Genomic DNA, 144,179 nt, shown 5'->3' on the forward strand with positions numbered 1-144,179 from the left:
GATTTTTTTCTAAGTTATTAATGCAGACGGATCCGTACTGAACGGAGCCTCTGTCTGCATTAATATGATCGGATCCGTTCAGAACGGATCCGATCAAACGCTAGTGTGAAAGTAGCCTTAGGTAGGGTATCATTTTTGTGGAATGAGATGATGGTTTGATTAGCGCTATTTTGGGGTGCATATGACTTTTTGATCACTTGCTATTACACTTTTTGTGATGTAAGGTAACATAAAAATAGCGTTTTTGACACAGTTTTTTTTTTTTTTACGGTGGTCACCTCTAGGCATGGATGTCAAACTCATGGCCCTCCAGATGTTGCAAAACTACAACTCCTATCATTCCCTGATAGCTGTAGTATGCCCAGGCATCATGGGAGTTGTAGTTTTGCAACAGCTGGAGGGCCACGAGTTTGACATCCCTGCCTTAAGGGGTTAAGTCATGTGGTATTTTTATAGATCAGGTTGTTATGGATGCGGCAATACCTAATACGTATACTTTTTTATTTATGTAAGTTTTACACAATAATAGCATTTTTTAAACCAAAAAAACAATGTTTTAGTGTCTCCATATTCTGAGCCATAGTTTTTTTATTTTTTGGGCGATTGTCTTAGGAAGGGGCTAATTTTTTGCGGGGTGAGGTGACGGTTAGATTGGTACTATTTTTGGGGGTATACGCCTTTTTGATCGCTTGGTGTTGCACTTTTAGTGATGTAAGGTGACCAAAAAATTATTTATTTAGCACAGTTTTTATTTTATTTTTTTGACGGTGCTCACCTGAGGGGTTATGTAAAGTGATAGCTTTATAGAGCCAGTTGATACAGACGCAGCGATATGTGATAAGTCTACTCTTTTTTCCCTATTTAAAAAAAATTCCCCTTATTTTGGCAAAAGGATATTTTTATGTTTTTTTTACTTGAAACTTTAAAATTTTTCTCTTTATTTTTTTAACTTTTTTTTAACTTTATTTTTTGTCCTACTCTGGGACATCAACTTTTGGGGGTCTGATCCCCTTTACAATGCATGACAATACTTCTGTATTGTCATGCATTGGCTGTAAGTGTATTACACACTGTAATACACTTACAGCCGTCCTGCCTGTGAGATCCAGGAGGCTGGATCTTACAGGCTGCCACGATGCCTAAGGAAGGCATCGTGCTGCCTTCCATGCCATCGGGTCCCCATCACATCAGCACAGGGTCCCGATTACTGCTTTCTCTCTGCACGGACATCGCACGTGTCGCGGTCAGCGCTTACCGCGGCTGTGCAGGGGTTAATGCGCCGGCATGCAGCAGGGGTCCGGCTATCAGTGACTGCCGGACCCCTGCCGCTGATTGGGTGAGCATAGCTCCTGCGCCTGCCCGATCACCATGACGCACATGTACTTCTCAGGTCCTTAAGTCATGGCCAGAGATGATGTACATGTAGGTCATGGGTCCTTAAGGGGTTAATAAATAAATAATTGTTTTTTGCAAACTGAGTTATTGCAATAGGAAGGTAACGTTGACAGAAAACAAGGGATATGAAGTCATGTCCCCAATGTCATATTAAAAAATAAAAAATGTGCTATGTTTTTACTAAAAGCACAGATTTTTTTCAGGCTTTGTTTGAATAGATAAGAGTCTTATATTATGTGAATTTTGGGGGAAATCGGTTAACATCAAAGTTGTTTTTTTGTACGTTAATCCACATTAAGCTTCCTAAAAAACAAACTTAATGTCACTCATTTGCCTTGTAGGCAGCCAAAATCCAAGAAACTTCCAAGATAGGTTTGGGAAGCTGGGAACTTAGGCTGTACAAAGTTTCAAGGCAATTGATTGAGGTTTAGGCACATTGAGGTACATTAAGCTACATTAAGCCATTTTCACATTGAACGATCATACAGCAGCACACATACTAATATGAACACATTCACTATCCCAATAACCTACACAACCTACTTCAGTGTTAAGGATATATACAGGTCCTTCTAAAAAAATTAGCATATTCTGATAAAGTTCATTATTTTCTGTAAAGTACTGATAAACATTAGACTTTCATATATTTTAGATTCATTACACACAACTGAAGTAGTTCAAGCCTTTTATTTTTTTAATATTGATGATTTTGGCATACAGCTCATGAAAACCCCAAATTCCTATCTAAAAAAATGTGCATATCATGAAAAGGTTCTCTAAACAAGCTATTAACCTAATCATCTGAATCAACTAATTAACTCTAAACACTTGCAAAAGATTCCCGAGGCTTTTAAAAACTCCCAGCCTGGTTCATTACTCAAAACCGCAATCATGGGTAAGACTGCCGACCTGACTGCTGTCCAGAAGGCCATCATTGACACCCTCAAGCAAGAGGGTAAGACACAGAAAGAAATTTCTGAACGAATAGGCTGTTCCCAGAGTGCTGTATCAAGGCACCTCAGTGGGAAGTCTGTGGGAAGGAAAAAGTGTGGCAGAAAACGCTGCACAACGAGAAGAGGTGACCGGACCCTGAGGAAGATTGTGGAGAAGGACCGATTCCAGACCTTGGGGGACCTGCGGAAGCAGTGGACTGAGTCTGGAGTAGAAACATCCAGAGCCACCATGTACAGGCGTGTGCAGGAAATGGGCTACAGGTGCCGCATTCCCCAGAAACAGCGGCAGAAGCGCCTGACCTGGGCTACAGAGAAGCAGCACTGGACTGTTGCATGTCATTCGGAAATCAAGGTGCCAGAGTCTGGAGGAAGACTGGGGAGAGGGAAATGCCAAAATGCCTGAAGTCCAGTGTCAAGTACCCACAGTCGGTGATGGTCTGGGGTGCCATGTCAGCTGCTGGTGTTGGTCCACTGTGTTTTATCAAGGGCAGGGTCAATGCAGCTAGCTATCAGGAGATTTTGGAGCACTTCATGCTTCCATCTGCTGAAAAGCTTTATGGAGATGAAGATTTTATTTCTCAGCACGACCTGGCACCTGCTCACAGTGCCAAAACCACTGGTAAATGGTTTACTGACCATGGTATTACTGTGCTCAATTGGCCTGCCAACTCTCCTGACCTGAACCCCATAGAGAATCTGTGGGATATTGGGAAGAGAAAGTTGAGAGACGCAAGACCCAACACTCTGGATGAGCTTAAGGCCGCTATCGAAGCATCCTGGGCCTCCATAACAGCTCAGCAGTGCCACAGGCTGATTGCCTCCATGCCACGCCGCATTGAAGCAGTCATTTCTGCAAAAGGATTCCCGACCAAGTATTGAGTGCATAACTGAACATCATTGTTTGAAGGTTGACTTTTTTTGTATTAAAAACACTTTTCTTTTATTGGTCGGATGAAATATGCTAATTTTTTTAGATAGGAATTTTGGGTTTTCATGAGCTGTATGCCAAAATCATCAATATTAAAACAATAAAAGGCTTTAGTTCTGTGTAATGAATCTAAAATATATGAAAGTCTGTTTATCAGTACATTACAGAAAATAATGAACTTTATCACAATATGCAATTTTTTTTAGAAGGACCTGTATATATATATTTTTTGCTTTGTTATTAGCGCACTGGGCAGTATTTGTATAGTTCAGGAAAACACTGAAACCCTGCTCAGTACAGGGGCCTTGTACTGTACAGGACGGGGAAGAAATGGATCCTGCAAGTAGCAAACAGAGGAATTTATTTGATTCAGTGCTTGGCACAAGATATGAAATTCCTATTTGGAGCCATATTTGCACTGCAAAAGTCCTGTGATGGGGAAGGACTGGACCCCACAACAGAAGGTGCATGTATGTTCACACATGACTGAAAATACTGTGGAATAGTCTGCTGCTGTTTTTGACACAGTTCCATGGACAAAAAGACAGCGGGCACAGCAAAAAATTGTCAAGGGTGAAAACCGCACTGGAGATCTGGACTGCACGCTTCAAATCCGCACCGCAGGTCAGTTTACACTGTGTTTTATTTTTATTTTTACGTTGATGTAATTTTTTAAATCGTATCCACTTTGCAGCCTTTTGTCACTTGTGTACGTAGCCTTTTACCTTTTGTATTGCTTTGGGTAAAAACCACATCAATTCCAGAATAAATCTACAAAAGAAAGGACGAGCTGTAGATCTGAAAATAAGCAATTAAAGATAAATGAAACAATTTAAATTTGTGATACGTTTCCAGAAAAAAATTCAGATTCTGGAGAACCCAAAACGTTTGTGATTCGTTACAAATTTATAAAAAACTGCAGCCACCGTTTTACAGGTCAGAAGAAAGAGAAGAAGGCATCTGCCGCCCACTTTGTGACCACTCACTACCATCCATTTACCTATAGGCACATACCGTATGGCACTGTCACTTTGTCATTACTAAGGCTGTCTTGGAGTTAAAGAGGTTGAAAGGGATTGGATTCAGTCCAGAGTATCATACTTGAATTTTCAAGGCAAATGGGGCACTTTCAATTCGCTAAAAATTTATTTAGAACCGAATCAAATTTAGCAACCAATTCATGTGAATTTGACCCAAAATAAATTTAAGATAATGTGCTTATCTCTAGCAGCAAGGCTTCAGATCTGCCCCTATTTTTTCTGCTGCATGTGAACTACGTGTATTGTACGTTGTATTAGTGTGAAAACATGACATAAAGAGATTTTCTAGAGGGTATTTTCAATACAGAATATTTTGCATAATGCTACAATATCTCATGACATTTTTATCAGTGGGGGCAGGCTTGGACTGACCCACAGGGGAACAGGCGCATCCCCCGATGAGCCCCTGAGCAAGGTGGGCCCCTAGTTCTCCATCCCTGCATATGTGGCACATGATACAGTAGACTGACTGCGCAACAAATAGGCAGCATACAGCATCTCAACCTACCCCTATTAATATGAAAAACTGGGTAAATGATTTAGCTAACTGCCCAGTTTATTATTGTAGATGCATCAAGTAGCTGAGATGACTTCTAGATATAGAGGCAAGCCGGCCAGGGTGGACTCCCTGAAGAGAAGGAGAGAGAAGGGGCTTCCCCGGGGTAGCAGCAAGGCCCAGTCATCAGCACTGGGGATGAGCGAATCGACTTTGGATGAAACATCCGTAGTTGGTTTGCATAAAACTTCGTTCTGATACTGTACGGAGCAGGAGCTCCATACAGTATTAGAAGGTATTGATCCGATGATCCGAAGTTATTACTTTGCGGGTAATAACTTCAGAAATAAATTTGTACTGAAAAAAAAAACATTTCCCGAACTCGGGTTCGGTTCCAAGGTACCACTTCACAAAGCAATAACTTCGGCTCATCGGAGCCAATACAGTCTAATACTGTACAGAGCTACTGCTCCGTACAGTATTGGAACAAAGTTTTATGCAAATCGACTTCGGATGTTTCATCCTAAGTCGATTCGCTCATCCCTAATCAGCACACATCCTTAGTTAGATTTAGGTATACACCACAATATCATAACTCCAGGTTCCCTAGTATCATACCCCCCTGAATTGTGGATGCATGAGTCCCCAGAGACCTGCTTTCTAGAAGTCGCTGCAGGAACCTTCATAACCATAGTCATCTTGCATGTAGCTGTACAGTGGGCCCCCAGAATGAACTTTACTGGTGGGCCCTAGTCACCCCAGTCCAACACTGAGCAGGGTTCCAACAACTGGGACCCCCACTGATCCTGTAATGAAGCCTCTGTGGCCCGGCAGAGCTCTCCACAACCAGCTTTGAATAGGGTTGTGCTGCAGTCCCTGCCCATCAGGTGCCCACTATGCAGGGAATGCCTTCATTCTCACGATTGTTCGCCCCTCCAATAAATAGTCATGGTGCATCCTAGGAACATCTCATCATTACTATAATACGGACTCTAAGGGGTTATCCGCTTTTTACTATTGATGACCTATTCTCAGGATAGGTCATCAATATCAGATCAGCTGTTCGAAGAGAAGACAGCTCTTGTAGGAGCGCTGCCTTCTCAGCTATGTTTACCTGCTCAGCGCAACCATTGCAGTGGTGAGCATTGTGATTGCAAGTATGACGTCCCCATTCACTTCTATGGGACGGCTCCGGGGGATCGGTCATCAATAGTAAAACGTTTTTGCTCATTTCCACACCAAAAGCCGTTGGGGTTTTTGGTACGGATTTTATGTGGTTTTGCTGCAGAACTCACCCCTGCATTTGAAAGGGTGAACCCGCACAAAACTGTACAAAAAATTTACAGGTTGCCAATTTCAAAAGTCAATTTCCTGCATGAGAGTCCACGCAGAAAAACTGTGCGTAATCTGCGCGTAGTCTGTCATATACAATCGAAGGCTGCCATATGGTGCCTCCGTAAGAGATTTCATTGCTTCTAGCATGCGGAATCCAATCCCTCTTTATTAGGGTTCATGCAAATTGGGCAACCCAATGCACGGGCCCCAACCGTGTGGCTCCCCAGATGGATGCAGACCCATTCAACCTGACCACACCGGAAAAAAATAGAACTATTTTTTATTTTTTTTTGCGGTGCGGAGGCACGGACAGAAAACTACGGAAGCACTCCGTAGTGCTACTCCGTAGTGCTTCCCTAGGGTTCTGTGCCTCCGTTCCGCACCGCACTTTCCGGATTGTGGATCCATTCAAATGAACGGGTCTGCATCCGTGATGCGGTGCACAAACGGCCGGTGCCCGTATATTGCGGACCCGCAATACGGGTCCGGCTGGCACGCTTTTTGTGTGCATGAGCCCTTAAAACAAAAGAGACACAACACAACGCTATGAAGGTCACCCCTGCAATCCACCTAAGGCGTGATTCACATGACAAATTTTTCTGTCCCTGTCCTATCCGTGTGCCCTGAGAGGACGCGCACAATGGTCAATGGTCTGCGCTGAGAAGCTCGCAGCTCGCGCTATTCTTGTCCATCTACTGAGTCTCCTTCTTTTAAAAAAAATATATAAAAACAAAGACTCGCGGAGACGGAATGACATACGCCCGTTGTTTGGTGACATAAATCAGGGTGACCCTAACACATCTGGCTTCGCCCCTTATTAAAGTCACACAAGCCGTGACAGACCCTGGGATTTACAATAGAAAATACAACCCCCCCCCCCCCCCCTCCAAATTTCTCATTAAAATGCCAATTTTTTTGTTTTTTTTCACCTAGCCCTTGACAGTGATGGGGTATAATGAGGACACCGTGTATTGGGCGAAGAGAACTGCACCTTACCCATGAATAATGCAACAAAAATGAAGCTGCCTTCTCCCAAAATAACAGCAGTAGTGGATGAGGAGAAGTTGCTGAAGCAAAAATAACCCTCACCATTTCTTATCCCCCCCCCCATACATTGCAGCAGATGAGGGAGGTTTGACAGGTCAGCATGGAGGTGCACCTCTGGATGCAGCACTCACACTGCCTTGCAGCAGATTTGCATTAACATATCTTCATCTCTTGGGACAAAGACACATGTAAGTGATATGTGAGAGGCCTCCCCTCAGCCATTGGACAGTCCCTCCAAGTGGGGCATGTGCTAGGCTGTGGCTGCTACTTTCTAGCCTTGTAGTCTAGAGCTGCAGATCAGAGGCTGAAGGGAGGAGGAGGAGGGGGAGGGGAAGGGAGACAACACAAGGAGGGAGGGTGACAAGAGAGAGCAGCAGCAGCAGCAGCTATGAGGAGGGAGTTCTGCCAGGGACATAGGAGGAGCTTTCAGCTACAGGGCAAGGAGCTTGCAAGAGCTTTTACTTCACGTCATATTGTTTCATGGCAAGTGCTGGGAGCACAGGCAGCCTCACAGCCAGTGGCTTCTTCTCCTCCTCTCCCTCCCCACCTCCTCCATTGTATCATGCAGAAAGCACTGGCTTCATAATCGTGCAGCACCAGCGACCTATGGATCTGCTGCTGGATTAGGTGACAGTGGCCATCCTGATGCTTTTAGACCTCAGGCGCAACTGCATGTGGTAAGTTCCCAGGTCATTTCATACCTGGTCTGGCTGCTTTTTATTTATTTTATTTCTTGTATTATTATTTTTAGGAGGGATCTGAGCAAACTCCTGTGGGTGCAACCCCCTGGCACAGGCTGGGTGCAGGAGATCGGTAAAGTTCCATCACTTGCCTTTTTGGCTACATTAGGGAGGTTTGAGTTTGTTGCAAGTGTTTGGTGGAGCTGGTACATTGGTTGGTGACAGCTCTTTCTGCAAGTCTTGTGTGTTATAGCTGTACTTTACTGGAAGTCCTTATAGAATTATCCATTATGTGCACTGTGGAGGGGGAAGGGGGGGCATGGGAAATAAGATGTAAATATTGACATTTACATAAATAAATAAACAAACAGAGCTTACTGTCAATCAAATACCTACATCTATCTAATATTTATCTCCAATATCTACATCTGTTTAATATCTATCTGATATCTATATTTAATATCTGTTTAATATCTATAATATCTATATTTAATATCTATCTAATATCTATATTTAATATCTATCTAACATTTATCTCCAATATCTACATCTATCTAATATCTGTTTAATATCTATCTTTAATATCTATCTAATATCTATATTCAATATCTGTTTAATATCTATAATATCTTTAATATCTATAATATCTATTATCTATATTTAATATCTGTTTAATATCTATAATATCTATCTATTATCTATATTTAATATCTAACTAATATCTATATTTAATAGATATATATATATATATATATATACCGGTGTATATATAAAATCTCTCATCGTTGCTCCCACTGCATGATCAGGAAGCAGCAATCTAACATCCAGATGACCCGCTGTATGGGTGCCACATTCCTTAGGGAGACAATTCTCATTGAACGAAGCGAGAGGATTTTTGCAGTTGTCGTTGACAGACAAGACATAGGAAAATGTCAGATGACACCCTCGGTGGTAGCTGTGTGACCGTGTCAGCTATCCCGTGCTACTTTAGGCACTTCCCTTGAGTTAGAGGGTTGACTCTCAACAATTTCTAGGTCCAGCTACTCCAGTCGGTTGTTAGGCAGTTGCTAAAAGTTTCTCTTTCTAACATGCCTATTATACCCGTGGAGACTGATGTTATTTATTTATTTTTTTCCCCTCTTTTTCAACTAGGCTTTTCCGTGTATTGCAGGCATCAGTGCATTAAGAGTTAATGCAGTGTCAGCTATGCACTTTGCAGCTGTAGGTGGACACAAGGGTTAATAAAGCGTACACCGTCTCCAGCTAAAGGCTGTATATTAACATAATCTTGAATTTTTAAAATCTATATATTTTTATATATTTTTTTCGCTTTCAGATGTGGAATTCTCCTTCCCTGGGTTTGTACATAGCAGGAAAAGCCATCCTTGTAGTGGTGTGTTTCATGTTTGGACGGCGGACAAGCCCCGGGTATCTGCAGCTGTAGACAGATGGCCAGAAATCCACAATGTGTTCCTGGACCTTTTGTCTCCAGTTAGGATTCTCTAGACAATCACCAGCGTGTAGGCTTCAGCAGTATGCCTCCATGTTACTGCATTTTCTTTTTCCTTCTTCTGAGTATCTTATGTATTTCTTAACTGTAGGGTCTGTCTTGGTAGTTATTTGTCAAAAGACTTTGCCGTCACCCCAGTATCTACATGTTTGAAGACCATAAAACAGGTGGGAATGTTGTTTAACTTGACGGAGCAAGTGTTTGAGTTTTTCCATAGAACACTTTATTGAGAGAGATTATTGTACATTGATATCTTTTTGATTTACTCCGATTTAATTTTTATTTTTTTCTTTCCTTTTCTGTGGTTGTTTAGCTATATGTTAATTTGGAGGATAGTCTCATCCCCCAAACTTTGTGTGCAATCACAGTACAATGCGATGAGGATGTTTTTGGAATTAGTTATCGTCTCCTGTAAGATGCTTTCAATTCTTCAGCCCGGTGATTAATAAAAAGTCTTCAGGGCATCTTCTATCCATCTTTTAGACTTCATTGGTTTGTTTTATTAGTCTCCAGTTTGTTGAAAGAATGAGTGTAATGAACAATTTGAAATAGTTGTAAAGTTTTTATTTTATTTTATTAACTGCGCATAAAATATGCTCTTATTTTTGTATAGAGTCAGCATATATCTCAATACTGAACACAGATCGTATTAGGCTTGGCAAATGGTACGTTAGATCGCTTGTATGAATGATCCGACCATCAAGATGTCGACTAAACTGGAAGATCAGGGACAAAGGGGGGAATTTGCAACTTTTAAACACCATTGTGTCTAAATCTAGGGGCAAGTGACGTTTCGCCACTCTTCAGGAAAGGGGGTCGAGGCTTGTGGGCCTAGCACATTTATCTTGTTTTCGCTAGTTTTCTGGTGTAAATGAAGAAATAAATCTAAGGCAGTCCGAAGCCTAGTGATGCAGTCACTGATGCTTATACATACAAGTTCTCTTAGGCCTCTTTCACACGGGCGTCTTATTTTTGGTCCGGATAAGAGGCGGGTGCGTTGCGGGAAAATGCGCGATTTTTCCACGCGAGTGCAAAACATTGTCATGCGTTTTGCACTCGCGTAAGAAAAATCGCGCATGTTTGGTACCCAAACCTGAACTTCTTCACAGAAGTTCGGGTTTGGGATCAGTGTTCTGTAGATTGTATTATTTTCCCTTATAACATGGTTATAAGGGAAAATAATAGCATTCTGAATACAGAATGAATAGTAAAATAGCGCTGGAGGGGTTAAAAAAAATAAAAAACTATTTAACTCACCTTAATCCACTTGATCGCGAAGCCCGGCATCTCCTTGTGTCTCCTTTGTTGAATTGGACCTGTGGTGAGCATTAATTACAGGTAAAGGACCTTTGATGATGTCACTCCGGTCATCACATGGTCTTTTACCATGCTGAATCACCATGGTAAAAGATCATGTGACGTACCATGTGATGACCGGAGTGACGTCATCAAAGGTCCTTTACCTGTATTTAATGCTCACCACAGGTCGTATTCAACAAAGGAGACACAAGGAGATGCCGGGCTTCGCGATCAAGTGGACTAAGGTGAGTTAAATTGTTTTTTTGTTTTTTTTAACCCCTCCAGCGCTGTTTTACTATGCATTCTGTATTCAGAATGCTATTATTTTCCCTTATAACCATGTTATAAGGAAAAATAATAATGATCAGGTCTCCATCCCGATCGTCTCCTTGCAACCGTGCGTGAAAATCGCACCGCATCCGCACTTGCTTGCGGATGCAATGCGATTTTCACGCACCCCATTCACTTCTATGGGGCCTGCGTCGCGTGAAAATCGGACAATATAGAGCATGCTGCGATTTTCACTCAACACATAAGTGATGCGTGAAAATCACCGCTCAGGTGCACAGCCCCATAGAAATGAATGGGTCCGGATTCAGTGCGGGTGCAATGCGTTCAACTCACGCATGGCATCCGCACGGAATACTCGCCCGTGTAAAAGGGGCCTTAGGCTTCTTTCACATTAGCGGTAGGATTGTCCGGCAGGCTGTTCCAACACCTAACGCTAGTACACTTGTGCTGCCGGAAGTCCGCTCCAGCCCTATTCAATATGATGGGGACGGGTCGGAGATGCGGCCGCAGCATGGCAAATATGCCAAGAGGCGGCCGGACAAAAACCGCAGCACACTGCCGGACAAAAACTGCAACACGCTGCCGGAACTATGATTGTTGCTAGTTGTGGCGTGTGTCCTAGTGTCAATTCACACTGCATTTGCAGGTCACCTTGGAGGTATACAACAGGTATACTTCTGATGTATGACATTGTGTAGTCATATTTTGGCACACGTCGCCCTTAGGCCGGGATCACACGTGATTAGCTGCGGATTTGCTGTTGCAGATTTTTGTGCAGCAAATCGACAGCTTTGTACAGTTTCAGAATTCTCATCCACATGCTGCGTACAAAAAAATAAAAAAATGCAGCAGAAAAGCTACGGTACTGCGGTTATGAAATGCGCAACATGTCAATTTATCCAGCGGATTTCGATTGCAGATTTCACCCTTCTCAATGGAGAGGGTAAAATTTGATGGGTTTTTTCGCAGTGAAAAACGCATGTAATACATGCGGTTTTGCTGCAGTTTTTTGTGCTGTTTTATCTACTGGATTTTCCATCACGTATGTTCCTGGCCTTAGGCTTCTACATTGAACACTTTACAGTGCTAATGCATGTGACGTATGCGCCAGGAACTTTCCTGACTCGTATGGCAAACACATACTGCAGTGCAAATGTAGGCTAAAGGCCAATTTACATGGGCTGACTGAGCAAGCAATTATCGGGAAGGAACCATTCATTCCCAGTAACTGCCTGCTCATCATAGAAGTTGAGAGCTACAGTTACCTGCAGCAATCACCTCCAGTGTATGGGAACCAGGGATTGCTCCTCCCCATACAGATTCATTGTTTCTGGGCAGCAGATCCCTGTTTATACAGCACAATCTGCTGCACAGAACTGATGATTTTGGTGCCCACAACAATAATGCTTTCACCTGTTTGCGTGTTCCTCGACTGATTGGCAGCACTTTTAGGGTGCCCTTACACATTGCGGAATGTTCTGCAACAAAATCCGTAACATAAAGACATCCCCTATGTTAACCTATGTGGATAAAAAGTGTCAATACCTGTATTCCTTTCCACTGCAGGATATTAATTTCGTAACGGAATAGAATGCAAACGAATGTTTTGTTGCGGATTTCACGTAGCTGAATGTCTTCATTCATTTCAATGGAGATGTAATCCGCACAGAAATCCGTGACATAAATCACAAAGAAAATACCCATCTTGTTCCGTTTTGGAACAATCTGTAATATAATCCACAGCGTAAACCGCAACTTTATAAAATCAGCACCTGTGGATTTAGTTGCAGAACATTCTGCCATGTGTGTGGGCATCCTTAGGCTACTTTCCGGTTTTGAGATCCGGCAGAGGAGCGCAAAAACGCTTCAGTTCGATTTAATACATCCAGATGCATCCGTTCCGTTTGGATGCGGTTGTATTAAATCGAAACTGAACAAACCGGATCCGGCACAAAAAAACATTGTAAGTCAATGGGTGCTTGATCTGTTTTTCGGATCCCAAAAAAAACTGATCCGGCACTGTTGACTTACATAGTTTTTAGTGCTGGATCCAGTTCATTCAGTTCTGCAGACCGGACACAAAACTGCAGCTTGCATTGGTTTTGTGTCCGGTCAAAATCGGAACAAACCGGAACGGAAAGCATCCTGATGCCTACTTTGGTTTGTTCTGTTTGGAACCCCATTGACAATCAGTGGGGACCACACAGAAGCATTTTGGCCCGGTTTTGAGTTCCTCTGCCGGATCTCAAACATGGGCCGAATATTCCAAATTTGACAATTGTCTTAACCAATATTTTTGGCTTTGTAGGGTGAATAGTTTATAAAAAGTGCAATAGCGAACTTTTCTGCCCGATTTGTTTAAGGCCTCATGCACACGACCGTTGTGTGCATCCGCGTCCGTTCCGTCATTTTTCACAGTTTAGCGGAGGTCCCAATTATTTCTATGGAGCTGTGAAATTGATAGTCCTCCATTTTTTCTCCGCGTCCGTGATCCGTGATTCCAGTCCGTCAAAAAAATATAACCTGTCCTATTCTTGTCAGTGGAAAACGGAGGACGGACCCATTCAAGTCAATGGATCCATCAACAAAACAGATGCACAACTAGTATGTCATCCGTGTCCGCGTCCGTGTGCGTTTTTTTCTACAAGACCTTGGTGCAATAAAATTGCACTTTTCATTAACCTTCCTTTTTTTTCCCTGTCAGACAAATAAAAAGGAAGACACAAGGAAACACAACTGAAGCAAAATCACTGACAGTGAAAAAACACTGTGGTGTGCATGAGGCCTAAGTCTGAAGATGGTTGTTTCTTTAGTGCGTGGAGCTATGTGAGAGTTTACTTGGATACAGAACCTTTTCTGTGCTTGGATGTCTGACACTTGGGAATGACCAGCTCATTCCGAGGTAAATTTCATGACTAGGAGTGTTTAGCTCAAAACGTAGAAGTGGGAATAAAGATGGAGTATTACACCGTCCTTATTCTGGATATTCAACCTTCTCCGATCCTGGCCCGTGCACACTTTATACTGTTGAGATTTGTGTATCAGCTGCACATGGAATAGACAGTTAGGCTACTTTCACACTAGCGTTTTTACTGGATCCGGCAGGGCTCAGCAAAAACGCTTCCGTTACTGATAATACAGCCGCCTGCATCCGTTATGAACGGATCCGGTTGTATTATCTTTAACTTTGCCAAGACGGATCCGTCATGAACTCTATTGAAAGTCAATGGAGGATGGATTTGTTTTCTATTTGTGGCAGATTGTGGCAGAGAAAACGGATCCATCCCCATTGACTTGCATTGGGGGTCATGCCGGATCCACCTTCCTCCGCATCCTGGGACGGAAAACAAACTACAACATGTTGCGGTTTGCTCTCCGGTCTGGGAACGCAACTAAACGGAACGGAATGCATTTTGGAGCACTCCGTACTGTTCAGTTACGTTTTGTCCCCATTGACAATGAATGGGGACAAAACGGAAGCGTTTTTTTCCGGTACTGAGCCCCTTAAGATGGATCTCAATACCGGAAAACTAAAACACGAGTGTGAAAGTAGCCCTTAGTTGTGTGTTCGTGACACAAGAAAAATGTAATAGATGGAAAACATTTTATTTGATTTCCTTCTCCATAAAGTGCGAACTGCAACTTAGTTTATTTTTTATGGAAACATAGAAAATGATCTGTATAAAGATTTTATAATGTGCCGTTACACCAGTGCTCCAGCTCTCCTCCATTGTCAAGTTGTAATAGTTCAGTCTTAGCTTCTGGGAAAGTTGCCTTACCACCTATATAGCCGCTATGAACACAGCTCCTATAGCTCTCCTAACCCCCCTGAATAGCAAATATACATCTTCTGATATACCCCATGAGTATGAAATGGTGACCGTGAGAGTTGTCATTCAGAAGTTCTGGAAAGTTGAATGGGGCTGAGTTGCGCCTAGGTCATGTGACCGATGAGCGTGACACTACTGGCCTAGGAGAAGCTGCGAGAAGGCCACGGCGCTCACAGGAGTGCAGGTGCCTCCTCAAATAGCTGACCGGACATCAGTTAAAATGTCTCAAAAAACCTCTTTCATTTGTATGGGACTGCTGATTACGGCTGTCTCTAATGATCCCAGGGAAGTGAATGGAGTGGTGGTCACACATGCACACCACTGCTCTATTCACACAGGGAACTTAGAGACCCCCATTCTGTCCTGTGAATAGGTGATAAATGTTGTCAATAGGAAAACCCTAAGAAAACCCTAATTCTAAGAACCGGCCATCAATATTTATATTCCAGAAAACCCCTTTAACAGCTTGTCACCTCCGACGGGGTTTGTCACCTCAGCCTCTGAATGGCAAATGTACCTTATAATACAACAGCACAGCAGTGGGATTTTTGTGTATCGGGAAAATGGTTCCTTTTTTTCCCTTAATGACTGGAGATATCATTTTGGAAACGTTTCAACTTAAAAAAAAAAACTTTCGCTATTTGAGGTTGTCCAGCTGTCAGTCCATAATTCACATAGGCTGGATGTTTTATATCAGCCTCATCCTCTCTGCGAACGATGCTGCTCATGAACATTCAGTAATGCCATATTTGCGGCCTGTGAAAAAGTTGGAAAGTACTTCAAAAACAGCTGGCTTGGCAAAGAAAACCCGCCATCGTTAGAATGAAGTGCTCGCAACGTAGCAGCGACCATATGTACAATTCATACACTTAAAAGGGAAGAGACCATGCAAAATTCTATAGAATGATATAACCTGTAATACTACCGCTACCGTCCTAGTTATGTTTTCTGCAACAAATGACATTAGTTAACAATGCAAAGTTTTCCTTACTGATCCTATTGCCAGTTTGGAAAAAACAACATTCTGGTCTAGAACAGACTCAAAACGGCACACAGAACTAGGGCCTCATGCACACGACTGTAGTTTCGGTCTACGTCCAATCTGCATTTCTTGCGGATCGGATGTGGACCCATTCATTTTAGTGGGGCCCGCAAAAAAAGCTAGATTTACTTCTGCGGCTGGAGCTCTCTGGTTCGGGGCATTGCCAGTCGGTACCACAATGCCTGCCAGCCCCATTATGTATAATGGATCCAGTAGAGATCCAGCCGCTACCCTGTAAAAATGCTGGGATTCAGCCGGAAATAAAAAACACTATGCCGGAACAGCCTGCTGGAAGGTGGTACTTTATATGTGAAAGTCTTATGTGGTATTAAAACAGGAACTGATAAATGTCCTAATATATGTAATCTAATAAATGTAAAATAACACTGCAACACAAAAAAACCTGCCATGCGTGGCACTAAGGAAGGTTATATAACTTCCCATGTGCCATTTCAGAGATGACTTATTATCACATGGAAGAGCCTCTACTATACCTGGGCCTAGAGTACGACCACGCGATCACACATACTAGTAAGGGTACCACCACGCTGTGGCGAGTACCACACGGCCGTACGGCCGCAGCAGGCTTTATTTAAGCTAATGAAGACCGCACAGGTTTGGTCTGTATTTTTAATGGCCATATGACACCTTTAGTAGGTCTGCACTGTTAATGGCCGCACGCTACCAAACAGTGCGGTCTCGTTAATTTAATTAGTGCCTGTGTGGTCGCGTGGTACCCAACTGCAGCACTGTAGCGGCACGACTGTGCCGTATGGCTGTAACGTTATTCTGCTATTTGGACACCAGGGTATTTCAATTATTACAGTATTTTGGGCCCCCTTCCTTAATCTCAGAAACACTCCTTCTGACCTACAGTGGTCTGGAATTAGAAGCACATGGACAGGTAGCTGCGTAACACATGAGCCCTCATCATCTTGGGTGAAAAGTGCATGCAAGTCAGTATAGAGCTGCTGTAAAAGAATATTCCCATCCATAGAATATACCATAAATGCCACCTCTGGGACCAGTACCGACCTCCGATCTCCCTGTTCTGCCTAGCTAAGCAGCCCGGTGCCACTGCCACCAGGAGGAGAATGAATGGAGAAGTGGCCGTCCATGTCCCTCTCCATTCACGCCTATGGGAGTTACAAAAACAGCCAAGCAAAATTTTAAGTGTGTGCTTGCATTAGCCTCAAAAAATCTCCTAACTAAATCCTTTATGGCGAATCCACTCGGAAAACCTAAGCTGATTACCAGCCTGATAGTTTGGATTACATCATAGTAAATCACGTCGGAGCCGCTACTACCCTGCACTTTAGGGTAAATGGAATATCTGCTGATTGTCATATCGTCATTGGCATGAATCTTGGCAGAAGGCTGTTCAGTCTGTCCGAGGTTGCCAGGATTCCTTTTCTCAAATGGAATGATGTCACTACCTTTTTCAGACCTATTACATCACGTTCTTCTATCGCTGCCTGTGAGTTAGGCTGGTCCGATGCTGTAATGGAATGCTTGTATTTGTAGTTCCACTGCAGCTGGAAAGCTTTAGCACTAGACAATCCTTGGACCACATTTCAGTTTGCACATCCCAGACCTGGGCCATAGGTGACAGCATGAAAGTGGACCCGCTTCCTACCCCACCCATAGCTTCAAGGGTACAGCATACTTACCCAGATTGCCCTAGGCCCTGGCATCTATCCAGCTTTGCATATGCGTGTGTATAGCAGGCTGTTTTCCAGTACGTTTTCAATTCCTGATAACCTGTGTGTGAGGCTACATTCACACTACCTTATTTTCAGTCCACGTCTGATACACTTTTTTTTGCAGATTGCACACTGACCCATTCATTTCTATGGCTCTACATCTGTGCGGCCATGCCCCCAATTATAGAACATGTCCTATTCTTGTCCATTTTGTAGACTAATATAGGCAGTTTTACAATGGGGCATGCGAAAAGTGCAGGATGCACATGGACAACAGATGTATTTTGCGGATTTGTGGACTGCAAAATGGATAAAGTCGTAAGAATAAAAAATACTCTGAAAATATTTGATTTCTGGATGGAAAAAGGACATTCATCCTTAATAGGGTTTTCCGAGATAGTTAGATTTCAGATAGGTCATCAATATCTGATTGGTGGTGGTCTGACACCTGGGACCCCTGCTGATCAGCTGTTTGAGATGGCCCCGAAGCTCACGCTAGCACTGTGGTCTTCTCTTTGCTCACCAAGCACATTGCCATTCAGTTGATAGCAGCCATGCTTGGTATCGCAGCTTAGTCCCATTCACTTAAATTGCGCCAAGGTCATGTGACCAATTAACGTGATGTCATATGGCCTAGGAAAAGCTCTGAGAAGGTCATGGTGCCACTGTGATCCACGGTGCCGTCTCAAAGAGATGATTGGTGGGGGCCCCGTTGTCTGATTCCCCCCCCCCCACTGAACCATTTGATGCCATCTACTGCTCTGTGTTATCAGCCATTTCTGGCTGGCAAAGGACTGACTGTAGAGTTCTTCAATGGTTTGATAAGCTTGCACACTCATAAGATTATTTAATGGTCCTTCTGTAAATTTAAAGTAAGCTATGCCGAGGTCGATGATGATGGGAGGTTGCTTGCGGCTGGTATGATAAAAACTTTGCAGATTATGTAGCAACATTGCAGATTGAATATTCCGTAGAAATATATTTTATTTCAATGCTAATCCGTGTATACTTTAAGAATATTTAATGTGCAGGTGACCTCTGAGCCTGGGAAGGCGAGCTTTCATTGTAGGACTAGCCTGGGTGTCATTAATGGAGGACATGCATGGTCACATTGTATGGCAGATTATAAATAATGGCTGCAGTGATTCTTTGCAGCTCTGCCGCTCTGTTTTCTGTGTGCTGGACACAAGAGGCGATGGCTCCAGTTGCAACAGCACTTGGCAATAGAGAGAGGAGCGTAGTAGAGAAAACTGGCTCATTACCGAGTCCAAAGATCGCAAGCTGCACTTCACCGGGAGCCAGAAGAAAAGGGGCAAGGTCCATTTAAATGTAGACCGGCTGCCTGCATTATGTGCAGTATCCTGTGCACCGTGCTCTCCCTCTGGGCTGTCTGTAACACTTTGCTTGCCAGAAGATCTAGAATTTCCTTTCACTGTATGTCTCCTAGTGTTAAAGGGAGAGATCCTTTACTCAGTTGCTTTGGTACTTTTATTAAATGGAATAAATGCTGCAGACCAGAATGGACCGGTGACCACTGGTGGCCATTGTACACTGCCGTTCATTCTCAGTGGGAGCAGCTATTACAGAAATGCTGCCTCTTCTCCTACAGAATGGCCATGGCTGTAATGCCAGTATATGGGGTCACACTGATGGGCTCACTGGTGTACCATGGCTGGTCCCAAATTGTGCTGGTTGTGGGGAGCATGACATAGATGACAGCTGCTCTTGATACGTGGTGTACACTGCATTCAGTCTGTGCATATGGCCAGAGTTGTATGAAGAAGAGTTCCTCTTCGCCTGGGACTACACATCAAATGTTTGCAGCGCGACAGCTGTGATAGCATGGAGCTGATGGAAAGTAGCTTGACATTTTCACCAGTTGTTGAGTAACTCATTGGTTAACAGTGAGAGGGAACCACACTACTAGGCTGGAGAAGAGCTCTGTCCGAAACGTGTCTACCTTACCCTGTGAATCCCTGATGACGTAAAGTTAATTTATTAAATGCAAGAAGGACTATAGTGCATTTCCCTCTCTCTGGTCTTTTGGCAATACTGACCTAAATTAGCTCATAGTACCTAGTAACAAGCTCAGTATGTGGCCATTGAATACTTCTGGAGGAGTACCTCAAACTTCTTCTTGAAAGTTGCAACATGCATCTTGAGGCACGGTGTACTTGTGCACCCAGGAAAAGTTGAGGAGCAATGAGAAGAGAGTGAGAGAATTTATCTTGGAAGAGGTTTCCCACTGTGGACAATAAGATGTGGGTCAACCACTGGGGCCCCCATTACTTGTGAGGATTGGAGAGCCTTGGACCCCTTCCTGGCAGAGAATTGGCTATACTTGCATGGTCACTTTCCATTATAGACTCTGCGAGATGTCTTCTCTTGACTTGTATTTTTCTTTATGCCTCATTCTCTATAAATGGGGAATGACCAGGCGTACACAGTCCCTTCACTGTGACAAACACTGACCAGGAACTCCCCATTATAGAGATTGCGGGGTCCCAGAGGTGACTTCTCCACCATCTTCATACTTTAGCAGGTTCTCAGTGATATCTCATCACTCACATTGATGGTCTTCGTAGTTTAGCTGCACTACACCTGCTATTGGCAAACCGCTTGCCTTCCAGACATGGCTGTCGCATGGGTTATGTATTATTTAGATGTCAGTCATCGTAGTGGCCACAAACCACCAGACCTTGAGTTACTCCTGTCTTGGTTAAAGGGAACCTGTCACCAGTGACCTCCCTATCAAACTGTTTGCATAGACACCTCATTCAAACGCCGTTATGATACTTTGTCTTTATATGTAAATTAGGCCTTTGGTCACTGTTGCTCTTGTTCCACCAAAGCTCCACTCCTTTCTGTGGCCAGTCTCTCCTTCACTGCTTTGAATGACAGGGCATGGTAATGGGGGAAGGGGCAAGCCAAAGAAAGGAGTGGAGCTTGGGTGCAACAAGAGCAATGGCGATGCCCTCATTGCTCCAAATTACTCATTTGCATATTAAGAAAAAGTATCATAACTCGGGAACGGCGTCCCAGATCATCAAAAGAAAAACGGCATTTTAATCAGGTGAAGCACAGCTATGTGTCTATGCAAACATATGGAGAGATAAATCGATTTGGCAAACGTGAGACTTGCTGTATGGAAATGATTATTAATATGTAACTTATTATAATGTCTATTAAAATAATATATGAATCATATATGATCCCATTCTGCAGAGCAGGGTTCTGCTCATCACCCCTCACTTTAGGTTATCACCCCGACTGACCTTTATTGCTGGAACCCACCATTGCAAAGCATTGCTGTGGCTTAGCTCAATACGTTGCCGCTTATCTGATAAGTGAATATTCCCTGTGTGACTACAGTAAATGCTTTTGGTCCATGATTAATAGAGGCCCAACGTGATAAATTATGAAACATTCCGGATTATCAGACAGTCATAGAAATATATGTAAATCTTACCTATAACTAACTGGTGACTTGTAATTTGATTCTGTGTCTTTAGGAGATTCCAGATTACCTTGGAGTTTTATGATTGCCAGGCAAAGCTATGTCACCTGAAATCTGTTCCTCAAGTGAGGTCGTGATTTCTGGATATAATTGTCAGTGCACCTAATGTTCTCTCTATGAAGGGATATCTGTGACCTGTTGGGGGTTCTTGAGAACTGGAGGTGAGAACAGCTGCTGTAGATATCCTTAAAGGGCATCTGTCAGCAGTTTTGTACCTATGAGACTGGCTGATCTGTTACATGTGCGCTTGGCAGCTGAAGGCATCTGTGTTGGTCCCATGTTCATATGTGCCCGCATTGCTGAGAGAAATGATGTTTTAATATATGCAAATGATCCTCTAGGAGCAATGGGGGCGTTGCCATTACACCTAGAGGCTCTGCTCTCTCTGCAACTGCTTCATCCTCTGCACTTTGACAGGCAGTGACAATGTCATCACGCCTGGCCCTCTAGGTGTAATAGTAACGCCCCCGTTGCTCCTAGAGGCTCATTTGCATATATTAAAACATCATTTTTCTCAGCAATGAGGACACATATGAACATGGGACCAACACAGATGTCTTCAGCGGCCAAGCGCACATGTAACAGGTCAGCCAGGGTCATAGGGACAAATCTGCTGACATATGCCCTTTAAAGGGATTCTGTCACCTCCCCTCAGCCAAAAAACGATTTAAAAGCAGCCATGCAGCACAGCTTACCTGGATTAGGCTGTGCTGTTTTATCTTGAAATCCGTCCAGCAGTTACTGCAAAAAACGACTTTGATCGATATGTAAATGTGTCCTGAAGGTGCCCAGAGGGGCGTTTTTTTCTTCTTAGTGAGCCCAGTACCGCCCCTCTTTCAGTGCCCAGCCCGCCTTCCTTGTACTTTCTAACCGCCGCCCCCAGCCTGCCACAGCCTCTCCTCCCTCTCCTCCCCCTCCCTCACGCCGAACGAAGTCTCGCACAGGCGCAGTACCCACTGAGGGCTGCGCCTGTGCGATCATCAGGAGACTGAGGGCGGCAGCTTCATCTTCGTCACTGGGCATGCGCCGAGCCCAGTGACGTCCGATGTTAGCGCTTTCCCTCAGTCAGCCTGGTAGGAAGCGCAGAGGATTGCCGATCGGCTGCTGCACCCTGCGCTTTCTCCAGTCTGCCTGCCACAGTGAAGACGGCCAGCGATTTCTTTCCCCACCCTCCCTTCAGGAAAGAAATAAGTATTTGTTGGGGCGAATTAGGTATTATTATATTAAGTAAAGGCAGGCAGACTGGAGAAAGCGCAGGGTGCAGCAGCCGATCGGCAATCCTCTGCGCTTCCTACCAGGCTGACTGAGGGAAAGAGCTAACATCGGACGTCACTGGGCTCGGCGCATGCCCAGTGACGAAGATGAAGCTGCCGCCCTCAGTCTCCTGATGATCGCACAGGCGCAGCCCTCAGTGGGTACTGCGCCTGTGCGAGACTTCGTTCGGCGTGAGGGAGGGGGAGGAGAGGGAGGAGAGGCTGTGGCAGGCTGGGGGCGGCGGTTAGAAAGTACAAGGAAGGCGGGCTGGGCACTGAAAAAGGGGCGGTACTGGGCTCACTAAGAAGAAAAAAACGCCCCTCTGGGCACCTTCAGGACACATTTACATATCGATCAAAGTCGTTTTTTGCAGTAACTGCTGGACGGATTTCAAGATAAAAGAGCACAGCCTAATCCAGGTAAGCTGTGCTGCATGGCTGCTTTTAAATCGTTTTTTGGCTGAGGGGAGGTGACAGAATCCCTTTAAATGAGACTTGCGCTTCATTTCTCTTGAGCTTCTTCTGCAGGCCCCATAAGTGCCCTGAAAAACTATTCATTTCCTGGGATGTAGAGTTTCAAATGAATATTGGTCCTATCTGTCATAGGCAGTGTATTAGGGTACTTTCACACTAGCGTTTTTCTTTTCCGGCACTGAGTTCCGTCATAGGGACTCAATACCGGAAAAGAACGATCAGGATTATCCCCATGCATTCTGAATGGAGAGAAATCCATTCAGGATGCATCAAGATGTCTTCAGTTCAGTCACTGAACGGCGTTTTGGACGGAGGAAATACCGCAGCATGCTGCGGTGTTCTCTCCATTCAAAATTCCGGATCAGTTGCCGGAATGTCGGATCCGGCATTAATTTACATTGAAATGTATTAGTGCCGGATCCGGCATTAAAATACCGGAATGCCGGTAGAAACGGATCAGTTTGTCCGTATGACAAACAGAGAGACGGATCCGTTCTTGCAATGTATTTGTGAGACGGATCCGGATCGGTCTACAAATGCTGTCCGTTTGCATGCAGATTGCCGGATCCGGCGACGGAACTGCTTGCCGGATCACTCTGCCGCAAGTGTGAAAGTAGCCTTAGACAAACAACATATCATCTGGTGAATCCGTCTTGCGTACCGTGTTAGATCAGGACTCCCCTTTTTTGGAGTGTCTGCTAACCACTGAGGCTAGTCCCACTCCGAGCTCGGACCTGTCCTATACTAGTAGATTACAGACCATTCTGCTCAGGATGTAAGATGCCTTTCTTGGCTAGTTTGCAGGTGATTCATTTGGGGAAGAACAAATAACTGATTCATAAGTGTGAGTCACGTGTTTATTACTGGAGATGCACACCCCTGCCTCTTACTGTAATTAAATGGTGAAGTTCTGCAGTGTTTTTAGGTGGCCATTGTTGGATCCTGAGATTTCATGTTCCTTCTCCACTATTGTAGCTGCGCTAGCAGTAAGGAGCCGGCAGCCAGCTCAAGGAGGAGGACTGTTACTGCTCCTTCCAGTAAGTACATCATGTTCTCTCTGCTATCTGTACTCACAGACTGCGACTTTCAGGGAGACTGAGGACACCCCAAAATAGAACTGGGTCATGAGTCTGTAGTTAATCTTTGCTTATGTGTTAGTGACTAGCAGTTACACAGCACTCCCCTTATATACCCCAATAATATATTAAAGGCAAACCCACATTTTTTTAACCCGCTATGATAAAAAATTCCAATCTGCGGCCAGCTTCTTAGACAGCAGAATGATACATAGTGTTTTGGGAACATTCTGTATAATTTGCCATTTGTTGATCTAAACCTCTGCCCATTTTTGGGATTAGGAGTCCAGCGGGCGGCCCTGCTCATACAGGGAATGTTGCCAGTCATTGACACAGACCGCCCACTGGACTCCTTAGACCCAAATTAGCGCTTTTAGGTCAATAAATAAATGGCAAGTTATACTGAATCTTTTCTCACAATACTAAATATCAGTCTGTTCAGCTCCTCCTGCTCTATGTCCAACATGACAGGTCCCTTTATGTAGGAACAGAGATTGGTTAATAGCAAGAAATGTACATTTCTTACGGCTTCTCTTTAGCAAACTACGGCTGCTGTTTGCAGAGCCTGCATGCTGTTGACGGTGGGAGGAGGGCGCACGGAGCAGATATGAATATGTTGTAAATCCCGGGGCAATCCTGCTTTTGCACTTGAGAAATGATGTGTGTTTAAATTTTGGTCCAAGTGCTGATCTGGGGGATTCCGCTGATGCAAGGTGCGACATGACTTATTTGCGTGATTCTCACATGTCTATGTGATATGTTTGTGTGGATCCATGTAAACCCTTCCGTCCACCACTTGGTCATGGATCCAGTGTAAGGCTAGGTCTACACGACGACATTTGTCGCGCGACATTTTGTTGCACCAATGTCGCGCGACAATTTTTATAATGGCAGTCTATGGTGTCGCACTGCAACATGCTGCGACTGCGACGCGACAGTCGCAGAAAATCCATTCAAGATGGATTTTTCTGCGACTGTCGCGTCGCAGTCGCAACATGTCGCATGTTGCAGTGCGACACCATAGACTGCCATTATAAAAATTGTCGCGCGACATTGGTGCAACAAAATGTCGCGCGACAACTGTTGCGCGACTTTTTGTTGCGCGACAAATGTCGTAGTGTAGACCTAGCCTTATACTGAAATCTTAAAGTAAGCACGTTTTCTGATGTCATCTGCTGTAGAAGAGCATGCGCAAGCTTTGTTGTAATAAAGTCTTTACACTGACACTCCGTCACATTTGTCTGAATGGGGTTGTTTTAGCTGCAGGCTCATGGATTTCGGGAAGCTGGGTTCAGATGAATGGGACAGTTGCAGAAACGTCTGGATCTGCTGCGTGTGAATATATCCGTTAGGAAACGAGTTTAAAAAGGCGGTGCACAAGTGAATTGCCCGTCATGGGTGTATGTGTTGGAGGTGCCGAAGTTGCACTCCCATCTAGGCCCTAATGCTACATGTGACAATAAATAGATGTTACTTGGAAGAGGGCTCTAGTTTATGTTTACTTTTTATTTTATGCACTTATATAGCGTTGCTATATTTCACATCACGCTGTCCCCAATGGGGCTCACAATCTAAGTTCCCAACCAGTTTGTCTTTGGGAGGAAATCAGGAGAACCCAGAGGAAACCCCCTGCAAACATAGGGAGAACATACAAACTCCACGCAGATGTTGTCCTTGGTCAGATTAGAACCCAGGAACCCAGCACTGCAAGACACCAGTGCTAACCACTGAGCCACCATGCTGCCCTGAGGCTTTAGTTGTGATAGGCGTACACACTGTGGCCCCTAAAACCATGACTGTAGTCACCCACCACTGACCTGACTCCTGCACTGGTGCCCCAGTACACCTAGGATAGTGGGGCAGATTTACAAAGGCCTTCACCCCTCAGTAACTTCCATCAGTGACTGTGAGCCAAAACCAGGTGCGGGTCAGAAACACAGAACAAGTGCAACTCTTTGTATTACACCTTATCTCTGTGTAGGCTCCACTCATGGTTTTGGATAACAATCACTGACTGTGTGAAGAAGGCCTAAGGCCTCCTGCACACGACCGTGTGGTTTTGCGGTCCGTTTTAAACTGATCCGGTTTTCCGGTTTTTGTTTCAGTAGTGTTTCCATTTCCGTTCCGTTTGTGATCCGTTATTTGCGGATTGGAAACGGAAGCGCACAATAATGTTTAAACAGTAAGTACGTTAAAAAATTGAGCTTGACATTACATTTTCAATAAATGTTTTTTTTTTGTGGACCCTTTGACTTGAATGGAGCAACGGAACCTGATTTGCGGGCAATAATAGGACATGTTCTATGTTTGAACGGAAATATGGAAACGGAAGGCATACGGAGTACCTTCCGTTTTTTGGGTGGATCCATCGAAATGAATGGTTCCGTATACGTAACGCAAAAAACAGAATGTAAACGGTAAAAAAACGTTTGTGTCCAGGAGGCCTTAGCCTGTAGATGGTGTACACTGTCTGGACATGCACCAGATTTATCACAGTAGGTTCTGCTGGATGATAAATGTGGTGCACAGCTAGACTTTTTTGGTTCCATAAAGCCGTACCCCTCTTCCAGTAAGCCATGCACTTTTTTTTGGACTAGGTGGAGAAACTTTCTCTAAACCTAGATGCACCAAATTGTAGGTGCACTCACCTGGGCCAAAGTTTTCTGCTGCCTGAGACCTCTGACTTGTATAATGTTCAGACCCACACACGATGGTGGGAGTAGTTCCGTGGTCATTCCCATTGGGTGTACTGTAATTCCAATCACTTTCAAGGTGTTAGTGCTCATGCACATGGCAAATCTCAGATCTGCAAAACACAGATCCCGGGGTTGAGCGCATTCCACCATTTTTTTTTTTTTTTTACTTCTGTAGAATTTTTTTACCCTTGTCCGCAAAACAGACAAAAGGACAATTTTAACGTTATTTTTTTTTTTTTTATGAATGGGTCTGCATTCAATTTGCAAAAATCAGATGCGGACAGAAACTACATTTGTGGGCATGAAGCCTTAGGCCTCTTTCACACGGGCGTGTGCGCCCCGTGCTCGTGCTGCGGCCCCCGCAAAATGCTGGCCGCAATGCACGAGCACAGTCCGTGGGGCAGCCGCAGCGGATCGCAAAAAGATAGGACATGTTCTATCTTTTTGCGGAATGGAAGTATGGGACGAAACCCCACAGAAGCACTCCGCAGTGCTTCGTAGGGTTCCGTTCCGCACCATTCCGCATCTCCGGATTTGCGGACCCATTGAAGTGAATTGGTCCGCATCCGTGATGCGGAATGCCCACGGAACGGCACCCGTGTAATGCGTACCTGTAAATGCGGTCCGCAAAACGGCGACGGGGCGCACATGCCCGTGTGAAAGAGGCCTTATACAGTAGTTGGCCCTGCACACAGCCACTTGTGATAGAAGTAATATGGCAGCTGTACTACTTTTTAGACACTGTTGTATATGTCCTTTTTCGTGCACTTTTCCCATCTCTTAGCCTCACCAGATATACTAGCACCTCTGATGTTGGTGTCTCTGAATTCATCTGATCAGGTTAGCATATCCTTGATCATTATTCATACGCTGGCCCCTGGCTGCGAGCATGTGCATGTCTGTAGTCTGAAAATGATCAGAATCTGGCAAGTGCAGGGAAATATTGCCGTGCTCCTGGATAATGTGCTGCACAATTCGCTCAGGTATGCTTTATGTCGCTATCGCAGCCCGGGGAATATCAGGAAAAGTAACGGCACTGGATAATGTGTAGCTTCTCTGGGTAGACCTGGCTATACCAGACAATGGACACCGGAATAGACTGCCATTCACAGGGTACAGGTGAACAGGGCTGGAGCAAAAGCCCAGGGCTGCCCGTTCAGTCATCAGGAAGGGTCCACTGGCTGCTCTAAAATACTAAAGCGGACAGGTTGGGGTAGTATAAAGGTGCATTCTTGGGGCGTCTTCTTCTCATAGTTGTCATCTCTTTGTCCTGACTGGCAGAGTGCCCGATCTCATGACCAGTGGCTTTGATGCGTTCGCAATTGCATAACGGATTACAACGATCAGAGTACCCACATATGAATTTAACTTATTGGACCTAAACTTTACAAAAATGTTATTAAAACCTATTCTAAGGCCTCATGCACACGGCCGTATCGGTTTTGTTATCCGCAAAATACAGATGCGCTCAGTGTGCCATCCGCTTTTTAGGCGGACTCGTTGATTGCAGTGGGTCTGTGGTCTGCCTTTTGCAGACATAGTCTATATTTTTTTTTTTTTTTTGCGGAATGGATATACAGATACAGAAAGCAATCAGATGATCCGTATGTCCATTTTGTAAAAAGATAGAACATGTCATGCACTTGACCACAAAATGTGGACCACGGATTCGTTGAAGTCAATGGGTCGATGCAACACTGACCATATCCAATGTGGACCACAAAATACATACGGTCGTGTGCATGAGGCCTAAATTAAATTTTAAACATTTTTTGTAATCTACTTTATACGTTATCCTTTTATATTTTTTATTTTTGACTTGCTAAATAGGCTTATGATGTTCAGGCGTCTGTAGCGCTTTTGAATCCGTACGCTCACACACAACTGACACGTCAAGACGGGAAAAAAAAGAAGGGACAAGGACAAAAAATAAGTTTGTGTGCAAGAGCCCTAAGTGTGGGTATATCTGTGGTACCTTGAATGTGGTTATCCATTACGCAGGCCCCGTTTATGTTACGATAGCAGCATTTTATGTACCGTAACGTTTCTTTCTTAAAAATGTGGTTGTCATGGTAAGCATTGCCAGGGGTCAGCAACCTCCGGCACGCCAGCTGTTGTGAAAATACATTTCCCAGCATGCTCCATTCATTTCTATGAGATTTCTTGGAAAAGCAGAGGAAGTATGCATGCTGGGAGTTGTAGTTTCAAAACAGCTGGAGTGTCGGAGGTTGCCTATCCGTGCCCTAGCAGAATAGTGTCCTATATACACTCCCTTTGTTCAACTGGATTTAATACCTTAATCCCCCAAAAATAATTGTCGATTAATTTGCAGCCAGTAAGGCCTCGTCCACTTTTCCGTGTCAGTGTCACGTCCGTGGGAAAAAAAGCGTACGTCTTTCATCCGTGAAGATGTCCATGAAGGATCCATGGTTGGTCCGTGTTTCCGTTTTTACCATCCGTAATTCACTGACGATGCTCAGCTGAAAATGAATTTCCAAAGAATCTCCTATCAGTCTTCATTGAAAAGCGGACACACCGCGGATGCCCTTCTTGTTGTGTCCATGGTTTTCACAGAGCGATGGACTTTTATGGGCGTGCTTGGTCTGCATCACAGATTAAAGTAGTGCTTGTCCCAATGATTTATTTATTTTTTTACTGACCCACGGTCTGTAAAAAGATACTGAAATGTGAACAGACACATTTAAATCAATGGGTACGTGTGCTGTCCTCGGAAAATGCGGACAGCACACGTCAGTGAAAAGCGGAAATGTGGACGAGGCCTAAGATTGGTGTGCCTGTGGTTGTGAGTGATTTGTTAGGCTATGTTCACACTGGCGTCATAGCTTCCATTTATAAATACTGCTGTTCTGGACCCCAATGACTTATAATGGGGTCCATCAAGGTTTCCATTGTTTTGACAGCAAGAATAGCATTTCATGCTGCGCCGTTTTTGCTATGAAAGTGGCGCCAAATGGAGGCCCTGGAGTGCCAATGTACATAGAGGCCTACGCACCACAATATTACATTTAGAGTGAATAAATACACAGTCTCTGAATGTTCAGTATTAAGGGTAGGCCATCAATATCTGATCGGTGGGGATCCGACTCCCGGCATTCCCAACGATCGGCTGTTTAAAGCGGCTGCAGTCATCCAGTGAGCGCTGCGGCCTCTTCCTAGGTAAATTGCATCACGTTCATTGCCTATGTGCAGCTTGGCGAATGGGCCTGGGTTGCAATACCAAGCACGGCCACTATGCCATGTACGGTGCTGTGTTTCATATACTGAGAGGAGGCTGCGGCAGATGGGCAGGGATGTCGGGAGTCAGAGCCCCACCAATCCGATGTTGATGACCCCTTTGAATGCTATGATTTGATATCTTAATAAAATATTCATTTTGCTCATTTGAATGCCTGATTTTTTCACTTTCTTGGGGCCCTATATAGACCGCTATGGTCATCACCCTGCTGGGGAATCTGAATCTTAACATTTTCAACTGTCTTAGGCGTCTTTCACATGAGCGTTTCCAGATAAGGTCCGGATGTGTTGCAACAAACCCGCACGAGTAGGTACGCAATTGCAGTCAGTTTTGACTGCGACTGCGATTGTGTTCCATTGTTCAGTTTTTATCGCGCGGGTGCAATACGTTTTGCACGCGCGTGATAAAAAGACTGAATGTGGTACCCAGACCCGAACTTCTTCACAGAAGTTCAGGTTTGGGTTCAAGGTTGTGTAGATTGTATTATTTCCCCTTAGAACATGGTTATAAGGGAAAATAATAGCATTCTGAATACAGAATGCATAGTACAATAGGGCTTGAGGGGTTAACAACTCACCTTAATCCACTTGTTCGCACAGCCGGCATCTCTTCTGTCTTGTTATGTGAGGAATAGGACCTTTGATGACGTCACTACGCTAATCACATGGTCCGTCACATGATCTTTTACCATGGTGATGGATCATGTGACGGACCATGTGATAAACGTAGTGACATCATCAAAGGTCCTATTCCTCACAGAACAAGACAGAAGAGAATGCTATTATTTTCCCTTATAACCTTGTTATAAGGGAAAATAATAAAGATCGGGTCTCCATCCCGATCGTCTCCTAGCAACCGTGCGTGAAAATCGCACCGCATCCGCACTTGCTTGCGGATGCTTGCGATTTTCACACAGCCCCATTCACTTCTATGGGGCCTGCGTTGCGTGAAAAACGCACAAAATAGAGCTTGCTGTGATTTTCACGCAACGCACAAGTGATGCGTGAAAATCACCGCTCATGTGCACAGCCCCATAGAAATGAATGGGTCCGGATTCAGTGCGGGTGCAATGCGTTCAACTCCCGCATTGCACCCGCGCGGAAAATACGCCCGTGTGAAAGAGGCCTTAGCGTTGTCCCAAGCGTTTCTTTCTCATTCAGCGAGCTGCAGCAGTAGAGGAACCCCAATGACTGGAAGTGACCTCTGCAGATCACTGTGGGCGGATGCTGGAAAACTGCGGACGGTACTTCTTTCTCTCTTTCTATTTCACTATCCCTCTCGTTTTCTGTAGTGCGACACAAGCTTGCCACAGCAGGTCTGACTAGTTTTAATTACCTTCAGGGAGATTTGCAAAGAGTTGCTAGGCTGAAGTATTTCTACCTACTGCATAGCGAAGAAAACGCCATCTCTTTCTTAGTCCTCATGCATACGACCATTTTTGTGATCAGCATCCGAACTGCATTTTTTGCGGCTCAGGTGCGGAGCCATTAACTTCAATGGGGCCGCAAAAGACTCCAAAAAATATATAACATGTCCTATTCTTGTCCGTTTTGCGGACAAGAATAGGCATTTCTACAATGGGCCGCCTGTTCTGTTCCGCAAATTGCGGAAGGCACACTGGCGGCTTCCGTTTTTTGCGGATCTGCATTTTACCGACCACAAAAAACTGCACGGTCGTGTGCATGAGGCCTTAGGCTGCAGACCTGGTAGATTTTACATTACAAAAGACCGTAAGAGAATTCAATCTAAGATAATTTTATTACGGGTGATCACACACAAATGTAATAATCAGCAAAGGCGTGCGGCTTCGTTGCCTGTCTGCCCGATTTCTCATATCCGATGCATAAGAGGTTACTACTCTTACCCTGGGTTCACACCTGAGCGTTTTACAGCGCGTTCCTACGCGCTGTAAAACGCACAACAAGGAGAAACCAATGCTTCCCTATGGGAATGGTTCTCACCTGGGCGTTTTACAGCGCGTACGATCGCGCTGTAAAACGCCCGACGCTCAAAAAAGTTCTTGAGCTTCTTTGGGGCATTTTGTCGCGCGTTCCCGTACATAGACTTTCGGGAACGCACGACAATGTGTGTTCGCTTGTCTCTGTATGCGCGATTGTAAACGCCAGTACAATCGCGCATACAGAGCGCTCCATCGCGAACGCTCAGGTGTGAACCCAGGGTTAGGGAAGGGCGCCATCACACAGTGTTTTGGGGCTCTTTTTTGTCTTTTAAAAAATGCCATGAAGTTCATGCATTTCAAGATTATTATTTTTTGGGGGGGGATTTTCAGACTTTAATATATGTATATATTTGGCTCATACACACGGCTGTGCCCTTATTGCGGCCTACAAACAGCGGGTGCACAATTTACGGGCACCGGCCGTTTGTTCACCACATTACGGATGCAGATCCATTTGGTGGGGTTTCTGTCCGTGCCTCCGCACCACAAAAAAGTAATGCATGCACCACTTTTTTGTGGTGCGGACCGCCAGATGTGGATCGCGGACCCCATTCAAGTGATCCGCATATGGTGGCCCTACGGTCGGTGCCCATGCTTTGCGGTAATTTACAGGACGCAGCACGGGCCCGGCTGGCCCTCATTCGTGTGCATGAGCCCAAAGAAAGAGAGAGAGAAAGATGGGAAAAGCCTGAAAAAAAAACCTCCAACCCTAGAGCATTCTGCGATTTTGAAAAAAATGGCAATGGACCAAAAATCACTAGGAAACTGTGTTAGAACACCACTGCAAAAAAAGCATAGCTTGCAGGGCGTTTTATACTTTCCCACTGGCTAGCCTGTGACCTCTGGCCATGGTGGGTTTTACTAAAAAAAAGTCATTTTTATAGCCACCCTAATACTAAAAGAACCCAAGTAGAATGAAGAGAAAGAATATATTTTGGACCTAAATGGCTTCAGTTCTCATTATATATTTCTATATTAGTTCTACATGTTATGTGCCGTGCAATCATAAAGGCCTCATGCACACGGCCGTACGAATTTAGAGGTCCGCAAACTGCAGACACTGACGGCAAATCCTAACAAACGTGCCATCAATGTCCCAGATGGGAATACCCCTTTTAAAGATAGCAATTTTTAATTACATAAAAGTACACCTCAAGGACCTATGGACATAAAATATCATAATACCATCTACATTTTTTTTTTAAACGTTATTTTTATTTTTTTACCCCTTCAAGGAACCCACCTTCTGATGCGGCCATCACTCCCCCTCGTGTGCTCCATTGTCTCATTGCAGTACAGCGCTCTCCTATTACAGAGAACTACAAAGCGTGTGTAATCAAACACACTCACCTCTGTGTCCGCAGCGCGGGGCAGCTAAGTGTCCGTTTAACCACCTTCTACCTTTCCTTCTTCCAATCACCCATATCATCGTATGAGGAACAGTCGATTTTATTTATTTATTTATTTATTTTTTAGTGCCTAAGAAAAGGGTTGTCGAAATGTATGTACGAACATCTCATTCATTTTGTCTTGCTTCATTGATACGTACATACCCTATTCACACAGAGCAGTCTTATGGATAAAATACGCAGAAGTTGATGGAGTGTATGTTAGGACATGCCCTCCGCGTCCTGCAAAAGGTGTTCCAGATAAGTTTTTTCTTATTTTTAGGCCCCATTCACATGACCGTATTTTTGCTCTGCATTCGATCCACGTTTTTTGTGGAAGGGACGGAGACCCATTCATTTCAAAAGGGTTGCAAAAAATGCAGACAGCACACCATGTGCTGTCCGTATGTGGTTCCGCCAAAAAAACAAACGGATACAACACGGACGTCATACGGACATCATCTATATTATTTGCGGATCAGTGAATTCTCCCTTAGGTTTAGTTTTCTTTCTTCTTCTCAGATTTACTTTCTGAAAGACCAGTGGCTGCATAGGTTCAGTGATTCTGTGATAGTCTGCTCTGTATGTGTAGATACGCGGTCAGATCATGCCTGCACAAGTCATATTTTTAAGAGCCGTATGGTGTTTTGCCATCCCGCCATTTTATCTCTGCATCACTGAATTAGTCATATTTTCCCTAAAAAAAAAAAAATTCTATAAAAATACTGCATATATGAAAGGGAAACTGGGCGTCATAAAGTATATTTCTTTGCCAATCCGTGTTTAGGCATATTAAGTGTTTCTTGCAAATTAGGGCTTAAGTGCACAAGGGAGGGCCCTAGCCACTCAGCGTCTTAAAGGGGTTCTCCCACCCATTACCAGCGGTGACCTATCCTAAGGATAGGCTATCACTATCTGATTGGCAGCAGTCCGATAGCTCGTACTCCCGCCGATCAGCCGTTCCTAACTAGCAGTACACAGCTCCGGCAGTTGTGCAGCGGCCAGGGCTCATTATGGCGGTAATACTCCCAATGAAGTGGAGGCGAGCAGAGATGTGGAGTGTCAGAGGATAGCTCATCACTTGTGAAGGCTTGGACTTCCCCTTTAATTCCACCATGCTTCTCCCCTGGGCCCCCCCTCGTCTACCTAGATGCCTGGCCATCGGGGGAAGAAATCTCTGTTCTTAATCAGCAGGGTCAGCCCTACCAGGTATTATGGCTGGTTTAGGCCCCATTCACACGGCTGTATTTTTGGTCTGCGGTTTCTGAGGTTTTGAGGATTGGATGCAAACCCATTCATTTCAATAGGCCGCAAAAAAAAATAATCACAGAAAAAGATATAAAAAAAATCCTGCACGATGTAATGAATGAATAGGCAGATGTGCATGGCTACATTTATAAAATAAAAATCTGGCAGGCGGGCGCAAATGTGTTTTGATCAAAAATATATTGGCTGAGAGTCTGAGATGTTATTAGTCCATACATCATTTCTGCATCTATTGTGTTAGTGCATTAGAGGCCGCAGAAATTGCGGACAGCACACTGTGTAATGTCCGCATCCGTATAGAAGTTCCAGAGTCCCTCAAACAAGATAGAACATGTCCGATTCTTGTCCATTTTGCGGAAAAGAATAGGTGCTGTTACAATGAGTCTGGATGCAACACGGACGTCACGCAGGCGTCATCAGTATTTTTTGAGGATCTGTGTTTTGCGGACCACAAAATGCATACAATCATGTGAATGCACCCTTCATAAGCTTGATCCTGCTGACAGATGCCCTTTCACCAAATTTATTTATGTGTCTAATCTGTCTGTCTGTCTATTGTGATTTACATGTGTTTACACAGCCTTTCTACTGAACGCTACAGACTTTCATAACAGATCATTTTAAGCTACTTTCTCACTAGCGGAACAACCTTCCGGTTCCGTACTAACGCTTACTAAAGCATGCTGCGGTATTTGTCTGGCAGCCTCTCGGCATGTTCGCGCTGCTGCGGCCCCATCTCCCGCCCGTCCCCATTATAGTGAATGGGGACGGGCTTCCAGCAGCACGCGAGTGCAAGCGTTGGTATGGATCCAGCACGCTGTTCCCCTGCCGGACAAACTAACGCCAGTGTGAAAGTAGCCTTAGCCCTTCTGCACACGAACGCGTGCGCCCCGTGGCCATGCTGCGGGCCGCAATGCAGGATCCCCAACCGCGGGGCAGCCGCAGCAGAATGGAAGTACGGGATGAAACCCCACGGAAGCTCTCCGTAGTGCTTCCGTAGGGTTCCGTTCCGTGCTTCCGTTCTGCACCATTCCGAATCTCCGGATTTGCGGACCCATTCAAGTGAGCGCACACGTTCGTGTGAAAGAGGCCTTAGACCTTAAAGACTCGCAGGATTTTTTTTAAAGGGACAAGAGTGGTGAGAAATTGCAAAAAGTTAGACATTTTTGTGCAAACATTTGTGACTTCTGTAAACCAGAAAATTGGCATACAGCCAATGATAAATTCCCCCATTATTTATTCTTTTAAACTTCTTACTTGACCATCCGATAATCCAGACTGTACTAATCCGGAGACCATGGATAGATGTTTTAAAAGTAATTATTTATGTATTTGAAATAATAAATAAAGAAAGTATTACAGTAGATGGATACCATAGTTTGGGCACTTTACTGAAGGTTGTTTACCCTTTCAAGCGAATTTGATGGACTTTTCTTGGTCCATTTGATCATCCAGAATATTTGCTAATCCAATTCCTGTTGAAATCTATGGTACTAGATAAAAGTAGTTATATTGTATACATATCATCCTTAGTAAACATACTAGTAATAATGTACAGTAGGAGACAGTCCTGCGCGTATGAGCTTACAATCTACGTTTATCTATAGCACAGAGACAACAATGAGCCCTGCTGTGTTCCCCATAGTGTCAACTGCCCTACATCCACCACTATGGTGCACATATGAGAATAAAAATATTTTCGCCCCTTTCCAAAGCTTTTAAGAACACGGCGCACATCTGCCAATTCCTGCTTAAGCCAAATAAAAATAGGAAATATCAATAGTTCTTTCTTCTTTAGGAATTTTTGTAAAGGCAAGAACAAGGCGACTTTGTATTTAGTGTTGGGCTGTATGTACATTTCGGAGAACATTTAAGCTTTTTAATAGTGTACCCTTCCCCTGCAGACAGTCAGGACTGCCATTTTTTGGGGTCGTCCCAGTACACTGCAGTACACTTTCATCCACTTATTAAACTACATTGGGGACCACTTTTCAGTGTGCTAATTCAATATTTCCTTTAGGAATATTTGTAAAGCCAACATAATGACTGCTTTCCCACATTCAGGTGCGGGGCTGACAGTGATCCGGGACCCTGAGCATTTAAGGTCATAAGCTCCAACTCAGCCACCCTTATTGTTCCTTTGAATGTATTTTTTTGCAGGCCCGGAGAGCAATGCCATTGGGCCATTGTCATCGTCAGCGGACCATTCGGCACTGCCCTTGCAGACATAAGTTACGGCAGGAGAACCTAGTTTTGCACCAGGGCCCATGGACATCAATTGACTCTTCTGCATAAATGCAAAGCCCTACGCTCCAAAGAGTGTAGACGTTGCATGCTGATCAACCGCTCCCTGCAATTTGTATCGCAGTGTCACATTGCACACGCACTATTTCTGCGGTTACATGGCATTGCATGCATACTTGCGATGTGAGGTTTCCATGATTTTGCAATTGCATAAAATCCTGCAGTCTTTTTACCATTATTGCTTGTATCTCTTAGGCTCCGTTTACATCACCGTTCAGCCTTTCCGTTCTCCTGCTCCGTTTAGGACGGATTTGGCACATAACTGAGCCTAACGGAACCTAAGGACCCCATAGACTATAATGGGATCGGTTAGGTTTTCCGCTCAGAGGACAAAAGTCCTGCACGGTCACTCCAAAATCATCTTCCGAGCGGAAACCTAACGGACGCATTATAGTCTATGGGGTCCTTAGGTTCCTTTCGGCTCAGTTATGTGCCAAATCCGTCCTAAACGGAGCAGGAAAACGGAAATGGATGAACGGTGATGTGAACGAAGCCTTGGACATGACCATAAAAAGATGCAGAGTAGAGGTAAATATATGACCGTTTTTATCAGTTCCGATGTGTAGATTCCCCCTTGCGCCAACAAAACAGCTCTAACCTGTCAATGCTTGGTCTCCCCTCTCTGTAGTTGTCTTGTGGTGGCTGGCACAAAAGGGGTCATTAACAAAGATCCATCCTGTACTCCCCCTATGCGCTGCATCATAAACTAGGCGCACATTCGGCAGTACGTGCAGCTGGCGGAAAAACAAGACCAGCCCTCTACTGGAATAGATTTTCGCCAACATTTACGCCTGTTTCCAGGCCCAGCCCCCAGCACGCTCCTCACTACACCCTCGATACTCCTTTGTGTTGAACACGGCACAAAAATGACCTTGCAAAACAATATTGTCCAACAGGCATTTAAAAGTGGCTAAAAGGGGATTTTTTTGCAGCAAAAACATTTTTACACCTACAATTATCATAAATGACCAAGACTTTAGCTGCAGATCCTTTAAAGGGACTCCTTATGTAAAAGAACTGCCACTTATTTCTTCTTTAAAATCTCAGACAGTACAGTGGATCCATGAGAACCGTGCTTTTTCCGGTCCATTGAATTAGTTTTTACCATATCGAGAGAGGAGTCGTGTGCTGCTTTTTAATGATCTATAAGGCTCCTTTCAGACAAGCTAGTGTCACGCTCCGGACTCGCAGCGAAGCACCCGTCCTGACCTGATGGGGTCGTATTGCATTATATTGATTTATGATGCTATGTAACCCTTACAGTTCTGGAATGTACTGTATAACACTGACAACATTATGTCTAATACATTCCAGAACTGTAAGGGCTGTTTCACACAAGCGAGTCCATTGTGGGAATCGCGCTCCGTGTGCGAGTGTGATCCTCCGCTCAGGACTTGCAGGAGCGCACGGCATTATCATGATTTATAATGCTGTGTGTCTCTGCTTGACCTTATTTCTACGGAATCATACTGACAGCTTTATGTCACTATGATTCTGTGGAAAAAAGGCCATGCAGAGACACACAGCATTATAAATCATGATAATGCCATGCGCTCCTGCAAGTCCAGAGCGGAGGATCACACTCACACATGGAGCGCGATTCCCGCAATGGACTCGCTCGTGTGAAACAGCCCTAAGGGTTTCATAGCATCATAACATAAATATAATGCAATGCGACCCAGTCAGTGCTGGGAGGTCAGGATGGGAGCTGCCAGTACGATGCGTGGAACTCGCTCGTCTGAAAGGGGCCTAAAAGAGGTGAAGGTGTGAGTGTACTCATAGGACCGGAAGAAGTGCAGTTGCACAAAGCAGCTGTTGTGCTGTTTCCTCTTATGTATCCGCTGTACGGCCCAAGAAATAAAGTTGCTGTTCTTTTAATAGAAAAAGTGAAACAAATCTCTTTTCATATCACGTTTTTCCAAGTGTCTCTATCTGTATCGCTGAGCGCCACTACTGAAGTTTTCCCTGGAGAGAGTGGAGGCCACCTGTGAGTACCTGTGAGTACCTGTGAGCTCTCTGTTTTGAGATCCTTTAGGCCTCCTTCACATTTCTGTGTCCATTTGACATCCGTGGAAAATCCATCTGTGTTTCATCCATGAAGAATCCGTGTGTCTGTTTTTGCCCTGCGTGTGTCATCCATACTCCACGGACGCTGTTAGGCTGAACGTTAATTTCCAAACCATCTGCTACCAATGGTTTGTCAAAAAGCACACGGATGCCATTGTGCTGTGTCAGTGGTTTTTCATGGACGTATAGACTTCAATGGGCATGTTTGGTCCACATCACGGACCAAAGTGGTGCATGTCTCTGTGATTGAAAACCACGGATTTGTGAACAAACACATTAAAATCAATGGATTTCCTTTTTCCACAGATAGCACACGTCCATGATTCACTGAAGTGTTAACAAGGCCTTAAAGGTGTGGTCCATTTTTTTGTTACTTTTTAAAGTTCCGACCCCACCTGCTGTACTTACTCTCCCCCGCGCTATCCTGGCTCACTTCTTTGGTCTTCTGGTCACTGCCTATAAAATTTCAGATTGATGGGGCCCTATGCACTGCTGCAGTCAGTGAGTGGCATCAGTGGTAACATGTCCCCAAGTATCACATAACCCAGCAGTGATGTGCCACTTGGGGACAAGTCACCATTCATTGGCTGCAGTGGCACACAAGACAAGCGGGGATCAGAAGACCAGTGAAGGGAGTCTGGGAGCTGGAGCAGAGCAACGGGGAGCAGATGAGTATGTATTTTTCCACAGGTACAGCAGGCCCGGATTGCAATTAAAAAAGTAAAGCTGTACAACCCCTTTAAAGCCTCATTCACACGTCCGTGCTCAAATCCGTGAGTAGGTGGTCAATGGTGCATCTGTGAAGCTGTCGGTGGAGCATCCAGGTTGGGTCCGTGTGTCCGTTTTTTGCTGTCCGTGTGGCATTCTTGTTTCACTGACACGGAACAGCTGAAAAATTATTTTCAAAGCATCTCTTCCTAATGATCCGTGAAACACGGATGGCATCCTTGTTGCATCCGTGGTTTCCACTGACCCATAGACTATAATGGACGTGACGGATGCGTGAACACAGACAAAATAGAGCATGCATCCGTGCTAAAAACACTGACCCACAAACCGTGCTAAAACACTGGTGTCTGAATACACACATTAAAATGAACGGGGACGTGTGCTGTCCGCGGAGAACACGTAGAGCACACGTACGTGAAACGCTGATGTATGAATGATATATATTGTGAGATGGGGGCTCTATGGATCTGACCTGTTTTTTCCAGCACATCCCACAGATGCTCAATTGGATTGAGATCTTGGGATTTTGGAGGCCAAGCCAACTCTCCAAACTTTTTCATGTTCCTCAAACCATTTCTGAACCGTATTTGCAGTGTGGCCGGTGTATTATCCTGCTGATGATGGAGGCCAATGCTTTGGTGAGATGTACTTGGTCTGTAACAATGTTTAGTAAGGCGGTATGTGTCAAAGTAACAGCCACATGTATGTCAGGACCCAAGGTTTCCCAGAAGAACATTGCCTGTTCCATCACACTTCCTTTGCCGGCCTGCCACCTAACATCCTAGTGCTATTTGTTCCCCCAGCGACAAGCTAGCCTTCGCTTGCCATGTGCATTAGTGATCATTGGGCCTTCCTTGCACCTACCATCCCACGAGAAATGCCATTTTGGAGACGCTCTGACCCACTCATCTAGACTTCAGAATTTGGCTCTTATAATCTCTTATTTCGTTACACTTGCCCATTTCTCCTGCTTCCATCACATCAGGAACTGACTGTTTACCTGCTGCCTGATGTTACTTACTTCACCTGTCCACGGTTAGGTCTGATGGGTGTGGACAGAATTTTTTACTGTTCCAGGTGACAGCAATGACACCGTATATAACTCCAGTAGCCGATCTAGTGTGTAATATAAAATAACGCTATGAATAATGGAAGTGTTATCTAGGTGGAGCTCTTCCGATGCATGCACGGCGTACAGTCAAGTAGAAGGCATTTAAAGCAACATCACCTGTTCTACAGGAAGTGATTGTTAGTGCACAGAGGACGAAAATAACCTGACTTCAGAGTTATAATTATAGTCTATGAGCTTTCTGCTGTAAACCATGCAATGCCATAGAGCATTTCAACCTAAAAGCAAAAATATCACTGTAATTAATTGCTGATTTTCCTTCCCTTTTTTTATTTTTTATTTTTAACATATCTTTATTCATTTTTGGTTTTATAATAACAAATCGGCAAAAACAATGTAACAATGTTCAACCGTTCTGTTGTTAAAGGGGTTGTGCAGTGATTAAAGGGGTTTTCTGAGACTTCCGTATGTGATCGGTGGGGGTCTGACACCTGATCGGCACCGGCCCTCGCAGTAGTGCCACGGCCTTCTTGTAGCTTGGCCTAGGTCAGTGATGTCACTTTCATTGGTCACATGGCCGAGGCACAGCTCAGCCTAATTGAAGTGAATGGAGATTCCAATCACAGCCCCAGCCACTATACAATGTACGGCACTGAGCCTGGTGAGCTGCGAGAAGGCCGCAAAGGGTTACAAGAGCGGTACTTTCTCAAAAAGATGAACGGCGGCGGTCTTAGGTGTGTCACCCCCACAACCAGATATTGATGACTTATCCAGAGGGTATAAATGTCTCAGAAAACCCCTTTAAATAGTTGTGACCTATCTAATATCAGATCAGCAGGGGTCTAACGTCTGGCACACTTGCCCATCATCTCATGCACACGGCCGTAAGTGTTTTACGGATCCGCAAATTGCGGATCCGCAAAATAAAAGACACCTGCAATGTCAATTTGCGGACCACACATCACAGATACTATAATAGAAAATGCCTTTTCTGGTCTGCAATTGGGGTCCATTCACACGTCCGTAATTTGGGTCCGCATTAGTTCCGCAATTTGCGGACCCATTCACTTTCAGTGGGGCCGTAACGGATGCGAATCCGCATTTTTTGGGATCCGCATCCACATCTTCGGGATCCGCATCCGTTTTTTTCGGGATTCGCAATTCCGTTCCTGAAAAAAATAGACCATGTCCTATTCTTGTCCGCAATTGCAGACCAGAAAAGGCATTTTCTATTTTAGTGTCTGTGATGTGTGGTCCGCAAATTGCGGATCGCACATTGCATGTGTCTGTATTTTGCGGATCCACAATTTGCGGATCTGCAAAACACTTACGGACTTGTAAATGGACCCTTACACACTGCGTGTTATCACTTTGAATGGGACAGAGCGGTTGTAATTACACTGCGCCTCCTCTGTATGCGAGACGATGAGCAGTAAATTTGAAGCAGAAGCAGCACAAGCACCACTACCGTTTCAAACAACTGATCGTTGAGGAAGGGGGGGGGACAGAACAGCTCAATATTTTAAAAAATTCCCTCCGAAGGTGTACATAGCCTTTAAGCAACTGATAAAAAGAATTGGAAAGGGGTTCTCTGGCCTTCAGCTAACCCGTCGAGAGCACTTTCAGCAGTACTTACTCTTTGGTTACTCCGCCGATTCTGCGATCCCATCTTGGGTCACGGGATCTGACGTTGCGACTAGAGGTGCTCCTCTTTATTCCTGTTCAGCTGCATAATGTACATGCTGCCAAACAGGAAGAAACAGGAGCACATCTGGTGGTGATGTCAGATTAGGAGCCCACAGCCAGTCAGGCGGTCAGTCCAGCCAGGATGGCAGAATCGCGGAGCGAAAGTGTATCCTGTCCACAGGTTACCAGAAAGAGCCATTTTAAGTACAGGCCTGGAAAAAGGGTGCAGATTAAAAATGCAGGGGTCATACACCCAGTAGTATTACTGCTCAGTTTTAGGCCTCTTGCACACAACCGTATACGTATTTTTAAACTGCAAAACATGGATCCGCAAAATACTGATACCCTCAATGTGCATTTCTCATTTTTCACACTCCCATTAATAGAAATGCCTCTTTGCACCCGCAAAATTGTCCAGAATAGGACATGTTCTATAATTTGCAGAACGGCCACACAGATCCGCAAAAAAAATGGAGATGGGTGCATAGCCCCATAGGAATTAATAGGTCACTGTGCTATCCTCAAAAAATACAGATAGCACACTGAAGAAAAATAGGGGCATGTGCATGAGCCCTTCTGCAGACCAGACCAGGCCGTAGAGGTACAGCGGGGCCTCTATCCTGCATCTCCAGTTTTATGTAGAGGCATATAAACGTTTTTTTTCCTGCCAGACTGCACAAAAATCCTGGAAAAATTGTGTTGTGCGCCATTGGACAGGTATTGTCCCCTAGTAGCATTGCTTCAAGAGGAGCATATCTCAGTATATACTGCACAGGGCCCTGCTGTGAGCATGAGACATTCATTTATCTGTAATTTCTACCAAATACAAACGGACCTGAACACAAAGCCTTGTCTGTTATCTGTGTCCAGTTTTGGAAACATTGACATACATACGGTAGGTGCGAATTATAATAGCAACACTCCTATTCTGCACGCTTACATCCGGCGCACTTACGTTGGTGCAGAGCAGCTTTTTGTGCTTGCTAATGCTTTCAGCAGCTGTCTCCCCTAGCGTCTGGTCACTATTTGCAGAGAAAATCTTCCTGCGAGTCAGAGGACTTCCTTCCTCTTTCGCCCACTTTCCTCCGTCTCTTCTGCAAACTATGCAGTATTCATCTGGAAGTGCACAATTTGTGAGCTTTTTTTGTTTTTTGTTGCATTAATATTCCTCTTATATGGTGATGCAAACATTTGCATGCAAAGAGATTATTAAATATGATGCTCAATTGTACCCCTTGGAATATAACTGAAGTACCACTATGCTTCGGAGAAGTAATAGAGCATCAGATAATATAACTACACTGAACAAAAATATAAAGGCAACACTTTCTGTTTTGCTCCCATTTTGCACGAGCTGAACTCAAAGATCTGAAACATTTTCTACAGACACAAAAGACCCATTACTCTCAAATATTGTTCACAAATCTGTCTAAATCTGTGTTAGTGAGCACTTCTCCTTTGCCGAGATAATCCATCCCACCTCACAGGTGTGGCATATCAAGGTGCTGATTAGACAGCATGAATATTGCACAGGTGTGCCTTAGACTGCCCACAATAAAAGGCCACTCTGAAATGTGCACAGTTTTTCCTACTGAGGGGGGGGGGGGGTGTATCTGGTGTGGCCAGAATTTGCCTCACGCAGTGCAGCACGTCTCCGTCACATAGAGTTGATCAAGTTGTTGATTGTGGCCTGTGGAATGTTGGTCCACTCCTCTTCAATAGCTGAGCGAAGTTGCAGAATATTGGCAGGAACTGTACGCCGATCCAGAGCATCCCAAACATGCTCAATGGGTGACCTGTCCGGTGAGTATGCTGCCATGCAAGAACTGGGATGTTTTCAGCTTCCAGGAATTGTGTATAGATCCTTGCAATATGGGGCCATGCATTATCATGCTGCAACATGAGGTGATGGTCGTGGATGAATGGCACAACAATGGGCCTCAGGATCTTGTCACGGTATCTCTGTGCATTCAAAATGCCATCAATAAAATGCACCTGTGTTCGTTGTCCATAACATATGCCTGCCCATACCATAACCCCACCACCGCCATGGGCCACTCGATCCACAACGTTGACATCAGCAAACCGCTCACCCACACGACGCCACACACGCTGTCTGCCATCTGCACTGAATAGTGAAAACCGGGACTCATCCGTGAACAGAACGCCTCTCCAATGTGCCAGACGCCATTGAATGTGAGCATTTGCCCACTCAAGTGGGTTACAACGATGAACTGCAGTCAGGTCCAGACCCCGCTGAGGACGACGAGGATGCAGATGAGCTTCCCTGAGACGGTTTCTGACAGTTTGTGCAGAAATTCTTTGGTTATGCAAACCGATTGTTGCTGCAGCTGTCCGGGTGGCTGGTCTCAGACGATCATGGAGGTGAACATGCTGGATGTGGAGGTCCTGGGCTGGTGTGGTGACACGTGGTCTGCGGTTGTGAGGCCGGTTGGATGTACTGCCAAATTCTCAGAAACACCTTTGGAGACGGCTTATGGTAGAGAAATGAACATTCATTGCACGGGCAACAGCTCTGGTAGACATTCCTGCAGTCAGCATGCCAATTGCACGCTCCCTCAAACATTGCGACATCTGTGGAATTGAGCTGTGTGATCAAACTGCACATTTCAGAGTGGCCTTTTATTGTGGGCAGTCTAAGGCACACCTGTGCAATATTCATGCTGTCTAATCAGCACCTTGATATGCCACACCTGTGAGGTGGGATGGATTATCTCGGCAAAGGAGAAGTGCTCACTAACACAGATTTAGACAGATTTGTGAACAATATTTGAGAGTAATGGGTCTTTTGTGTATGTAGAAAATGTTTCAGATCTTTGAGTTTAGCTCATGCAAAATGGGAGCAAAACCGAAAGTGTTGCGTTTATATTTTTGTTCAGTGTAGATACTAATCATAACTAAGCAATACTTTGTTTCAACTTATTCATACTCTTCAAAATCTCTGCTTGCTGTCAGTAAACATGTAGAGCTAATAGGGCGTCAGATAATATAACTAGATACTAATCATAACAGCTAAACAATACTTTGTTTAACTTATTCACACTTTTCAAGATCTCTGCTTGCTGTCAGTAATTGTAAACATTCCTCTTTATATTCAGAGGCTGAAAACCTGTCCAGAGTATGTCCAGCTGGCTCAGGTGAAAAGCTTGTTACGAGAGAGAGCTCTAATACAGTTAAAAGGGGTGTCTAAGATTTTATTTTTATTGGAGAAGAGCAAAAAACTGTTAGAAAAATAATGTTCCCATTGGTCCATCAGTGACGACACCGCATTCATCATTTACGTGACCGCTACAGCCAATCGTTGGCCTCAGCAGTTACATGACCATGACTGTTGAGGCCAGTGATTGGCTGCAGTGGTCACCTGAATTACGAATGTGACTTCAACGTTGCAGGAGCAGCAGGAACCAAAGCAGCAGTGATTTTTAAAGTGTTGTCTCATCTTACACATTGGTGGCACATCGCTAGGATATGCCACCAATGTCAGATAGGTGCAAGTCCCACCTCTGGGACCTGCACCTATCTCCAGAACGGGCCCCCAAAAGTTAAGGAGAGTACACCGCACATGTGTGGCATGCTCTTCTTTCATTTTTATGGGAATTCCGAAAAGCAAGCACGCTTGGGTATTTTCGAAAGTCCCACTGAAATAAATGGAGAGTGCACCGTGCAAGTCATGTACTTATGTCATAGGACATTATCAGCAGTGATGGCCAGTTCGCCGTGTTCGCCCGCGAACACATGCAAGCTGCCATCTTAACTGACAAGTCCGGCGAGGCACAGCTAAGTCCTTACCTGTGCCTGTGCGTGAGCCGGTCTGAAATGAAATGCAGTCAGCGGGAGCAGGCAGTTCCGAGAACAGCCTCCCGGGGCCTTCATCGGGCTTTTCACGGAACTGCCTGCACCCGGAGACCACATTTCATTTCAGACCGGCTCGCGCACAGGTAAGGACTTAGCTGTGCCTCGCCGGACTTGTCAGTTAAGATGGCAGATCGCATGTGTTCGCGGGCGAACACGGCGAAATGGCCATCACTGATTATCAGTACAGGCTTTCAACTTTTAGATGTAAACAATGTGTTTCAGTTCTCTGACAGCAAGCAGAGATCTTGAGGAATTGAAAAAACTTTTCATTCATACCATGATTATTCTCTCTGTGCATGAAGCAGACAATACCTTTAAAAAACAATACAGAGTATCGCTGAGCTGCAGGGAAATTCACGTTGCTTGGATGTTTTAAAAAAAATAGGGAACAAAGATAGTGTAGGGGATGCCCACTGTTACCAGTCTGGTTGTGGCATTCATTTACAAACCTACCTTAAAGGGAACCTGTCACCGGGATTTTGTGTATAGAGCTGAGGACATGGGCTGCTAGATGGCCGCTAGCACATCCTCAATACCCAGTCCCCATAGCTCTGTGTGCTTTTATTTTGTAAAAAAAACAACGATTTGATACATATGCAAATTAACCTGAGATGCGTCCTGTACGTGAGATGAGTCAGGGACAGGACTCATCATCAGGTTAATTTGCATATGTATCAAATCGTTTTTTTGACACAATAAAAGCACACAGAGCTATGGGGACTGGGTATTGCGGATGTGCTAGCGGCCATCTAGCAGCCCATGTCCTCAGCTCTATACACAAAATCCCGGTGACAGGTTCCCTTTAAAGGGGTATTTCAGGAATGTAGTAATTTTAATATACACTGGTAAATCTATAAATATACAAAAGTTGTTGCCCAGGGCAGCTTTTGGAAAAAAAATGCACAGCCTTATGTACACAATACATGGCTGCTTACATGCGCGAAGTGATGTCTCATGACCACATCCTCCAGTGGTTGCAGTGCATACACACTGGCCGTACAGTAAATGGCCTCAGGCCTCATGCACATGAACGTTGTTTGTTTCCGTGTCCGTTCCTTTTTTTTGCGCATAGGATGCAGACCCATTTTAAAAAATGTGCTGTCCGCATCAGTATGTCCGTTCCGTAGCCCCGCAAAAAAATTTGTGCAAAAAACACGGCAAAACACATACGGTCGTGTGCGTGAGGCCTATGTATGTATATTTATATGGGTGTATATGGGGCCTGAATTTGTATGGAAACCACAGGGAATTTGAACTTTCTACAGCACAGCAATTTCTAGTTAGAATGGAAATTAAACTGAAATATGCCAATATTAGGCGTATTTCAGGTGCAGATTGCGGTGCCGCCAGCTCGGAAGCCGTCTTACATTTAGAACTGGCCGAGGGGCCGACGCCTCTTCGTAACTCCGGTGGGTTTATTAGGACTGGCGTCTAAAACGCCAGTCTTAATAAACGTACCCCTCAATCTGCAGCAAAATCCGTAATAAATCCATGACAAAATCTGTACGTTTTTTTGCAGATTTGTCAAAGATTTCACCCAGTGCATTCCAAAGGGTAGAATCCGCAATATAAAATGAAGTGCTGCAGATTAAAAGTCCACACCGCATGTGGTTTCACCAAACGATTAGGTCCTAGGTAATAAAAGTTTTTGTCCTGGTGCAGACAGTACACAGCAGGGAGGCTCCTGCTCCAGCCAGCTGTCTTAAGGGAGGAGGGAGGACATGGATGTCCTCCTGAGACACAGAGAGATTTCTTTATATAGTTCTCAGTTTACAATGTTAACACACATCGGACCAAAGGCAAGGAGGAGATGATGGGAAGAAGTGTTTTTTGTCTTTTTGTGTGTGCTTAGTACATTAGTAGATCTGCACTTGCAGATTGGTGGGAACTCGAGGGTCCAACCACCGGGACCACCACCATTTGCTGGAACACATGGCCACATGGCACTCTGGAATATCGCGGCTCCCGTATTCTTCTATGCACAGTATATAGGTACTAAAACTTGGTCCCATTTACTTGAATAGGCCTGAGCTTCAGATCCCTACAGTGTGCCTGGGCAGAAGCAGTACAGTACTACGGTACGAAAGAGCTGAAGGCGCCCGCACCAATCAGCAAGTGACGTCCTAGGCCCCTTTCACACGAGGGAGTTTTCCGCGTGGGTGCAATGCGTGGCGTGAACGCATAGCACCCATATTCATTTCAATGAGTCTGTATACATGAGCGGTTTTTTACGCATCAGTTCTGCGTTGCGTGAAAAACGCAGCATGTTCTATATTCGGCATTTTTCACGCAGCCCTGGCCCCATAGAAGAGAATGGGGCTTCAGTGAAAAACGCATTGCATCCGGAAGCAAGCGCGGATGCAATGCGTTTTTCACTGATGGTTGCCTAGAGATGTTGTTTGTAAACCTTCCGTTTTTTATCACGCGCGTGAAAAACACATCGAAACGCATTGCACTTGCGTGGAAAAAACTAAAGAACTCAACGCAATCGCAAACAAAACTGACAGAACTTGCTTGCAAAAGGGTACAAGTTTCGTTGAACGCATCCGGACCTTATCCATCACGCTCGTGTGAAAGAGGCCTTACCCTTTTTCATGTAACAATGCATCTCACAGGCATTTCATAAATGTGGAATTATCTTGTATCACTTTGCATAAATTATGAGGTGACACAAGTAATTTAGGAGACTCTGTCTTGCTATTTTGGCTAAAATTGTTGAAACCAGATGATCGGTTAACAAAAATAGAAACTCCTTGCCGCACATGTGTGAAAGCAGCTGTTTACCTTGTCAGAATGTTGATCCTGGTTTACTACCCTTATGTATCGTTTTTCTCCCTAAAGATAACTTGTTTTTCCCAATACATTGCTGAACGTAAACTAAAAATCCCAAATAAGACATATGCAGAAATCCGGGCCAAAACTCGCAGGCTTTGTATTGTTCTACTATCTTACCAACTCGTTTTGGCTGTGCATAAGGCGGATAAGTTTAGACATACAATACAAAAAGTATACAAAAGTATGCAATTTTGTGGTTATCTATCCTTTTTTATGTTTGTGTTTGTTTTTTAACAAAAAACTTTTACGTTTTTTGTGAAACCTTTCTTTTTTAAATCAAAGATTTGAAGGTATTATTTGAAAAAAAATGGATACATTTAAAAGATGCAAACATATTTTCTTGCGTTTCCATCCGTCTCCCATTCACTGCAATGTAAAAAAAAGTATCTTTTTTTTTTCAGGACAGAATGGTATGCTACATTATTCTATCCTGCAAAAAATAAATAAACGGAGTCAATCATAGTCAAGCCATACATTTCTATGCATTTCTGTTTACAAACATTTCCGCTTTACGTACAGCAGAACGAGATGTGAACAGCCCTTTAGAAATGCATGCGTTCAGTTTCTCTGCAGTGCCTCCACAGGGCACTGGCCTTTTTTAAATGGACAAAATATGTTCAGATACCATAAAAATGGGACTGCTGAACATTTGTCTCCTGGATTACCAGGATCTTTAGAGACCTACTCCCTGTTGTCAGAACCAGTAGATTTGCACGAGCAGTCTCTACCCTTAAGGCCCCTTTCACACGGGCGAGTATTCCACGCGAATGCGATGCGTGAGTTGAATGCATTGCACCCGCACTGAATCCCGACCCATTCATTTCTATGGGGCTGTTCACATGAGCGATGATTTTCACGCATTACTTGTGCGTTGCGTGAAAATCGCAGCATGCTCTATATTCTGCGTTTTTCACGTAACGCAGGCCCCATAGAAATGAATGGGGTTGCGTGAAAATCGCAATCATCCGCAAGCAAGTGCGGATGCGGTGTGATTTTCACGCATGGTTGCTAGGAGACGATCGGGATGGAGACCCGATCATTATTATTTTCCCTTATAACATGGTTATAAGGGAAAATAATAGCATTCTGAATACAGAATGCATAGTACAATAGCGCTGGAGGGGTTAAAAAAAATTTTTACAAAAATTTAACTTGCCTTAATCCACTTGATCGCGCAGCCGGCATCTCCTTCTGTCTTCATCTTAGCTGTGTGCAGTAACAGGACCTGTGGTGATGTCACTCCGGTCACCACATGGTCCATCACATGATCCATCACCATGGTAAAAGATCATGTGATGACCGGAGTGACTTCACCACAGGTCCTGTTACTGCACACAGCTAAGATGAAGACGATTAAGCGGATTAAGGTGAGTTAAATTTATTTTTATTCATTTTATTAACCCCTCCAGCGCTATTTTACTATGCATTCTGTATTCAGAATGCTATTATTTTCCCTTTATAACCATGTTATAAGGGAAAATAATACAATCTACAGAACACCGATCCCAAGCCCGAACTTCTGTGAAGAAGTTCGGGTTTGGGTACCAAACATGCACGATTTTTCTCACACGAGTGCAAAACACATTACAATGTTTTGCACTCACGCAGAAAAATCGCGCGTGTTCCCGCAACGCACCCGCATATTTTCCCGCAACACCCGTGTGAAACCAGCCTTAAGGCCACCTGCACATGTTGCAGAATAAGTGCATTTTTTACAAGCGGATTCACATGCAGAAAAACAGCGTCATACAGTTCCAGCAATGAGATTATACAAATGTCATGTACACTTTCTGTGCATAAATTGACCTCCTGTGTGGATTTAGAAATCTGCAGCATGTCAATTATGTTTGCGATTTTTGGTTCGGCTTTCATCCTTTTTCAATGTGCAAGATCTGTACCAAAACCTCAATTAATACGTGTGGATTTAGGTGCAGAAATCCACACAAAAATGTGTGCAGATCTTCTGCACATTTAGGCTATGTTCACATCTCCATATGGAGATCCGGCAGGCTGCTCTGGCACAGAGTAGCCGGTCACATTCTCGACTTCACCGCTAGATCCTCATTGACTGTAATGAGGTCCGGAGGAGATCGTTTTGTCCCTCCGGCAGCCGTCATTAGCGCTGGATCAGGCACCCGAATCTCTGTAAAATGTGAGCAAGGCCTAACACGCACACATGTGCAGGTACCCTAAAAGTCACAGGCACCACCAAGTAAAATGGGCAGAGCTAGCTATGGCAGCCTGCCTCAGTATGTGAAGAGTTGTTGCCCATGGTGTCATTCTTCTCCTCCCTCCAGTGCTAGTCGATGTGAAACAAGTTTTGGTAAAACTTTTTGAAGCAGGAACATTTCCAGACTGCAAGGAAAATTTTAGCAAAGCTTCACCATCTTATCATCCGTTTGAGGCCATTGTGGGGGAGTCCTCTACAAACTGATTTATATCTGAAGGCTTTTACTTGTGTTTCCTAGGCCGGGTGTGGCATCAGAAAGTAGTACATTTTCTTAACTTTTTTTCCCAGATATTTGGGTACCCGTTCTCAGTTACACTGTGGGCTACAAGCCTGTAACAGGACTCTGTTATTGACATGATTCCCTGTTTTATGAAAACGCCCACTTCAGTCTGGTAAACTGTGTGACAGGACATGTGCTTATCTGTCTGTCTCCGAAGCACGGTATGAGGGAGTTCTCCTTTCTACAAGTTACCATACCTCTCTCAGAACAAACTCCAAACCGTTTATTTTCTCAGTCCTCGCCGTGACGTCATAGGAAGTTTTTCGTCTGTTCTTCGCTTAAGCTTCCAGAACTTATCCAGGGATTTCACAAAACCAGATGTGGGGATCCAACATGTGCAAGGCCGGGTTTACATGGGTGATTGCCCTCTGTCCCATGACAAGTGGGACATCTAGATAACTATTAAGTTTTTCGTGTAGAGAAAAGAAGTTTTACCAAAAGGGGATAAGACATCTTGCTGCCCCCTATTTTATCTGAAATACTTTTGATCTGCTACTATACTAGTGACCCGAAAACTGGTCCTAACAAATGTTCTTGTAGGTCAGAGGATTCTGATCTTTATGACCATTTGGTGACTATGGTAGCATGTGTGACCACGGCCAAGTCATAGACATGGTCTTGTTCTCCACAGGGTTCTCTGCCTTACTTCCACACTCCAGAGATATACTTCTTGGTCTATTGGCCTCCTATGAAGAGGCTCTTGTGTGTACAGTATGCTTATGTTCCTAAGATAAGGAAATACGATTGTGGGTCCCACTGGGGACAGGGCCTGAATTCATTCTGTGTGTAGCGCTGTAGAGTACGCTGTAGAGTTTTTTTTTATCCAGAAAACCAGCGAAATAAATAGATATGTTAAAATCGCATTTGCATACACGTGTTGACATGGACTAAATCACACAGCTCATGTTGAAGACCTTATTGCTGTTCAGTTGGTGCAAAGTCACCCATTTAGTCTTCCTGTTGTTTTTTCCTCTTTTTTTTTTTGCCTTTTTAAATCTACTGGTATTTTAGTGGCATTCTTAATTTAGCGTAATTGTGTACTTTCGTTATTCTCTTATTTAAAGTGGTGGCCTTAGGCCTCGTTCACACTTCAGTGTTTGGTCAGTGATTTCCATCAGTGATTTGTGAGCCAAAACCAGAAGTGGAGCCTCCATAGACATTAGGTAGAAGGGAAAGATCTGCTCCTGTTCCATGTTTAGAGCTGCACCTGGTTTTGGCTCACAAATCACTGATGGAAATCACTGACCAAACACTGAAGTGTGAACTAGGCCTTATAGTAGACCATATACACCGCATAAGGATTCATGCACATGGCCGTTAGTGTTTTGTGGTCTACAAAACACGGATCCCAGCTGAGTGCAAATCACCATTTATTTTTTGACTTCTGTAGAAATGTCCTATCCTTGTCCGCGAAACTGACAAGAAAACAACATGTTCTATCTTTTTTGAAGGGCCGTGGAACGGAGGTGCAGATGCGGACAGTACACCGCGTGCTGTCCGCATCTTATAAAGTCCCATTGAAATGAATGGGTCCGCATCCAATCCACAAAAACAAATCGGATGCGGATCAAACATACGGTCATGTGCATGATCCCTAATGCTGAGGCTTCACTGCTCTGGACTCCACTCTATGGGGTAGGGGGGGGGGGGGGGGGGGGGGTTTGACAGGCTCTGTACTCCAGTCTTTTGTCTTCAATGGGCGTGTTTGGTCTGCATCACGGACCAAAGTAATGTATGTCTCCATGATTTTTCTGCTTCCCCACGGTCAGTAGAAAACCACGGATGTGTGACAAACACCTTAAAATCAATGAGCATATGTGCTGAAAAATGGAAATGTGAACGAGGCCTGAGTCTGATGGGAAGAGTCTCCTGCTCTGGCTGACCCAGCCATCCATGTATTGCATGGTCAGTCATGTATTTAAATGGCCTCCGTGTAATATTTTTTGTCCCTTGGTGTGACCATCCTGAAGCCAAACAAACTTTCCCCCTGGAGATGACGGGTGGTCACTGGGGGGGTCCCGAACCAGTTAGAGAAGTGGTTGTCTTCATGAGGCAATCTAAGAGGTTTCGTAATTTTATATAGATGGCTTTAAAATAAGAGAAGAACTGATGTTGGACCCAGGAGACATAGGATCTAGGTTATCTAGCAGATAACCTGTCTTTGTTGCCCAGCTCAGCTTTTAATTTTCACAGATCAGTTTAAGAAATGAAAGCAGTGCTGTGATTGGTTGCTATGGGCAACTAAGATGTACTGTTAGCCTTAAAGGGGTTGGCCACTTTCTGGTCATTGTTGACCAATGTGTATATAAGATAATTACACTTACTAATATAGCTTTTGTTGAAATTGTGCACCATTTGCCGTATTTTATAAGGTACGTCTTTTGTACTGTCCACACAGAGGTCTTGTCCATAAAATGGCTGCTGCTGGAAGGTCATGTGACCAGGCAAAATACCCCAAAGTGATGTCTCCTCCATTCAAACACACTTAACCTGCACTAAATTTCAAACAGAACAAGTGTAGCTGGCAGACGCGTGTGTTTGAATGGAGGAGACATCCCATGGAGGTGATTTGCTTGGTCACATGACCCTCCATCAGCAGCCATTTTATGGACAAGACCTATGTGTGGACCGCACTACCTTATGAAATATAGAAAATGGTGCAGAATTTCAACAAGGCCTATATTAGTAAAGTGTCATAGAATCATCTAATTCACACTTTGGTCAAGAATCGCAAGAACGTGGCCAACCCCTTTAATAAAAAGGTCCTACGGTATCATTTTGTTTATACATGTCCAGTCTGTAGTACCACAGCATTTGAGAACCAGATGCCATATGGACTTAATATAGAGAATCTATCACAAACTGAAGATGCGCCAGCCCCTTACCCTCCCTATATGCTGCCAGTGCCCCTTAACACAGAGCGGATCAGCAGCCTGTGCCATACTAGTTAGGGCTTATGCACACGAACATATTTTTCCACATCTGATCTGCGGTTTTTTTCGGGTCGGATATAGATCCATTTTTCTTTAGCGGGTCAGCAAAAGATGCCGACGGCACAATGTCCGCATCTATATGTCCACCACGGCCCGCAAAAAAATAGAACATGTCCTATTCTTATTTGTACGGACAAGGATAGGACAGTTCTATGGAGGGTCGGACATTTGCATGAGCGCCTAGGATGTACGGTATGCACGATACAATAATGCCAAAATGAAAAACCAATTCTTGAGGACATTTTACAGTAATTTGGAATTTCCCTTCCACTACTGCTTGCTTTTGCCCTGCACGCTGGTGTCTTTAAGTTTCCTGTACCAAATTTGTTCCAGCAGAAATGGCCTTGATGCCCATAGCAACCAATTAGTTTTATTTTCCCTGGTTGCTATACGAAATAAGGTGAACTGTTCTCTAAGACCGTTTTAGTACATAGGGTCAATTGTCTCCATTTGCTGACCTGTCTGAGAGGGTAAATTACACTGGGCAGTTTTACTAATCCTGTAGATGGCGCTGGGACCCCCACTGATCATGAGAACAGGGACCCTGTACCCTGTGGAGCCCCCTTTAAATGGACGGAGTGGGTGGTCAGAAAAGCGTGCCGCTGCTCCATTCATTTCTATGGCAGCGCTAGAGATAGCAGAGGACAGCCCTCCTACTGCTGGGACCCCCATCCATCTGATAGTTGTGATATATAACTTGTTAGAAATGGAATACCCCTTTAAAGCCTGATACACATGGTGTTCACATGGCGTCTTTTGCCATGGAACTTTGGCACGGACACCCATACTGAAATATTGCCAACAGCTGCGTGTCACGGAAGGTGTACAGAAACTAGAAGACACAAAATGAAGATCCGACTGACTGGATCCAAAACTAAGGAACCAGAGGGTAAGCCCTGTAACAGACCTGGCTCTCTCCCTTACTGCTCAGCCTATGCAAAAATCTCTATGGTAGATGATTGCATATCCTCGTTCCTCGACTGTATGAAACCTGAACACCCTATAATAGTGAGGGGACACAACCACCGGCTCCCTACACTTAATACGGAGGGAGTCAGGGTCACCTAGGATCCAGCAAACAGGAAAACCCAAATGAATGAACAAACTTATCTGTAGAAGACTCAGTAGTAGCATCCAGCATGCACACACTCCAGGAAGTAGTATAAACCGCAAAGTGATGCAGTATGGGAAGGGATTTAAAGGGATGCAATCAGTGCAACAACGTGACAGCTGAGAGAGGCTAACGAGATGAGAAAACGAAAGCAAAACAAAAGGAACCTCAAGCAGGAGGTTCTAAAGAACGTCTGTCAGAGCTTCTCAGATGTCTGGTGGTGACACTGTGTTGTCTCTGCAGTGGTGAGGATTGCGGAGTGACAGCTTAAAGCCACAGCCGTGCCGAGAAGGGACATGTCTGTTCTCGGTGCTTGCAAGGCTTGAAGCCACCACTCTCCAATCCTCAGCGCTGCCTCCCATTGAAATGTATGGGAGGCAGAATGAATGCGGCTGCCGGCAGGATTTTGGCAAAATTTTCAGTGTGGCTGTCTTTGGCAAAATTCCTATTTGAACAGCCCCTTAGACTGGCTGCCTTAGACCTGCACCAGATTTATCACAGGGGGTGAGGCTGGATGATGTGTTGTAGGGACAGACACTTTTCTCTGACTCTGTACCAACTATTGGTTGGCTTAGGCCCCTTGCACACGACCGTATGTATTTTGCAGTCCACAAAAAATATGGATGACATCCGTGTGCATTCCGTATTTTGCTGAACGGAACAGTTGGCCTTTCATAGAACAGTCCTATCCTTGTCCGTAATGCAGACAATAATAGGACATTTTCTATTTTTTTGCGGAACAGAAATACGGATATACGGCAACGGAATGCACACAGAGTAACTTCCTTTTTTTTCCGGACCCATTGAAGCTAATGGTTCCACATATGGCCCACAAAAAAGACGGAACGGACACGGAAAGAAAATATGTTTGTGTGCAAGAGGCCTTAGGCCTCATGCACACAAACGTATTTTATTTCCGTTCCGTTTTTGCGGTTTCCGTTTGCAGTCCGTATGCAGAACCATTCATTTCAATGGTTCCACAAAAAAAACAGAATGTATTCCGTGTGCATTCCATTTCCGTATATCCGTTCCGCTAAAAGATAGAACTTGTCCTATAATTGTCCGCATAATGGACAAGGATAGTACTGTTCTATTAGGGGCCAGCTGTTCCGTTCCACAAAATACGAAATGCACACTGATGTCATCCGTATTTTTTTGCAGATCCGTTTTTTGCTGACCGCAAAATACATACGGTCGTGTGCAAGAGGCCTAAGGGTACTTTCACACTTGCGTTTTTCTTTTCCGGCATAGAGTTCCGTCACAGGGGCTCTATACCGGAAAAGAACTGATCAGGATGTCTTAAGTTCAGTCGTTTCGACTGATGAGGCAAAAGAGAAAACCGCAGCATGCTACGGTTTTCTCTCCGGCGAAAAAAACTGAAGACTTTTCCCATAGGAATGTATTAGCGCCGGATCCGGCATTCAGAATACCGGAATGCCGGATCCGTCGTTCCGGCATGCGCATGCGCAGATCTGTAAAAATGAGAAAAAATGTACAAGACGGATCCGTCGGTCCGCATGACAAGCGGAGAGACCGTCCTTCCAATGCATTTGTGAGACGGATCCGCATACGGATCCGTCTCACAAATGCTTTCAGTCAGCGGCAGAGCGGCGGATCCGGCGGCCAGTTCCGACGACGGAACTGCCCGCCGGATCACACTGCCGCAAGTGTGAAAGTAGCCTTAGTTTGAGTCAGAATATTACATCAGAATTGTGGCACAATTTGGGCGATAAATGTTGCATATTAGTTTACGCCCTTTCTGCCGACGCACTTTTTCATTAATTTACACCCCCTTATCCGGCTAGGCACAGATAATTTCTCTAAATATAAGTTAGCAGAGTTGCACAACATTTGAGCCATGTATACGGGGCATGTACAGCGGCACACGAAGGTTTAGGCACTTCACGTTTATCCATATACTATCGCCATATGGTACCGTATGAGATACTTGCTTCTAGAGGAGAATAAGGGTACTTTCACACTAGTGTTTTTGTTTTCCGGTATCGAGTTCCGTCCTTGGGGCTTAATACCGGAAAAAAACTGATCAGTTTTATTCTAATGCATTCTGAATGGAGAGCATTCCGTTCAGAATGCATCAGATTAGTCCCTCTTACGTTTTTTGGCCGGAGAAAATACCGCTGCATGCTGCAGTTTTCTCTCTGGCCAAAAATCCTGAACACTTGCCGGGATCCGGCATTAATTTCCATTGAAATGCATTAATGCCAAATCCGGCCCCAAGTGTTCCGGCAAAACGGATCCGGTGCACAGAATAAATACCGGATCCGTTTTTCCGGATGACAACCGGAAAGACGTATCCAGTATTGCAATGCATTTGGATCCGTCTCACAAATGCATCAGTTTGCGTCCGGATCGTGTTCAGATTCGTTTTATATCATTGCCTGTTCACAAATATGGGTTAAATCATTTAAATAGGACAGGCTGCCTAAAGTATTACGCTCCATTGATATCTATAGGTAAAGTGCCAAGCAGAGAACAATAGAATGGCGGTAAATGAAAATATGACGGTGCGAGTAGCTGCACCGACTGACGTGAGCACGGTTGGCGCTCAGGAACTAATAATATACTGACATAAAGAACATTATTGGAATGAGGCCTAATACCGCCCTCTAATACACCGAAACACTTGGGACACTGGAATTGGACTCTTGCCATATCGAGAGACACTACAGCAAATCGCCGTTTCATTTATTTATCGTGCCCTTTAAGGCCATTTCGCAGACTCCCATTAACCCCTTCAGCAGCGAACCGTCCGACGCGAAGCCCACGCGGATGGACTGGCGTGGGTTGGTGTGCGGTGTAGATCCCCGTCAAAGCCGGTGTCTGAACCTTAATAAACAGCAAGAGCAGGCTCTGCCCTCTGGGCTCCAAATAGTACAGCATGCAACAAGGGAGAGGGACGCCAGCGCGAGATGGAAACAGTAGTATCGGATTACAGTTTCAAAATATCGCTGAACGCATTAGCTGTCTCTACGCTATTAACTCCATTTATAATTACATAGCTTATTTGTTAAAGAAGGTCTTGTCTTGTCTTCCAATTAACATGGATGTCACTGCTGGGACTGAGCTACTAGGAAACATGTGGCGCTGCTTTAAATTCAGCTAATTATACTTAATTCCTGAAAAGTTCTTTATAGACTTGCAGAATATCCGCTGCACCGAGCGAGCGGCTTCTTCTTGTTTGTTACGTCGCTGTTAGAATTTCTTGTTCATGCTGGATCAGCATTTGATGCAGCGTTTTATTTAATGCTGAATTTTTCCAGTTTGGACCAGGGGATCTCTACCGTCTAGACCAGGGATGCCCAACCTGCCGCCCTCCAGCTGTTGTAAAACGACAACTCCCAGCATGCCCTCCTGTAGGCCGATAGCTGTAAGCTGTCCGTGCATGCTGGGAGTTGTAGTTTTACAACAGCTGGAGGGCGGCAGGTTGGGCATCCCTGGTCTAGACTCTAGAGCGTCCTGCAGTGCACATGTTAGAGGTTCTCCCTGCCTGCTGCTCTCTCTCTATCTGGTTAATGACACCCTCAGCAACGTGTCTGGTATTCCGTATAATGAAATGCGCCCTCTGCTGGATGCTGTAGTGTCTAGCACAAGGGATCATGTCATATGAGGATAGGGCGGACAATGGCACAGCTCTCGTGCAGGTATTCCTGGCGTCAAGAACCTGAGGAATGTCAGATGTTGCTGCATCAGAGCTCCACCGGGTCAGAAAGGTTTCTGGAGTGTGATATTGGTAGAATTAGCATCTTTGCCCAAATGATAAAACGTGGATGGGCTCAGAAGCTTTCATCCTCTGATCTTTCACTTTTAAAGCAGCAGAGGTGGGAAGTCTACTGTATGTGGAGATAGGAACCTTCTACCATAGAGCGATGTAGCGATGGAGTCTTCTGCTCAGCTGTGGACATCACCCACAAATGGTCAAATATACACAATCACCTACCTGTCTCCTCCCTCAGCCATACGTTTGAAAGGTATAGTGTAGACTGCTGTATTATTTTTCACAGTGCTTTCATTTTTTATTTTTTTACAACAGAATCCAAACATATGACATCCCAGGGGCTTAGCTATAGGGGGTGCAGATGTCGCAGTCACTACCGGGCCCAGGAGCCTGAGGGGGCCCAAAGACCCTTGTGGTACATAAGACGACACCGGTATTATAGAAAGTGCATGCTGGTCAAGTTACACCTCTGGCTGGAGGGAAGGAACTAGGTCAAGAATTTGGCATGGGGGGGGTTCAATTTTTGCCTCAGGCAGCACGAAAGCTATGTGCTTCCCTGCCCCCGGCCACAAAGCACTGAGGGAAGGGGGGCCCAAGCAGAACTCTTGCACCAGGGCCCATGAGCCTTTAGCTATGCCCCCGTGACATCTGTCTCCATATCTGTGAACATTTCTAATGTGGATAGTTAGATCTGTTAAACAGATTTGAATGTATGCTGCTAATCTATAGTAACAATACCACAGAATACCACAGTGCTGCACAGAATACCACAGGGCAGCACAGAATACCACAGGGCAGCACAGAATACCACAGGGCTGCACAGAATACCACAGGGCAGCACAGAATACCACAGGGCAGCACAGAATACCACAGGGCAGCACAGAATACCACAGGGCTGCACAGAATACCACAGGGCTGCACAGAATACCACAGGGCAGCACAGAATACCACAGGGCAGCACAGAATACCACAGGGCAGCACAGAATACCACAGGGCAGCACAGAATACCACAGGGCTGCACAGAATACCACAGGGCTGCACAGAATACCACAGGGCTGCACAGAATACCACAGGGCTGCACAGAATACCACAGGGCAGCACAGAATACCACAGGGCTGCACAGAATACCACAGGGCTGCACAGAATACCACAGGGCTGCACAGGATACTGCAACCCCTGCTTCAACTATATCACTTTCCTGAGGTCAACAATACAGTTGAATTCAGTAGGGCACCTGTCCTATGAAGCGAAGGCAGTGTGATATTCTGCTGGGGAACCTTGAGGCCTAGCATTCATGTGGATGTTATTTTGATACCTACCATCTACCTTAACATTGTTGCGGCCCAAGTATACCTACCTTATCAGGGCAGTGGTACTCTCTAATGGTAATGTCCTCTTTTAGCAGAATAATGCTTCTTAACACGCTAAAAAAAAATGTTCAGGAATGGTTTGAGGAAATGATGAAGAATTCAAGATGATGACCTCCAGATTCCTTAGATCTCAATCCCATTGAGCATCTGTGGGATGTGTTAGAAAGACAAGCCTGATCCATGGAGGACGTACCTCGCGCTTACAGGACCACTAGACGCCTTCAGAGGTCTTGTGCGGTCCATTAATGGAAAGTTCAGAGATGTTTTGGCGGCACAAGGGGGATCTACACAATATTAGGCCTCATGCACACGACCGTTGTGTGCATCCGCGGCCGTTGTTCCGTTTTCCGTTTTTTTTCCGTGGACCCATTGACTTTCAATGGGTCCGTGGAAAAATCGGAAAATGCACCGTTTGGGATCCGCGTCCGTGATCCATGTTTCCAGTCCGTGAAAAAAATATGACCTGTCCTATTTTTTTCACGGCCAACGGTTCACGGACCCATTCAAGTCAATGGGTCCGTGAAAAATCACGGATGCACACAAGATTGTCATCCGCGTCCGTGATCCGTGTCCGTTTTTTCCTATCATTTCAAAGGCAAACTTGACTTAGATTTTATTTTTATTTTTTCATGTCCGTGGATCCTCCAAAAATCAAGGAAGACCCACGAAAGAAAAAACGGACACGGATCACGGAACAACGGAAACCGTTTTTTGCGGACCGCAAAAGAAAACGTCCGTGTGCATGAGGCCTTAGGCTGGTGTTTCATTGGTGAAGTGGTATATCATGCATAGAGCGCAATCATAGTTTTACTTATTTTGCTGTTCATTTATTGAGTATATTACATCATAGACTATTATGTATTATTTAGTGTGAACATGTGGCGCTAATCAGAAAAAAAAGACAATATCAAAAATTTGAATCCTGAAATTTAGTCTACATGGAAAATTGTGCTGCTATGCTGCATGCTCATGATGGACAGGTCTGACATTTGATAGAGGTTTCACTACTCCCTTCAGAAGAAGGCCTTGTTCACAATAGTATTTTTGATTCCTTCTTAAAAGAAGCGGATCCGTAAACCATTTGAGTGGATTCCAAACTGGACTTGCTACTCTGATCGTTGTGCCCTTCTGATTTTAGGAGATACTAGGATTTCCAAGCTCTGTTAACAGGTTTTCTGTTGAAATCAATGGAATGGTCCTGTAACGTAATGGTAAGGAAGGGTCTAACTTTACCACCATGAGCACATAGGCTCTGAAAAATGTCATTATCATAGTTGCCAACATTATAGTTGGTAAATTTGGGGCATGTAAACCCCCACCCCCAGAACCGCCTGGGCAGAGCATATGAAAGCCCCACCCATTGTCAGGACAGTCCCTGCAAATTTGGGACTGTTGGCAGATATTACAGCTGTATATACTATACTTTAAATGCTAGGTGCAGAGTTTGTACAGTAAGTCCCATGTAAATACAGCTTAAAGGGGTTGTGTCACTTCAGCAATTATTATGTAGAGAAAGTTAATAGAAGGCACTTACTAATGTATTGTGATTGTCCATGTTGCTTCCTTTGCTGGCTAGATTCATTTTTCCATCACATTACACACTGTTCATTTCCATGGTTACAACCACCCAGCAATTCAGCAATGTGGCCATGCTTGCATGCGATAAAAAAAAAAAAAGCACCAGCCTATGTGCGCTCCCACAGTCCCGGTCACCATCGAGACCAGCGCTTTTTCCTATAGTGTGCAAGCACGACCACCGCTGATGGGAAAAATTAATCCAGCCAGCAAAGGAAGCAATGTGGAGAATCACAATACATTAGTAAGTGGCTTATATTAACTTTCTCTACATAATCAATGCCACTTGCTGAAATGCCACAACCCCTTTAAGCAAGGCCAACATTTTACTTATTTTATTGGATCTTTCCTTTCATTAAGTGGCACTAAGGAACATACCGTAGCTAGGATCAAGTCCATTTAGAACTGTCCCAAATAAGGCTACTTTCACACTAGCGTTTCTATTTTCCAGTATTGAAATCCGTCATAGGATCTCAATACCGGAGAAAAACGCTACAGTTTTGTCCCCATTCATTGTCAATGGGGACAAAACGTAACTGAACAGAACGTAATGCTCCAAAACGCATTCTGTTCCGTTTGGTTGTGTTCGCATACCAGAGAGCAAACCGCAGCAAGATCCGTTTTGCTCCGCATTCCATGAAGGAAAGAAAACATCATAAACTGCCATTTTTTTTTAGAAGGTAAGACACGAGGAGTGAAATTTAGTTCCATGGTAGCCTTATGTCTTGGCGTATGTCACGTGTAGATGTATCTGCACGGCATCCTACAGGATTTTCTTTTTATATAACATTGGAAGCGTGTATAAGCCCTGAGTGTAATCCCAGACCAAATGTTTTTGCCTGGAATTGACGTACCATGTTACATATTAGCAATTCAAGCTTCTAGTCAAGCCAAAACTGACTAAGCATTTGCATCATGATGATGAAGGGCAAAGTTTCTACCTGTTTGGTTAAATGGAATCTGTCCCGACTTTTTATGTGGCCCTATCTGCATAAGCTGTTTACAGAGACCCTGATTCGGATGCCGGGTCACCTACTTGTTTTCACCCAATTTTTTTTTTTTTTATCCCTATTGAGCAACTCCAGCGCGAGTCAAGTCCGCTCAATGTAGTCCACAAGCTCAGGGTCCCATTTTCATGAGTTCCTGCCCCCCTTCCCTCACCCCTCAGCTCTCAATTACAGCGTTTTTACCTATGCACAGTATAGGAAGAGAGCTGTCCACCACTCGTGTGTGGACTGGAGCACCCACAACCCTTGAATGTTGGGACTCCAGTTTATGACTTGCGGATCTTAGGGTTCCTACTATGGCCACAAGACCCAGACCTCCCATGGTTTTGCTGAACGGAACGTAAATCGCTCTAGGTTCAGTAGTAGCATGGATGTCGGGGTCTTGTGGCTGCATTTCAGACATTAAAGGGGTTGTCCAGTTTCAGGAGGAAACTTGACAAAACAGGATCTGCCCGTAATAAAAAGTAATCATCACTTACCTGGCAGATCCTGCACAGTTGCTCCAGTCCTCCCAGCTGGGAATAGTTTACCTGGCTCCAGCAGTGACATCACTTTGACGCCTATAGAGGCCAGTGATAGGCTGCAGCCGTTACATCATGTTGACATGTTAATTAACAGATCCCAGCTGGGAAAACCCAAGTGGCTGCACGGGATCTGACAGGTTAGTAATCATCACTTTAGTAATGCAGGCAGATCTCCTTTGTTGCCTGGTATTGTCTCGGATGGTGTTACAGAAAACTAGAAGACACAAATGAGATCCGACCGACTTGATCCAAAACTAAGGAACAAAAGGGTAAGCCCTGTAACAGCCCTAGCTCTATCCCTTACTGCTCAGCCTATGCAAAAATCTTAATGTTAGAAAATTGCATACCCTCGTTCCTTGACTGTATGACACCTGAACACCCTATAATAGTGAGGGGACACGACCACCTGCTCCCTACACTTAATACGGAGGGAGTCAGGGTCACCTAGCATTTAGCCCACAGGAAAACAGAAATAAAGAAACAGACTTATCTTGTGGATGCAGCAGTAACAGCTTCTAGCATCAGCACACTCCAGGAAGTTGTATAAACCGCAAGGTAAGGCAGTATGGGAGGAGATATATAGGGAGGCAATCACTGCTAATAGATGACAGCTGGGAGAGGGAGGAGAGATGTCAAAACGAAAGCAAAACAAAAGAAGATCATGCAGAAGGTACTGAAGAACGTCTAACAGAACTTCTCAAAGACCTGGTGGTGACAGGTATCCGTCACATACTAGTCGACCCCTTTAAACTGCATGTTAAACAAGCCAAGCTAAATAGGTCTGCGGGCCTCTTCCATTGTCGGGGTGCGCTTATACAATAATATTGGACCTATTTCAGGCCAAATTATAACCAACAAATGTACAAGTAATTGCATGCAATAATGTGAATTGCTTATGTCTGTGCACTTTTTCAGCCATTTGCTTTTTTTACCCTAAAAAAATCTCTATCTATACATGAAGAGAAACCCGTTCTTGGAAAATGACGACAACTTCATGAAAGTTTTTTTGCAAAGTGGAAAAAGAAAAAGAAATTGACCTTTTGCCCATTAGTACTCATGAATAGGCTCTTGTGCTCCCTTTTAAAGCGACGGCCCTGCTTATTAAACAACAGCCCTGGAACACTTCAGTCAGTCCGCACAGTAGGTTCATTCAGACTCTGAAAAGAAAAATGGAGCTGGAATTTAAACCTAGTAATTAATTATAAAGGTAACATAGAATGTATTTTCTAGATAGAAGATCACTGCCATTAAGTATTGGAGAATGTCGAGAGAATAGTAGTGATATGGGAATCATCGGGATAAGCAGCTGTATGAGATCACAATCACATCATAACATGACATTGATATATGCAGAATGCAGGGGGATACGTATCTGTAATGTCACCCCCAGTCCTTCGACCCTCTCTGCCGCAGTCCCCCCCCCCCCCTTCCCCTGGAAAATTCAAGTTTCGCCTATTTGCTGGAAGTAGGTTGTTCATTATTTCATTTTTTACTTATTTAACTCATTTAATCTTTATATCTCCTATGCTTTGCCTTCTGTTTATATCTAGTCATGATGAAGATTTGCCGTACTACAGTCAGGCGTCCCCATTCAGTTTGCATACTGTCAGCAGCACATCCCCCGGGAGATGTGCTGCTGACCAACAAGGATTTGTGTGCCCACATAAAAGATCTGATCAGCCGTTCTCGTTTTCTGGCTGATCGCTTCCCTGTTTACACGGGGCAATGATAGGGAATGAGCATATATATATATAAACATTTGGACAATCATTGCTTGATATAAAAGGGCACTTAGATTTTAAATTTTAGTTACATAGTTAATACGGTTGAAAAAAAGACATAAGTCCATCAAGTTCAACCAAGGAATAGGTGGGGATGCGAATCCCAGAAGTAAGTGAGACTCAGTTTTCTCCACATTTTCATAAGCATTAATGTCATTTACTTATAAGAATTTATCTAAACCCTTTTTAAAACCGTCCACTGTTCCTGCTGTGACCACGTCCTGAGGAAGTCTATGCCACAGATTCACAGTTCTTACAGTAAAGAAGCTTCGACGCTTCTGGAGACAACCTTTCGGTCAGAGGCCGTGCCCTCTTGTCTTTTGAGGGGATTTTACATGGAACAGTTTTTCATCATATTTGTTTGTACGGCCCATTCATATATTTGTATAGGTTAATCATGTCCCCCTTATTAGACGTCTCTTCTCAAGACTAAATAAATTTACCGTATTTTTTGCCCCATAAGTCGCACGAAAAGTTCGGGGGAAAGGCCTTATGGGGCGAATGCTGACATTTTTACTCCGCTAACACTGATACATTGCCGGCTTCTATGTATCAGCTGGGGGGGAGGAGGGGCTGGAGGCCGGCAACTCGCGGAGGGGCCCAGTGCAGTCACTGTACTATAATACACCGGGCCCCGCACACACCAGTATTCGTATGTAAACTGTAGGCAATCCATATGTAAACTGCAAGGTAGCACAATCCACGTAGTATTCACTATGAAACTCCTGTACTAGCAGCCAGGCTGGCCGGCCACTCACTTCCTCACGCGCCTGCTCCTCCCACTTTATTAATGTAGCAGGCGGAGCAGGCGCGTGAGGAAGTGAGTGATCGGCCAGCCTGCCTGCTAGTACAGGAGTTTCATAGTGAATACTACGTGGATTGTGCTACCTTGCAGTTTACATATGGATTGCCTACAGTTTACATACGAATACTGGTGTGTGCGGGGCCCGCCGAGATTTCAACACCAGTTGCCGGCCTCCACCCCCTGTATTGGGGTCACTATTTACCGTACATAGGGACACTGTTATGGGGGGATATCTGTGGATGATTCCCTCCATAACAGTGCCATCCAAAGATGCCCCCATAACAGTGCCATCCAAAGATGCCCCCATAACAGTGCCATTCGTAGATGCCCCTATAACAGTGCCATCCGCAGATCGCCCCCATAACAGTGCCATCCACAGATGCCCCCATAACAGTGCCATCCACAGATGCCCCCATAACAGTGCCATTCACAGATGCCCCCATAACAGTGCCATCCACAGATCACCCCCATAACAGTGCCATCCACAGATGCCCCCATAACAGTGCCATCCACAGATGCCCCCATAACAGTGCCATCCACAGATGCCCCCATAACAGTGCCATTTACAGATGCCCCCATAACAGTGCCATCCACAGATGCCCCCATAACAGTGCCATCCACAGATGCCCCCATAACAGTGCCATTTACAGATGCCCCATAACAGTGCCATCCACAGATTGCCCCCATAACAGTGCCATCCACAGATCGCCCCCATAACAGTGCCATCCACAGATCGCCCCCATAGCAGTGCCATCCACTGATCCCCCCCATAGCAGTGCCATCCACAGATCCCCCCCATAACAGTGTCATCCACAGATCCCTCATAACAGCGCGTCATCCACAGATCCCCATAACAGTGCATCATCCACAGATCCCCCCATAATAGTGTCATTCACAGACCACCATTAGTTCAAAACCCACCAAAAGCACACCTTTTGGTTAAAAAATTATTTTTTCTTATTTTCCTCCTCAAAAACGTCTTATAGGGCGAAAAATTATTATTTAAATCTTTCTTCATAACTAAGATCCTCCATGCCCCTTACCAGTTTAAGTCACTCTCCTCTGTACTTTTCTAGTTCCAGGGCATCCATTCTATGGGCTGGTGTCCAGAACTGAACTGCATATTCCAGATTAGGCCACACCAACGCTTTGTGAAGTGGTAGTATTACATCCCTGCCCCACAAGTCCATGCCTCGTTTAATGCATGACAATATCCTGGTGGCCTTAGAAGCAGCTGATTGACATTGTATGCTGTAATGTAATCTACCATCCACAAGGACACCCAAATCTTTCTCTATAAGTGACTCTCCCAGTGCTACATCACCTAGGACATATGATGCACGGAGATGATTACTACCAAGACGCATAACTTTACATTTGTCCACATTTAACCTCATTTGCCAAGTAGATGCCAAATCACTCAGAGTGTTCAAGTCAGCTTTAGTTTATGGACATCTTCCATAGACTGCACAGTACTACACAGCTTAGTGTCATCTGAAAAAATAGAAATGGTGCTATTAATCCCGTCCTCGATATCATTAATAAATTAAATAATAGAGAACCCAGCACTGAATCTTGGGGTACACCACTTATAACCCAGGACTATTCTGAATAGGAATCATTGACCACAACTCTCTGGACACGGTCCTTCAGCCAGTTTTCAATCCACTTACAAACTATACTTTCCAATACCGTAACAGTGACTGAACTGAAGACATCCTGATGCATACCGGACGGATTGCTCTCCATTCAGAATGCATTAGGATAAAACTGATCAGTTTTTTTTCCGGTATTGAGCCTCTAGGACAGAACTCAATACCGGAAAAGAATAACGCTAGTGTGAAAGTACCCTTAAGTCTGACAACTTCTGTCCTTGGTAAACCCATGTTGGTTATCACTTATAATATTATTTACAGTCACATACTCCTGTATATAGTCCCTTAAGAGTCCTTCAAACATTTCTCCCACAACAGAAGTTAAACTAACTGGTCTATAGTTACCTGTGGAGGACCTAAATCCTTTATTGAATATGGGCACCACATTTGCCTTGTACCAATCACTTGGCGCTGTACCAATAACTAGAGAATCTTTAAAAAATTATAAACAGGGCCACATAAATGATTGAACTGAGCTCTTTAAGTACTCTTGGGTGTGAGCCTTGTTCACATTTACCTTATTTAACTTGGCTTGGACTATATCTACAGTTAGTACATCCAGTAATATACTCAATTGGCTAACAGCCCCAGCGCCACAGATATCAGCTCCTTTCTCTTATTTTATATATACAGAGCTAAAAAAAACATTTAGTAACTCTGCCTTTTTCTCATCTTTAGTGACTAACCCCCCTTTACCATTATTTAGGGGACCTACCTGCTCAGACCTTGTTTTTTTTAGCATTTATATATTTAAAGAATTTTTGGGCATTTTGCTCTCTTTTGCCACCTGCTGTTTGTTTTGTATTTTTGCAAATATTATCTCCTTTTTACTGATTTTGTTAAGCCCTTGTAAACGGAGTGCTACATTTCCTGCACTTATAGGGGGAATTTATTAAACCCCCTACGGCAGTTTTCTGGCAACAAAAAGTTGCAAATTGACACAACGGTGCAACCTTTTGCGCCACGCTCGCTAGTTAAAAAAACAAAGGGGTAGAGAATGGGTAGAATGGACCTGGGTATTACCGTAATAAATTCTCCACCCTAAATCTTTATTATCTCATCATCTACATGAGCTCTGAACCCAGACAACCCCTTTAAACGAGCACCAATCAACATACTGTTTCATCAATCAGTGCACGTTACTGGACAGAAATCTACCCCTGTTAAAGGATCCCACACCAAATCTGCACAAAAATCAGCATGTGTTATAGATTTCTTGGGGGATTTTACCCAATCTCGCACCCGCAATAAAAGCTTAGGCCTCATGCACACGACTGTTTACGTTCTGCGGTCCATCAACCTTTTTATAATATGGATGTGGTCCGTGTGCATGCCGCATTTTGTTGCTGACCCATTGACGTCAGTAGGTCCGCACATTGCGGACAAGTATAGGACATGTTCTAGCACTTGTGGAACAGACACACGAATGCGGAAAACACACAGAAGTCACCTGTATTTGCAGGTCTGCAGTTTGCATTCATGCGCCTAAGGCCTTAGACACACAACATCAAGATATTTTTAATCCTGACTCTTAGCAAAAAATAGATTTAGTGGAACACTAAACGTGGTTGCAGAGATTTCTATGGCCTTTAAAACCCTTTCTCTTCTGAAGCACATGGCTCTCAGGCTCGCCATTTCCTCTAGAACAGGTGGATCCTGCGTGGAGACAGCAAGTTGATGTAAGCACCTCCCGGGATTGTCTAGTCAGCGGCTTTTTGCTTCAGTTTAACTCTTGCTAACCTCTAGGTAATTTCCATCTTTATCACTCTACTGAAGAATTCTTTTTACGTATTCCATATTGGGGAGCGCTTCTCTGACCTGTTAGGTTTAGACTACATCTTGTCACATAGATTTATGAATCCATTTATTGGATGTATGTGTGGGGATTAATATCGCCAGAAACTCTAGGTGAGCTGGGGAATACTGTATTGATCAGTCTCTGCTGTGCACTCCAGGGATAAGTGCATTGTAGTAATTGCATTAGGACCATTACTAAATAAGCATGCCGAGAAGGACCTGGAAAAGGAGGGGGATGCAACGACTCCTGGACATTATATGGATTCTTTTATCCCAATGTTATTTGATGGTGTGCACATATGGCATAATTTCAGGGGCATGTGGCCTACTAATGCTGTACTTTGGGTACTATGAAACCATTGGAGATGAGAGGACAAGTCCACGTTGGCTCTATTGTCTTTTCATTTTGGGCAGTGGAGACCTGCACACAGTTCTGCTCACTACACATTCCACAGGCAGAGAGGTAACTTGAAGGTCCTTAGTCCCAGGAACCCAACTACCATGTGTAATTTCTAGTACCGGTCTCCTCATTTGGGACATGGGGATTTGGAGCCACCTCGTACTCCAGGGCCAATGTTCAAGCCACCCCTGCACCCACCACAGTTATACCCACGACCACAGTCTTCACACACAATGGAGGGTTAAACATTTCCAAAGATAGGCCTCCTTCTCCTTATGAGGGACATGTAGGGCATAAAAAGGCATTAAAGGAGTTTTCTAGGAGGATAGGTCAACAATATCTGATCAGTGGGTGTCTGACTCCCAACACCTGATTAGTGGGGCTGCAGAGCTCCTGCGAGTGCTACAACCCCTTCCTAGGCTTGTGACATCAAATCCGTCTTTCACATAGCCTTTCTGCTGCACACTCCAATTCAAGTGAATGGGATTAAGCTGCAATACAAAGCATAGCCACTGTACAGTGTATGGCGCTGTGCTTGGCAGGCTGTGAATAGGCTCTTCCGAGTGCCGTGGTCTCTTTAAACAGCTGATTGGTGTGGGCGCCGGGAACAGAGCCTTCACTGATCTGATATTAATGACCTATTTTGGGGATAGGTCACCAGTATTTTAAGGGATTTTTTTACCATGTCATTTGTCTTGGACCCGCTCCTATTTCCAGAACGGGGACCCCTGAACTAAAGGAGAGCTTACCACTCATGTACGGTGTCCTCTCCCTTCACTGCTATGGGACTCCCAAAAAAAGTCCAGAATTCCCATAGCAGTGGATGGAGAGCAAGCCATGCAAGCATGGCCACCTCTCCATTCACCGCCGTGGGACTGCCGGAAACGGTCAAGCCAGTGCTCAGCTATTTTCCGAACTCAAAGAGGTGAATGTTGAATAGGCTGCGATTGCATGGGTGCTCTCTCTTCTCTTTGGGGGCCCTGTTCTGGAGGTAGGTGGGATATGCCACAAATCTAGACATGGGAAAACCACTTTAACTGGGGGTATTGCTATAGGTGAAGAACTCAGAAAGGGCCCACCCAGGAGGAGGACTGAAAGATTTTATTGTCAGGGCCCCTCAACAGTATTATACAATGACATTATATACAAAGACACTGTAGGAAACGGACGGAGCGGCTGCTGGACCTCATCTGGGAGAGCGATCTTGACGAGCCACAGGAGTGGGGGTTGCAGAGAAGTTGCTGGGGGGTAGCCTGTTCAAAAAATTTCTGTGGGGTCCATTCTTTTTTGGTTACGCCACTGCCTTTAATTTCTACAAGACCCCTTTAATGTTGCCTGCAGTTTGTGGGGAAATGGTCTGTAGGCCCTAATTCATCTAGGCTAATATACCATGGAGAAGTGGGGTGCAAAGAAGCCAGAAGCCAACGGCCTAAACATTCTGGTCTTTTTATGTGAGAATTCAGACACAGTGCCATTTTTTGCTATACACTGATGCAGAGACTGTACCGATTTCCTATAAGTAAGTTGCTGTCTCGTGCCATTTCCTATAACTGGTTTGCTGGAATAGACCATGAGCGGAAGCGGGAGCTACCCTTACAGAGTAATTGCTGAGATTCTCATTGCCTACCCCTCCCACTACCATCTACAGCATGTCAGATGTGCACAATTATGCATACTGTTACATGGTGTCACATACTATATGTATATTATACAGCTGTTATTTGTATTATGAACAGTGCACCACCTGAACATACTCCGTACTGTACTTTCAATGGATTCTTCACATTTGATTAGCTTTGAAAATGTAGGAGTCATGTGTAAAAGTGTGGCATCTTTCTAATATATCTTCAGCTCTGTTTTCATTGGAACCCATCAACAAGCAGGTTAGCTCCTAATTACAGAGATTTATTTTATGATGGCTTTGGCCTGTATAAATACCCAGGACAACATACAGTAGTAACTCATCAACATGCAAATAACTCTTATGTAATACTTCTGATCAGCTAATGACTGGTTTCAGGAGTACTGACCGGATCAGGCCACAAAGTACAGTAAATAGAGACACACGCTAAAAATAGCAGATCTGTCAACAGCAGCTTGTTGGTGGATTTGAAGCAAGAAAAGTTCTATATTGTAAAAAGAAATGAAATAAAAGTGAAAACTGCAGGAACAGTAGGGAAGGCGTATTACAAAGATGCAAGATTTTGCACTTCTAGTATATTTTATAGGGGTTGTATCAATTCGTAATATATCTTTGTAGGGATCTTATTGAGATACAAAGCTCTAAATTCCCTGCATAGACACAATTTTGAAAGGTAACATTCTTGCTACCTGCACCCACCACTAGGTGGTGCTTAGGAGGTAACTACCGTATTTAATGTTATATATTGCAGTGTTTCCCAACCAGTGTGCCTCCAGCTGTAGCAAAACTACAACTCCCAGCATGCCTGGACAGCCCTGTGCAGGCATGCTGGGAGTTGTAGTTTTGCAACAGCTGGAGGCACACTGGTTGGGAAACACTGATATATTAAATGCGGGTATGGTCACCGATATTCTGTTACAAAACATGCAGCATATTACGGTTATAGCAAAATCTCATCCACGTACTGTTGAAATATATATTAAAAAAAAGCAAACTGACCTGCGTTCCAGATTTTAAAGTCACATTTCAGTTTAGGCTGTGATGATGTAACTCCTGTATGGACGTAGCCCAATAAAAACCATATTCTGTACGCACCTACGTTTTCTCTACAGCAGGGATCAGCAACCTTCGGCACTCCAGATGCTGTGAAACTACAACTCACAGCATGCTAACATCCTCTGCTGTTCTTCTAACTACCATAGAAGTGAATAGAGCACTCTGGGAGTTGTAGTTCTAGAACAGCTGGAATGTCAGAGGGTGCCGAGAGACAGTCAGGATATTGTCTTTTAAATGTATATTTATCCAGGGTATTTGGAGCTCTGATTGCAATAGAGATATTAGAAATTATTCGGCACAGAATTTTGGGCCTAAAACAACACGCGGATGGAAGGCGGAGATTCATGTTAAAGGGATTATCTAGTATTTAAATATTGATGACTTATCGTCGGGATAGGTCACCAATGTCTGTTAAGTGGGGGTCCAGATCCCCTCTCATGCCAATCAGCTGTTAGAGGGGGCCTAAGTGCTTAGATGAGCACGGTCACCTCTTCACTGTATACCAATCACAGCGCCGCACATTGTGTAGTGATCGTTCTTGGTATTGCAGCTGATGCACTTGAATGGGACTGAGCCGTACAAAGCCCACGTGACCAATGGGAACAGGCCTAGGACATCCTAATACAGCTGATTGTCGAGGGTGCAGGATCTCCGACTCCCACCAATGAGATATTGATGACCTTGATCTTAATGATAGATCATCAATATTCATGTTCTGGTCAACCCCTTTAAGGCCTGTTTCATACTTGCCTTGTTATTTTCCGGTATTGAGATCCGGCAAAGGAGCTCAATACCGGAAAAAGCTTGTCCGTTTTGTCCTCATGCATTCTGAATGGAAAGAGATGCGTTCAGGATGCAATATGCCACGTGCTGCTCAGACGAGAACACATTGCTGGAGGCACGACGCTGGATGGAGATCTAAGTTGGGAGTATCAGTAACTTGTGTCGGATTATTGGGTTAACTGCATTGGAGGATAGTGCTATCTGCACCAACTGAAGCAGCGCCGTCCCAAATTAACGGATAGGATACATCAGGATGTGTTCTGTTCCGTCAGCATTCTGTTTTGTGACCGGAAACAAAACGGGAAAAAATGGTTCCGTCACAGAAAACAATGTTCGTAGAAGCCTAAAAAAACGGATTCGTCACCCATTGACTTTCATTGTATTTAGTGACGGATCCAGTTGTATTTCTGTTTTGAATTCACACAACCACATCCTAACGGAATGGATGCATCCTGAGGTGCAAAATCAAATCGGATCCGTTTAATTCCGGTATTGAGGTCCTCTGCTGGATCTTAATACCGGAATTAACAAAGCAAGTGTGAAAGCAATCTAAGATGAATTTCTGTGGGTTCTCAACTTTCAGAGGACATTACTGAAAATGAATGAATCCTTTCTGTTTGATCTTGATTAGATAATCCTGGCTACGTTTTATTGGGATCCTAACCTTTACATGCTGAAGTCAGTTTGCTGAAAATCTTTATTCATTAGTCATAAGATCGCAAGGGAAGGCACGCTTCAGTGCAAATGGTAAATGACCATCCGCTCAAAATTTATAGGGCAAATAAACAGTATAAGGGAGCGTTAGTGAGAGAAACCTGGAGGAAAGGATGGAAAAAATAGTTTCCATGTAAAATGGCCCTTGATTGGAGGCCATTAAACACCAGTATAGTCCTGGCGCCACTTTATTTTCTGATGAACTTCAGTAAAACACTTGACCTTTCTGTCTGACAGTTACAATGGTGTCGCTTCAGAGCGATGCGTCGTCTTCCGCAGTGATTATGCACACATGAATTGTTTTTCCATTATATAATTTGCTTGAACAAGATGAACAGGATTAATTGATTGTCTCGTTATACATAATTCATACCACACCGCCATATACACTGTACAGACAGGTCATTCACACCAATCACCTCTCCATTGGTGTCCATAGCCTCTTGCTAATTGGAGGGGTGTCTTCTCTATATCATATCTGGGCAGTATAGTCCCAGCAGATAAATACAGCTGGGGTGGAATGGCCATACAGCCACTTCCCAGTGGGCCAATGCCTAGAAGGCCTCCTGAGACCTCCTCAAGAAAGCCAGCCAGGTAATTTATCATCTGACGTGCCCTCCTGACTCTTGAATTCAACTGTACTGCCATCCTGAGGCAACTGGAGTAGGAGGACAGAAGGTGGCAGCTGGTGCGGGCCACCACAGAGGGGAAGGTACTGGGGAGGTATTTAGTTCTGCTGGGGCATTATTTTGTGATGCACTGTGGTATTGGGTTGTGCTGGGGTGGTATTATGTGCCACAATATGGTAATGCTTGCCCCACCTACTTGTGTTGGCCTTGCTGTCTGTCAGTTTGGGCCTGCGGACAACATGGGGCCACTTTTAGTTATTTTTCTAGGGCCAGTTTAAGTTTCCAGTTCGCCCCTGGCTATAATGATCGATCATCACCACGATGGACACTTATTTATCACTCTATCCCTTCATTTTGTATTTGAGCTTTTGAAAATCCTTCACTTCATGGTTTCTACTATCTGTAAGCAGGAGCGGATTTGGCATTTCTGAGGCGCCAAGCAAAGTTATGTCAGGGGGCTCCTATTACACCGCTAAGCTTATCCTGGTAACACTGCTTAGTTCCACCCCATTACATTTCTAATATCCTAATCCCTTATGTTCCCCACACGGTATAGTGCCCCCTTAGGTGCCCCCACACAATATGGTGCCTCTCGCTGAGCCCTAACACACAATATGGTTCTCCCCCCTACACAACATAGTGTCTTCAAAATGAATACTCATGGCCATGTTGTTCAGATCTGCCTTAGGCATTCCCTTCTTATGTTCCATCATAGGAACGGCAAAATGAGAAAGCAAGCCAAAAGACAGATCTGTCACATTACCGGCAGCAAACACTCCCAATGGAAGCCACACGGACTACAAGGAGGTCCGTTCTGTCATGGTGTCCATCATTATACTCTACAAAATAGTGCAGAATGATACATTTATGATGGCGCCTGGAAGGAGCCTCCATTGCAGATTTTAATGAAGCCTCAAGGGTACCTCCTGTGCTGTAAAGTACCAGTAACTATAGGAATTAATTTATGCAATGTTTGATCTAATATTTGCTTTTATTTGAAGAAAAAAAACCTGCTATATACTTATTGCAGTAGTTTAGCAGGCTCGTTGTTCTATATAGCAATGAAGAAAAGCCTCCAGATGTTAACCTGTCGGTGGTATGTCAGAAAGGCAGCATTTTGGCATTTGGCCCATGGAAATTTGTGGTTATGTCAAAGTAGACTTTTTTATGATGTGATTTGAGGGCTTGTATACTTTGAGACAATTTTTAATCTGGTAATTCCCAACTTCATTGCGAAAGTGGAGCCCATGCAAATTGTTTCCCCTCTTGGGGAACTTATACAGCTATCCCATCAATGCCGTAAAAGTGATAGGTGTTGTGTTCTTGAGAACGCCTGACCACACAACCCTGGCGGAGGAAACCATCCTCGTCAAATATAATTTTAGGCACTCTCTTGCTGGTGAACTGTCAAACTCTATAGTATCTATCCATGCAAGAAAAAAAGATCCATTGTTTGATCATAGACTAGCCGTCATGATCGCTGCCTTTGGCATGCAGGGAACACAACGAATGTCTTCTGTGTACCTCTAAAAGCATCTGCTTTGGCAAGCAGAATCCCTAATGCAGTCATTTGTGATATTCTTCATTGACTGAAAACCTTAAATGTTATTTAATCTCAAATAGTGTTAATAAACGGATCACACAGTGCGGCCCCTGCTGGGACCCCCAGTGGTCAGCTATAATCTGTGGCTGTTTAATTTCCCTGCAGCACTAAATATACAAAGTGGTCAGACAACCGTTACCACCGGGACTTCTTATATGAGCTCTCTCTAACCCACAAATGACAGTCCATTTTTTTCTTTTTTTTGCATATTAGATTAATTTCCCTGCAGCGTCACCGCAGGGAAAATTAAGTATTATTACAGTGTTTATTCAAGTCTGTGGTCCAGAATTATGGCGCAATTTGCACACACACAAAAAAGCGTACATATTGCACCACATTTATTAACTATTTGACACAAGGGGACATTGCATAGTGGAAAGGGAGTGTGGCTTCATGGGAAAAGGGTGTCTTTTTTAAAGGGTCATTAACTTTTCCAAAAAGTTTTCGTATGTTGTAGAGACATGTCAAAAGTTTAGATCGGTGGGTGTCTGAGCGCTGAGACCCCCACCAATCCCTATAACGAGGGGATAGAAGCGTGCTCTCGCTGCAAGAACGGACTCAATAAAAAAGGCATGGGCCTGTCTCGATTCCGTCCTCAGCAGCGAAGAGAGAGAGCGCGCTATGTGCCCCCCTTCTCTCCCCTAGTTCTATGGATCATGGGGGGTTTGAGTGCTGAGACCCCCACCGATCTAAACGTGTTTTTTTTTAGTGCAAAGCATTTTTATTGGTATTTTTGCATTAAAAGCAACAGTACAAAACCTACAGTGCACTGACTCCCACCCTTCCCTCCCTCCTCCGTGCAGTGTCCTCCTCCTCTCCCACAGCAAACTTCTATACCTCCATCCCCTCAGAAGGTATCCACCCCACGCTCACCCTTTACACTCAAGGGTCATCTACTGGTGTTCCTTCCTCTCCGAGCAGAACTAGATATTCTCATGGTATCCACTAGCCATATTCTCGTCAATTCCTGGGAGGCCAAACCAGAGTGTAGAATCCAAGTCTCCCATTGTTTCTGGAATTTAGTGAGTGTTCCCATTTTCAAATAAATCCCCCCTTCCGTGGCATCTGATTTATAACCAAGTTCCTGCTTGTTCGGACCGACAGATTGAATCCAGTACTTTGCAATCAGTTTCCTACTGGAGTACAGAAGATGCGGCTAGCATACTGTGTGCTGCCAGGCTCCACAAAAAAAAATAGAACATGTTTTATTCTTGGCCGTTTTTCGGTCAAGGATAGGACATTTGTGTAGGAGTGAAAAAAAATGGCAGCAGGCTCTCGGTTGGTATCCGTTTTTTGTGGATCTGCAATTTGCAGACTGCAAAAAATGGCTGCTAAAGCTGTCCGACATCCTGAAGCTGTTGGCCGAACGATCGAAAACTCTCTTTCCCGACTCCCCCATACATATACACGTCCAGTTCAACCAAGCGTGTATGTGTTAGCAGTGGGTAGAGAGGATAAAGTTGCGACCAGATACTTCTGGCCACGGCTTTTTATTTTCTGGGAGAACCAAATTATCATGTGAAAATAGTCACTTCACCCAGTACTTTTCTCCCCCGACATCATCTGTTAGGCGGGAGTCTAGAGCTCCCCATACACATTAGGTTGTGCGCTCCTCCCATACTTGTGGTGACCTTTTGCATTTGCTAAAGTATAGCAGTAGGCATTTTGCAGTTTAAGAGAAATTCCCATTCAGTGATTGTTGGACTGTGAAGCTATGAAAAGATATAACCTTAATGTCACATTTCGTGATGTAAATGTAAAGCTATTGTGCATTAGGGCTAGAAAACACCGCTGTGCTGACTAGGACTGAATGTGTCCTTGATGGAGACTGTTATGTCTACTGAAGATACTAGTCTCTTCTCTACTCAACATTTCCTTTTAACCTCGTACCTCCCAGATGTTTGTGTAGTAGTCACTATGTAAAGCAAATTTCAACAGAAATGATTAAAGGGAGTGGAGCCAAGGGAATTAAAGGGCATCTGTCAGCAGTTTTGTACCTATGACACTAGCTGACCTGTTAGATGTGCCTTTGGCAGCTGATGGCATCTGTGTTGGTCCTATGTTCATATGTGCCCGCTTTGCTGAGAAAAATGCAAATGAGCCTCTAAGAGCAACGGGGGCGTTGCCATTGCACCTAGAGGCTCCGCTCTCTCTGCAACTTTCACACCATCTGTACTTTGATTGACAGGGCCAGACAGTGGAAACATCATTCCTGGTCCTGTCAATCAAAGTGCAGAGGACGCGGCAGTTGCAGAGAGAGCAGAGCCTCAAGGTGTAAAGGCAACACCCCCGTTGCTCTTAGAGGCTCATTTCCATATATTAAAACATCATTTTTCTCAGCAATGCAGGCACATATGAACATGGGACTAACACAGATGTCTTCAGCTGCCAAGTGCACATGTAACAGGTCATCCAGTGTCATAGGTACAAATCTGCTGACAGATGCTTGTGGGGCTAGCTCCTCTAAATGCCATGATGCCTTTAAGGCTACTTTCAGACTTGCGGCAGAGGAACTGCCTGCCGGATCCGTCAAAGCGTATGCAAACTGATGGCATTTGTCAGACGGATTAGGATCTTGATCCGTATGACAAATGCATTGAAATGCCAGATCCGTCTCTCCGGTGTCATCCGGAAAAACGGATCCGGCATTTATTTATTTTTTTCAGATTTTTTGCAGTCTGAGCATGCGCAGACAGCAATGCCGGATCTGTTTTGCCGAAACACTCAGGCATCAATGCATTTCAATGGGAAAAAATGTGCAAGTGTCCCAGAATTTTGGACGTAGCATGCTGCGGTATTATCTCCGTCCTGAAAAGGCAAAAAGACTGAACTGAAGACATCCTGATGCATCCTGAACGGATTACTCTCCATTCAGAATGCATTAAGATAAAACTGATCAGTTCTTTTCCAGGATAGAGCCCCGAGGACGGAACTCAATGCCTGAAAAGAATAACGCTAGTGTGAAAGTACCCTTACTTGACAATCTGTGGCTTCAAGTACTTTGAATCCATATGCAAATGTAAAGGGCCTAAGCCACTCTGTGTACCCTTGCTCCTCCATCTTGCTCTGCCACCCATTCCTCTCCTTGACTGACAGCACCGATGGCTATGCAGGAACCCACTGATGACCAAAAATCGACAGCAATCTAATAAAATTGATTGTTACGGAAGAGACAGTAAAACTGTTGCTAGATAATGTGGTATAAAGCTTAGAACCACAACTTCTGAACGCCAGGAAATTGTCTTTATTGTTAGTTTATATTTTAGTAGAATAGTTGTCGGGTTGATTTACAAATAACCTGTAAGACCTTATTAATATGTTCCGTATGTGCACACAGTTTGTATAGATGGAGGAGGGACCCCAAGAATAATTTCTTCTTATGGGACCAAGAAACCCCAGTCACACACTGATTGCAGGGTCGCCAACCAGAATTTTTCTTTTTTTCTGGACAACTTATCCCAAAATCACGGACAGCCAACGTTTTTTACGGACAAATTGGAAAACCATAATGAATGATAAAGATAAGTAATACACGTCTATAGCTCAATATACGGTACTTGTAACACCTCATTACCAGCATTTACCGTGAGGTGTGAAATGAAAATTATCCTCAAAATAATCTAGTCAAGTACCACCAGCCTCAAAGAAATCACGGACACATCTTTTTTTATTTTATTTTTTTCACAGACACAGAAAAAAAGTTGCCTCTTTTTACGGACTGTCCAGAAATTGGACAACCCTGACTGGTTGTAGATGGGTAATATAAAGGCATATGGGACAGTGGAAACAAACCTCTATCTGCGGTGTTCAGTCCTTGCATATTTGTCTCTCTTGAAGTAGATGCCATTTCACTTGTGAACGCAAGGACCGCCTCTGCAGCTAATCTTTTTGAAAATTCTCTGGGGACAGACTAGTGAAGTGTCGGGATCACTGCTAAAGCTTTCTGCAAGAGAGTGCCTTCCCATAACAGAAGTATGATTTAATGATCATCCGGTTAACGCCTTCTATACAAAAGATGTGTTAACCATAGACCTAATTGGGCACCGCTAACGTTTTTGCAGATGGTTGTCATTCCGTACAACATATCCCTCAGCTGTAAAGTGCTGCTTCACTTTGACCTCACACTTTGTAACATAACATTGGGCGCTGTAAAGTTTTCAACGAAATCAACAATTGCTAAAGTGCTTGTTAATCGAGAAGAGGACTGCTATAGATGGGTGTTAGCTTTGTGGTAGACCACTTACTATTGTTATTGTTGTTTATAGGATTGCCCAAAGGCAGGCTTAAAGGGGTATTCCCATCTCAGACAATGGGGGCATATTGCTAGGATATGCCCCCATTGTCTGATAGGTGCGGGTCGCCTTCTGGGACCCACACCTACATTGAGAACAGACCCCTGAAGATTGTGGAGGGTGCACTACGCATGCGCAGCCTCCCTCCATTCATTTCTATGGGGCTGAATAGCCGAGCTTCCAGCGGCCCCATAGAAATGAATGGGAGCATTAGCCGGAACAGCGCAGTGCACTCCCATACAATCCTATGGGGAGAGCGTTTGGCGGTGGCCGGACCCTGGAAAACCCAGGTTCATCCATCCACCACCTTTCCTGCTCCGTTCTCAGTGAAGGTGCGGGTCCCAGGGGTGGAACCCGCACCTATCAGACAATGGGGGCATATCCTAGCAATATGCCCCCATTGTCGTAGATGGGAATACCCCTTTAAAACACTGTTCCTGATTACCTCAGACAAGACGATCATAGAACAATAATGCCTGCTACCAAAGTGTATTGAACAACTCATCCAGAGCATTTAAAGGGATTCATCCATGAATAATGTAAAAAATGAAAAACTTGCACAGTCTAGAACATGACAATCTCTTTCTAACAAAGATAGAACCAGCCCTGTACCTCACATGGATCCAGAGATCTCACCATTCATTGCTCCTTTTTCTCTGCTAGATTTATTTCAGCATGGCAACTCAAGGGGCTTGTCCTTTCTGCTGCAGTTGGTGGCATTTGAAGAATAGAACTGAGCATGTGCTTCCATCTCGGTTTGCAGGACAGAGAAAATAGAAAAAGAGCAAACAGCAGGTGGCGCTATACAGATACATTTTATTGAATATCTCAGTAGCTATAATACATTTTTTATTACGTGCAATTACAAAAGTAATCAAATCCAGGTGCTGGTTTAAAAACTATAGAATATGTTTCACGGGAAAACGCCTTTAACTATTACGACTTTTAGCATGTTTTATCATGTGCTATATTGGGCTCCTGTTGTGTTTTCTTTGATCTTGTGTATGACCACGCCCCTAGTAATTTTACCACAAAAAATACAACACTGGTTTGTTTTAATGCACTGCATGTATTAGAGGGCCGCTTTCGCACAAGAACTGAGGGTACAGTCGCACCTACCTGTTTTTGATACAGTTTTTGAAGCTAAAATCAGGAGTGGACCATAAAAGAAGAAGAAAAAAGTATTAACGGCAGTTGCCGCTTCAAAAACTGCATAAAAAACCTGAACGTGTGGCGATACCAATATAAGTAATATTTCGGGCAAATAAATTTTAAAATTGATAGTGTGTACATAAGAAAGACACCCCTTGACGTTTCCATGACTTTTTATCTTTTAGATATATGTTGGCTAAACCGGGAAAGCGAAAGTTTGACGAGCATGAAGATGGGCTGGAAGGCAAAGTGGTGTCTCCAACAGATGGGCCATCAAAAGTTTCCTACACTTTACAGCGCCAGACTATCTTCAACATTTCCCTTATGAAACTCTACAACCACAGGCCGCTGACGGAGCCAAGCTTGCAGAAAACAGTTTTAATTAATAACATGTTGAGACGGATACAGGAGGAGCTAAAACAAGAAGGCAGCTTGAAGCCTGTTTTTATTAGCACTTCGCAGTCTTCTGATCTTCTTTGTGACACGTACCAGGAGGCTCAGCCTGCATTCAGCCATCTCAACTCCCAGCCTCTTCAACCCACTGACTTATTAAGCACTACACCACTAGAGTCTTGCCTCACTCCTGCCTCTCTGCTTGAGGAGGACACATATTGCACTTCCCCAACAGTCCAGCAGAATATTTCTAGCAGCAAATTAACACCACCGCCTCCACCTCCTCTTGTCCAGCCAGTAAAAGACAGTTTTTCCTCAGCATTGGATGAAATTGAGGAGCTGTGTCCATCATCTACCTCCATAGAGGCAGCTGCAGAAGCAGCCGTGCATCTAAAAGATGAACCTGTTGCAGCAGGAACCCTCAAGCCTGAGGGAACACAAGAGAATAGAACAAGTGAGCCAAAACTAATGGATTCTCTTCCAGGGAATTTTGAATTAACAACCTCTACCGGCTTTCTTACAGACCTAACTTTGGATGACATCCTTTTTTCTGACATTGATACGTCCATGTACGATTTTGACCCTTGCACATCCAATAACGGAGCAGCCTCTAAAATGGCACCTGATGAACTTCTCAAAACTTTGTCTCCTTATAGCAACCAACCGGTAACCCCAAATCAACCTTTTAAGATGGACCTCACAGAATTAGATCACATAATGGAGGTTTTGGTGGGTTCCTAAAAGTACTCTGCATAATCCTTATCTCCTTACCCCACAGATTCACAGCACTGTGCATGTATACTTTTGCCTTTTTTTTTTGAAAAAAGAAAGAAAAAAAGGATCCTGTTTATCTATTGCATTACGCTGTATTGGAGTGCCTTCTGTATGACCACTTTGGAGATACTTTATAAGTCTGTCTCCAGGGATGGTCGTACCACAGTCCACTGAAGATTTCATACAAACTCTCAAGTGACAACTTAAACATCAATTTAAGTTGTCCGTGTATAAGCACAAGAATTACGTTGGGGAACGCTGTAAATTGCATGTGCATAACTGTCTATTTTTTCAATAAGGTTTATTGCAAGAGGTAAATTTTATTATTTAAGTAATCGAAACCCCTCTTTTTAGCATTTTAGGTTGGGAGGAAAAATTGGAGGCATTAATTACTGCTTTTTTCAGTAAGAATTGCATATATCTGGCTGCTTGGATCCCCCTTGCCCAAATGTTTTTATATTTTTGTACAGATTCTGTCATTTATTATATTGTTTTTTTTAGAAAAGGAAAAAAAGAGAAAAAATAAGCTGAAACAAGTGCAGCAATGTTTCAAGCGACAAAGTAATTTTGATAGGATTTGCATATGAATTTCCTCCCCAATTAAAATGTACAATATTAGTCCATACCTTTTATATCTAGGTTCTACAGTCCAGGGCAAATTTTTAAAAATAACTTACCATCCAGCTATATTTGAAAGGAAATGGGATAACTTCCCATCGAGGTGCGAAAATGACAACTAATTGGCAAATGATCTGCTCACCCTGCTAAAAGTATTATTTTCTAATTTCAATTTCTTGGCTGGGTCACAGGCTTCCTCTAATTTCTCAAATCTCTTAACATGGTCCCTGCTAATATTATGACTGTTCAACTTGCATAGATGTATTAAGTTAGAATGTTGCTCCTTAAAGTGAACAAAAAGTTTCATTTTTCAACAAGGACGTCCATCTACTCGAGGACCATTGTCACCAATACACTCTTGACAACCGTTTTGGTGGCAAAAACAATGTTGGCAGTACATTTTATTAAATTACTAGGAAACTGACAATTTTTATGACATTTATGTAGAACAGGGATCAGCAACCTCCGACATTTCAGCTGTGGGGAATCTACAACTCCCAGCATGCACACTTACTTGGCGGTTCTCAGGACTCCTATAGAAGAGAATGGAGCTTGCTGGGAGTCGTAGTTTTGCCAGTACTGGAGTGCCAGAGGTTGCTGAGCCCTGATGAAGAAGCCCTCATGATGCACAAGTGTGGTCCTGCTGTTAAAGGGGTTGTCTGCTTTGGACAATCCCTTTTGTTAGAAGGGCCCCTTGACAATATGTCGATCACATAGTATACCACTGCTGAATCCACAAGCTTTAATCCCTGGGAAACCGGGCAATAAGGGTTTACTTTCCCTACAGCTCCACCACATTGGAAATTAAAGGGTTTATCAAAATTTTCTAAATGAATGGCCTACCCTTAGGATAGACCATCAATATTAGATCAATGGCAGTCTGACTCTCAGCATCCCCATGACCATCTGCTTGAAGGGGCACCTTCATTGTTTACATGGAGTTTTACACTGTTCCGTACTGCCCATGACATACTTTTCGTATGAGCTGTGCTTGGTATCGTCAGGGGTGCTGAGAGTCAAACCCCACCAATCTAAGGATAGGCTGTCAATTTTCAAAACCTGGATAACACCTTAAGGCATTACACAGTGTCCATCCAAATCGGTGGGATGTCTGTGTAATGCAGGACAGTCCTCCACAGTGCTAGATGCTCTTTGGAACTGCTCTCGACTCGACCAAGAGATGGTTTTTCCTTACTGGACAACCCCTTTAATACTGTGTGCAGATAACCAGATCAACATTATCTAAGTGAAGAAAGACCAATGGACAAGTGTTAAATTTAGTAAATGAAGGCACCAATTGCCTCCTTGCAACTGTTATTACCGCCCATTTGCTGTCATGTCTCACGTGTCCAGCTCCCTAGTACACAATACAAATCACGACACTGTAATAACTTGCCTTGATCCTGAAAAGCCTGAACAACAAAATGATGTCGGGAAATTCAGCCATGTCCTCCATGTGTACATTTTTTTCCCATCAGACATGTGCCTTTCCATTCATATCCAAAGTGTACAGATGTGTTAACAGGAACACAACCCAAGCTATTACCAGGCAAGTATGCTCTGAAGTAGGACCAAAGACCATCTGTAGTTCTGAAATGGTGTGCACCCTCTTTAATGGTAAACAAGTTTGACCTAAAATTTTGTCCCACAATATTTGCAATTTGCCATCGTTGACGTTTTATCAGTGTTTTATTAATGCATACATTTTCATGGTACGTGAGCTCAGATAGAAGCATGGCCTATTACTAAAGCTGCCCATAGACAGAGATGTTGTGACGTCTATGGTGACTGGAAGCCTCCAACGTCTGGTCAGAGGAAACAGGAGTTAGACAAGTTGATTTCACCGTTCAGATTCTTTTGTTTCACCTTCAAAACAGCCTGTTGAAAGGTAGTGATACCCCACGGGGAGATCCAGTTCACAGTAAAGAGCCAATGAGGCTAAATAGCTGCCTTCAGTTAATAAAATGTCCATCTAGCCCACCAGTGTTGGTATGGTGAAATTCTCATGTCTATGGCCAGCTTTAGTGTGATTAGATTCCCTTGTTATATTAAATTAATATTAATTTGAATCCTTCCATACAGCAGATAAATATACAGAAGACACAGAGGATAACTGCCTTATCCCTTTAATCATAATACCGTATCTTCTTCAACTAATATCCTTTTAAAAACTCTGATCGGAAATGACCACTTCAAATCATACATTTTATTCCCTGTGTAAGGTTCAAAGCAGTATGTTTATGCCTACCAAAATATGACAGATGTTAATGGGGTTGTCCATGGGGCAAAATATTTGGAAAAGTCTTCAGATTGATCAAAACATTTTTTGTTAAATCGATAATCCCCCTGCCGCCCCCATTCCGATGCTTACCTAGTCTTCACTGGTCTCTCCTTCCTCTCAACACACAGGAAGTGCCCGCTCAGCCAATCACTCGTTGTAGCAGTCACCCACCTCAACCAACCACAATTTGCTGGGTCATCTTTCCTGGTAATTCCAGCTTGTCGAGAACGGATCAGTGTGGAGAGACTAGTGGGCACCTGGTAAGCCACTGAATGGGAGCGTTGGAGGATCAGTGAGAGTCGTTATTGGTCCTTTTATTCTTTTGTTAAACCAATCTGAGCACTTTACTAAAAATTTTGCTCTGCTGGAAATCTCCTTTATTGTGGTCCTCCATGATTGAGATGTAACAACTCAAAGTTGTGAAATATTAAAGCTACAGCTGTCATTTTTTGGAGGGGAAGATATTATTTGTACCAAAGTTGGAGCTGTCCACTAAAGGGCAGTTTTCTCTTGAGATGTCTGTATGCTCTCCTCTTCCCCAAGGCAGTGATTACTTTACTTTCAAATTGTGGAGAACATATATAATGCAAATTCTTCCATAGACAAGTTTAGGGGGGTGTTTATTTATTTTTTTATTAAACTTTATGGGGGAGATTTATCATGTGCCAGTTTTCTGCTGCTCTCGTAATTTTCCCAAAAAGGGGGCATGACGAGGATGGAGAGGGAGCAGGGCCAGTCGGCCCGGCACATTTATCTTCATTTATCTTCAGATACCTGGTGCAAATGATGACAGAAAGCTACAGCAGCCCTAAGCTGCGTACGGACTGCCCGAGGATGCGCCTAATTTAAGAAGAGGCGTGTGCTCCATTGTAAATTAGTCGCATCCTCCGGCAGAGCAGGAGATTTCAAAGACCGGCGTAAAACACCATTCTTTAATAAATCTCTCCTTTCGAGTTTTCATTGACATATAAACACCCCAAGCTACCTCATAAGAACCATTGCTGACCCAGTTTTGTAGGGAACCCCTTCCATATTTATTTTGATTTTAATAAATCCGTCTTCACTATGCCTCATTCACATTTGTTGTAGGGGAAAGAGGGGGCGCAGAAAAACTTAAGTGGGCAACGTTTTCATATTTGGTGAAACATAAGTAAAGAAAAAGACGTGATGTATGTTGTATAATAGCAAATGTTCAAATGCCATTCTACCTAACAGATATTGTGCTTCTGTGAACATTGTCTGAACCATGAATTACCCATTACTGGGTTTTGTATGCAATTTTTATAGAGTTAATTGTCCTTCTTCACTTTAAAAAAAGTGACAAAATGGGCTTACGCGATCAAAAACTTTCAGCTTTTTGTTCCCACCAAATCTGTCAGGTGACTCTGCCTGCTCATACGAAAGAGAATGGCGGTGCACTTGAACAGGAAAATGCTGTAAGAACCCACTGAAAATAAGAATCCTACTGGTTGCTACGTGATAACGCTTTCTGTATCACACACTATTACCATTACAGTACACGTCTTGCCTTCATTTGGGTCACTTTGCTTGCAGCATACTTTTTTTTCTATTGTACATGAGAATACTCAAACCTTGTCTGTGAGCAGGAAGTAGTCAAATCTTTTAATATTTCATGGGATTGTCGAGAGTGACATCATCACTTGTCTTTGCTTTTCCGATGCTTTTATATCAGTTTGTTGTATATTTGTTTCACTCTTACCAATACTATGTGTAAAAAAAATGTTCATGGCTTTCTTTAATTTATCCTTTTCTATTTAATTTTGAAAACTGTGTCTTCTTGTATGTTTTGAGGTGGAGGCGAGTCAAAAATATCATTTGTCAGCCATCTTGAATGGGTCACCTTTTTAATACAAGATCTTAAGAGGGCCATACACCTTATATAGCTGTCACCTAGAGCAGTGTTCCTCAACTCCAGTCCTCAGGGCCCACCTGCCGGTCATGTTTTCAGCATTTCCTTGGTATTGAGCATGTGATATACCGTAATTAGTGTCAATGCATCAGGACTTACCACAGGTATTCATTCTGTGGGATATTCTCAATTCATGACCAGTAGGTGGGCCCTGAGGACTGGAGTTGGGGGAACACTGACCTAGAGTCTCCCATACATCTATTATTCCTGCAGCCCTCCCCATACACATGCATGCTTACATTCCTCTGCTTATCTCCCGTGGATTGGGCATGTTGACATCCAGAAAGCCTTATCGTTCTTTCCCCCAACTTCTAACGACATTAATCTAATGTGTATGGGCACCTTGATAGTCTTGTATCAAAAACGGATTACATTTTTGAGCTGGTGTTATAAGAGTGTTGCCGAAAACAAGAAATGTCTCCAGACCTTTCTCTAGACTCTGTGCAGTATTTCTTTGCTTTCTGTATGGTACTTTTAGCTGTTAACTACAGATTGCAACCTACTATTTTATATGTGCATTGCTTCATTAGAAATTACTTTTATATTAATTTATTTTAAAAAAATTAAATTATGTTTTTTTTATGTCATCTGGCAATTATAAAGCGGTCTCTGCTCACTTCTTGCCGTCGATCAGCTTGGGTTTGTCTATGATAGGCACTTTAAGGCACCACACTGACAACTTTTACAAAGGAGTCTACGAGATGGCAATGGGGGGGGTCTATGATTGTGACAGGCTTGTATTAAAGTTTGCTTGATAATTCTATAGATATATATGTGTGCACGGGAAATGTGAATTTACTCTGCTTCAAATGATTTGCTAAACGAAACATATAGATTTCTTTTAAATTTTATTTATTTTATAGCATGTATGATTTAATTATATAAAGGGACGTATTGGAGATTACAGAACGTGTTTACAAAACGGGCAACACCATGCTGAAATATGTAAATGTTTCATGAGGAAGATGTGTTTAATATTCTAACTGCTTTTGTATTTTTTTTTGTCCTACTGAGGAATGTAGCCATTTCGTATAGGTAAAGTATTTTTTTAAAGTGAGCTTAAATAGTGATAAAAAAAAAAATATTCAGTAGAATGAAATGACTTTATTTTATAATTTATAATATTTATTATTTTCTGAATTATTTAACAATGCAGTCTCCAGAGGAAAATAGTCTCGTTAGCAATTGTCATGAACTGGATAGGTGATCAGATCAACTTGAACTATTATATAAGAAAATTACCATTCCGTACTGTGTCTTCTGGATCACTCCCACTACAGGCAGGAGACATACCACTAATAGAGCTGCAGTGAAAAAATAAAACATTTCCGTCAGGACTGGGGCTAGATTAAATCTTACTAACTAGTGATTTTTTATAGAGTTTTTTGCAATCAGTAAGTGTATTATTTAATTCTATGGTTAATTTCTGCATCATATCATAGGTGGAAACACTTCTTAAAAAATTGCAAAAACTCTAAAAATACAAAATGGCTACACTTCTGATCTTTGGCAAATTATAAGCACTATTACCATTTTTGTTTTGTTTTTATTTATTAAATTTGATTTATTGTTTAGCATACCTACTATTTTCTGAAAACTTGTATGCCACATACATGAATCCAATCCTTCAAGAGCATGTATACATTTTAAGTAAACCTATTTTGGGAGAAAAGAGTCAGTTTAGGGTTAAAACTGTAGAAGAAAGATCTTGTACACACTCACGTGCAATGATATGACAAGAACTGAGCAGAGCCGATCAGCTGTGATTTTGAAGTGATGTTTCCCTAAGTTATTATACCTGTTTTTTTTTGTTTTTTTTCAGTTATTTTTTTCTTTTTTTTTTCTTTTTGTAAATATATTTATTTTATTGTGAAGCTAACATCTGGATTGTAACATGTACAGAATGTATGGTAGGAATGTACTCTGTTTAGGAATGTACGTCCATTTCAAAAGTGGGTGTGAGGGAAGGATAGGAAAATGTCTGCCATACCCCTCGGTAGGTGTAGAGCTGAAAAAAAATAATCCAGTTTTGTGTTCCAGTATCTGAAGTCCAGAATTAAAATGAAAAAAACATGGCTGCTGTCAAAGAACAGCATCACACCCGTCCTCTTTAGTTCGATGGCGCTGATCTGCAATACCAGACACAACCCAAGGACTAATGTGGTGCTGTTTTTGAAAGAAAGCAATCATGACTTTGTGATCCAAGAAAACTCCTGTCAGTTCAGGCTACTTTCACATCTGTGCTTTCCCTTTCCACTATCGAGATCCGTCATAGGATCTCAATAGCGGGGGAAAACGCTTCAGTTTTGTCCCCATTCATTGTCAAAGGGGACAAAACTGAAATGAATGAAACTGAGTGCTCCAGAATGCATTCCTTTCCATTTGGTTGCGTCTCCATCGCGGACAGAATAACGCTGCAAGCATCGTTTTTCTGTCCGCGATGTGCTGTTCATGCTATGCTATGTTAAAGATAATACAACCGGATCCATTCATAACGGATACAGACGGTTGTATTATCGTGACGGAAGCGTTTTTTGCTGATCCATGAGGGATCCATTAAAAACTCTGGTGTGAAAGTAGCCTTATTCTTGTTATTTCAGTTTTAGTAGCTTATTTAAAATAATTGACATTTTAGAAGTATTACATGTCTTCCAACTTGATCAACACTACCTTTGCCATTAAAATTGCTCCCCTGCCCTTCCCCGCCTTCATACGGTGCATTTTGTACACATGGCGTCCCGCTATCACATAGTTCATCCTGTGTTTTATGCTGTAGGCACATTATTATAGCCATGGTATCCCTAGAGGAAATATTTGTTTCAGCATTCAGTCTAACTTTATTCCTTTTAAATAAGTTCTCTACCTAAATGTGCTAAAGAAAAATCCTGTTACCGGTAATAATGCAGGCTGACATTGGGCAAGCCACCGCTTGACTACAGCCAATCTACCTTCTGCTTTGTGTGTAGGGCCGCCTGCCTCTAATCACTCAGGCTCAATGGTCACTGAATGGGGCACATAGGTCAGAGACTGAGACTTTCCAGTGCCATGTGTCTGTCTTTTAATGCGGTAGTAATTAGATTTTTATATAATAGATTTAGATGGAGTACCACTCTTGTTATCCTGAAACACAAACGACTTTATGTTCTTGAAGCTCCTGGGCCTCAGTGCAAAATCTGTAACAGCCCCTTGTCTACCATTTTCCTATATATAACACTGTTGTCATCTTATGTGGCAGAGGGACCTTAGGCTCTGGGGTGTGACTGCTACCTCTGCACCCTCTTTGATGTGCTGTTTCCTTGTTGCAGTCAACTTTTTTTTATTTATTTTTTATACACGACACCCAACTTATTAGTGAGATTTGTATCTTACTAATCTTGCATGAAAACTAGACAAATTATAATCGTTTTAGTCTTACATTTCATAAACAATAATTTATTTGATATTTTTTCTATTCACAGACACATTAACATTTTATTTTTTTTAAATCGAGTACAGAGAACTTAGCATAATATGTGGCTGCGTAGTTTCCATTTGCAGTAGAAATTCTGATTTATGATGACAGGCAGACATAAGCTTAACAAGTAAAAGTGTTTTCATCACCTACTCGCACCCCAGGCATCCATTTTACAGCTCAGTCCATCCGTACACTAGCAACCACTGACTTTGCCTCTGCACCTTGCATTTGAGAACTGTAACCTAAAGTATGTCGTAGTGGTAATCTATGATGTCAAAATATTGTAATACATTTCTATAGGTGGATGTACATGATGTAGGAAACAAACCAATGTTGTGCCTTCCCTCTATAGGGGTTTAGTTATATTTCCACAACCACTGACATATAATAATCTGAAAGTTTATGAATTTGTAGGGTATTATTATATATGAATTAGTATTATTATATATAATGATTAAATTACCACAACATGAATGAGAGTAAGGCGTTGTCCTGTTAGAGGGGTTGTCTACTTTTCTCATTATATTGATGACCTAACCTCAGGATAGGTAATCAATATCAGATCGGCATTGCACTCCCGAACCTCCCTCTGATCAGCTGTTGGAAGAGAAAGCAGCGCTCGTACGAGCACTGCCTTCTCTTCACTGTTTACCTCTAATTGTTTATCGTCTCACTGTTGCAACTGCAGTGGTGAGCAGGTGTAATTGCAGCTAAGCTGTCCCATTCCCTTCCATGGGACGACCCCTTCCTGTTCACTGATCACTTAGTTGTAATTACACTGCTCATGGCTGCAGTTTCGATGACAAGCAGATAAACAGTAAAGAGAAGGCAGCTCTCATATAAGCACTGCTTTCTATTCAAACAGCTAATCGGGAGGCATGCTGGGAGTCGGTGCCTTGCCGATCTGATATTGGTGACCTATCCTGGGGTTAGGTCATCAATATAAAAAAAGCAGACAACTCCTTTAGGCTGGCCATACACTTAGACAAATGTCGGCCAAAGTTGATTTGATGTAAAGGGGCCTCCGTACCCTTCCCGACGGCAGAAAAGGATCGGGCTGTTGGATTTAAACAGCTTGATCCTTTTGTTCTCAGGAAGATAGACCACTTCCAGTGGCGTTTCTCCCCTCATCCTGCTCAGGACATTTGCATGCTCGGTTAAACTGAACAGGCATGTTTATGGGGAGGGATAGGGGGATGGGAAAGATAGCTTTAGACCAAGGCTGGCCAGCATGTGGCTCTCCAGCTGTTGTAAAACTACAATTCTCACCATGCCCTGCTGTAGGCTGATAGCTGTAGCCTGGGAGTTGTAGTTTTGCAACAGCTGGAGAGCCGCAGGTTGGCCATCCCTGCTTTAGACCAAGCAAGCATCCTAAAGGCTATGGCTTGCCTTACTAGAAAGAGCTCCACTCTTGTCCTTGGGCTTTGTCTGTTATTGCAGTTCACCACTTTAAAGCTGAGCTGCCATACTAGGCAAGGACAAGTGTGGCGCTAGTTTTTCTTTATTTTTTTTGGGGGGGGGGGGGGCAGACCCTTTCTTCTAATCGTGGTTAATCCCTTAACTTGGCTTCCTTTATTGTTTTGCACTTTCACACCCCTCAATAAACAAACACCTAAAATGAATTCCCAGGAGTTTTTCCATTATAATAAGTGCTTTTCGAATACTGGAACACAAAACTTCACTTTTTATGCAAATTTTTATAATTTTTGTCTTTGCAGAAAAATGTGCATTTAAAAAAAAATAATTGGGCAATACATGAAATGTCCACCGTCTAAACAAAGGCCGCATTTTCCTCCTGCAGACCTTACAGCTGTGCCTTTTCTATGCAATACGACAGACAGAGTCTAATATCAAATTACTGTATTCACTTGTAGGTATGGGCTGTAAAGCAAAACAATTGGGCAACTGTACATGGAAATGAGCAGTCTTTTTGTAGTTTTATATTATACAATAAACATTTAAAATAAAATTTTTGCAAGTTGTATTCTTCTTCTTCTTACCTAGTTGTTTGTGTTATTGATGCCCAAAACAAGGCAATCTTCTGTTGGAGGCCACATTGCTCGATTATACTTTTTGGTTGGTAAAGAATTTTAAAACAGAGACTTTTTTTCCATTACTTTGGATCAACATAGTAGGATTATACAGTCCTGATCGAAAGTTTAAGACCACTTGAAAAAGGGCAAAAAATCATATTTAGCATGGCTGGATCTTAACAAGGTTCCAAGTAGAGCTTCAACATGCAACAGGAAGAAATGGGAGTGAGACAAAACTTTTTTTGAGCATTCAATTTAATGAAAACAACGAATAAACTGAAACAGGCTGTTTTTCAGCTGATCAAAAGTTTAGGACCACACCTCCAAAAAAAAACTAAACCCCCCCCAAAACAGAAATCCAACTTCCAACTATGAACTCAGTAATGAGTAGCTCCGCCGTTATTGTTTATCACTTCCAAAATTCGTTTCGGCATGCTTGATGCAAGCGTTTCCATCAGGTAAGTGGGAACATTTCTCCAAGTGGTGAAGACGGCCGCACGAAGGCCATCTACTGTCTGGAACTGTTGTACATTTTTGTAAACTTCCCTTGCCATCCATCCCCAAAGGTTTTCAATTGGATTTAGATCAGGGGAACACGCAGGATGGGCCAAAAGAGTGATGTTATTCTCCTGGAAGAAGTCTCTTGTCCTGCGGGCATTGTGTACTGTAGCGTCCTGTTGAAAAACCCAGTCGTTACTACACAGACGAGAGCCCTCAGTCATAAGGAATGCTCTCTACAAAATCTGGATCATTTAAGAAATTCCAAATTACTGTCTTACTGCGTCCCACCATTGTTTTGCCTTTGCCATCACAACGTGTGACTACCTGACAGAAAATGACAATGAATCCACATCTTTGCACAGATTTGGCTCAGCTGAAAAACAGCCTGTTTCAGCTGATGATTAGACAGTTTGGTAAGGGCATTTTCAGTACAATGTAGAGGGCAAAAGCCAAATTGTAAGGGGCCAAGAAGATAATTTGTAGAAAGGTAACTTATTAGGTGAGAGTAGACCAGATGTTCTAGGAGATTAGAGATTAAGGGGAGATTAGAGACATGTCAAGTCAACAGATGTTATTTCTCGTAGTGGGGTTATAACAAAATGTTTAAAATGGGACAGAAAGATGCCTGAAGAGAGGAAGAGGTTAAATATTGTAGGTGACTAATAACAACCAGTGACAGGGACTGGAGGAGATATGAAGGAATGGGATGACTACTACATGTAGTTGGTCAAGAAGAGATTGGAGACTTCTTCTGTTATAGGGTCAAATGAGGAGACAAGAACAAGAGGTTGTGTTAGAGGGAGGGGTATCGAAGCTCGTTGGTGTCTGGGAGATTATTTCCTGTCTGATGTTATCTTTGAAGTGACCAGATCTTCAGCACAGATGTCAGAGGTCATGTGCGCATTTCAGCGCTGAGGAGGGAGCGAAAAGTATCAGAGTTGTTTTGGGTTATTCAAAAGCGATGAGATAAACCTATCCTGAATAGCTCGCATCAATGCAGCAAAAATGCTATCCCTTCCTAAAATGTTGTATTGTTTTTGATGTCTTCCACTCCAAATATTGAGGAGGCTAATTGCACAACTTCAGTTAGATCTGGTGAACTTTATCTGGGGTAATAATTGTCCCAGGGTATCAAAATCAGCCTTACATCCCCCAATAAGATCTGGGGACTGGGAATCCCTGATCTTTATAAATATTACCTAGCCAATCTGGCAGAGCTGGCATTAGAATGGTGGTCCCCGTCCACCTCGCAGTGAAGAGACATATGTCAGACGGCAATCTTTGAAAGCTGTGCTGGCAGCATATAGTATAAAGCGTTTTCAGCACAACCTGCCATTACTAACCATGCAGGCCACAATGTTTATCTGGGCTCACCTTGTAGATTCAAAAAAACTTTTTTACATTTCACCAGTCAAACTTCCTACTACTGCTCTGGAATATCATATTCCTACCATCTCCCTCGCAGCATGGTTATCTCAAGGTATTCATTCCATTGGCTGCCTATATGAAAAATCTACCAGGGAGGATTTATCAACACTCCATAATAAGTACCTACTCCCAAATAAATTGTTCCACCAATATCTCCAGAAACTGCATTTTCTGAGTTCTCTGCAGTCACAGTTTTTTTTTCAGGAGAATAAACCTCTCAATGCCTTCCTTGATAACTGCAAGACCCCACGTCCCAAATTATCCACCCTTTACTCTAGTATACTATCCTGTGACACAGAAAATAAGCAGCCATTCATGCTGAGATGGGAACAGGAAATGGGGAAGTCTTTCTCCATTTCTCAATGGCGGGAGGCCTTCTACTGGTCCTTTAAATTCTCCAAATGTGTCAATCATGTAGAGCAGGTGAGGAAGATCCAGTTGCGCTTGTATCTGACCCCTAATAGACTGGCCCACCTGGTTCCCAACTATTCTCCATTATGCTGGAGGGGGTATGGTGAGGTAGGAACCCCACTGCATATGTGGTGGTCATGTCCATCAGTTAGCACCTTCTGGTCTGAAATTATTGATATTATTAAAGAGGTCACAGCAGAAAACCTCATTCTCTCTTCGGAACTGTCGATTCTGCATAGAAGACCACTAAATTCCGGTGGTCGTTTGCTCACATCCATATTGTCCGTCAGTGGAAGCTGGCGCAAAGCCCTTTAATTGCTGAGGTTGTGCAGTCGGCCAACTCGCACATGCACTGTGAGATGGTTTTTGTCCCCACTCAAGGGAACCTGTCACTGGGATTTTGTGTATAGAGCTGAGGACATGGGTTGCTAGATGGCCGCTAGCACATCCACAATACCCAGTCCCCATAGCTCTATAGCTCTGTGTGCTTTTATTGTGTAAAAAAAACGATTTGATATATATGCAAATTAACCTGAGATGAGTCCTGTCTCTGAGATGAGTCACGTACAGGACTCATCTCAGGTTAATTTGCATATGTATCAAATTGTTTTTTTTTTTTCACAATAAAAGCACACAGAGCTATGGGGACTGGGTATTGCAGATGTGCTAGCGGCCATCTAGTAACCCATGTCCTCAGCTCTATACCCAAAATGCCGGTGACAGGTTCCCTTTAAGCTCCAGGATAAGCGCTCATAACCAGTGGTTGGCCTGGCTTTCCAGTCGCTTTGCCGCTGCCCTGCCTGATGATATCATGTAACCTACATCCTGTATACTTTGCTCAAATAAGCACTTTTCTACATTTGTATCATACTACACCTGTGTAAGGTCATCTCAGTATGTCTTACCTTAGGATGTAGTACGTTTCGGTCTCTGATTTATGCTCAAGGACAATGTACTCCTGCTTTTCTTAGTTTGTACTCCTTGTTTGTAACTTTTCTTTCACTGAAAACTTCAATAAAAATCTATTGAACACAAAAAGTGATGAGATAAGCGAGGTGAAATAGGTTTACTTGGCAAGGTGGGGGGCAGAGTTGTAGGTTTTATCATAAATTTATATGGAGAAAATCTGCAGATATTCATAATTTATTTTACAGTGCCCTTTAAAAATAATTGTGCTTAGTAAACAGTGCCCCTGACAGTAAGAGTGCCACAAGCATATTGTCTCCCAAAAACATTTGTGCGAAGCTCATAATGCCTCTGACAGTAATAATGCCCATTAAATGGCCCAAAATGTCATTTTCACATGACCATAATAATGCCCAAACAGTACTTCCAAAAATAACTGTGCAAAACAGAATGCCCAAATAGTAAGTGCACACCCAGTACTCGCAAAAAAATGGTGGCAAGCAGAGTGGTCTCAACAGCGCTCCCAAAAGTTACTGTGCCAGGGCGTCCCCCATACTAACAATGCTCCCAAAAGTCCCACCAAGTGATAATACTCTCCCAGAGTGCCCTCCTACAGTGCCTCCAATAGTAATAATGCTCCCTCACTGTGCCCCCAGTACTAATAACACCCCTTATAGTGCCCCTAGTAATAAAGTCCCCAATAGTATCTCCCATATTTCCCCCAGTATTTATAAGGAGCCTTAGTATAGTGCACCTAGTAGCAGAAATGCTCCCCTGTATTGCCCCTAGTAGTAAAAAAAGCAAAAACTAAACAAAAACAAAACAGCAGTAGTAAAAATGCCACTCATAGTGCTTCCCAGTAGTAAGGAGGCCACTATAGTGCCCACATTTGTAAAAATAAAAAATAAAAATTCCACTAGTGCCAACAGTAGTAATATGCTGTCCCAGAAGTAATAATGACCCCCTACAGTGTCCCAGTAGGTATAACGCTGCTCCATAGTATCCCCAGTAGTAATACAGCACCTTGTAGTGCTCCCAGCAGTAAAATAGCCCCCATAATGCCCCAGGTAGTAATAAGGACCCCATAGTGCCCACAGTAGTATGCTCCCCCCAAAGTGTCAAAGAAAACAATCAAATGCCTGACTCCCATTCCATGCCTTAATCTTCAATGCAGGGTAGGCCACTGGTCTTCTGTGGCCTGCAGCCTGAGCTGCCTGCACTCTGGCTCAGTCTGTCACAATGATATCAATGCATTGCCTGCACCTTTGATCCAACCTCTTATAGGCTTCGTGCCTAGTGACCTGTTGCCTATGAGGTGAGCAGTAGAGCAGGGAGTCATCAGCTCCTGTTCTGCAGTATTCAACTGTATTGACACCCTGAGGATACAGATAGAGTTGATCGTAGGCTCGTAGCACTTGCCCAGAGATTCAGGGCCCTGAACAAACCCCTTGAGGAAGCTTACACGAAAAGCGCGTCGGGGCTGCGGATCATCACTCTGGTACTTATGTTATCATCTATTTACTACTTTGTTTATACACACTGCCATTTCTTTATACTTTGCAGATTGCACTTTATATATGTATTTGTATTTGGCTTAGTGTAGCGTTTTATGGGTCTTAGGTCAGGACTCTGCATTCTATACCTGTCTGGGTATTATCACTTATTGATGTTTGTACCTTTTATGACCTATCTACTATATGTTCTATCATGTTATCCAGATTGTGATCTTCCATTTATCCTTTGTGTCTTTTATCCACTGCTGTATTGTATGTACTTGTATTTTTATCCATTTTATGGTTTAAAGGGAACCTGTCACCTGGATTTTGGGTATAGAGCTGAGGACATGGGTTGCTAGATTGCCGCTAGCACATCCGCAATACCCAGTCCCCATAGCTCTGTGTGCTTTTATTGTGTAAAAATAACTATTTGAAACATATGCAAATGACCCTGAGATGAGCCCTGTCCATCTCGGGGTAATTTGCATATGTATCAAATGTTTTTTTTTTTTTACACAATAAAAGCACACAGAGCTATGGGGACTGGCTATTGCGGATGTGCTAGCGGCAATCTAGCAACCCATGTCCTCAGCTCTATACCCAAAATCCAGGTGACAGGTTCCCTTTAAATAAAGTGTATTCGTTATCAGTTGTGCTATGCTTTTTTCTTTGGTGTTGCTCTTCTAAAAGAGGTTCTGCAGCGGTTGGGGTGTGTATGAGAAGAAATAATGTGCATCCCATTATTAAGAATATTAGCTGACACTCGGATTTGTGTGACCTGTATGAAAGTTTCCCCTGTGGCATGTTCACTAAGTACAAAATGTGTCTATATAGTGTGTTTCTTTCATATCAAGGAACTGATGTCAGGGAATACAGAGATTTGCAAATGAATTACAGAAGGTACAGAGCTGGAAACCTATAACCAGGTCCATTCGTTAGGAAGTAAGGAAGTAGCAGGGTTGTGCAGAAGAAGACTGTGTGTCAGCGCACATGGGAACTGGGCGAGCAGCCATGGATCAGCAGAAGATACATGATAAGTGTACACAACGCATTTCATTCCGTGCAACTGGTTGCTGAATGCGGACTGGTTTGCTTAGCATTTTTTACAAATGTTTGCCCCTTTTTTACTATGGAACAAATTCTTGCCTGCGCAAGGAAATACTTATAACATGACCTTCTAGAAAGTGAAAAAGTCTCTCTATTTATAGGCCGGGCTGATCAGAAACAGGAAACAGGGCAAAGAAAATAGACTAGACAAACTCACTTCTACAGCACAGACCCGTGTGATATTTGATGTGTTCTTGTGTAGCTGGAGTAATCTACACAAAATTACTATATACTGTGGCGGAAAATATATAGAAGCTGCACTGAGCAGAGGACATATATCCTTAAAGAGATATTTCAGGATATTATAGATCGTGGTAACTTATATATTTTAATATATTTCTGTCTGATGATAATAGCATGGCTTAGTTAGAGGAGGACCTGATCTTTACTGTTTCCTTAATTCTGACCTTCATGGTTAATGAATAAAATGGCAGACTTGCAATGAAGACTGGTACATATGTAGGTAAAGGGAGTGATCACTGCAATAGAAATCATTAATGGTTGTCACCAGCACTTTATAGTCCTAATATTCATAAGAAATGTCAAAACACAATGGGGACATTTATCAAGACTGGCATTCCCATATGCCAGTCCTGATGTGCAGAGATGCCCCTTTATTTAATAAGGGGCATCTGGCGGAGACTTCAGCTATAATTACGCTAGTCTATGGCACAAGAGATTCTCTGGCCCTTCCTCTTTTCTAGCCACTTCAGAAAGGTGGTAAGCTCAAAAAGTCGCAAATTCTGGGGCAAAGAAAATGAAAATATGTAAATATTACTTTATTATAAATATATTCCCAAATACCTTTCATTAGTTATAATGGCTCATTTTGTCTAGGGAGCAATGATTAGGAGAAACAAAATGGCCGTCGTCCTGTCAGTACACACAAAACCTGTCCTAATCACACAGGAGGACAAGTTACTTCAAAAACGCTGAGGTAAAAAGCTGCCTCATCCTCCTCTCTGCTTTGGTTGTCAGGATTATGATTCTGAATACAGTTTAATATGATATTTAGCTAAATCTTTGTGGGAATGGAGTTCATGAGGAGACATGAAGTACAGAGAGGACGGACAGGACAGACTGTGGTAATGTGGGGCTGTGGTAATGGAGACTGCATACAAGTGCTGCTGCTCATTAGCCACATCGGCTCATGAACTCAATTCCAACAGAGATTCAGCTAAAGATCTTATCATCTGTATTCAGGATCATAATCTCTGACAAGCAGAGCAGAGAGGAGGATGAGGCAGCTCTTTACCTCAGTGTTTTAAAGTAACTTGTCCTACTGTGTGATTAGGACAGGTTTTGTGTGTACTAATAGGACTGCGGCCATTTTGTTTCTCCTAATGATTGCTCCCCAGACAAAACGAGCCATTATAACTAATGTAAGGTATTTGGGAATATATTTAAAATGAAGTAATATGTCAGTATTTTCATTTTCTTAATTCCCGGAGAACCCCTTTAAAAGTCGCCATCGCTCTGTTGACTCTATAACTACAGAGCTCAAAACCTCTTTTGGAATTAACATCAGCACAAAGACTGCACCAACAGCTTCATGGAATGAGTTTTCATGGCCGAGCAGCTGCATGCATCCTTACATCACCAAGCACAATACTGAGTGTTGGATAGAGTGATGTAAGGCACGCCACCACTGGAATCTGGAGCAGCAGAAACATGTGACGCATCACACGTCTCTATCTGGGAGCCTGATGGACAGGTCTGGGTTTGGACGGGTCTCTCTGTCTATAGAAAGATTGTGTTTCAAATGCTGGGTAGCGGATAATGGAACGTCAGATATGGTGTAACTACCTTACACATTGTAGTAATGGGACAGTCATGTAGTCTTTCACATTGGTAATCTAAACATCAGCAAGCCCTGACAGCATTAAAACAAAGGTGCTAAATATAGATAATGGTATGTAACAAAGGAAATGAATAGAGCTAATGAAAATAATTACTTCTGAGCTTTGGTGACATCATCATGTAAGCATTCAGATATACAGTACAGACCAAAAGTTTGGGCACACCTTCTCATTCAAAGAGTTTTCTTTATTTTCATGACTATGAAAATTGTAGATTCACACTGAAGGCATCAAAACTATGAATTAACACATGTGGAATTATATACATAACAAAAAAGTGTGAAACAACTGAAAATATGTCATATTCTAGGTTCTTCAAAGTAGCCACCTTTTGCTTTGATTACTGCTTTGCACACTCTTGGCATTCTCTTGATGAGCTTCAAGAGGTAGTCACTTGAAATGGTCTTCCAACAGTCTTGAAGGAGTTCCCAGAGATGCTTAGCACTTGTTGGCCCTTTTGCCTTCACTCTGCGGTCCAGCTCACCCCAAACCATCTCGATTGGGTTCAGGTCCGGTGACTGTGGAGGCCAGGTCATCTGGCGCAGCACCCCATCACTCTCCTTCATGATCAAATTGCCCTTACACAGCCTGGAGGTGTGTTTGGGGTCATTGTCCTGTTGAAAAATAAATGATGGTCCAACTAAACGCAAACCGGATGGAAAAGCATGCCGCTGCAAGATGCTGTGGTAGCCATGCTGGTTCAGTATGCCTTCAATTTTGAATAAATCCCCAACAGTGTCACCAGCAAAGCACCCCCACACCATCACACCTCCTCCTCCATGCTTCACGGTGGGAACCAGGCATGTACAGTCCATCCGTTCACCTTTTCTGCGTCGCACAAAGACACGGTGGTTGGAACCAAAGATCTCAAACTTGGACTCATCAGACCAAAACACAGATTTCCACTGGTCTAATGTTCATTCCTTGTGTTCTTTAGCCCAAACAAGTCTCTTCTGCTTGTTGCCTGTCCTTAGCAGTGGTTTCCTAGCAGATATTCTACCATGAAGGCCTGATTCACACAGTCTCCTCTTAACAGTTGTTCTAGAGATGTGTCTGCTGCTAGAACTCTGTGTGGCATTGACCTGGTCTCTAATCTGAGCTGCTGTTAACCTGCGATTTCTGAGGCTGGTGACTCGGATGAACTTATCCTCCGCAGCAGAGGTGACTCTTGGTCTTCCTTTCCTGGGGCGGTCCGCATGTGAGACAGTTTCTTTGTAGCGCTTGATGGTTTTTGTGACTGCACTTGGGGACACTTTCAAGGTTTTCCCAATTTTTCAGACTGACTGACCTTCATTTCTTAAAGTAATGATGGCCACTCGTTTTTCTTTACTTAACTGCTTTTTTCTTGCCATAATACAAATTCTAACAGTCTATTCAGTAGGACTATCAGCTGTGTATCCACCTGACTTCTCCACAAGGCAACTGATGGTCCCAACCCCATTTATAAGGCAAGAAATCCCACTTATTTAAACCTGACAGGGCACACCTGTGACGTGAAAACCATTTCAGGTGACTACCTCTTGAAGCTCAACAAGAGAATGCCAAGAGTGTGCAAAGCAGTAATCAAAGCAAAAGGTGGCTACTTTGAAGAACCTAGAATATGACATATTTTCAGTTGTTTCACACTTTTTCGTTGTTTATATAATTCCAAATTCATAGTTTTGATGCCTTCAGTGTGAATCTCCAATTTTCATAGTCATGAAAATAAAGAAAACTCTTTGAATGAGAAGGTGTGTCCAAACTTTTGGTCTGTACTGTATATCAGAGCTTTTGTATTAGCTCGGAAACCTCTTTCAGTAATAGATCATGCAAAACTTCATCCAGTAATTTAAACTGCTTATCCCTAACTGAAACTACTGTAATATCTGGATACAAGCACATCCAAACTTAAAAAAGGGCACTTTAGTCCCCTGGAGATGTGTCCCGGTCAGATTTAGCACAGTGGGGTACTGATGGCAGCCTTGCTACTCCACCCTGTTTTGGCTGGCATGGATGCACTCACCTGGGGACACACAGTGCTGTTATGGCTGAAGGTTTATTGTGAGAGATGTCCTGATGGTCGGAACTCCAAAGGAGAAAGGCCACAGGAGACAGAGAGTTCCTCAGTCAGGTGTTGACTGGTGTCCACTGTTGAACTTTGAGGACCAGTGTAGCCACTGTGGTGGGATTATTCTCGGTGGGAAGCAGAGGACTCCAGCAGACCAGAGGCCTTATAGGAGGAAAGCAGAAAGTACAGTATGTTTCCAGTATAGGTCGAGGGAGCAGAGGAAGTCTTGGTAAGTAATGCAGGTTGTTTTTTTCCCAATAAAAACAAAGTTAGGGCTCATGTACATGACCATATGTATTTTGCGGTCCGCAAAAAAACGGATGACATCCGTGTGACATCCCTGTTACATTCATTTTTTTTACGGATCCATTGTAACAATGCCTGCACTGTCTGCAAAACGGACAAGAATAGGACATGTTCTATTTTTTTGCAGAACGGACTTGCGGACATACAGATACGGAATGCACACGGACTAATTTCCATTTTTCTTGTGACCCCATTGAAATGATTGGTTCCACAAACGGGCCGCAAAAAAACGGACACGGACAAAAATATATTCATGTGCACAAGCCCTTAGTGAGTAGTTATGTCTCCTATATAGTTGCTGTGAGCAGGAGCTCCTGGACTAAGCGAATATCTTCCACTGGGTCCAGGCCATGCCCACTTCTTTTCCAGTTTAAACACAAGGTTGTTGGTCTGCAGAAGATCTGAAGCATCACATGAATGATGGTCTTCAGCCAACTATAAAGCAAAGAAGATGTTGCTTGCAGATTTGAGGCTGCATTTCTGGAAACGTGGTCATGATTTCAACAGTGAGAAGAAACCCCTTAATACAAAACCATCAGGGAGTCACCTGATCAACCCTCACTCTCCAACATGACAATGACATTAATGGGGTCATTTATCAAACTGGCTTAGTTGTCCATAGCAACCAGGGGCAGATTGGCTATAGACCCTACAGGGAAATTTCCTGGAGTCCCCATGATCAGGTGACTCCCTGATGGTTTTGTATTAAGGGTTTTCTTCTCACTGTTGAAATCATGACCAAGTTTCCAGAAAGCCCTCTTGTTGGCCACAGGCCAGATACATAATGATCTGATGCTCAACGGCAGCAGTGCCCTCCTGAACTCAGCTGTATTACTGTCTTCATGATGGTGATACAGTTGAATACAATGGTGAGGGCAGCAGTATTTTGTGCTGTCCTGTGGTATGTGGTTCTGCTGGGGGGGTATTCTGCGCTGCAGTACAGTATTACAGGGCCCGCCTACTTCGGTTGTCCCCGCCTACTTGTTTCAGCCTGTCTTCTGTGAGTTTGAACCTACCTACAACATGGGGCCACTTTTAGTATTTTTTCCAGGGCCACTTTAAGTTCCCAATCCAACCCTGATAGCAACCAATCAGACGCTACTTTTCATTTTCCAAAGGAGCTGTCAAAAATGAAAGGTGCAATGTGATTGGTTGCTATGGGCAACTAAGCCAGTTCTACTTTACACCAGTGTGATAAATGACCCCATAAATCTACAGAAGGCACAGACACAAAAAGATTCTCATTTCTTATAACTAGCTTTCTCAAAGTACTACATAATAAATAAATAAATAAATATCTACCATATACAACAAAAAGGTAAAACAGATCACACACTATGAAGCAGAAGCCACCCAGTCACATACATCAGCAAAAGATGCCTATGTAAAAAACTATTTCCCAAGCCAGTTACCCCAATATAAAGTCAAGGTAGATGGGCCCTCAGAAGGGGCATCCTTAGAATACACTCTATATACCCTGTATACAGTCCAACACTGAATGATGCTCCCCATGTGGACTGTGGACAATATAGCTCAGCATTGTGCCAGTCCTTAGTGGCTGGATCATCAATCATTTACTGGTTTTACATTCAGTGAATGGAGCCCTTTAAGGAGAAAGCTGAGCAGAAGGACGAAGAACGACACAAAATCCCTCCATGTCCTCTGATGCATTTTGCATTGTGCGGTATATAAATGTTTTGTTTTTCTTTTGTCAATCACAAATTTAAAGAAAGGGAAGGAGAGAAAAAGAAAGGTACTAACTGTTGTGTGTCCCGGCCATGCCATTTACAAGCCAGCTTTTAATAAAATAGAACAGGATTTCACAAATTCTCACAAATATTTGGTTACCATGGAAACATTAAACTCTGTATTTACAAAACTGCCTTGTGTTACCAGACGTCTCCCAGCAGTGGACAACTTGTATTTCATTCACAAGCTGCAAGATAGACGCCATCGTCTTAACGCTATCCTAATATTCATGTTATGTAAGATCTTCATCCGACAAGGGCTGCTAGTCGTGTGAACATGCACTACTACAAAAAAAATCCCACGTCTTTCATACTGTATGCATACCATTATGTTTTCACTGCCTGGCCCTGTCAATCAAAGTGCAGAGGGCGCGGCAGTTGCAGAGAGAGCAGAGCCTCTAGGTGTAATAGTAACGCCCCTGTTGCTCCCAGAGGCTCATTTGCATACATTAAAGTGTCATTTTCTCAGCAATGTGAGAACATATGAACATGGGACCAACACAGATGTCTTCAGCTGCCAAGTGCACATGTAACAGGTCAGCCAGTGTCATAGGTACAAATCTACTGACAGATGTCCTTTGAGCTGCAAACAGATAATTTGGACTGTTGCCAATAGGAAATCTGGGTCCATTTATTTAGAAACACAGAAGCTTTTACACAATACACAGTTTCACTATATACCGTTTGTTTCGCCCTATAAGACGTCCCTAGGTTTTAGAGGACAATAAGAAAAAATATTTTTCATTAGACCTCAGATCAGACCAACAATCAGACCCCCAATGTTAATCAGACCTCAGAGCAGACCCACAATATTAATAGGGGCCCCCATTCAGACCTCAGATGAGACCCACATGCCACAGATCAGCCCCCATGCATATATTAGCCCCCAGCCTCAGATCAGCCCCCATGCCATATATCAGCCGCCAGCCTCAGATCAACTCCCATGCCATATATTAGCCCCCATGCCATATATCAGCCGCCAGCCTCAGATCAGCCCCCATGCCATATATCAGCCGCCAGCCTCAGATCAACCCCCACATATCAGCCCCATGCCATATATTAGCCCCCAGCCTCAGATCAGCCCCCATGCCATATATCAGATCAGCCCCCAGGCACATATAAAATAAATCCACTTACCTGTCCTGCTCTGGACGCAGCCGCTCCTCACCTCCAGCACTCTCTCTTCTTCTTCCTACTGTCGGCTGTGCTGTGACCCGACGCACACAGCCTGAGGTCACAGAGCGCCCTCACGCTGTGCGCAGCCACAGCATAGCCGACAGCAGAGGAGCAGGAAGTGGTGAGTACAAGGCCTGGGGAGCACTTCATTCACTGCTTCCCGGTCCTCCGGTACTAATGAGCGCTTCCATAATGGAAAGCGCTCATTAGTATTCGCCCCATAAGACGCAGTGACATTTTGCCCCCACTTTGGGGGGGGGGGAGTGTGTCTTATGTGGTGAAAAATACGGTATATATTTTACTTACACATGAAGTATACAGCATAATTTTATTATAATAACATATAGTCATTAAATGCCTCCTAAAGTATTACATTAGGTTCGAATACGACTAAGGACAAAATCTTTATGGTTTGCATGTTCTCCCTGTGTTTGTGTGGGTTTCCTCCAGTTTTTTCGGTTTCCTCCCACACTCCAAAGACACATTTTTTTTTTTTTTTTTTTTTTTTTTTTTTATTTGTATTTTTATTTTACAGACAATATAAAAGCAAATTTCCAATCAGATATACTATAATAGCGCACATTAGACAGTGTATCGTCTCCATGCCATATATCGGACACATACAACAAAACAATCTGTGACCAGAGGAGTCAGCTCTAATACCAGTACATAGGCATGGGATCCACAACCCAAAAAAAAAACACACAAGAATAAAAAAAAAAAAACCATAAACCCAACCCCCCTCCGCCCCGCCCCCTCACCCCCCACCCGTTTCCACCCGGCTTGGTGCGGCCGCCGCGAGGGGCGGCGGAGTATTCCTGCCCCCCTCATAAGGATTTTCATTAGAGCCTTTACAATTTCACACGTATTCTGGCGTGGGCTGTGTTGATAGAGTTTATCTAGGAATATATAATGGTTTGTTGGGGTATATCAGTGGTCTCCCCAGTTACTAGCCATCAATTCTGCTCTGGGGTATTACGGCTGGCTATTTCCCTTCTCTATGGGCCCATTCCGGTAGCGTCGTTTAATCCACGTCGTTTCATGCCCTCAAAATGTGTTATTCGCGTCATTAAACTTTGCCAATCATTGATTGTTGGGGGTCTATCTTTCACCCACTGTCTCAAGATTATCACTTTGGCCAAAAGAAACCCCTTTAACCAGTATACCTGTTCATTTTTAGTGGTTTTGTTTTTATACTCAGGAGGAAGCAATCCAAGAACTGCTACTTGAATAGTCATGGGAGGACTGTTCCTGCTGTTTGCCACCATTGTCTGAAATATGCAGCCCCAGAAAGTCCTAATAGCTGGACAGTCCCACAGCATATGTACAAGCCCTGCGGCTACACAAGAACATTTAAGGCAGCTAAATTCTTGACCCTTGTTAGTGTACATTTTAGTCAACAGGCTCGGAGTAACATATAAGCGATGTATTATTTTGAATTGTATCAATCGGTGTTGTCGTGAAAGAGAGGCCTTCTTTATATTTTGATATATTTCCTGCCATTGTGAGGGGTTACATTCCCCAATATCTGTCTTCCATTTATCCACACTTTTAAATTTAGTGATAGTGCTTATTTCCTCGATGAATCTCCTATATATTAGTGAAATCTTAACTTTATTCCCTACTATGTTATAACAAAAGGATAAGAACCCCGGAGTAACTTTTATCAAGGGTGTTTTTTTGAGAGTGTATGATAGTGCATGTTGTAGTTGACAATATCTATAGTGCTCTAGTGCAGTTATTGGTGCTTGTTTTATCAATTCCCGTATTGATTTACTATTCCCTTTTGTGTATATATGTGAAAATAATGAAATACCTTTTCGAGTCCAGAATTCGTTTTCGTTAAGTGTCAAAAATTCAGTTAGGGCAGGGTTGTCCCATAAGGGGGAGAAATCCAGAATTTGAGGGGCATGGATCAATATCTTAATTTTATTCCAAACTTTCTGTAGCGCGGCTCCGATGGGGCAAAAGTAATCTGTACGTTGAAACATTCCGGATTCCAATATACTAAAAATGTTATTGGAGTGTAGTGGGCGTTGACCTAGGATATGTGATATTAATACACCATCCCCGACATTGACGCACCATTGTAATTGTGCACAGAGATAATAGATTTGAAAATGGGGCAGGCCTAGGCCCCCGTTACTTACGGCCATTCGCAGGTATTGTAGTTTGATGCGGACCCTTTTTCTGCCCCATATCAGATCATTTATCAAGCGGTCAATCAGATTGAAGACGCTATCCTCAATCCAAGTGGGGCAGGAGCTGACCGTATACAATATCCAGGGTAACAAAACCATTTTAATCAACGCAATCCTATTGATCTGCGAAAGTGGGAGTTTCTGCCACACTCTTATTTTGTCTTTTATTCTCCCCACTAAAGGGGAAATATTTAACTGATTATATTCCCTGATATTATTGCTGATTTTTATCCCGAGATAATCTAAATGATCTGTCGGGGGAATAATTCTGATCCTAAGATCGTTAGGGGGGGGCATCCGGTTCAGGGGGAAGAGTACAGACTTAGACCAGTTTATCTCATACCCAGCAATTCTGCCGAATTCCTCTGTTATCCGCATAACATTGGGGACGCTTCTCCAACCGTCATTCAGGTAGAGTAAGACGTCATCTGCATATAAGCAAATCTTATCGTCTGTCCCTCTCCCCCCGAAGCCGGATATGCCAGGTTCAGTCCGTATCCTGCAGGCAAGGGGTTCCATAAAGATTGCGAAGAGGAGAGGAGAAAGGGGGCAGCCCTGACGTGTTCCCCGCTTTAGGGAAACAGCAGGGGTAAGCACCTCATTGACTTTAATTCTAGCAGTTGTTTCACTATATAGCAGTTTAACCCATCCAATAAATTCCTGGCCCAGATTCATCCTATACATAACACGCCAGAGGAAGGGCCACTCGACACGATCGAACGCTTTAGCGGCGTCCAATGATAGTATCGAGCGGTCCTCCCCTCCGCCAATCTGGATATTAAGAAAGGTCCGCCGTATATTGGTCTGTATCTGTCGCCCAGGAATGAACCCTGTCTGGTCCACATGTATCAGGCGCGCTATTACTTTTTTTAAGCGATTGGAAAGGACTTTTGCAATTATTTTATAATCTGCATTGAGCAGTGATATTGGGCGATAGTCCTCAACTTTATTTCCCAGTTTCCCCTTTTTAAGGATCAATGTAACCGTTGCTTCGGCCAGAGACGGGGGCAGCTTTCCGCGTTTACTAGACTCATTTAGAACAAGCAACAGTCCGGGCAAGAGTATCTCCGCATGGCGCTTATAGATGCCAAATGGAAGTCCATCCGGACCCGGCGCAGAAGAACCCCGAGTCCCCTGCAGGGCCGTTTGTAATTCCTCCAATAAGATGGGGGCACACAAAGAGGCGGAATCGGAGACCGAGAGCGCCGGGATCCTGACTTGTTCCAAAAAGGCATCTATTTCGGTCACTATATCTACCGCCTCAGATCGATATAAATTATCAAAGTGATTAAAAAACTCTGCTACCATCTCCATTCCTCTTTCCAATCTACGCCCATCCCCCGTCAGTATCTGTCTAATTCTTTGGGGGGGTTTTTGATTTGCTATAATAGAAACCAATAGCTTACTCGGGGTACCCGCCTCGCAGAAATCTTTATAGCCCATGAAAAATAGTTGATTCTGTGCTTTTTCCTTCATAAAGGTAATGTAATGATCTTTGGCAGATTTTAGCTTAGTACGCGTATTCATATCATTTCGTACTCGGATACAGCCCTCCAGATATGCAATATTTGCCTCCAGCTTTTTTTGTTCGGCAGAGAAATCATTTTTTTTCGTTTTTATTCTAGAAAAATACAGCCCACGCATAAATGCCTTCATGGCATCCCAAACAAAATGAATGTGAGCTGTACCGATATTCTCTTGCCAAAATTGTAAGAGTTCTTTATCTATCCCAGCGGAATCATTTAATATAGTTAGCCAGTGTTCGTTCAATCTGAACGATCTGCTGATCCCGGTTTTTTGTCCGGTCTTCATCACCAGTAAGATCGGTGAATGGTCGGATATGCCATGGGTCTCGTATGTCATTTTTGAGATAGATTCAAGCATCTGCTCATTGGCCAAGGCCATATCGATCCTAGACATAGCGCTATACGCTTTGCTAAAGCAGGAGAACACCTGTTTGTTGCCGTAAAGCCATCGCCAGACGTCGGTTAAACCCATCTCCTCACAGAACCCGCGAAGTAGAACATGTTTATCCTGCGCACTTTTCCGGGCGGTTGAAAATCTATCCAGCGCCGGGTCGAGCACGCAGTTAAAGTCACCACATATTAATATCGGAGAGCGCTCTCTATTATGTATAAAGAGTGCCAGCTGCTTTAAAACTGTCATTGTGAACGGTGGGGGAATATACAAGAAAGCAAGGACGCACCTACTACCATTCCATTGGGCGAAGAGGAAGATATATCTCCCATCTCTATCAATCGACTGGTCTAGCAGGATAAAGTCGATGCTATGGTGTATATACACACTGATCCCTCGGGAATATGCCGAGAGACCAGAGTGAAATTGATGTCCAGCCCATCTCTTTATTAAATACTCAGGGATATTCGGTGTGGCATGCGTTTCTAATAGAGCAACTATTGCGGGGAGGTGTCGAGTAATTAAATCAAAGACCACTACCCTTTTCATTCTATCAGCCAGTCCACGCACATTCCATATCATGACTCTATTACTAGTCATCATGAATTATGGAGGAGGCGTCCGTCACCCCCCAAAGGCAGCCGCAACCAAGCCGGGGTCCCCCCCCACCCATTATCCACCCACACCCATTGATACCCACCCCCCATCAACCCCCTTACTGGTTCACTGATGCGAAGCATCGTTGTCAACCTCTTACATTTCGCCCATCCGTCCATGGGCCGCCCACCGCTATTACCCCACCCCTAGGTTGAGGGGCGTTGCTGCCACATCAACCGAGGTCCGGCGTCTAAACCCTGACAGAGTCAAGCCATTCAACGGTTTCTCTGGGGGAGTGAAAAAACATTACGGTGTCTCTATACACCACTCTTAACTTAGCGGGGTAAAGCATTGAATATTTAATATTCCCCTCACGTAATCTTTTCTTAATGTCAAAATATTCCCTACGCTTGCTTTGGGTGTCCCTAGAAAAGTCGGGGTATATCTGTATCGAATGTCCGTCAAGTGTAGTGTCAGCTAGATCTCTCTTCCGTCGGAGCACCCAGTCTCTATCACTAGAGGAGAGTATCCTAATTAGGATGGCTCGGGGGGGGCTACCCGGCGGCATCTTTTTTACAGGGATTCTATGGGCTCTCTCCACACATAGTGCGGGAGTATCTCCACCAGAACCAAGCATTTCAATTAACCATTTTTGAATAAACGCCACGGGGTTGCCCCCCTCTACCCCCTCAGGGAGGCCGACTATTCTCAGATTGTTACGTCGTGCCCTGTCCTCCATATCAGTTAGTCTTGCATTAATACGTTTATTTTCCTTATCCAATTCTACAATTTTTTTTCCCATCTGTAACTGTTCTGTTTGAACCTTAGTTAACCCGGTTTCAACAAGTGCGATGCTGGCCCTAATTTGGTTCATATCTTCTCTAATAAGAGTAAGATCCGTCTGCAGTGTCTGTACGGTGATGGAGACATCTAAAACTGATTGATTGGTGGTCTGTACCACCGATAATATGTCCGTTAATTTGTTCTCGATATTATCAAATCTCGTGTGTTGCTCAGTCTGAATAGATGGATCTATCTGTGTTTCAGCCAGTTCAGGTGTTTTCTTTCCCCCCCTCTGTCTCGGTGGGGGCGATTTCAAGTATTTATCCATTCTCGTCTGTGGACTACTACTGCCACCTGCCCTGGGAGATCCCGTACCCCCGGATCTCCTGTTATATTTAGCAGGCATGTTTTCGAAGTCTATCAAACGAAAGTACAATATACAAGGTTCCAAACCCAGATGCTGTCACAACGCCACCCAATGGTGAAGATATCCCAGCGCTACCACAGCATCTGGCGCTACAACACGACAATATTGACAAGATGAAGTTTGTATACAAACTTGACGTTATAGCTATATGGGGAGAAGTGTAACTACATGAACATATACGTACATAATGGAACGTCAGTTGTTTACGTAGCAAGGAAAAAAGGAAAAAGAAAATCAACAAAATATCAAGACCTTAAACGATATCAAGCTATAATGGCGAATATCAAACATAAGTCAAAAGCACTATTAAGATTGGTGGTGCAGACAAATTCAATAGTGATCAATAATAATGTGGAGGTAGTCCATCCAATCCGACCAAACTCGACACAATCACCTCTATTGATTTTTTTTTTTTCCCCTTCCTTTTCCTTTCTTTTTTTATTTTTTTTATGTGTGTTTTCTCCTTCCCCCGCTTCTTTTTTTTAATGGAAAGTATCAACTATAGGCCCCCATAGATCGTTATACGTTCCTTGTGGTGTAGGAATGCTCAATACTTATTCAGTATTGTTCAGCACGATACTGATTCAGTGTTAAACCATCATAGGGGAAACTGTGGGGGCTATTGCCGCCAAGGGATTAAATGACCAACGACAGGAGCTTGCAGGGGAACCACGTGTCAACCAGCCATGCAGTTAGCAAGTCCCCACATATCAAATGGAGTGTCGTCCCCGCCGTCACGAATTTCCTGAGGGGTTATGACAGGGCATCCCGCATCCCACACACCGTTCCAGAAAATATATGCAGGGATCCTACACCTAACTAACCCAATAACTGGTAGTTAGCAGATAGGCCGAAAATTGTACCATTCAGCCGGCGGCTATCCTTGCGCCCGTAGTTAATGTAAACAACCTGGGTTAGTAAGGGGGGTTGACAATAGGCGACTTGGCGCACGCAACACAGAGGTGATCTCACCGGTCTTCGGCAGCGGCCAACAGCCAGCATCCAGTCATCAAGTGCATCAGTGTGCACATAGCCCTTTAGACCGCAGCCATCCACCGTCGGCGATCCCAGCGTCGGCAATCCCGGCATACAGCATACAAGAAACTGCGCCCGACGACGCCTCTAGACACCTCCAGATCCACCGCCAACAAAGTCAGGTGAGTCAGGTGAGCGCCGGCACCGATCCTCAAGCCTCAGCCCGATCTTCACCTCAGTCCACGATACCAGGACGTAGCAGCAAGCAGCAAGATACGGCAGGGCACAGCAAGGCAGCAGGGCAGGCATCCGGCCATTCAGCGTCTCAACATTTTCCTGCCACGGTCAGATCTCGGCAGGGGGACGCAGAGCTGCAGCGAGGGCCAGGGCGCCGAGACGCCGAGACGAGGCGAGGAGGTGGGCGGTACCCATGCGGACGCGCGGCACGCCTACGCAGCTGCTCCGCTACGTCATACCGCTTGGCCTCCTCTACCGCTTAGGAGTCACAGTATGATCAGATCAGACCAACAATCAGACCCCCAATGTTAATCAGACCTCAGAGCAGACCCACAATATTAATAGGGGCCCCCATTCAGACCTCAGATGAGACCCACATGCCACAGATCAGCCCCCATGCATATATTAGCCCCCAGCCTCAGATCAGCCCCCATGCCATATATCAGCCGCCAGCCTCAGATCAACTCCCATGCCATATATTAGCCCCCATGCCATATATCAGCCGCCAGCCTCAGATCAGCCCCCATGCCATATATCAGCCGCCAGCCTCAGATCAACCCCCACATATCAGCCCCATGCCATATATTAGCCCCCAGCCTCAGATCAGCCCCCATGCCATATATCAGATCAGCCCCCAGGCACATATAAAATAAATCCACTTACCTGTCCTGCTCTGGACGCAGCCGCTCCTCACCTCCAGCACTCTCTCTTCTTCTTCCTACTGTCGGCTGTGCTGTGACCCGACGCACACAGCCTGAGGTCACAGAGCGCCCTCACGCTGTGCGCAGCCACAGCATAGCCGACAGCAGAGGAGCAGGAAGTGGTGAGTACAAGGCCTGGGGAGCACTTCATTCACTGCTTCCCGGTCCTCCGGTACTAATGAGCGCTTCCATAATGGAAAGCGCTCATTAGTATTCGCCCCATAAGACGCAGTGACATTTTGCCCCCACTTTGGGGGGGGGGGAGTGTGTCTTATGTGGTGAAAAATACGGTATATATTTTACTTACACATGAAGTATACAGCATAATTTTATTATAATAACATATAGTCATTAAATGCCTCCTAAAGTATTACATTAGGTTCGAATACGACTAAGGACAAAATCTTTATGGTTTGCATGTTCTCCCTGTGTTTGTGTGGGTTTCCTCCAGTTTTTTCGGTTTCCTCCCACACTCCAAAGACACATTGATAGAGAACTTATATTGTGAGCCCCACTGACTCACAATCTAAAATGCTGCAGAACATAGCAGCGCTATATAAGTGCATAAAATAAATGCTCCTAAATGGATATATTACACACTGCCCTCCCTGAACTTGTCAGATGATTATGGAGTAAATCCTTGTGTTTTATAATGGATAATATTTTCAGGACTGCGGACACATGAGAGGAATGTCTTACAGTCTGACATTCCTATGGCTTGCTCTATCCACCATTCACAGGCCTATTGTTATTAAAAGAAAAAGTATAAATAAAAGAGTTCTATAAAACACGATAAACTATTAGATACAATGTGATATTAAATTACTCAAAACACCAGAAAAAGAGTGTATTTCAGCCCACTTTGAAGGATGACTTAGGCCTCATGCACACAACAGTTTTTTTTCACGGTCCGCAAAAACGTGGTCTGTGGGTCCGTGATCCGTGACCGTTTTTTCGTCCGTGGGTCTTCCTTGATTTTTGGAGGATCCACGGACAACGAATCCTCGTTTTGGTGTCCGCCTGGCCGTGCGGAGCCAAACGGATCCGTCCTGAATTACAATGCAAGTCAATGGGGACGGATCCGTTTGATGTTGACAGAATATGGTGCCATTTCAAACGGATCCGTCCCCATTGACTTTCAATGTAAAGTCTGGAGTTCTTTTATACCATCGGATTGGAGTTTTCTCCAATCCGATGGTATATTTTAACTTGAAGCGTCCCCATCACCATGGGAACGCCTCTATGTTAGAACAGTGTTTCCCAACCAGCGTGCATCCAGCTGTTGCAAAACTACAACTCCCAGCATGCCTGGACAGCCTTTGGCTGTGCGGGCATGCTGGGAAGTGTAGTTTTGCAACAGCTGGAGGCACACTGGTTGGGAAACACTGTTTAGAATATACTGTCGGATATGAGCTACTTCGTGAAACTCAGATCCGACAGTATATTCTAACACAGAGGCGTTCCCATGGTGTACAAACATTGTACAAGACTGCCCCCTGCTGCCTGGCAGCACCCGATCTCTTACAGGGGGATATGATAGCACAATTAACCCCTTCAGGTGCGGCACCTAAAGGGGAAAATTGTACTATCATATTCCCCTGTAAGAGATCAGGGCTGCCAGGCAGCAGGGGGCAGACCCCCCCCTCCCCAGTTTGAATATCGTTGGTGGCACAGTGCGCGCCCCCCATCGGGCCCCCCCTGACTCCCTCTAATGTTAGAAATCGTTGGTGGCACAGTGTGCGCCCACCATCGCCCCCTCCCTCCCTCTATTGTAATAAATCGTTGGTGGCACAGTGTGCGCCCACCATCGCCCCCCCCCTCCCTCCCTCTATTGTAATAAATCGTTGGTGGCACAGTGTGCGCCAACCATCGGCCCCCCTCCCTCTATAGCAGTAATAACATTGGTGGCAGTGTGCGGCCTCCCATTTCCCCTCCCCCCCATCATTGGTGGCAGCGGAGTTCCGATCGGAGTCCCAGTTTAATCGCTGGGGCTCCGATCGGTAACCATGGCAACCAGGACGCTACTGCAGTCCTGGTTGCCATGGTTACTTAGCAATAGTACAATAGTAGAAGACTCATAGTTACCTGCTTGCTGCTGCGATGTCTGTGTCCGGCCGGGAGCTCCACCTACTGGTAAGTGACAGGTCTGTGCGGCGCATTGCTAAAGAACTGTCACTTACCAGTAGGAGGAGCTCCCGGCCGTTCACAGACATCGCAGCAGCAAGCAGGTAAGTATGAATCTTCTACTGTTGTACTATTGCTAAGTAACCATGGCAACCAGGGCTGCAGTAGCTTCCTGGTTGCCATGGTTACCGATCGGAGCCCCAGCGATTAAACTGGGACTCCGATCGGAACTCCGCTGCCACCAATGATAGGGGGGGGGGAATGGGAGGCCGCACACTGCCACCAATGTTGTTACTGCTATAGAGGGAGGGGGGCCGATGGTGGGCGCACACTGTGCCACCAACAATTTATTACAATAGAGGGAGGGGGGCGATGGTGGGCGCACACTGTGCCACCAACGATTTATTACAATAGAGGGAGGTAGGGGGGGCGATGGTGGCCGCACACTGTGCCACCAACGATTTCTAACATTAGAGGGAGGAAGGGGGGCCCGATGAGGGGCGCACACTGTGCCACCAACGATATTCAAACTGGGGAGGGGGGGTCTGCCCCCTGCTGCCTGGCAGCCCTGATCTCTTACAGGGGAATATGATAGTACAATTATCCCCTTTAGGTGCCGCACCTGAAGGGGTTAATTGTGCTATCATATCCCCCTGTAAGAGATCGGGTGCTGCCAGCCAGCAGGAGGCAGACCCCCCCCTCCCCAGTTTGAATATCGTTGGTGGCACAGTGTGCGCCCCCCATCGGGCCCCCTTTTCCTCCCTCTAATGTTAGAAATCGTTGGTGGCACAGTGTGCGCCCACCATCGCCCCCTCCCTCCCTCTATTGTAATAAATCGTTGGTGACACAGTGTGCGCCCACCATCGCCCCCCCTCCCTCCCTCTATTGTAATAAATCGTTGGTGGCACAGTGTGCGCCCACCATCGGCCCCCCCTCCCTCTATAGCAGTAACAACATTGGTGGCAGTGTGCGGCCTCCCATTCCCCCCCCCCATCATTGGTGGCAGCGGAGTTCCGATCGGAGTCCCAGTTTAATCGCTGGGGCTCCGATCGGTAACCATGGCAACCAGGACGCTACTGCAGTCCTGGTTGCCATGGTTACTTAGCAATAGTACAATAGTAGAAGACTCATAGTTACCTGCCTGCTGCTGCAATGTCTGTGTCCGGCCGGGAGCTCCACCTACTGGTAAGTGAAAGGTCTGTGCGGCGCATTGCTAAAGAACTGTCACTTACCAGTAGGAGGAGCTCCCGGCCGTTCACAGACATCGCAGCAGCAAGCAGGTAAGTATGAATCTTCTACTGTTGTACTATTGCTAAGTAACCATGGCAACCAGGGCTGCAGTAGCTTCCTGGTTGCCATGGTTACCGATCGGAGCCCCAGCGATTAAACTGGGACTCCGATCGGAACTCCGCTGCCACCAATGATGGGGGGGGGGGGGGGAATGGGAGGCCGCACACTGCCACCAATGTTGTTACTGCTATAGAGGGAGGGGGGCCGATGGTGGGCGCACACTGTGCCACCAACGATTTATTACAATAGAGGGAGGGAGGGGGGGCGATGGTGGGCGCACACTGTGCCACCAACGATTTATTACAATAGAGGGAGGGAGGGGGGGGCGATGGTGGGCGCACACTGTGCCACCAACGATTTCTAACATTAGAGGGAGTCAGGGGGGCCCGATGGGGGGCGCACACTGTGCCACCAACGATATTCAAACTGGGGAAGGGGGGGGGTCTGCCCCCTGCTGCCTGGCAGCCCTGATCTCTTACAGGGGAATATGATAGTACAATTATCCCCTTTAGGTGCCGCACCTGAAGGGGTTAATTGTGCTATCATATCCCCCTGTAAGAGATCGGGTGCTGCCAGGCAGCAGGGGGCAGTCTTGTACAAAGTTTGTAGTGTATTCTAACTAGAAGCGTCCCCATCACCATGGGAACGCTTCTGTGTTAGAATATACTGTCGGATATGAGTTTTCACGAAGTGAAAACTTAGATCAGAAAAAGCTTTTATGCAGACGGATCTTCGGATCCGTCTGTATGAAAGCAACCTACGGCCACGAATCACGGACACGGATGCCAATCTTGTGTGCATCCGTGTTCTTTCACGGACCCATTGACTTGAATGGGTCCGTGAACCGTTGTCCGTCAAAAAAATAGGACAGGTCATATTTTTTTGACGGACAGGATACACGGATCACGGCCTCGGCTGCAAAACGGTGCATTTTCCGATTTTTCCACGGACCCATTGAAAGTCAATGGGTCCGCGAAAAAAAACGGAAAACGGCACAACGGCCACGGATGCACACAACGGTCGTGTGCATGAGGTCTTACTTAGAGATATTTTCTACAATTTTGAGGAAATATGCCCTATTGATGATAAATGTGGTGCATGCACCATTGGGGAGAATCGCTGTGTGACCACCTGTGTTAGTTTTATGGATGAAGCAGCTCTTCAGATATCTACTCTTCGCTATACAGAAGATACAATGGTTATTGTACAACTTCTCAATTCATTCATAACTTTCAGTGGGAATAATAAATGAAGGAAACAACATGGAGTCATAAGATAGATCCTCCAGAATTATTGAGGTGAACGCATTGCACCCGCACTGAATCCGGACCCATTCACTTCAATGGGACTGTGCAGATGAGCTGTGATTTTCACGCATCACTTGTGCATTGCGTGAAAATCGCAGCATGTTCTATATTCTGCGTTTTTCACGCCACGCAAGAAAATCGCAAGCATCCATCCGCAAGCAAGTGTGGATGCGGTGCGATTTTCACGCATGGTTGCTAGGAGATGATAAGGATGAGCAAGCCCATTAAAGTCTACTCACTGTATTATTTTCCCTTGTAACAAGGTTATAAGGGAAAATAATTGCATTCTTAATACAGAATGCTTACTAAAATGTTCCTTGAGGGGTTAAAAAATATATACAAATTAACTCACCTCACCCACTTGTTCGCGGAGCCGGCATTATCTTCTTTCTTCTTCCACGTGGTGAGCGCGATTATGTAATCAAAGGACCTTTTGCAGGTCCTGAAAGAAGAAGAAAAAAGACGATGCCGGCTGCGTGAACAAGTGGATGAGGTGAGTTAATTTTTATTTTATTTTTTTAATTCCTCAAGGCACATTTTAGTAAGCATTCTGTATTAAGAATGCTATTATTTTCCCTTATAACCTTGTTATAAGGGAAAATAGTAAAATGAATAGAACACCTAACCCAGACCCGAACTTCAGTGAAGAAGTCCGGGTTCGGGTCTGGGTATCACATTCAGTTTTTCTCACGCGCGTGCAAAACTGAACATCGGAACGCAATCGCAGTCAAAACTGACTGAAATTGCGCGCCTACTCGCGCGGTTTTCCCGCAATGCACACGCGACGCACCCGGAGCAAATCCGGGACGCCGTTTGAAAGAGGCCTAAAGGTACAGCTTTCAGTCATTCAGGATAGTCGCCACTTGCTAATCAAAGCGACATACTCAGGAACAGTTGGTCCGACTGATGTCGGCGTATGTGTACACTTCCTGTCCTATTTAATGTGTTCTTTCACTGAAATCCAAGGCGTGCACTGCTGCCAGAGAGCGCAAAACAAAGCAGCACAATAGTAGCACAATGAAAAGTTTAAGACTTTATCGATTCCTCATTAAAATCCATCCCATAGAAACAATGAACACCGCTTATGCGTTTCAGGCTAGCTGTAGCTGTAGCTATGACTTTAGGGCCTTAGTGGCCTGAAAAGCATAAGTGGTGTTCATCTTTTTCTATGTGATGGGTTTTAATGAAGAATCTATAAAGCCATAAACTTTTTTTCATTTTTTCATTGATTTTGGATGCTTTCCTATATTTCTGGTTTTACCAGCAGAGTGTTGTTCCATGCATGCTCTGAATCAATAGGAGTAGGAGCAAGGCGGTACTGCGGATTGAGGTAGGACTGAATCCATGCTACTGAACTCTGGGAGATGTAATTTTCAGCTCCCCTCCAAAAAAATGCCAGTAGAGAATGAAAGCAAATGGCAGACGCTTAACAGATCATGGTGCAAAGTTTTGCTTTTTCATTTTTTTTTTTTAATCAGACCTGCATGAACTTTTTTTTTTTTTTACAGAAAACCAGAGGCCAAAATAAAATGTTACTCTGGTGAAGAACACGAGAAGTTTAAAAAAAAACAACAACCCCAAAACAACCATTTCTCACTATTGGCTGAATCAGTCCCTTGCAGACTTCGAGCTCTGCCGCCCCCTGTCTCCATCAATCCTTACTGCCATTCTGATTTCCTATGTCCAGCACTTAGGACTTGGTAGGTCTCCGTTCCGTCAATTCCCTGTTATCCTCATACACATGAATGTAAGAGATAGAACTAGTATGCAGTCAGGTCAGAACACAAACCATTCACATATCCTTACCTATAGATGCCATGCTACAGTTACCAGCCTCCCTTATCTGACATATGAATCAAATGCTTGGTCTTCATACTGATGCACAAGTCCCAACATATTGAGGCACATTCACTAGAGACGCGTTTCAAACACAAGTCTTAGCAAACATTCCGCCAGAGTAAAATGTGATAAAGAGACGCACACCTCTTAATTAACTTGTTATATCTTGTGCTGTCCGTGGGCCACAAACCCAAACCTCTGGTATAATTGACTTCAGTTTCCTGATGTAAAGTATTGTAGAAGGAAGTGTCAGGTATGTATACAGTATATATATATATATATATATATATATATGTACACAGTGGATATAAAAAGTCTACACACCCCTGTTAAAATGTCAGGTTTCTGTGATGTAAAAAAAATGATAAATCATTTCAGAACTTTTTCCACCTTTAATGTGACCTATAAACTGTACAACTCAATTGAAAAACAAACTGAAATCTTTTAGGCTACATGCACACGTTCAGGATTCATGTGCGGAGAATCCGCACTGAAATCTGCAGGTGTTCACAGGCAAATCCGTGCGGTCAATCCGCATTAATTGGTGCGGATTTGCGTGCGGATTTGCGTGCGGATTCGGTGCGGATTTTACACATGCAGATTTCACTAAGTGAATGAAGAAAATCTGGTCAGGAAAAAAAAAATTAATTGACATGTCGCGGATTTTAAAATCCGCACCGCAGGTCAAAATCCGCGCGGAAAAAATCTGCATCGTGTGCATTGAGAATTTCAAATTCTCATAGAATACAATGTACATGACCTACGGTGCGGATTTTCCGCACGCAAATCCGCGTGCAAAATCCGCACGCAATCCTGATCGTGTGCAGGGGGCCTTAGGTGGAGGGCAGAAAAAATATAAAAATAAAATAATATGGGTGCATAAGTGTTCACACCCTTAAACTAATACTTTGTTGAAGCACCTTTTGATTTTATTACAGCACTCAGTCTTTTTGGGTATGAGTCTATCAGCATGGCACATTTTGACTTGGCAAGATTTGCCCACTCTTCTTTGCAAAAACACTCCAAATCTGTCAGATTGTGAGGGCATCTCCTGTGCACAGCCCTCTTCAGATCACCCCACAGATTTTCAATCGGATGCAGGTCTGGGCTCTGGGTGGGCCATTCCAAAACTTTAATCTTCTTCTGGTGAAGCCATTCCTTTGTTGATTTGGATGTATGCTTTGGGTCGCTGTCATGCTGAAAGATGAAGTTCCAATTAATGTTCAGCTTTCTAGCAGAAGCCTGAAGGTTTTGTGCCAATATTGACTGGTATTTGGAACTGTTCATGATTCCCTCTAGCTTAACTAAGGCCCCAGTTCCAGCTGAAGAAAAAACAGCCCCAAACCATAATGCTGCCACCACCATGCTTCACTGTGGGCATGGTGTTCTTTTGGTGATGTGCAGAGTTGTTTTTGCACCAAAGATATCTTTTGGATGTATGGCCAAAAAGTTCAACCTTGGTTTCATCAGACCATAACACCTTTTCCCACATGCTTTTGGCAGGGCCGTCTTTAATATTGATTGGACCCTGGGCAAAAATTTACTTGGGCCCCCTGGATCCCGCCTTTCCACACCCTTGCATGCAATCACGCCCTCCACCACAACACACACACAAAAATCCACACATCTGGTAGAGTACAGTGAATTACTGTAAATACTTCAAGTTCTGAAGACTCCAGCGGCTCAGGATCAGCTCTGGGCAGCTGGGCTTAGGCTGGAAGTGGGCACCACTCTGCAGGAAGGAGACCAGGCGCACCCCAGCACCCCACAGTATGCAGTACAGCACCCTATAGTATACAGCACCCCACAGTATGCAGTATAGCACCCTATAGTATACAGCACCACACAGTATGCAGTATAGCACCCCACACTATACAGTATACAGCACCCCACAGTATATAGTAGAGCAGTATAGCAGCCCACAGTATACAACACCTCACAGTATACAGTAGAGCAGTATAGCACCTCACCGTATACAGCACCCCAAACTATACACTATACAGCACGCTACACTATACAGCCCCCCACACTATACAGTACAGCAGTATAGCACTCCACAATATACAGCACCCACAGTATACAGTATACAGCCCCCCACAGTACACAGTACCCCATAGTATACAGTACCCCACACTATACAGCACCACACTATACAGTAGTTTACAGTATATTAGCATAACAGCCCCTGTCACCTTTTTCTGATCTAATCTTCACAAAAAAAGCTCCACAGTTAAGGCAAACTTCTTCAGCAACACTCCTGGTAGGACCTTTGATGACCTCATAGCCATGTGACCAGTAATATTGCTAGGTTACTGGTCACATGATGATAATGTCATCTAAGGTCCTAGAAAATCACAGCTCTCACAGTACGCTGCTTGGAGTGCCGGCAGGCATGTCATGGCAGCACCCCCTGTGTAGCTGACAGCCTGACACCCGGGGCAGTGGCCAGCAGGGCTCAAGAGGCAGCTGCCTTGGGCCCCCCAGGAGCAACTGGGCCCGGGGCAGCTGCCCCTTTTGCCTCTTGTTAAAGACGGCCCTGGCTTTTGGGAGACTTCAGATGTGTTTTTGCAAAATGTAGCCTGGCTTGGATGTTTTTCTTCGTAAGAAAAGGCTTTCGTCTTGCCACTCTACCCCATAACCCAGACATATGAAGAATACGGGAGATTGTTGTCATATGTACCACACAGCCAGTACTTGCCAGATATTCCTGCAGCTCCTTTAATGTTGCTGTAGGCCTCTTGGTAGCCTCCCAGACCAGTTTTCTTCTCATCTTTTCATCAATTTTGGAGGGACGTCCAGTTCTTGGTAATGTCACTGTTGTGCCATATTTTCTCCACTTGATGATGACTGTCTTCACTGTGTTCCATTGTATATCTAATGCCTTGGAAATTCTTTTGTACCCTTCTCCTCACTGATACCTTTGTGGACCATGTCTTTTGCTGTGGGATGCGACTAAGAAAATTTCAGGAGAGACCAACTAGAGCAGCTGAACTTTATTTGGGGTTAATCAGAGACACTTTAAATGATGGCAGGTGTATGCTGACTCCTATTTAACATGATTTTGAATGTGATTGCTTAAAGGGCTTCTGTCACCCCCCCCAAACAGCAATTTTCAGTATTGGACTTAATATAATTGCTAATGTACGCAGAGTCCATATATACCCCTCTTACCTCTGGCTGTGAAGACTCTCTTTCGGGTGTAGGGCTGACATCATCGGCGCAGGCGCACTGCCCTTCTATTTTTAAAGAATTTAAAGCACAGAGGGGTATATTTATGGACTCTGCGTACATTAGCAATTATATTAAGTCCAATACTGAAAATTGCTGTTTGGGGGTGATAGAAGCCCTTTAATTATGAACACAGCTACATCCCCAGTTATAAGAGGGTGTGCACCCTTATGCAACCACATTATTTTTGTTTTTTTTGTTTTCTTCCCTCCATCTAAAAGATTTCAGTTTGTTTTTCAATTGAGTTGTACAGTTTATAGGTCACATTAAAGGTGGAAAAAGTTCTGGAATGATTTATCTTTGTCTCATTTTTTTTTATATCACAGAAACCTGACATTTTAACAGGAGTGTGTAGACTTTTTATATCCACTGTATATATTCCCCAATCTGTCCAGTATATGGATGTATATATATATATATATATATATATATATATACAGACGTGGACAAAATTGTTGGTACCCTTTGGTCAATGAAAGAAAAAGTCACAATGGTCACAGAAATAACTTTAATCTGACAAAAGTAATAATAAATTAAAATTCTATAAATGTTAACCAATGAAAGTCAGACATTGTTTTTCAACCATGCTTCAACAGAATTATGTAAAAAAATAAACTCATGAAACAGGCATGGACAAAAATGATGGTACCCCTAGAAAACACAGAACATAATGTGACCAAAGGGACATGTTAATTCAAGGTGTGTCCACTAATTAGCATCACAGGTGTCTACAACCTTGTAATCAGCCATTGGGCCTATATATATGGCTCCAGGTAATCACTGTGTTGTTTGGTGATATGGTGTGTACCACACTCGACATGGACCAGAGGAAGCAAAGGAAAGAGCTGTCTCAAGAGATCAGAAAGAAAATTATAGACAAGCATGTTAAAGGTAAAGGCTATAAGACCATCTCCAAGCAACTAGATGTTCCTGTGAGTACAGTTGCACATATTATTCATAAGTTTAAGATCCATGGGACTGTAGCCAACCTCCCTGGACGTGGCCGCAGGAGGAAAATTGATGACAAATCTAAGAGACGGATAATCCGAATGGTAACAAAAGAGCCTAGAAAGACTTCTAAAGAGATTCAAGGTGAACTTCATGCTCAAGGAACATCAGTGTCAGATCGCACCATCCGTCGTTGTTTGAGCCAAAGTGGACTACATGGGAGACGACCAAGGAGGACACCATTGTTGAAAACGAATCATAAAAAAGCAAGACTGGAATATGCCAAACTACATGTTGACAAGCCACAAAGCTTCTGGGAGAATGTCCTGTGGACAGATGAGACAAAAATCGAAGTTTTTGCCAAGGCACATCAGCTGTATGTTCACAGACGAAAAAATGAAGCATATCAAGAAAAGAACACTGTCCCTACTGTGAAACATGGAGGAGGCTCTGTTATGTTCTGGGGCTGCTTTGCTGCGTCTGGCACAGGGTGTCTTGAATCTGTGCAGGGTACAATGAAATCTCAAGACTATCAAGGAATTCTAGAGAGAAATGTACTAGCCAGTGTCAGAAAGCTTGGTCTCAGTCGCAGGTCATGGGTCTTGCAACAGGACAATGACCCAAAACACACCGCTAAAAACACCCAAGAATGGCTAAGAGGAAAAAATTGGACTATTCTAAAGTGGCCTTCTATGAGCCCTGACCTCAATCCTATTGAGCATCTTTGGAAGGAGCTGAAACATGCAGTCTGGAAAAGGCACCCTTCAAACCGGACACAACTGGAGCAGTTTGCTCATGAGGAGTGGGCCAAAATACCTGCTGAGAGGTGCAGATGTCTCATTGACAGTTACAGGAAGCGTTTGATTGCAGTGATTGCCTCAAAAGGTTGCGCAACAAAATATTAAGTTAGGGGTACCATCATTTTTGTCCATGCCTGTTTCATGAGTTTATTTTTTTACATAATTCTGTTGAAGCATGGTTGAAAAACAATGTCTGACTTTCATTGGTTAACATTTATAGAATTTTAATTTATTATTACTTTTGTCAGATTAAAGTTATTTCTGTGACCATTGTGACTTTTTCTTTCATTGACCAAAGGGTACCAACAATTTTGTCCACGTCTGTATATACACTCACCTAAAGAATTAGGAACACCTGTTCTATTTCTCATTAATGCAATTATCTAGTCAACCAATCACATGGCAGTTGCTTCAATGCACGTAGGGTTGTGGTCCTGGTCAAGACAATCTCCTGAACTCCAAACTGAATGTCAGAATGGGAAAGAAAGGTGATTTAAGCAATTTTGAGTGTGGCATGGTTGTTGGTGCCAGACGGGCCGGTCTGAGTATTTCACAATCTGCTCAGTTACTGGGATTTCCACGCACAACCATTTCTAGGATTTACAAAGAATGGTGTGAAAAGGGAAAAACATCCAGTATGCGGCAGTCCTGTGGGCGAAAATGCCTTGTTGATGCTAGAGGTCAGAGGAGAATGGGCCGACTGATTCAAGCTGATAGAAGAGCAACGTTGACTGAAATAACCACTCGTTACAACCGAGGTATGCAGCAAAGCATTTGTGAAGCCACAAGACGCACAACCTTGAGGCGGATGGGCTACAACAGCAGAAGACCCCACCGGGTACCACTCATCTCCACAAATAGGAAAAAGAGGCTAGAATTTGCACGAGCTCACCAAAATTGGGCTGTTGAAGACTGGAAAAATGGTTTCTTGAACATGACAATGAGTTCACTGTACTAAAATGGCCCCACAGTCACCAGATCTCAACCCAATAGAGCATCTTTGGGATGTGGTGGAACGGGAGCTTCGTGCCCTGGATGTGCATCCCTCAAATCTCCATGAACTGCAAGATGCTATCCTATCAATATGGGCCAACATTTCAAAAGAATGCTATCAGCACCTTGTTGAATCAATGCCACGTAGAATTAAGGCAGTTCTGAAGGCAAAAGGGGGTCCAACACCGTATTAGTATGGTGTTCCTAATAATTCTTTAGGTGAGTGTATATATATACAGACGTGGACAAAATTGTTGGTACCCTTTGGTCAATGAAAGAAAAAGTCACAATGGTCACAGAAATAACTTTAATCTGACAAAAGTAATAATAAATTAAAATTCTATAAATGTTAACCAATGTTTGATTGCAGTGATTGCCTCAAAAGGTTGCGCAACAAAATATTAAGTTAGGGGTACCATCATTTTTGTCCATGCCTGTTTCATGAGTTTATTTTTTTACATAATTCTGTTGAAGCATGGTTGAAAAACAATGTCTGACTTTCATTGGTTAACATTTATAGAATTTTAATTTATTATTACTTTTGTCAGATTAAAGTTATTTCTGTGACCATTGTGACTTTTTCTTTCATTGACCAAAGGGTACCAACAATTTTGTCCACGTCTGTATATATGTATGTAGGCCCCTGTAACTTGCATACATGTCTGTATATATACTTATACAGTGTATATGCCCCTAGGTTGTTTATATATATATATATATATATATATATATATATATATATATATATATATAGTTGCAAGAAAAAGTATGTGAACCCTTTGGAATGATATGGATTTCTGCACATATTGGTCATAAAAATGTATCTGATCTTCATCTAAGTCACAACAATAGACAATCACATTCTCATTAAACTAATAACACACAAAGAATTAAATGTTACCATGTTTTTATTGAACACACCATGTAAACATTCACAGTGCAGGTGGAAAAAGTATGTGAACCCTTGGATTTAATAACTGGTTGAACCTCCTTTGGCAGCAATAACTTCAACCAAACGTTTCCTGTAGTTGCACAATGGTCAGGAGTAATTCTTGACCATTCCTCTTTACAGAACTGTTTCAGTTCAGCAATATTCTTGGGATGTCTGGTGTGAATCACTTTCTTGAGGTCATGCCACAATATCTCAATCGGGTTGAGGTCAGGACTCTGACTGGGCCACTCCAGAAGGCGCAATTTCTTATGTTTAAGCCATTCTGTTGTTGTTGGTTTACTTCTATGCTTTGGGTCATTGTCCTGTTGGAACACCCATCTTCTGTTGAGCTTCAGCTGGTGGACAGATGGCCTTAAGTTCCCCTGCAAAATGTCTTGATAAACTTGGGAATTCATTTTTCCTACGATGATAGCAATCCCTCCAGGCCCTAACGCAGCAAAGCAGCCCCAAACCATGATGCCCCCACCACCATACTTCACAGTTGGGATGAGGTTTTGATGTTGGTGTGCTGTGACTCTTTTTCTCCACACATAGTGTTGTGCGTTTCTTCCAAACAACTCAACTTTGGTTTCATCTGTCCACAGAATATTTTGCCAGTACTGCTGTGGAACATCCAGGTGCTCTTGTGCAAACTGTAAACGTGCAGCAATGTTTTTTTTGGACAGCAGTGGCTTCCTCTGTGGTATCCTCCCATGAAATCCATTCTTGTTTAGTGTTTTACGTATCGTAGATTCGCTAACAGGGATGTTAGCATATGCCAGAGAGTTTTGTAAGTCTTTAGCTGACACTCTAGGATTCTTCTTCACCTCATTGAGTAGTCTGCGCTGTGCTCTTGCAGTCATCTTTACAGGACGGCCACTCTTAGGGAGAGTAGCAGCAGTGCTGAACTTTCTCCATTTATAGACAATTTGTCTTACCGTGGACTGGTGAACAGCAAGGCTTTTGGAGATACTTTTATAACCCTTTCCAGCTTTATGCAAGTCAACAATTCTTAATCGTAGGTCTTCTGAGAGCTCTTCTGTTCGAGGCATCATTCACATCAGGCAATGCTTCTTGTGAAAAGTAAACCCAGAACTGGTGTGTGTTTTTTTATAGGGCAGGGCAGCTGTAACCAACACCTTCAATCTGATCTCATTGATTGGACTCCAGTTGGCTGACACCTCACTCCAATTAGCTCTTGGAGATGTCATTAGTCTAGGGGTTCATATACTTGTTCCACCTGCACTGTGAATGTTTACATGGTGTGTTCAATAAAAACATGTTAACATTTAATTCTTTGTGTGTTATTAGTTTAAGCAGACTGTGATTGTCTATTGTTGTGACTTAGATGAAGATCAGATCACATTTTATGACAAATTTGTGCAGAAATCCATATCATTCCAAAGGGTTCACATACTTTTTCTTGCAACTGTATATATATATATATATATATATATATATATATATGTATGCCCCTGTATTTATTTATATATATACAGTACAGACCAAAAGTTTGGACACACCTTCTCATTCAAAGAGTTTTCTTTATTTTCATGACTATGAAAATTGTAGATTCACACTGAAGTTATCAAAACTATGAATTAACACATGTGGAATTATATACAAAACAAAAAAAAGTGTGAAACTTTTAATATGTCATATACTAGGTTCTTCAAAGTAGCCACCTTTTGCTTTGATTACTGCTTTGCACACTCTTGGCATTCTCTTGATGAGCTTCAAGAGGTAGTCATCTGAAATGGTCTTCCAACAGTCTTGAAGGAGTTCCCAGAGATGCTTAGCACTTGTTGGCCCTTTTGCCTTCACTCTGCGGTCCAGCTCACCCCAAACCATCTCGATTGGGTTCAGGTCCGGTGACTGTGGAGGCCAGGTCATCTGGCGCAGCACCCCATCACTCTCCTTTATGGTCAAATAGCCCTTACACAGCCTGGAGGTGTGTTTGGGGTCATTGTCCTGTTGAAAAATAAATGATGGTCCAACTAAACCTTATTACTCCTCTGCCTCTCCCCTCTGCCAATCCCTTCACTGGCTCCGCATTGCCCAACGAATCCACTTCAAAGTACTAACAAACACATACAAGGCCGTCCATAACCTGTCCCCTCCCTACATCTCTGAGCTACTTTCCCGATACACCCCACACGCACTCTCCGATCCTCACAAGACCTCCTTCTCTCCTCTCCTCTTATCGCCTCTTCCCACAATCGACTCCAAGATTTCTCCCGTGCATCCCCCATACTCTGGAACTCGCTACCCCAACATATCAGACTCTCACCTACAGTGGAATCCTTCAAAAGAAACCTGAAAACCCACCTCTTCAGACAAGCCTACAACCAGTGACCCTGCTGCCTCTATACCGCCATGACCAACTAAACCCGCACCTACTGTGTCCTTCTCCCATACCATGTAGATTGTAAGCCCTCACGGGCAGGGCCCTCTCTCCTTCTGTACCAGTTTGTAACTCATCATGTTTATGATTAGTGAAATTGTCTGTTATGTATGTGCACCCCTCATCATATGTACAGCGCTATGGAATGAATGGCGCTTTAATAATAAATAATAATAATAATAACTAAACGCAAACCTGATGGAATAGCATGCCGCTGCAAGATGCTGTGGTAGCCATGCTGGTTCAGTATCCCTTCAATTTTGAATAAATCCCCAACAGTGTCACCAGCAAAGCACCCCCACACCATCACACCTCCTCCTCCATGCTTCACAGTGGGAACCAGGCATGTAGAGTCCATCCGTTCACCTTTTCTGCGTCGCACAAAGACACGGTGGTTGGAACCAAAGATCTCAAATTTGGACTCATCAGACCAAAGCACAGATTTCCACTGGTCTAATGTCCATTCCTTGTGTTCTTTAGCCCAAACAAGTCTCTTCTGCTTGTTGCCTGTCCTTAGCAGTGGTTTCCTAGCAGATATTCTACCATGAAGGCCTGATTCACACAGTCTCCTCTTAACAGTTGTTCTAGAGATGTGTCTGCTGCTAGAACTCTGTGTGCCATTGACCTGGTCTCTAATCTGAGCTGCTGTTAACCTGCGATTTCTGAGGCTGGTGACTCGGATGAACTTATCCTCCGCAGCAGAGGTGACTCTTGGTCTTCCTTTCCTGGGGCGGTCCGCATGTGAGCCAGTTTCTTTGTAGCGCTTGATGGTTTTTGTGACTGCACTTGGGGACACTTTCAAAGTTTTCCGAATTTTTCGGACTGACTGACCTTCATTTCTTAAAGTAATGATGGCCACTCGTTTTTCTTTACTTAGCTGCTTTTTTCTTGCCATAATTCAAATTCTAACAGTCTATTCAGTAGGACTATCAGCTGTGTATCCACCTGACTTCACCACAACGCAACTGATGGTCCCAACCCCATTTATAAGGCAAGAAATCCCACTTATTAAACCTGACAGGGCACACCTGTGAAGGGAAACCCATTTCAGGGGACTACCTCTTGAAGCTCAACAAGAGAATGCCAAGAGTGTGCAAAGCAGTGATCAAAGCAAAAGGTGGCTACTTTGAAGAACCTAGAATATGACATATTTTCAGTTGTTTCACACTTTTTTATTCCACATGTGTTAATTCATAGTTTTGATGCCTTCAGTGTGAATCTAGAATTTTCATAGTCATAAAAATAAAGAAAACTCTTTGAATGAGAAGGTGTGTCCAAACTTTTGGTCTGTACTGTATATATATATATATATATATATATATATATACTTATATTTTATGCCCCCCAATCACAGGTGCCCCCCCAGCTGCTGAATCCTCTTGCAGGTGCTTGCCATTGCGCCTGCAGAGGGGAGATGCTGCCCGGATGACTGGACAAATGTGTCCAGTTGAGGGCACATCAAAAGATAGAGGATCAAAGAGGTCCTCTGCCTTTTGCTAAACACCTCCGGCAGGGCCAGAGATGTTTGGCATAACAAGGGCAGGGGAAAAACGGGCTCCCCTGCTCTTGTATGCCGCGTACCTGCAGCGCTGTAATTACAACACCAGAGATACGTGGTCACTTCAAAGGCAGGAGGATCAAATCTATCCTCTGCCTGGAAGCGCCAAGATGCGCAGGCTGGTGCTGTGATGTCATATCACCACGCCAGCCCATGTGCACTTGCCTACAGGCGTGCTCGCATGCCTGCAGCGTGGGCTGCTCGGAAGCGGGCGGCGGCTGAGCGCTCAGCAGTTGAGCCGTGCATCCCCGTCCACCAGCAGGAATCATCTCCTGGAAAACAAGCAAAGCCAAGCAGAATCATCCCCTGGGAAAACGAGCCAAGCAAAGTCTCACAGCTGACAATGAATATTAGAGCAAAAACCAAACCATGTGGAGGAAAGATCAGCCTGTACAGCTCAGAGACAGGATTGTGTAAAGACACAGTTATAGAGAATGGTACAAAAAATTCTGCTGCACTGAAAGTTCTCGAGCACAGTGCCCTCCATAATTCTTAAATGGAAGGTTTGGAACAACCAGTGCTCTTCCTCGATCTGTCCGCCCCACCAAACTAAGTAATTGGGGGAGAAGGGCCTTGGTAAGAGAGGTGTCTAAGAACCCAATGGCCACTCTGGCTGAGCTCCAAAAATCCTGTGTGCAGATGGGAGAAACTTCCAGAAGGTCAAACATCACTACAGCACTCCACCAGAAGGACCCAGAAAAAACCCTCTCCTCAGTAAAAGACACATGAAAGCCTGTCTAGAGTTTGCAAAAAAGCACCTAAAGGATTCTCAGACTGAGAAGGATTCGCTTTTTGGTCTCAATACGAAGCAATGCTCATCACCTGCCAAATACCATCCTTATAGTGAAGCAGCATGATGCTGTGGTGGTGTTTTTCAGCAGCTGGGACAGGAAGACTGGTCAGCGTGAGGGAAAGCTGAATGGAGCAAAGTATTCTTAAAGGGGTTGTCCGGGTACAGAGCTCAACCCGAACAGATCCCTGTTTTCACCCCAGGCTTTTTTCTTTACATTTCTCACTGCTAGGCGGAGGCTTCCGCCTAACAGTGTTCCCAGTGACATCATCAGCACTGATGGGCGGGCTTAGCGCTGCCCTAGGCATTTTACAGGCTGAGTGGGGGAAGATGGGGATATGTCCGGGTTCAGCTCTGGGTCGAAGGCTCACCTTCTAACAAAACAATGACCCTAAGCCTACAGCCAAGACAAGACAGGAGTGGCTTAGGGACAACTCTGTGAATGTCCTTGAGTGGCCCAGCCAGAGCCCTGACTTGAACACAATCTGTGATTTTATTTTTCCTTTTCAATAAATTAGTAAAGATTTCAAATCATATTATTACATTTTCATTATGGGGCATTGAGTGCAGAATGATTAATTTTAGCACAAGGACGCAACATAAAAAAAACTTGAACAATTGGAAGGGTCCGAAGACTTTCCGAATGCATTGTATATACTAAAAAGAAAGACGTCTAATGTTTGCATATAGTCCAGTGCAGGGGGCGCACAAGTAGCAGTCATACTTGGGTTCTGGCTCCTTCCCACAGGCCCCTCCACCACATAAGAAGACATACAGCATTAGTGAGAGCTGTTTCAGAGTCTGGTAGGTAAGACTTAAAACCACTGAACCCTGGGTAGAGTAACGATATAGTTATTACTAATCACACTCTATATTACCCCTAGATCCTTTCACTCTCAAAAAAACAAATTGTCAAACTACAGTATTAGAAATGAATCCCAGATGTTTTTTTCTTAATAGCGCAGCATAGTTAGAATTCTTCATGGCCGAGGACACATCTTTGTGTTCGGATCTTTGCACTGTTCTTACTGAGCGAGTAAAGTACAAGGGAGCACTGTAATAAGACACGCTCCATTAGGAAGGCATTTATTCAGAGACTTTTGTAAGTTAGGGAAATGTTTGTGCCACTTGTGTACTACTTTGAGACAGAGAAGGTTTTACAAGGCTCTCAAGTTCCCGGGCACGTGCTGCTCCTGACTGGGAAGCCGATGAAGGCACGGGATAGACCTTGGACATTGTTGGTTCTCCTATGACAGTGTCTATTTATAAGTCCCCCTCCGGGTATGTTTTAGAGAATTTGCTCGTGAAGTTTAGTTACAGTTCATGTAGGATAAGGCTACTTTCACACTAGCGGCAGCCTTTTCCGGCGGGTGAACAGCCTGCCGGATCCGTGCTGCCGCTAGTGCACACGTGCCGCTGGAAGGTCTTTTAATTTATACAACTATAGATACATAGTATTCACAAAGTAAAAATATTTTACCACATTCATCCCTGGCAGTAAGCAGGGTCTACCCCATGGAGCAACTTTTTATTCTGAAAATAAATACGTTAAATGGGTTATCCCGTAACTAATGTAAAAGCTGAATAACAGAAGCGCTGCACAGCATAGCCCTCATTTATGGATACTGGTTGAATATGTAAAAGATTATTGTGAAATGTGTTTTTTATATTGTTTTAATGTATTTATGATTTTTTTAATTGTATGAATAATTTTATTATTGGAGCCCTTTACCGGCAAATCTCGGAGATGGGAGTAGAAATGAGTATTTTTAATAAGGTTAATTTAAATGGAAAGGAAGTGACGTGGGGATAAATACTGCCCTAGTTTGAAAGTAATACCATAACGCCCCAGACAAAGCAGGAGCGAAACCCGGGTCAGGTATTGTTTTAGGGTACTTTCACACTAGCGGCAAGAATCTCCAGCACGCTGTTCCGGTGGGTGAACAGCCTGTCAGATCCGTCCTGCCGCTAATTCAACTGTGCCCCAGACTGCTGCTCTGTCCCCATTGACTATAATGGTGGCGGAGTTTCGACAGCGCACAGAAAGAGGCAGCCGGATTAAAAGTACGACATGCAGTACTTTTAGTCCAGCTGCCTCTCGCCGTGCTGCCGCCGGAACTCCACCCCCATTATAGTCAATGGAGACGGAGCGGCAGTCCGGGGGCACACGTGAACTAGCGACAGGCTGTCCATGCAGCCAGCCAGTCACAGGGGCAACACGTGAGGTGCACGGTGGACCGATGAGGGGCCAATTGATATAACACACAGTTCATCAGTTTACTCATGGTTAGCAGAGAGCCTCCCTGGGCTGGCAGCACAGTGTTGAGGTGGACAGCACAAAATCCTCCGGGGCACGCTCTGTGGTAGGAAGCATCAGCCAAGATGGTGGTTGAGGTGCCCTTGATGTTAGGGGTGCTTAGGGTGCTTGTTGCGGTACCCTTGATGGTTTTTGTCGTGACGCCAGTACCGTTAATGGTGGTACAACCATAGGTAGTAATAATGAGGTAGACAGTGGTAAGATGCAACTCACAACTTTTACTTTGGATGTCTTTTGGTTGCAGCAGTACAATTATGCCGTCTCTAGATGGTACAGAGTTAATTCTGCAAATCCACTGTTTTAGGCTGTTTAGGTGTCTTGGTTTTGGAGCAGTGGGTTACTTCAATGTCAGTGGAACTTCTGGTGAGGTTGCCAAAGGTCCTTTATGCCTGGTTCACGGCTTTTATACTTTGGATGAATTTCAATCTGTCCTTTTCTCTTGTCCCTTTCTGGGCTAAAACTTCTTTTTAGAGCTGACGTGCTGGATCTGCACCTTTTCACTCTCTCAGTGCCAAAATACTCACTGATCTTCACACTGACCTGTGGTCTCAACTGAACTGTCTCCACTAACCTGTCTCACTAGGCCTGTCCTGGGTAGATTATATATATATATATATATATATATAAAAGACCTGAACTTTATCCCCATCTAGTGGCGGGATGTATAAATTACACCTAATAGGCCTGTTAACAGGGATTTTGCAGATACACAAATGCAAAGTTATACATTACAACCTAGTGCTTTCAATAATGTAAAAAGTGCTTTTAAGCAGTGCCCCCACACACACGTAGTGGGACGCTGCATTCACCCGCCAGAACAGCCTGCCGGACTCCCCTGCCGCTAGTGTGAAACTAGCCTTATACGATGATAAATACTGTGATCTTGTAAGTGAAATAAATTGGAACCAATGTATATGCGGGTCTGCACTATGTTTGTATTTTCTTTGAAGGTGCGAGAAGTATAATTACCATTGCTCATTGGTTCAGAGACTTAGGAAAGGTCAAGGAGGAGAAAACGGGAAGAAACGAACTGTGTATGATGGGCTTTTTCTGAAGGATAAAAAATGAGCATGTGTGGTCATCTCAGTGAGCAGGTCAAAATAAGAAAAAAAAACAGCAGGTGGCGCTATACAGATACATTTTATTGAATAACTCAGTGGCTATACTAAATTTGTAATTACCATACATGCAATTACAAAAGTATTCAGATCCAGGTGCTGGATTGAAAACTGTAGAATATTTTTCACGGGACAACCCCTTTAAGGTACGGCCATGGGTGGCAAAAAAATGCTCAATGTATATGCCTGGATTTTAGTGCAAATTTTAGTACACAAATACTGCCGATTTGGGGTGGAGGATGAAATCTGCAAAAAAATTAATAAAATGGATGACATCTGTGTGCATTCTGTATTTTGCAGAATAGAACAGCTGGCCCTGAATAGAACAGTCCTATCCTTGTCCGCAATGCAGACAATAATATGACAAGTTTTTTTTTTTTTTTGCGGAACGGACATACGGAAACGGAATGCACACAGAGTAACTTCTGTATTTTTTGCAGCCTCATTGAAATGAATGGTCAAAAAAAATGAACGGACACGGAAAGAAAATACATTTGCGTGCATGAGCCCTAAGGCTAATATCACACAAGCGTATTAAGTCAGTGTAATACGCTGTGTGTAACAGGGGTATTACCGCAATAAATGCTGCTTCTGTGACGAAATCCCAGCATTTGAGGACTGTCCTGTTCTTGTCTGGTTAACAGAGAAGAATAGGACACAATCCATTTTTTGCGGGGCCGCGGAATAAACATTCTGATAGCGCAAGGGCGTGCTGTCCGCATCCGTATGTCTGTTCCGTGGCATCCACAAAAATATAGAACATGCCCTATTCTTGTCCGCATTATGGACAAGGATAGGACTGTTCTATCACGGGCTGGACATTCCGTTCCGCAAAATACATAACACAGACAGCGTTGTATCTGCGTTTTACGGGTCTGCAAAAACAGCTACGGCCGTGTGCATGAGCCCTAAGGGTTAAATGCACAATGAAAATCTTCATTATAAATTGACTTGCTGGAGGTTTAAAATCTGCACCACGGCATACGAGTCTGCGTTTCTGTAATTTGTGCCATATTCATCAAATGTCACACAATGCTTAACTAATTTGGTACATCTTTAAGAGTTACCCTTCTGTATTGAGATGTTACTCCACTTACTCCAGTGAACGGGATAGTGTAGAAACATTGCAACAAAAGTAGAGACTTTTCAAAAGGTCAGAGTTGATAGGCGAAAAACAGCGACTTTCCCACCAATTTTTCAAAACTGTAATGAGTGGGGTAAAAATACCAAATATTACAAAAAGTCACAAAGCCCTATTCCGCGATTTGTGAAGTGCTTTATAAATTCCCTCCAGTGTGAAAAACTAAGGGCATCCAAACTAGGGATCGACCGATATTATCGGCCGATATTCAGGATTTTGTACATTATCGGTATCGGCATCTAACCTTGACGATATACCGATAATGCTCATAAAGCGAATACTAGTGAGGGCTTCCATTATGACCTGACGCTGCACGCTGTCAGGTGACAGTGCAGTGCGGCCCGGAAAACACAGCAGAGATGAAGAGGAGCTGCGGCGCAGGAGAAGTGAGGAGTTTTTTATTTTATTCATCTGAGGTCTGATAGGGGTTAATAAAGGTCTGATCTGAGGTCTGAGAGGGGTTAATAAAGATCTGATCTGAGGTCTGATAGGTGTTAATAAAGGTCTGATCTGAGGTCTGATAGGGGTTAATAAAGATCTGATCTGAGGTCTGATAGGTGTTAATAAAGGTCTGATCTGAGGTCTGATAGGGGTTAATAAAGGTCTGATCTGAGGTCTGATAGGGGTTAATAAAGTCAGTGAGGAAATTGGCATTTGGCACTAGTATATTATAAATGTAAATTATAAATTGACTACCAACTAAGGGCTTTATTAATTTATAATTTATAATTTACTAGTGCCAAATGCAAATTTCCTCAGTGACTACCAACTAATATAATACATATATTATGAGATATAAAATATTGGTATAAATTATCAGCTATCGTCCTGTAAATTCACAGATTATCGGTATCGGTCAATCCCTAATACAAACGGGATGGCCTTTAAAGGGTCACTACATTTTTAAAAAGCTTTTGATATGTCAGAAAGATATCAAAAGTTTAGATCAGTAGAGGTCTGAGCGATGAGACCCCCACCAATCACTAGAACGCCGGCAGAGAAGCGCAGGCATAGCGTGAGAGAGAGCGCAGTATGCACATGCTTCTCTCACCTCGTTCCAGGGATCATAGGTGTCTCAGCGCTGAGACCCCCACCGATCTAACATTTTTAACCCCTTAAGGATCGGGCTCATTTTCACCTTAAGGACCAGGCCATTTTTTGCAAATCTGACCAGTGTCACTTTAAGTGCTGATAACTTTAAAACGCTTTTACTTATACAGGCCATTCTGAGATTGTTTTTTCGTCACATATTGTACTTCATGACACTGGTAAAATAAAGTCAAAAAAAATAATTTTTTTGCATAATAAAATACCTAATTTACCAAAAATTTGGAAAAATTAGCAAATTTCAAAGTTTCAGTTTCTCTACTTCTGTAATACATAGTAATACCCCCAAAAATTGTGATGACTTAACATTCCCCATATGTCTACTTCATGTTTGAATTATTTTGGGAATGATATTTTATTTTTTGGGGATGTTACAAGGCTTAGAAGTTTAGAAGCAAATCTTGAAATTTTTCAGAAATTTACAAAAAACCAATTTTTAGGGACCACTACAGCTCTGAAGTCACTTTGCGAGGCTTACATAATAGAAACCACCCAAAAATGACCCCATTCTATAAACTACACCCCTCAAGGTATTCAAAACTGATTTTACAAACTCCGTTAACCCTTTAGGTGTTGCACAAGAGTTATTGGCAAATGGGGATGAAATTTGAGAATTTCATTTTTTTGCCTAATTTTCCATTTTAACCCATTTTTTCCACTAACAAAGCAAGGGTTAACAGCCAAACAAGACTGTATCTTTATTGCCCTGACTCTGCCGTTTACAGAAACACCCCATATGTGGCCGTAAACTACTGTACGGCCACACAGCGGGGCGTAGAGTGAAAGGTGCGCCATATGGTTTTTGGAAGCCAGATTTTGCTGGACAGTTTTTTTGACACCATGTCCCATTTGAAGCCCCCTGATGCACCCCTAGAGTAGAAACTCCATAAAAGTGACCCCATCTAAGAAACTACACCCCTCAAGGTATTCAAAACTGATGTTACAAACTTTGTTAACCCTTTAGGTGTTGCACAAGATTTAATGGAAAATAGAGATACAATTTCAAAATTTCACTTTTTTGGCAGATTTTCCATTTTAATATTTTTTTTCCAGTTACAAAGCAAGGGTTAACAGCCAAACAAAACTCATTATTTATGGCCCTGATTCTGTAGTTTACAGAAACACCTCATATGTGGTTGTAGACCGCTGTACGGGCAAACGGCAGGGCGCAGAAGGAAAGGAATGCCACATGGTTTTTGGAAGGCAGATTTTGCTGGACTGGTTTTTTGACACCATGTCCCATTTGAAGCCCCCCTGATGCACCCCTAGAGTAGAAACTCCAAAAAAGTGACCCCATTTTAGAAAGTACGGGATAGGATGGCAGTATTGTTGGTACTAGTTCAGGGTAGATATGATTTTTGGTTGCTCTATATTACACTTTTTGTGCGGCAAGGTAACAAGAAATAGCTTTTTTGGCACGTTTTTTTTTTTGTTATTTACAACATTCATCTGACAGGTTAGATCACGTGGTAATTTTATAGAGCAGGTTGTCACGGACGCAGCGATACCTAATATGTATACAATTTTTTTTTTATTTATGTAAGTTTTATACAATAACTTCATTTTTAAAACCAAAAAATTGTTTAGTGTCTCCATAGTCTGAGAGCCATAGTTTTTTCAGTTTTTGGGCGATTATCTTGAGTAGGGTCTAATTTTTTGCGGGATGAGATGACAGTTTGATTGGCACTATTTTGGGGTGCATATGACTTTTTGATCGCTTGCTATTACACTTTTTGTGACGTAAGATTGCAAAAAATAGCTATTTTTACACCGTTTTTTTTTTTTTTTTTACGGTGGTCACCTGAGGGGTTAGGTCATGTGATATTTATATAGAGCCGGTCGATACGGACGCGGCAATACCTAATATGTATACTTTATTTTTATTTATGTAGGTTTTACACAATGATTTCATTTTTGAAACAAAAAAATGATGTTTTAGTGTTTCCATAGTCTAAGAGCCATAGTTTTTTCAGTTTTTGGGCGATTATCTTGAGTAGGGTCTCATTTTTTGCGGGATGAGATGACGGTTTGATTGGTACTATTTTGGCGTACATGCGACTTTTTTGATCACTTTTATTACCTTTTTTGGGAAGTAAGGTGGGCAAAATTTCAATTTTCTCATATTTTTTATTTTTTTATTTTTATGGCGTTCACTGTGCGGGGAAAGTAACATGGCCGTTTTATAGATCAGGTCGTTACGGACGCGGCGATACCTAATATGTGTAGTTTATTTTATTTTTTTAATTTTTATTCAGTGATAAATGTTATTTTTTTTCTCTTAACTTTTTTCACTTATTCTTTTTATTTTTTGACCCAGACCCACTTGGTTCTTGAAGATCCAGTGGGTCTGATGTCTGTATAATACAGTACAGAACCTATATAGGGTTCTGCACTGTATTTTACTTACACTGAACAGATCTATGCTTTCAGCACAGATCTGTTCAGCACCATGGACAGCAGGACGCCTGAGCAGGCGTCCTGTTGCCATGGGAACCTTCCCCGTCTGCTCAGTTATGGTCAGAACTTCGCAGACGGGGAAGGGTGAGGACGGGGCTTCGGGGGGCTCTCTGGGGGCTCTCTCCCTCTCCCATCGGGGGGCTGCAAAGGCACAGCAGCCCCCCGATCGGAGAGGGAGGGAGCTCCTTGCGCTGTTAACCTTTTCCATACAGCGGTCCATACGGACCGCTGTATGGAAAGGGTTAAACGGCTGACATCGCATCAACGATGTCAGCCGTTTATACCAGGGTGCCAGCAATGTGCTGGCACCCTGGTATAACCCACTGTACACCAACGATTATGCAATGGGAGGCGGGCGGGGGATCGCGATCCCGCCTGCCGCACCGCCCGCCTCCCGCAACGCCCCCACTGCCTGCGACACCCCCCCTGCACCTCCCGCCGCCATCAAATCATACAGGGGTGCAGGGGGGGGGTGCGCAATATTGATTTTAGGCACTCAGAAGTTTCTGATCCCCGCGGTCAGGGACCGCGGGGATCAGAAACTGCAAAAAGCGCAGCAAACCGCAGGTCTGAATTGACCTGCGGTTTGCTGCGATCGCCTACACGGGGTGGTCAAATGACCCCCCCCTGCGTTGTTACGGGATGCCGGCTGAATGATTTCAGCCGGCGTCCCGTTCCGATTAACCCCTGCGGCGCCGGAATGCAGATTTTAAGTCAGGACGTACCGGTACGTCCTCGGTCCTTAAGGACTCGGGAAATAGGGCGTACCGGTACGTCCTCGGTCCTTAAGGGGTTAAAGGTCTCCATGGCATGTCAAAAGCTTTTTGAAAAGTTAGTGACCCTTTAAGTAAAAAAAAAAAATACAGATTTTGCTGCAGTAAAATCCATGACAAATCTGTGCCACATGCAGATTCTGTAACATCCCAGAGTTATGTTACTAAACTCTTTTTCCCCGCTACTATTTGTTGGTAACATGTGCCTTGTCATCTAATGTGATTTTATTTAATATTCCTGCATTGAAACCCTTGTTGAATGTATTTGCTGTAATTTCCATGTACACCAGCAGGTGGCAGCAATGTTTAGCAGGGCCTTAGTAACAGTTTAGTATATCTAGACTGGAATAGTTTATTCCAGTTTACTCCCCCCTCTTTGAGGAGGTGTGGAATGTTCCCACGTCCTGCCTCATTGGGAGGAAAGGAAGTTACAGTTAGTGTGCCAGCCACCCCGGCTAGGGGAAGGCTGTGCTGGTAGGAGCTCCCAGTTCTAGGGATCCCAAGCCAGGATCGTGTCTCGGCTGAGACCAAAGATCGCCATTCCCAGTCTGAGCCTTCAGCCTCAGCTGGTGACAAGCAAGCAGCCACCTCCAGAACTCCAGGAAGAACCATACCCTGTGAGCACAACTGTGAGTACCGTCCAGAGACAAGGAGAAGCCAAATTCCTCCTCAGCTAGTCAGTCCCCAATACAGCAGAAGATAGACAGAGCAGAAGATATAGATTCCTGACATATTCTCCAGGCATATGATAGAAGCAGAAGAGATAGTAATCCCTGCCACATATTGCCAATACCTGCTGGGACCCAAGACTATTGCTGTATCTCATGTGGATTAATGCTGCCTCCAGTAAAGACAGGTTGAATTATATTTCAAGTCTGGATCTCATTCATTGCTACCAAGTTCCTCAATTACTCCTACTAGCAACACACTCATATATTGCAAGTGAGCCAGGATCCAGGAGTCCAGCCGTACCCAGGTAGGAGACACCGTTGACACCATTGCTATTACCACACAGAGACATTACACCACTCTGGCATTCCTAACCTGGTACGTGAGTTGCAACACCTTAAAGGGCCCTGACACTGTACCCTGCACACGCTGCAATTGGCGTCACAAACCAAAACTATTAACTATTACCTACACCTGACCATTTATTGCATATTATAGCGCCAGAGTGCATAACCCCAATCCGGCTTACTGCAATTCTGTATTGCAAAGACTGGAATCTGCTGCATAAATTGGCGTGCTGTGAATTTAAAATCCTGCACCAGGGGTCAAGTTACGCTATGAAAATGCTAAAATGGTAGATGCTAAGAAAATGTCGTTTTTATTGTCCTGTGAGATCGGAGCAGCTCATTATCTTCTGCTTGTTACCAGCTGTTCATTCAGCAGAATCACACGGCTTCCATCAGTCTCCCCTCCCTCCTCACAGACTACCACGTGGGGCAGAGGAGCTCTATCAGTGTTAGCCATGGGCACTGCTGCTCGGGTGTTGGGCATTATTCACATGTCGGCGATTGTGAGCCTAAACCAGGAGCGGAGCCTCCACAGACATAAGGTAGAAGGGAAAGATCTGCACCTGGTAAACTGAAATTACTGACCGAACACTGACTGTGTGAACAAAGCCTTAGTGCTCACGTGTGCTGGCCGTTCCGTGCATTGGGGACCGTAATGTGTGGTTTTCGCAGACGGCTGCAGACCCATTCAACTTAATACGGGCCCGGCCGGCACACACTCTTTTAGGTTGGTGAGATCTCCACACAAATTCCCCTCTACTAATCTACCTAGCCCCTATTAACATTCCTGCCTTTCTAGAGAGCTTAGGCATGCCACCTGTGAGCGAGATCGATAGAAGTGGGAATTCTTCGAGCAGAAGCTGCAGCCTCAGGACATGCTGACCAGTTGCCTACTATGATTGAAGCCAGGTGATGAGCGGCAGGGGCAATATTCGAATTTGTGATATTTCACGAATATTTCGTAGAATATTCGTTATATTCTACATTCTTATTTTTTTTACTTGAAAATTCAGCAAGATAATGATCGCTTAATATGCAAATATTACGCAATCAATACAGGCATGGGTCAAAAACTAATATATATCATTATAGAATATAGTGCTATATATTCGTTTTTAGAATATTCGTCATTTTTTCCATCTGAAGTTATGATTGGCCCAAAAGCAACTGGAGCAGGGAGGACTCATGACTTCAGATGGAAAAAAAAAAGGAGGAATATTCGAAAACGAATATATAGCACTATAATCAAAATATTCGTGAATTCTCAAAGTTACGATATTAGAGATAAAACTTAGCTTTTCGAATATTTGCGCTCAACACTAGGCACAACTGCTTTGGCTTTTCTTTTCCTGCCGCTGGACACCGAACCAGTCACAGCGATTATATTTTTCCAGCAGAGAAAGTTATGTTTTAAATTTTAAAAACTGCACGCTGCGGTTTTTGTCCGGCTGCCTCTCGGCCATGTTGCCGCGCGGCGGCTGGATCTCCGGCCCATCCCCATTAGAGTGAATGGGGCCAGGGCGGACTTTCGGCAGCGCACCTGTGCAAACGTTCCCCTGCCAGACAAGCCGCCAGACAAGCCTAACGCCAGTGTGA

The 144,179-nt window shown here is 43.8% G+C and overlaps 1 protein-coding gene across 2 annotated transcripts; it reads left to right on the forward strand.

The window, feature by feature from the left end:
• The first annotated feature begins 7,635 nt into the window (after positions 1-7,635).
• SERTAD2 (SERTA domain containing 2) lies at positions 7,636-93,555 on the forward strand. Of its 2 annotated transcripts, none has more exons than XR_006388663.1 (2): positions 7,636-7,871; positions 9,211-9,829. XR_006388663.1 is itself a non-coding variant. In XM_044289928.1 (2 exons), exon 2 carries the CDS (start codon positions 82,326-82,328, stop codon positions 83,268-83,270), a length of 945 nt encoding a protein of 314 aa, XP_044145863.1. In that variant the 5' UTR covers positions 7,636-7,871; positions 82,322-82,325; the 3' UTR covers positions 83,271-93,555. The 2 variants fall into 2 exon arrangements, 1 of the variants encoding a protein (XP_044145863.1); XM_044289928.1 differs by lacking the exon at positions 9,211-9,829 and adding an exon at positions 82,322-93,555.
• Positions 93,556-144,179: the final 50,624 nt, after the last annotated feature.

The sequence above is a fragment of the Bufo gargarizans genome, chromosome 4 (assembly GCF_014858855.1).
Source record: "Bufo gargarizans isolate SCDJY-AF-19 chromosome 4, ASM1485885v1, whole genome shotgun sequence".
Lineage (NCBI taxonomy): Eukaryota > Metazoa > Chordata > Amphibia > Anura > Bufonidae > Bufo > Bufo gargarizans.

What these genes read in the sequence shown, in the direction of transcription:
- SERTAD2 (XM_044289928.1), top strand. Translation starts at nt 82,326, where the DNA reads ATGTTGGCTAAACCGGGAAAGCGAAAGTTTGACGAGCATGAAGATGGG.